General features: G+C 44.7%; 2 protein-coding genes across 3 annotated transcripts; both read left to right on the plus strand.

Annotated features, from left to right (window-relative positions):
* Positions 1–18503: 18503 nt before the first annotated feature.
* Positions 18504–114216, plus strand: LOC138663164 (gastrula zinc finger protein XlCGF66.1-like). 2 transcript variants are annotated; one of them, XM_069749313.1, is made up of 8 exons: positions 18504–18966; positions 42232–42309; positions 61283–61432; positions 61562–61741; positions 64413–64536; positions 64616–64713; positions 66455–66508; positions 113975–114216. In XM_069749313.1, exons 3-7 carry the CDS (start codon positions 61361–61363, stop codon positions 66461–66463), a joined length of 483 nt encoding a protein of 160 aa, XP_069605414.1. In that variant the 5' UTR covers positions 18504–18966; positions 42232–42309; positions 61283–61360; the 3' UTR covers positions 66464–66508; positions 113975–114216. The 2 variants fall into 2 exon arrangements, with proteins under 2 accessions (XP_069605414.1, XP_069605413.1); XM_069749312.1 differs by lacking the exon at positions 42232–42309.
* Positions 114216–118898, plus strand: LOC138663159 (zinc finger protein 268-like; the record flags this gene model as incomplete). The annotated part of the gene is made up of 1 exon (XM_069749306.1): positions 114216–118898. A coding segment is annotated over one exon (2055 nt), but the record flags the coding sequence as incomplete, so codon positions are not given.
* Between the last annotated feature and the right edge of the window lie 218 nt (positions 118899–119116).

Below are 119116 nucleotides of genomic sequence, written 5' to 3' on the forward strand. Positions count from 1 at the left end.
CATGTTCATTCTCCACCTATCAGGCTCAGGGAATATATTATACACCTGTTTATATGGGATATGTGTTCATTCTCCTATTCTCTACATATATTCCATGTTCATTCCCCACCTATCAGGCACAGGGAATATAATATACACCTGTTTATATGCGATATGTGTTCATTCCCCTATTATCTACATATATTCCATGTTCATTCCCCTCCGATCAGGCACAGGGAATATAATATACACCTGTTTATAAGGGATATGTGTTCATTCCCCTATTATCTACATATATTCCATGTTCATTCCCCACCTATCAGGCACAGGGAATATAATATACACCTGTTTATAAGGGATATGTGTTCATTCTCCTATTATCTACATATATTTCATGTTCATTCCCCACCTATCAGGCTCAGGGAATATATTATACACCTGTTTATATGGGATATGTGTTCATTCCCCTATTATCTACATATATTCCATGTTCATTCCCCACCTATCAGGCACAGGGAATATAATATACACCGGTTTATATGGGATATGTGTTCATTCCTCTATTATCTACATATATTTCATGTTCATTCTCCACCTATCAGGCTCAGGCAATATATTATACACCTGTTTATATGGGATATGTGTTCATTCTCCTATTCTCTACATATATTCTATGTTCATTCCCCACCTATCAGGCACAGGGAATATAATATACACCTGTTTATATGGGATATGTGTTCATTCTCCTCTTCTCTACATATATTTCATGTTCATTCCCCACCTATCAGGCTCAGGGAATATAATATACACCTGTTTATATGGGATATGTGTTCATTCTCCTATTCTCTACATATATTTCATGTTCATTCCCCACCTATCAGGCACAAGGAATATAATATACACCTGTTTATATGGGATATGTGATCATTCCCCTATTATCTACATATATTTCATGTTCATTCCCCACCTATCAGGCTCAGGGAATTTAATATACACCTGTTTATATGGGATATGTGTTCATTCTCCTATTCTCTACATATATTTCATGTTCATTCCCCACCTATTAGGCTCAGGGAATATAATATACACCTGTTTATATGGGATATGTGTTCATTCTCCTCTTCTCTACATATATTTCATGTTCATTCCCCACCTATCAGGCTCAGGGAATATAATATACACCTGTTTATATGGGATATGTGTTCATCTCCTATTCTCTACATATATTTCATGTTCATTCCCCACCTATCAGGCACAGGGAATATAATATACACCTGTTTATATGGGATATGTGATCATTCCCCTATTATCTACATATATTTCATGTTCATTCCCCACCTATCAGGCTCAGGGAATTTAATATACACCTGTTTATATGGGATATGTGTTCATTCTCCTATTCTCTACATATATTTCATGTTCATTCCCCACCTATCAGGCTCAGGGAATATAATATACACCTGTTTATATGGGATATGTGTTCATCTCCTATTCTCTACATATATTTCATGTTCATTCCCCACCTATCAGGCACAGGGAATATAATATACACCTGTTTATATGGGATATGTGATCATTCCCCTATTATCTACATATATTTCATGTTCATTCCCCACCTATTAGGCTCAGGGAATTTAATATACACCTGTTTATATGGGATATGTGTTCATTCTCCTATTCTCTACATATATTTCATGTTCATTCCCCACCTATCAGGCACAGGGAATATAATATACACCTGTTTATATGGGATATGTGATCATTCCCCTATTATCTACATATATTTCATGTTCATTCCCCACCTATTAGGCTCAGGGAATTTAATATACACCTGTTTATATGGGATATGTGTTCATTCTCCTATTCTCTACATATATTTCATGTTCATTCCCCACCTATCAGGCTCAAGGAATATAATATACACCTGTTTATATGCGATATGTGTTCATTCTCCTATTCTCTACATATATTCCATGTTCATTCCCCACCTATCAGGCACAGGGAATATAATATACACCGGTTTATATGGGATATGTGTTCATTCCTCTATTATCTACATATATATCATATTCATTCCTCACCTATCAGGCTCAGGGAATATATTATACACCTGTTTATATGGGATATGTGTTCATTCTCCTATTCTCTACATATATTCCATGTTCATTCCCCACCTATCAGGCACAGGGAATATAATATACACCTGTTTATATGCGATATGTGTTCATTCTCCTATTCTCTACATATATTCCATGTTCATTCCCCACCTATCAGGCACAGGGAATATAATATACACCTGTTTATATGCGATATGTGTTCATTCCCCTATTATCTACATATATTCCATGTTCATTCCCCTCCGATCAGGCACAGGGAATAAATTATACACCTGTTTATATGGGATATGTGATCATTCCCCTATTATCTACATATATTTCATGTTCATTCCCCACCTATCAGGCTCAGGGAATTTAATATACACCTGTTTATATGGGATATGTGTTCATTCTCCTATTCTCTACATATATTTCATGTTCATTCCCCACCTATCAGGCTCAGGGAATATAATATACACCTGTTTATATGAGATATGTGTTCATTCCTCTATTATCTACATATATTTCATGTTCATTCCCCACCTATCAGGCTCAGGGAATATAATATACACCTGTTTATATGGGATATGTGTTCATTCTCCTATTATCTACATATATTTCATGTTCATTCCCCACCTATCAGGCTCAGGGAATATAATATACACCTGTTTATAAGGGATATGTGTTCATTCTCCTATTATCTACATATATTCCATGTTCATTCCCCACCTATCAGGCACAGGGAATATAATATACACCGGTTTATATGGGATATGTGTTCATTCCTCTATTATCTACATATATTTCATGTTCATTCCCCACCTATCAGGCTCAGGGAATATAATATACACTTGTTTATATGGGATGTGTGTTCATTCTCCTATTCTCTACATATATTCCATGTTCATTCCTCACCTATCAGGCTCAGGGAATATAATATACACCTGTTTATATGGGATATGTGTTCATTCCTCTATTCTCTACATATATTTCATGTTCATTCCCCACCTATCAGACACAGGGAATATAATATACACCTGTTTATATGGGATATGTGTTCATTCTCCTATTCTCTACATATATTTCATGTTCATTCCCCACCTATCGGGCTCAGGGAATATAATATAGACCTGTTTATATGGGATATGTGATCATTCCCCTATTATCTACATATATTTCATGTTCATTCCCCACCAATCAGGCTCAGGGAATTTAATATACACCTGTTTATATGGGATATGTGTTCATTCTCCTATTCTCTACATATATTTCATGTTCATTCCCCACCTATCAGGCTCAGGGAATATAATATACACCTGTTTATATGAGATATGTGTTCATTCCTCTATTATCTACATATATTTCATGTTCATTCCCCACCTATCAGGCTCAGGGAATATAATATACACCTGTTTATATGGGATATGTGTTCATTCTCCTATTATCTACATATATTTCATGTTCATTCCCCACCTATCAGGCTCAGGGAATATAATATACACCTGTTTATAAGGGATATGTGTTCATTCTCCTATTATCTACATATATTCCATGTTCATTCCCCACCTATCAGGCACAGGGAATGTAATATACACTGGTTTATATGGGATATGTGTTCATTCCTCTATTATCTACATATATTTCATGTTCATTCCCCACCTATCAGGCTCAGGGAATATAATATACACTTGTTTATATGGGATATGTGTTCCTTCTCCTATTCTCTACATATATTCCATGTTCATTCCTCACCTATCAGTCACAGGGAAAGTAATATACACCTGTTTATATGGGATATGTGTTGTGAATTCTGTTGTCAAGCTCCCTCCTGTGGTCATGAATGGTACTTCGGCTGGTTCTGTCCATGGGCTTCCTCTGGTGGTTTGAGTGGGGCTGCGGCTTCTGAGTTTCCTTCCACAGGTGACGAGGTTAATTCGTTAGCTGGCTGCTCTATTTAACTCCACTTAGATCTTTGCTCCATGCCATCTGTCAATGTTCCAGTATTGGTCTAGTTCGCTCCTGGATCGTTCTTGTGACCTGTCTTCTCCAGCAGAAGCTAAGTTCCTGCTTATTTTTCTCTTGTTTGCTATTTTTCTGTCCAGCTTGCTATTTTGATTTTTGTCTTGCTTGCTGGAAGCTCTGGGATGCAGAGGGGCGCCTCTGCACCGTGAATCGGTGCGGAGGGTCTTTTTGCGCCCTTTGCGTGGTCTTTTGTAGGTTTTTGTGCTGATCGCAAAGTTACCTTTCCTATCCTCGGTCTGTTCAGTAAGTCTGGCCTCTCTTTGCTAAAATCTATTTCATCTCTGTGTTTGTGATTTTCATCTTAACTCACAGTCATTATATGTGGGGGGGCTGCCTTTTCCTTTGGGGAATTTCTCTGAGGCAAGGTAGGCTTTATTTTTCTATCTTTAGGGCTAGCTAGTTCTTAGGCTGTGTCGAGTTGCATAGGGAGCGTTAGGAGCAATCCTCGGCTATTTCTAGTGTGTGTGATAGGATTAGGGATTGCGGTCAGCAGAGTTCCCACGTCCCAGAGCTGGTCCTGTATTATTGTAACTATCAGGTCTTTCCGTGTGCTCTTAACCACCAGGTCCATTATTGTCCTAACCACCAGGTCATAACAGTACAGGTGGCCCAAAGTATTAATGCATCTCAATAGAGGGATAAGAGAAGTTCTGAGACCATTTTTTTTTCTTTGCACTGTGTTTTGCCTTTCTTTTCCCCTAGACCTCTGGGTGGTTCAGGATACAGGTGTAGATATGGACATTCAAGGTCTGTCTTCTTGGATGGATAATCTCACTGCAAGGGTACAAAACATTCAAGATTTTGTGGTTCAGAATCCGATGTCAGAGCCTAGGATTCCAATTCCTGATTTGTTTTTTGGGGATAGATCTAAGTTTCTGAATTTCAAAAATAATTGTAAATTGTTTCTTGCTTTGAAACCTCACTCCTCAGGTGACCCTGTTCAACAAGTGAAAATTATTATTTCTTTGTTACGTGGTGACCCTCAAGACTGGGCATTTTCCCTAGCGCCAGGAGATCCGGCATTGCGTGATGTTGATGCGTTTTTTCTGGCGCTTGGATTGCTTTCTGATGAACCAAATTCAGTGGATCAGGCAGAGAAAATCTTGCTGGCTCTGTGTCAGGGTCAGGATGAGTTAGAGATATATTGTCAGAAGTTTAGGAAGTGGTCTGTACTCACTCAGTGGAATGAATGTGCCCTGGCAGCAATTTTCAGAAAGGGTCTCTCTGAAGCCCTTAAGGATGTCATGGTGGGATTTCCCATGCCTGCTGGTCTGAGTGAGTCTATGTCCTTGGCCATTCAGATCGATCGACGCCTGCATGAGCGTAAAGCTGTGCACCATTTGGCGGTATTATCTGAGCATAGACCTGAGCCTATGCAATGTGATAGGACTTTGACCAGAGCTGAACGGCAAGAACACAGACGTCGGAATGGGCTGTGTTTTTACTGTGGTGATTCCACTCATGCTATCTCCGATTGTCCTAAGCACACTAAGCGGTTCGCTAGGTCTGCCACCATTGGTACGGTACAGTCGAAATATCTTTTGTCCATTACCCTGATTTGCTCCTTGTCATCCTATTCTGTTATTGCATTTGTGGATTCAGGCGCTGCCCTGAATTTGATGGACTTGGAGTTTGCTAGGCGCTGTGGTTTTTTCTTGGAGCCCTTGCAGTAACCTACTCCATTGAGAGGAATTGATGCTACGCCTTTGGCCAAGAATAAGCCTCAGTACTGGACCCAATTGACCATGTGCATGGCTCCTGCACATCAGGAGGATATTTGCTTTTTGGTGTTGCATAATCTGCATGATGTGGTCGTTTTGGGGTTGCCATGGCTACAGGTCCATAATCCAGTATTGGATTGGAAATCTATGTCGGTGTCCAGCTGGGGTTGTCAGGGGGTACATGGTGATGTTCCATTTTTGTCTATTTCGTCATCCACCCCTTCTGAAGTCCCGGAGTTTTTGTCGGATTACCGGGATGTATTTGATGAGCCCAAATCCAGTGCCCTACCTCCTCATAGGGATTGCGATTGTGCTATTAATTTGATTCCTGGTAGTAAGTTTCCTAAGGGCCGACTGTTCAATTTATCTGTGCCAGAACACGCCGCTATGCGGAGTTATATAAAGGAATCCTTGGAGAAAGGTCATATTCGCCCGTCGTCATCACCGTTAGGAGCAGGGTTCTTTTTTGTGGCCAAGAAGGATGGTTCTTTGAGACCTTGTATTGATTACCGCCTTCTTAATAAATTTACAGTCAGGTTTCAGTATCCTTTGCCGCTGCTGTCTGATTTGTTTGCTCGTATTAAAGGGGCTAGTTGGTTCACCAAGATAGATCTTCGAGGGCCGTATAATCTTGTGCGTATTAAACAGGGCGATGAATGGAAAACAGCATTTAATACGCCCGAGGGCCATTTTGAGTACCTGGTTATGCCATTCGGGCTTTCCAATGCTCCATCAGTATTTCAGTCCTTTATGCATGACATCTTCCGAGAGTACCTGGATAAATTCTTGATTGTATATTTGGATGATATTTTGGTCTTCTCGGATGATTGGGAGTCTCACGTGAAGCAGGTCAGAATGGTGTTCCAGGTCCTTCGTGCGAATTCTTTGTTTGTGAAGGGGTCAAAGTGTCTCTTTGGAGTTCAGAAGGTTTCATTTTTGGGTTTCATTTTTTCCCCTTCTACTATCGAGATGGACCGTGTTAAAGTCCAGGCCATTTATGATTGGACTCAGCCGACATCTGTGAAGAGTCTGCAAAAGTTCCTGGGCTTTGCTAATTTTTATCGTCGCTTCATCAGTAATTTTTCTAGTGTTGCTAAACCGTTGACTGATTTGACCAAGAAGGGTGCTGATGTGGTCAATTGGTCTTCTGCGGCTGTGGAAGCTTTTCAGGAGTTGAAGCGTCGTTTTTCTTCTGCCCCTGTGTTGTGCCAGCCAGATGTTTGCTCCCGTTTCAGGTCGAGGTTGATGCTTCTGAGATTGGAGCAGGGGCTGTTTTGTCGCAAAGAAGTTCTGATGGCTCGGTGATGAAACCATGTGCCTTCTTTTCTAGAAAGTTTTCGCCTGCTGAGCGCAATTATGATGTTGGTAATCGAGAGTTGTTGGCCATGAAGTGGGCATTCGAGGAGTGGCGTCATTGGCTTGAAGGAGCCAAGCATCGCGTGGTGGTCTTGACGGATCACAAGAATTTGACTTATCTCGAGTCTGCCAAACGGTTGAATCCTAGACAGGCTCGTTGGTCGCTATTTTTCTCCCGTTTTGATTTTGTGGTTTCGTACCTTCCGGGCTCTAAGAATGTGAAGGCTGATGCCCTGTCTAGGAGTTTTGTGCCCGACTCTCCAGGTGTTCCTGAGCCGGCGGGTATTCTCAGAGAGGGGGTAATTTTGTCTGCCATCTCCCCTGATTTGCGGCGGGTGCTGCAAAAATTTCAGGCTGATAGACCTGACCGTTGCCCAGCGGAGAAACTGTTTGTCCCTGATAAATGGACTAGTAGAGTTATCTCTGAGGTTCATTGTTCGGTGTTGGCTGGTCATCCTGGAATCTTTGGTACCAGAGATTTGGTGGCTAGATCCTTTTGGTGGCCGTCTTTGTCACGGGATGTGCGTTCTTTTGTGCTGTCCTGTGGGACTTGTGCTCGGGCTAAGCCCTGCTGTTCTCGTGCCAGTGGGTTGCTTTTGCCCTTGCCGGTCCCAAAGAGGCCCTGGACGCATATTTCTATGGATTTTATTTCGGATCTCCCTGTCTTTCAAAAGATGTCTGTCATTTGGGTGGTTTGTGATCGCTTCTCTAAGATGGTCCATTTGGTACCCTTGTCCAAATTGCCTTCCTCCTCTGATTTGGTGCCATTGTTTTTCCAGCATGTGGTTCGTTTACATGGCATTCCGGAGAACATTGTTTCGGACAGAGGTTCCCAGTTTGTTTCGAGGTTTTGGCGATCCTTTTGTGCTAGGATGGGCATTGATTTGTCTTTTTCCTCGGCTTTCCATCCTCAGACAAATGGCCAAACCGAACGAACTGATCAGACTTTGGAAACATATCTGAGATGCTTTGTTTCTGCTGATCAGGATGATTGGGTGTCCTTTTTGCCTTTGGCTGAGTTCGCCCTTAATAATCGGGCCAGCTCGGCTACTTTGGTTTCGCCGTTTTTCTGCAATTCTGGTTTCCATCCTCGTTTCTCTTCAGGGCAGGTTGAGTCTTCGGACTGTCCTGGTGTAGATACTGTGGTGGATAGGTTGCAGCAGATTTGGACTCATGTGGTGGACAATTTGACATTGTCCCAGGAGAAGGCTCAACGTTTCGCTAACCGCCGGCGCTGTGTGGGTCCCCGACTTTGTGTTGGGGATTTGGTTTGGTTGTCGTCTCGTTATGTTCCTATGAAGGTTTCCTCTCCTAAGTTTAAGCCTCATTTCATTGGTCCGTATAAGATTTCTGAGGTTCTCAATCCTGTGTCATTTCGTTTGGCCCTTCCGGCTTCTTTTGCCATCCATAATGTGTTCCATAGGTCGTTGTTGCAGAGATACGTGGTGCCTGTGGTTCCATCCGTTGATCCTCCTGCCCCGGTGTTGGTTGAGGGGGAGTTGGAGTATGTGGTGGAGAAGATTTTGGATTCTCGTATTTCAAGATGGAAACTCCAGTACCTGGTCAAGTGGAAGGGTTATGGTCAGGAAGATAATTCCTGGGTCTTTGCCTCTGATGTTCATGCTGCCGATCTGGTTCGTGCCTTTCATTTGGCTCGTCCTGGTCGGCCTGGGGGCTCTGGTGAGGGTTCGGTGACCCCTCCTCAAGGGGGGGGTACTGTTGTGAATTCTGTTGTCAAGCTCCCTCCTGTGGTCATGAATGGTACTTCGGCTGGTTCTGTCCATGGGCTTCCTCTGGTGGTTTGAGTGGGGCTGCGGCTTCTGAGTTTCCTTCCACAGGTGACGAGGTTAATTCGTTAGCTGGCTGCTCTATTTAACTCCACTTAGATCTTTGCTCCATGCCACCTGTCAATGTTCCAGTATTGGTCTAGTTCGCTCCTGGATCGTTCTTGTGACCTGTCTTCTCCAGCAGAAGCTAAGTTCCTGCTTGTTTTTCTCTTGTTTGCTATTTTTCTGTCCAGCTTGCTATGTTGATTTTTGTCTTGCTTGCTGGAAGCTCTGGGATGCAGAGGGGCGCCTCCGCACCGTGAGTCGGTGCGGAGGGTCTTTTTGCGCCCTCTGCGTGGTCTTTTGTAGGTTTTTGTGCTGATCACAAAGTTACCTTTCCTATCCTCGGTCTGTTCAGTAAGTCTGGCCTCTCTTTGCTAAAATCTATTTCATCTCTGTGTTTGTGATTTTCATATTAACTCACAGTCATTATATGTGGGGGGCTGCCTTTTCCTTTGGGGAATTTCTCTGAGGCAAGGTAGGCTTTATTTTTCTATCTTTAGGGCTAGCTAGTTCTTAGGCTGTGTCGAGTTGCATAGGGAGCGTTAGGAGCAATCCTCGGCTATTTCTAGTGTGTGTGATAGGATTAGGGATTGCGGTCAGCAGAGTTCCCACGTCCCAGAGCTGGTCCTGTATTATTGTAACTATCAGGTCTTTCCGTGTGCCCTTAACCACCAGGTCCATTATTGTCCTAACCACCAGGTCATAACAGATATGTGTTCATTCTCCTATTCTCTACATATATTCCATGTTCATTCCCCACCTATCAGGCACAGGTAATATAATATACACCTGTTTATATGGGATATGTGTTCACTCTCCTATTCTCTACATATATTCCATGTTCATTCCCCACCTATCAGGCTCAGGGAATATAATATACACCTGTTTATATGGGATATGTGTTCATTCTCCTATTATCTACATATATTTCATCTTCATTCCCCACCTATCAGGCTCAGGGAATATAATATCCACCTGTTTATATGGGATATGTGATCATTCCTCTATTATCTACATATATTTCATGTTCATTCCCCACCTATGAAGCACAGGGAATATAATATACACCTTTTTATATGGGATATGTGTTCATTCCTCTATTATCTACATATATTTCATGTTCATTCCCCACCTATCAGGCTCAGGGAATATATTATACACCTGTTTATATGGGATATGTGTTCATTCCTCTATTCTCTACATATATTTCATGTTCATTCCCCACCTATCAGGCACAGGGAATATAATATACACCTGTTTATATGGGATATGTGTTCATTCTCCTATTCTCTACATATATTCCATGTTCATTCCCCACCTATCAGGCTCAGGGAATATAATATACACCTGTTTATTCGGGATATGTGTTCATTCCTCTATTCTCTACATATATTTCATGTTCATTCCCCACCTATCAGCCTCAGGGAATATAACATACACCTGTTTATATGGGATATGTGTTCATTCTCCTCTTCTCTACATATATTTCATGTTCATTCCCCACCTATCAGGCTCAGGGAATATAATATACACCTGTTTATATGGGATATGTGTTCATTCTCCTATTCTCTACATATATTTCATGTTCATTCCCCACCTATCAGGCACAGGGAATATAATATACACCTGTTTACATGGGATATGTGATCATTCCCCTATTATCTACATATATTTAATGTTCATTCCCCACCTATCAGGCTCAGGGAATTTAATATACACCTGTTTATATGGGATATGTGTTCATTCTCCTATTCTCTACATATATTTCATGTTCATTCCCCACCTATCAGGCTCAGGGAATATAATATACACCTGTTTATATGGGATATGTGTTCATTCCTCTATTATCTACATATATTTCATTTTCATTCCACACCTATCAGGCTCAGGGAATATAATATACACCTGTTTATATGGGATATGTGTTCATTCTCCTATTATCTACATATATTTCATGTTCATTCCCCACCTATCAGGCTCAGGGAATATAATATACACCTGTTTATATGGGATATGTGTTCATTCCTCTATTATCTACATATATTTCATGTTCATTCCCCACCTATCAGGCTCAGGGAATATAATATACACCTGTTTATATGCGATATGTGTTCATTCTCCTATTCTCTACATATATTCCATGTTCATTCCCCACCTATCAGGCACAGGGAATATAATATACACCGGTTTATTTGGGATATGTGTTCATTCCTCTATTATCTACATATATTTCATGTTCATTCCCCACCTATCAGGCTCAGGGAATATATTATACACCTGTTTATATGGGATATGTGTTCATTCTCCTATTCTCTACATATATTCCATGTTCATTCCCCACCTATCAGGCACAGGGAATATAATATACACCTGTTTATATGGGATATGTGTTCATTCTCCTCTTCTCTACATATATTTCATGTTCATTCCCCACCTATCAGGCTCAGGGAATATAATATACACCTGTTTATATGGGATATGTGTTCATTCCTCTATTATCTACATATATTTCATGTTCATTCCCCACCTATCAGGCTCAGGGAATATAATATACACCTGTTTATATGGGATATGTGTTCATTCTCCTATTATCTACATATATTTCATGTTCATTCCCCACCTATCAGGCTCAGGGAATATAATATACACCTGTTTATATGCGATATGTGTTCATTCTCCTATTCTCTACATATATTTCATGTTCATTCCCCACCTATCAGGCACAAGGAATATAATATACACCTGTTTATATGGGATATGTGATAATTCCCCTATTATCTACATATATTTCATGTTCATTCCCCACCTATCAGGCTCAGCGAATTTAATATACACCTGTTTATATGGGATATGTGTTCATTCTCCTATTCTCTACATATATTTCATGTTCATTCCCCACCTATCAGGCTCAGGGAATATAATATACACCAGTTTATATGGGATATGTGTTCATTCCTCTATTATCTACATATATTTCATGTTCATTCCCCACCTATCAGGCTCAGGGAATATAATATACACCTGTTTATATGCGATATGTGTTCATTCTCCTATTCTCTACATATATTCCATGTTCATTCCCCACCTATCAGGCACAGGGAATATAATATACACCGGTTTATATGGGATATGTGTTCATTCCTCTATTATCTACATATATTTCATGTTCATTCTCCACCTATCAGGCTCAGGGAATATATTATACACCTGTTTATATGGGATATGTGTTCATTCTCCTATTCTCTACATATATTCCATGTTCATTCCCCACCTATCAGGCACAGGGAATATAATATACACCTGTTTATATGCGATATGTGTTCATTCCCCTATTATCTACATATATTCCATGTTCATTCCCCTCCGATCAGGCACAGGGAATATAATATACACCTGTTTATAAGGGATATGTGTTCATTCCCCTATTATCTACATATATTCCATGTTCATTCCCCACCTATCAGGCACAGGGAATATAATATACACCTGTTTATAAGGGATATGTGTTCATTCTCCTATTATCGACATATATTTCATGTTCATTCCCCACCTATCAGGCTCAGGGAATATATTATACACCTGTTTATATGGGATATGTGTTCATTCCCCTATTATCTACATATATTCCATGTTCATTCCCCACCTATCAGGCACAGGGAATATAATATACACCGGTTTATATGGGATATGTGTTCATTCCTCTATTATCTACATATATTTCATGTTCATTCCCCACCTATCAGGCTCAGGGAATATATTATACACCTGTTTATATGGGATATGTGTTCATTCTCCTATTCTCTACATATATTCTATGTTCATTCCCCACCTATCAGGCACAGGGAATATAATATACACCTGTTTATATGGGATATGTGTTCATTCTCCTCTTCTCTACATATATTTCATGTTCATTCCCCACCTATCAGGCTCAGGGAATATAATATACACCTGTTTATATGGGATATGTGTTCATTCTCCTATTCTCTACATATATTTCATGTTCATTCCCCACCTATCAGGCACAAGGAATATAATATACACCTGTTTATATGGGATATGTGATCATTCCCCTATTATCTACATATATGTCATGTTCATTCCCCACCTATCAGGCTCAGGGAATTTAATATACACCTGTTTATATGGGATATGTGTTCATTCTCCTATTCTCTACATATATTTCATGTTCATTCCCCACCTATCAGGCTCAGGGAATATAATATACACCGGTTTATATGGGATATGTGTTCATTCCTCTATTATCTACATATATTTCATGTTCATTCCCCACCTATCAGGCTCAGGGAATATAATATACACCTGTTTATATGGGATATGTGTTCATTCTCCTATTATCTACATATATTTCATGTTCATTCCCCACCTATCAGGCTCAGGGAATATAATATACACCTGTTTATATGCGATATGTGTTAATTCTCCTATTCTCTACATATATTCCATGTTCATTCCCCACCTATCAGGCACAGGGAATATAATATACACCGGTTTATATGGGATATGTGTTCATTCCTCTATTATCTACATATATTTCATGTTCATTCTCCACCTATCAGGCTCAGGGAATATATTATACACCTGTTTATATGGGATATGTGTTCATTCTCCTATTCTCTACATATATTCCATGTTCATTCCCCACCTATCAGGCACAGGGAATATAATATACACCTGTTTATATGCGATATGTGTTCATTCCCCTATTATCTACATATATTCCATGTTCATTCCCCTCCGATCAGGCACAGGGAATATAATATACACCTGTTTATAAGGGATATGTGTTCATTCCCCTATTATCTACATATATTCCATGTTCATTCCCCACCTATCAGGCACAGGGAATATAATATACACCTGTTTATAAGGGATATGTGTTCATTCTCCTATTATCTACATATATTTCATGTTCATTCCCCACCTATCAGGCACAGGGAATATAATATACACCTGTTTATTTGGGATATGTGTTCATTCTCCTATTCTCTACATATATTTCATGTTCATTCCCCACCTATCAGGCTCAGGGAATATAATATACACCTGTTTATATGGGATATGTGTTCATTCTCCTATTCTCTACATATATTTCATGTTCATTCCCCACCTATCAGGCACAGGGAATATAATATTCACCTGTTTATATGGGATATGTGTTCATTGTCCTATTATCTACATATATTTCATGTTCATTCCCCACCTATCAGGCTCAGGGAATATAATATACACCTGTTTATATGGGATATGTGTTCATTCTCCTATTCTCTACATATATTTCATGTTCATTCCCCACCTATCAGGCTCAGGGAATATAATATACACCTGTTTATATGGGATATGTGTTCATTCTCCTATTCTCTACATATATTTCATGTTCATTCCCCACCTATCAGGCTCAGGGAATATGATATACACCTGTTTATATGGGATATGTGTTCATTCTCCTATTCTCTACATATATTCCTTGCTCATTCCCCTCCTATAAAGCTCAGGGAATATAATATACACCTGTTTATATGGGATATGTGATCATTCCCCTATTATCTACATATATTTCATGTTCATTCCCCACCTATCAGGCTCAGGGAATTTAATATACACCTGTTTATATGGGATATGTGTTCATTCCTCTATTATCTACATATATTTCATGTTCATTCCCCACCTATCAGGCTCAGGGAATATAATATACACCTGTTTATATGGGATATGTGTTCATTCCTCTATTATCTACATATATTTCATGTTCATTCCCCACCTATCAGGCTCAGGGAATATAATATACACCTGTTTATATGGGATATGTGTTCATTCTCCTATTATCTACATATATTTCATGTTCATTCCCCACCTATCAGGCTCAGGGAATATAATATACACCTGTTTATATGGGATATGTGATCATTCCCCTATTATCTACATATATTTCATGTTCATTCCCCACCTATCCAGCTCAGGGAATTTAATATACACCTGTTTATATGGGATATGTGTTCATTCCTCTATTATCTACATATATTTCATGTTCATTCCCCACCTATCAGGCTCAGGGAATATAATATACACCTGTTTATATGGGATATGTGTTCATTCTCCTATTATCTACATATATTCCATGTTCATTCCCCACCTATCAGGCACAGGGAATATAATATACACCGGTTTATATGGGATATGTGTTCATTCCTCTATTATCTACATATATTTCACTAGATGGCAGCCCGATTCTAAAGAATCGGGAGTCTAGAATCCATATATACTTTATTTATTCAAATGTAAGAATAATACAATTAATAAATAATAGTAAGAAAGAACAAAAAATGGCTGCACTAACCAGCTCTTGACAATTCTTGTTATTTAAGGTACAGTTACACAGGATCCATGAACATGCTTATGAGGGGAGGGATGAAAGACATCAGACTTAGCACGCTGTTTGCGCTTACGTGCGGCATCGGCGGCTTTTCGCTCAACATCATTACCATACTTTATATCAGACCTGATCTTACGTGCGCCATCATAAGCTTTGGACTCTGTGTCATTAGTATACTTAACAGTGTCCATGCACTTGCATCTATCCTCTGTACTCTTGTTAGCACGCTGTTTGCGCTTACGTGCGGCATCGGCGTCTTTTTGCTCTGCATTATTAGTATACTTTCTATCAGACCTAATCTTACGTGCGCCATCAGCAGCTTTGGGCTCTGTGTCATTAGTATCCTTACTATTAGAGCTCATGTTGGCTAAGCTAAACAGCTTTAAGCGTGGTGGTGGCAAACAACAGGTTAATAAGAGGCAGTGTCAGGTAGTAGGAAAATAGCCAGTTAATAATAGGCAATAGTTCTTTGCAGGAATGCAGATATTAATAAATAGGCAGTTTATATTGCAGAGAAATTGCTGGGCAATAATGGACAATGTCCTTATGTGGCAAATAATAGAGCAATATACCCAATGTGGCAAAGAAGAGGTTAATAAACGGCAGTCTCTCAGTATAACAGTCAGTGAATAATAGGCAGTATATGGAGAAAACACCAAACAAAAGTTCAAAATTGGTGTGAAAATGTCACTGAACCACTTCACAACTAAATATATATAGTTTTGGTAAATGGTATTATCATTTTTTTGACGAAATTCGGCAGGAGCTTGAAGAGCAACGTCACTGGGCCCGCCTCCATGCAGTAGAAACTTGCTGTGAGGTAAAAATTCAAAAATCACACCAAAATGGCGGGCGGAGTGTGTCACAGTACGGCACGTTTCTGATTGGTCGCTCGCAGCAGTCGGCAACCAATCAGACACTGGACACTGTTGACGTCACTTATCTCCGGACATTAGCTCCGGACATTAGCTCCGGACATTAGCTCCGGACATTAGCTCCAGACATTAGCAGAAAGTAGTATTCTAGGCAATTATATATTAGATGTTCATTCCCCACCTATAAAGCTCAGGGAATATAATATACACCTGTTTATATGGGATATGTGTTCATTCTCCTATTCTCTACATATATTCCATGTTCATTCCCCACCTATCAGGCACAGGGAATATAATATACACCTGTTTATATGTGATATGTGTTCATTATCCTATTCTCTACATATATTCCATGTTCATTCCCCACCTATCAGGCACAGGTAATATAATATACACCTGTTTATATGGGATATGTGTTCATTCTCCTATTATCTACATATATTTCATCTTCATTCCCCACCTATCAGGCTCAGGGAATATAATATCCACCTGTTTATATGGGATATGTGATCATTCCTCTATTATCTACATATATTTCATGTTCATTCCCCACCTATGACGCACAGGGAATATAATATACACCTGTTTATATGGGATATGTGTTCATTCCTCTATTATCTACATATATTTCATGTTCATTCCCCACCTATCAGGCTCAGGGAATATAATATACACCTGTTTATATGGGATATGTGTTCATTCTCCTATTCTCTACATATATTTCATGTTCATTCCCCACCTATCAGGCTCAGGGAATATAATATACACCTGTTTATATGGAATATGTGTTCATTCCGCTATTATCTACATATATTTCATGTTCATTCCCCCCCTATAAAGCTCAGGGAATATAATATCCACCTGTTTATATGGGATATGTGTTCATTCCGCTATTATCTACATATATTCCATGTTCATTCCCCACCTATCAGGCTCAGGGAATATAATATACACCGGTTTATATGGGATATGTGTTCACTCTCCTATTCTCTACATATATTCCATGTTCATTCTCTACATATATTCCATGTTCATTCCCCACCTATCAGGCTCAGGGAATATAATATCCACCTGTTTATATGGGATATGTGTTCATTCTCCTATTATCTACATATATTCTATGTTCATTCCCCACCTATCAGGCTCAGGGAATATAATATACACCTGTTTATTTGGGATATGTGTTCATTCCTCTATTCTCTACATATATTTCATGTTCATTCCCCACCTATCAGGCTCAGGGAATATAATATACACCTGTTTATATGGAATATGTGTTCATTCCGCTATTATCTACATATATTTCATGTTCATTCCCCCCCTATAAAGCTCAGGGAATATAATATCCACCTGTTTATATGGGATATGTGTTCATTCCGCTATTATCTACATATATTCCATGTTCATTCCCCACCTATCAGGCTCAGGGAATATAATATACACCGGTTTATATGGGATATGTGTTCACTCTCCTATTCTCTACATATATTCCATGTTCATTCTCTACATATATTCCATGTTCATTCCCCACCTATCAGGCTCAGGGAATATAATATCCACCTGTTTATATGGGATATGTGTTCATTCTCCTATTATCTACATATATTCTATGTTCATTCCCCACCTATCAGGCTCAGGGAATATAATATACACCTGTTTATTTGGGATATGTGTTCATTCCTCTATTCTCTACATATATTTCATGTTCATTCCCCACCTATCAGGCTCAGGGAATATAATATACACCGGTTTATATGAGATATGTGTTCATTCCTCTATTATCTACATATATTCCTTGTTCATTCCCCACATATCAGGCTCAGGGAATATAATATACACCTGTTTATTTGGGATATGTGTTCATTCTCCTATTATCTACATATATTCCATGTTCATTCCCCACCTATCAGGCTCAGGGAATATAATATACACCTGTTTATATGGGATATGTGTTCATTCTCCTATTCTCTACATATATTCCACGTTCATTCCCCACCTATAAAGCTCAGGGAATATAATATACACCTTTTTTACGGGATCTATGTTGATTTCCAAATTTTTTACATATAATTCATGTTCATTTCATATTCAAGATGCATAAGAAATCTATAATACCTCTCCATCTCTTTGGACCTATAAGTTTTTATATTCATTCTTTTTATTTATACCTTTTCTTCATTCTTTTTAGTACGTCCCGAAGGAAACTAAGCAAACAGCAGGGGAAAAAAAAGTTGGTCTCAGCTCCCAATCATTTACATCTTTGTGTCGGATCCTTCATGAAGGACACATCACTACTGGTAGCTTCGGGGATATAAGCCCGGGAAAGCATGCTCCAGCATGTTTAGCACTGAAAGAGTTACTGAGCATTCAAAGGACAGGTTTTAAGTCAAAAGAGATGGGTGGGAATGACTGCTCACATATCCGCCCTGGGGATGTGGTTTGGCAGAAAGAAAGGAAACCAAGTGTCTCATTGACTCCTTCAGGGTCTGTGACTGGAGGTGTGGAGGCCTCCATTGTGTGAGTGGTGGTCCGGCACCACCATATGGACCGGTTCTGTTCTGTTTGTCCTCACTCTGCTCTGGAGAAGGATGTCTTCTGTTGTTTGCTTATGCTGAAGCAGGTTATGGAGTCTAAGAAACCGGACTGGACATTTCTATGAGAACAACTTCCTGTGCCGACCTCAGCCGCAGCTCGGTGAGTAAAACTCTACAGTGTATATATATATATATAATGGGACTGACTACTGGTCAGGGACACGACCCCTTGTAATGTCCGTGTCCTGCACTTCGTTCTCCCCTCACAGTTATGGAGCTGCTCTGTGTCTGTCTGTCTAACGAAATCAATTTTTAACCTTACATAAGTTAGTTCACATGTGGTGTGGCAAGATGGCGTCTACATCCTGGAACTAAGCCCTGGAATCCTTGAAATGTGACTTGGATACACTGGAGATCATATATGGAACAGACCTAGCAGGGACCCTCATAACACAGACTGATGCAATGGTGCAGAGAAGCCCCCTCTCCCTGCCCGCTACATGATTATTTGTGCATACTAATAAGGGCTCATACCCATGTGTATGAAAAAAGTTCAGATGTCAGGACCGAAAAAACGGACAAGTGTCATGCGAGTGCTGTACGATTATTATTTTTTTTTAAACTGAACATCCGTATGGCATACGTATGCAATACGATTTTAACATGAGCTTTCACATACAGCAGTATTGTCATTTACACATTGTATGAGAACGAAATATTCTTACACACACACACACACACACACACACACACACACACACACACACACACACACACACACACACACACACACACACACACACACACACACACACACACACACACACGTGACAGGTAAGGACAGAATAAATACATACACATAGAATAGATGTGTGTGTGTGTGTATAAATAAATATACATACATACATACATACATACATAAATACATACACACATACATACATACAGTACAGACCAAAAGTTTGGACACACATTCTCATTTAAAGATTTTTCTGTGTTTTCATGACTGAAAATTGTGCATTCACACTGAAGGCATCAAGAATATGAATTAACACATGTGGAATTATATACTTAACAAAAAAGTGTGAAACAACTGAAATTATGTCTTATATTCTAGGTTATTCAAAGTAGCCACCTTTTGCTTTGACTGCTATGTACACTCTTGGCATTCTCTTGATGAGATTCAAGAGGTAGTCACCGGGAATGGTCTTCCAACAATCTTGAAGGAGTTCCCAGAGATGCTTAGCACTTGTTGGCCCTTTTGCCTTCACTATGTGGTCCAGCTCACCCCAAACCATCTCGATTGGGTTCAGGTCTGGTGACTGTGGAGGCCAGGTCATCTGGCGTAGCACCCCATCACTCTCCTTCTTGGTCAAATAGCCCTTACACAGCCTGGAGGTGTGTTTGGGGTCCGTGTTCTGTTGAAAAATAAATGATGGTCCAACTAAGCGCAAACCAGATGGAATAGCATGCTGCTGCAAGATGCTGTTGTAGCCATGCTGGTTCAGTATGCCTTCAATCTACTACTGTATATAAAGCTGAATGTGTGTGTGTGTGTGTATGTCCGGGATTGGCATCTGCACCGTCGCAGCTACAGCCACAAAATTTTGCACAGTCACACGTCTGGACCCCGAGAGCCTCATAGGCTATATTGTGAGGTGAAATTTTAACCCCGCGCGTTCCAATTCACCAAACAATTTTGCCCCTATCTACATAATGGGGAAAAAAGTGAAAGGAAAAGTGTTGGAAGCGTCGCAGCTACAGCCACAAAATTTTGCACAGTCACACGTCTGGACCCCGAGAGCGTCATAGGCTATATTGTGAGGTGAAATTTTAACCCCGCGCGTTCCAATTCACCAAACAATTTTGCCCCTATCTACATAATGGGGAAAAAAGTGAAAGGAAAAGTGTTGGAAGTGTCGCAGCTACAGCAACAAAATTTTGCACTATGTTGTGAGGTGAAATATTAACCCCGCGCGTTCCAATTCACCAAACAATTTTGCCCCTATCTACATAATGGGGAAAAAAGTGAAAGGAAAAGTGTTGGAGGCGTCGCAGCTACAGAAACAAAATTTTGCACAGTCACACGTCGGGACCCTGACAGCGTCATAGGCTTCGTTGTGAGGTGAAATTTTAACCCCGTGCGTTCCAATTCACCAAACAATTTTGCCCCTATCTACATAACGGGGAAAAAGTGAAAGGAAAAGTGTTGGAAGCGTCGCAGCTACAGCAACAAAATTTTGCACAGTCACACGTCTGGACCCCGAGAGCGTCATAGGCTATGTTGTGAGGTGAAATTTTAACCCCGCGCTTTCCAATTCACCAAACAATTTTGCCCCTATCTACATAATGGGAAAAAATGAAAGGAAAAGTGTAGGAGGCAAATTGACAGCTACCAGATGTGAACAAGGGGGACTTAAAGAATGAGAGCGATGGCGCCAAAGAGTATATACCGTACAGTTGCTAAGGTGGGGCCTCGACATGGGATACTCACCACACACGGGGATATGAACACACACAAAATGCGCCACACACTACCACGTGCTTAAACACATATTACCCTCAGCACACATTTCACCACAAATACACCAACCTCGCCACATAAAAGTCAAAACACAAAAGTCGCCACTCAAAACTCGCCACGCGCAGAACTCGCCACATGCAAAAACTAGGCTCTTGCAAAACTCGCCACAAGTGCAAAATTCTCCTCATGAAAAACTCGCCACACGCAAAACTTGCACACGCGGAAAAATTGCCACATGCACAAAAGTTGCAACACATGCAAAAGTTGCCTCACACAAAACTTGCACATACTCAAAAGGCACCACACATAATACTCGCAACGCGCAAAACTCGCCATGCGCAAAACTTGCTGCACACAACTTGCTACACTAACCTGTCACATGTAACTCAACACACAAAAAGTTGCTACACGCATGTTGCTACACAAAACTCATCTCACAAAAGTCGCTACATGCATGTCGCCACACGCAACTCAACACACACAACTTGACAAACGAAACTCGCCCTAAAGCACACACAAGTCTGGTATTATCCTTCAAAAATAAAAATCTGATTAATAAGCAGACAAACTACAACAATTGCACCATATAGGAAATACGGCAGCTGTCAGTCACATGACCTGTCTATTATGTGTATGTGTGAGCTAATATATACTGCCAGGGGGAGGGCTTCCTGTTGGCTGGGGATTTATCAGGCTGCCAATTTAGCTTACAAATACTGAGGTAAAAATACTGAGCAAATAACGTGTGAACGAGGTCTAATACAGGAGGAGATGACACACAGGTATATACTATATACAGGGGAGATGACACACAGATATATACTATATACAGGAGAGATGACACACAGGTATATACTATATAGAGGAGGAGATGACATATAGGTACATATATATACAGGAGGAGATGACATACAGGTATATACTATATACAGGAGGAGATGACATACAGGTATATGCTATATATAGAAGATGACATGCAGGTATATACTATATGCAGGAGGAGATGACACTCAGATATATACTATATACAGGGGAGATGACACACAGGTATATACTATATACAGGAGGAGATGACATACAGGTATATACTATATATAGAAGGAGATGACATTCAGGTATATACTATATATAGGGGAGATGACACACAGCAGGTATATACTATATACAGGGGAGATGACATACAGGTATATACTATATACAGGAGATGACATACAGATGTATACTATATATAATGGAGATGACAAACATGTATATACTGAGGTGATGAGGTGAAAATGAGAGGTGTGAGGTGAAAATGAAAAGGTGTGAGTGCAAAATGAGAGAAGTGAGGAAAAATAGTGGAGTGATCAGAAAATGACAGATGTGAGGTTGAAATGACAAGTGTTAGGGGGGAATGAGAGGAGTGAGGGAGAAAATGAGAGGTGTGAGGGAGAAAATGAGAGATGTGAGGGGGAAAATGAAAGATGTGATTGGGAAAATGAGAGGCGTGATGGGAAAATAAGAGAAGTGAGGTGCTATAACTAACCACAGATATTTACTATGCCCAGGCAACGCCGGGCTCTTCAGCTAGTTTTGAATAAATCCCCAACAGTGTCACCAGCAAAGCACCCCCACACCATCACACCTCCTCCTCCATGCTTCACGGTGGGAACCAGGCATGTAGAGTCCATCTGTTCACCTTTTCCTCATCACACAAAGACAGGGTGGTTGGAACCAAAGATCTCAAATTTTGACTCATGAGACCAAAGCACAGATTTCCACTGGTCTAATGTCCATTCCTTGTGTTCTTTAGCCCAAACAAGTCTCTTCTGCTTGTTGCCTGTCCTTAGCAGTGGTTTCCTAGCAGCTATTTTACGATGAAGGCCTGATGCACAAAGTCTCCTCTTAACAGTTGTAGAGATGTGTCTGCTGCTAGAACTCTGTGTGGCATTGACCTGGTCACTAATCTGAGCAGCTGTTAACCGGCGATTTCTGAGGCTGTTGACTCTGATAAACTTATCCTCAGAAGCAGGGGTGACTCTTGGTCTTCCTTTTCCTGGGGCGGTCCTCTTGTGAGCCAGGTTCTTTGTAGCGGTTGATGGTTTTTTGCAACTGCACTTGGGAACACTTTCAAAGTTTTCCCAATTTTTCGGACTGACTGACCTTTATTTCATAAAGTAATGACAGCCACTCATTTTTCTTTACTTAGCTGCTTTTTTCTTGCCATAATACAAATTCTAACAGTCTATTCAGTAGGACTATCAGCAGTGTATCCACCAGACGTCTTCTCAACACAACTGATGGTCCCAACCCCATTATAAGGCAAGAAATCCCACTTATTAAATCTGACAGGGCACACCTGTGAAGGCAAAAGGGCCAACAAGTGCTAAGCATCTCTGGGAACTCCTTCAAGATTGTTGGAAGACCATTTCCAGTGACTACCTCTTGAAGCTCATGAAGAGAATGCCAAGAGTGTGCAAAGCAGTCATAGGAGCTAAAGGTGGCTACTTTGAAGATCCTAGAATATAAGACATATCTTCAGTTGTTTCACACTTTTTTGTTAAGCATATACAGGTCCTTCTCAAAAAATTAGCATATAGTGTTAAATTTCATTATTTACCATAATGTAATGATTACAATTAAACTTTCATATATTATAGATTCATTATCCACCAACTGAAATTTGTCAGGTCTTTTATTGTTTTAATACTAATGATTTTGGCATACAACTCCTGATAACCCAAAAAACCTGTCTCAATAAATTAGCATATTTCACCCATCCAATCAAATAAAAGTGTTTTTTAATAACAAACAAAAAAACCAACAAATAATAATGTTCAGTTATGCACTCAATACTTGGTCGGGAATCCTTTGGCAGAAATGACTGCTTCAATGCGGCGTGGCATGGAGGCAATCAGCCTGTGACACTGCTGAGATGTTATGGAGGCCCAGGATGCTTCAATAGCGGCCTTAAGCTCATCCAGAGTGTTGGGTCTTGCGTCTCTCAACTTTCTCTTCACAATATCCCACAGATTCTCTATGGGGTTCAGGTCAGGAGAGTTGGCAGGCCAATTGAGCACAGTAATACCATGGTCAGTAAACCATTTACCAGTGGTTTTGGCACTGTGAGCAGGTGCCAGGTCGTGCTGAAAAATGAAATCTTCATCTCCATAAAGCATTTCAGCCGATGGAAGCATGAAGTGCTCCAAAATCTCCTGATAGCTAGCTGCATTGACCCTGCCCTTGATGAAACACAGTGGACCAACACCAGCAGCTGACATGGCACCCCACACCATCACTGACTGTGGGTACTTGACACTGGACTTCAGGCATTTTGGCATTTCCTTCTCCCCAGTCTTCCTCCAGACTCTGGCACCTTGATTTCCGAATGACATGCAAAATTTGCTTTCATCAGAAAAAAGTACTTGGGACCACTTAGCAACAGTCCAGTGCTGCTTCTCTGTAGCTCAAAAGTGGCTTTACCTGGAGAATGCGGCACCTGTAGCCCATTTCCTGCACACGCCTGTGCACGGTGGCTCTGGATGTTTCCACACCAGACTCAGTCCACTGCTTCCTCAGGTTCCCCAAGGTCTGGAATCGGTCCTTCTCCACAATCTTCCTCAGGGTCCGGTCTCCTCTTCTCGTTGTACAGCGTTTTCTGCCACATTGTTTCCTTCCAACAGACTTACCATTGAGGTGCCTTGATACAGCACTCTGGGAACAGCCTATTTGTTGAGAAATTTCTTTCTGGGTCTTACCCTCTTGCTTGAGGGTGTCAATGATGGCCTTCTTGACATCTGTCAGGTCGCTAGTCTTACCCATGATGGGGGTTTTGAGTAATGAACCAGGCAGGGAGTTTATAAAAGACTCAGGTATCTTTTGCATGTGTTTAGAGTTAATTAGTTGATTCAGAAGATTAGGGTAATAGGTCGTTTAGAGAACCTTTTCTTGATATGCTAATTTATTGAGACAGGTTTTTTGGGTTATCAGGAGTTGTATGCCAAAATCATCAGTATTAAAACAATAAAAAACCTGACAAATTTCAGTTGGTGGATAATGAATCTATAATATATGAAAGTTTAATTGTAATCATTACATTATGGTAAATAATGAAATTTAACACTATATGCTAATTTTTTGAGAAGGACCTGTAATGAAGTATGAAGAAAGGAGCGCACTACCTGGACGTTCGCTGCGGGTGAACTTTATTCCAAAAGCATAAAAGACACCTTCACGACCGGGGGTGCTGTGAAAGGAGTGCGGCAAAGCTAGTAGTGCGCTCCTTTCTTCATACTCGTTATTCACTTGTGGCTGCTTTCTGTGGAGTCTCGCACCCAGGACTGAGCTTTTCCTCCAAGACACAGGTGAGCGGTTCCCACAGTACCCTTGGCGGTGGTGCCGCCCGGCTGTTTTCTCTTTGTTTGCATATATATATATATGTATGTATATATATATGTATGTATATATATATTGGTGTAGTGTCAAGTGTTCAACCCCACAGGTTTGAACAGTGGGGGGGAATATGTTGTGTAGTGACCTCTGTTACAGGTAGGGGGCACTGTATGGGCTTCCCGGAATGCGTATGGAGGCGTATGGAGGCCATAGGAATGCATGGCAATCGCAGATATAAGTGTGGTGATGAGTCAAAGTCCGGCATTATTGTAAATGGCCGGTATGTGTGTCGCAGAGGAAGACACTCTGCACTGTCAGCCTGAAGTAAGGATGTTCTGGGATCTGTAGTCCTACAAGTAAATTGTGTTGTTTAACTAGGGAGGCTGGCAGGGCTAGTTCTGAGAGATGGGCGGGTCAAACTAGCCACACACACTCCCATCTAGGGGAGTGGTTACAACCATATAATGTGACTGAGGTCTGGTCACAAGGGCTCTGAGTGTGGACCTGAATGGTCTGTGCTGGAAGGTCCTGGAGAGCCCATGTGTTGGGAGTGTCATCTCCCTGAAGAGCACATTGCGGGGCTCTGGACCTGGCACATGCCAGTGTGTGGAACGATCTGATTACTCTTGGGTAATACTTACCGGGGTCAGTGAGAACGTCTGAAGGATACCTTTGTGGAGGAGAGGAATCTGAGAACCTGTGCAGCACCAACAGGTAAAGTAAAGGGGTCCGTGTTATGCTGACTGGGCTCAGAGGGGAGAGACATTGTGTATGGGGCACCTCTGAGGCCAAGAGGTGTCCAGGAACCTGTGAAGGTCGCCAACAGGTAACGGACGAGGTCCGTGTGTCATGCTGACCGGGGTCAGTGAGGAAATGTGTTAAAGCTGAATATGTGCAGACTGTGTTCAAGCTGTTATCAAGTTTCTGAGGATGTGGTTTATAGTGTTGTGAAATAAACCTAAGAGACTGTTTTTTGTAAGAAAACCGTGCCTGTATGCGTTATTCCTGTGCCAAGCGAGTGTCCCCAAGACTCGAAGTAGGGGAAACACTACTATATATATATATATATATATATATATATATATATATATATATATATATACACACTAGCTATTGAACCCGTTCTACACCCGGGTGGCGAGCATTTATATTGGTATATACATCCTGGTATGTGCTGCTCCATCCTGCGTCCCCATCCTGTCATGTGCTGCACCCATCCTGCTCCCCCATCCTGTCATGTGCTGCACCCATCCTGCGTCCCCGTCCTGTCATGTGCTGCTCCCATCCTGCGCCCCCATCCTGTCATGTGCTGCTTCATCCTGCGTCCCCATCCTGTCATGTGCTGCTCCCATCCTGCACCCCCTTTCTGTCATGTGCTGCACCCATCTTGCGCCCCCATCCTGTCATGTGCTGCACCCATCCTGCGTCCCCATCCTGTCATGTGCTGCACCCATCCTGCGTCCCCATCCTGTCATGTGCTGCTCCCATCCTGCGCCTCCATTCTGACATGTGCTGCACCAATCCTGCGCCTCCATTCTGACATGTGCTGCTCCCATCCTGCGCCACCGTTCTTTAATTTGCTGCTCCCATCCATATGCCCCATACGCTGCTCCATAAAGGTTTATGGCCCCCATAAGGTGCTCCATAGCATATGCCCTGTACACTGCTCCATAAAGGTTGATGGCCCCCATAAGATGCTCCATGGTATATGCCCCCGTACACTGCTCCATTATGGTTTATGGCCCCCATAAGATGCTCCATGGTATATGCCCCTGTACACTGCTCCATTATAGTTTATGGCCCCATAAGATGCTCCAGTGTGTATACCCCCGTACACTGCTCCATTATGGTTTATGGCCCCCATAAGATGCTCCATAGTGTATGCCCCCGTACACTGCTCCATTATGGTTGATGGCCCCCATAAGACGCTCCAGTGTGTATGCCCCCGTACACTGCTTCATTATGGTTTATGGGCCCCATAAGATGCTCCATAGTGTATGCCCCCATACACTGCTCCATTATGGTTTATGGGCCCCATAAGATGCTCCATACTCTATGCCCCCGTCCACTGCTCCATTATGGTTTATGGCCCCATAAGATGCTCCATTGTATATGCCCCCGTACACTGCTCCATTATGGTTTATGGCCCCATAAGATGCTCCATGGTATATTCCTGTATGCTGCTGGAATATATGAAAAAAAAAAATACCATACTCACCTATCGTCGCTGGGCGCCGAGTGCTGGGGGGCCTGAGCAGGCGGGGACACCGGCGCGCTGTGGGGGTCAGGTGCCGGTATCGCCGCTAGTTCAGGCCCCCCAGCACTTGGTATATTCACCTGGCCCCGTTCCACCGCTGCGCGCCGCCATCTTCCGGCTCCTCTGGCTGTGACTGGTCAGTCAGAGGGCGGTGCGCATTAAGCGCGTCATCGCGCCCTCTGAACTGAACGTCACAGGCAGAGGACCCGGAAGATGGCGGCGCGCAGCGGTGGAACGGGGCCAGGTGAATATGGCCGATACTTACCCTCCTGGCGGTCCCTGCTTTTCTGTTGGAGATCGCAGTGTGCATTCAGTGTTTACGCATACCGCGATCTCCTGGGAGCGTCACTCTGTGGGGGCCAGACTGCGCCGGCGCTTGCGCAGTCTATAAAGGCTTCGGACAGAGTGACGCTCCCAGCGTTATATTATATATATATATATATATATATATATACATATATATACACCGTATGTACTCGAGTATAAGCTGAGATTTTCAGCCCATATTTTTGGGCTGAATGTGCCCCTCTCGGCTTATACTCGAGTCACGGTCGGCGGGTGAGGGGGAGAGAGGGCTGAGGCATAATCACCTAGTCCCAGCGATCCTGGCGCTGTCCCTGCAGTCCCACGGTCTTCGTGTGCCGCAGCTCTTCCCCTGTTCAGCGGTCACGTGGGACCGCTCATTAGAGAAATGAATATGAACTCCACTCCCATAGGGGTGGAGCCGCATATTCATTTCTTTAATCAGCGGTAACGGTGACCGCTGATAGAGGAAGAGGCTGCGGCACCCGGAGACCAGCTGTCCGGGACAAGGAGCGGGACGCCGGGAGCAGGTAAGTATCGCATATTCACCTATCCCCGTTCCACAAGCCGGGCGTCGCTCCATCTTCCCGGCGCCGCTCCATCTTCCCGGCGTCTCTCCGCACTGACTGTGCAGGTCAGAGGGCGCGATGACGTACTAGTGTGCGCGCCGCCCTCTGCCTGAACAGTCAGTGCGGAGAGACGGGACGCTGAGGAGCTGCAAGCAAGAGAGGTGAGTATGGCATTTTTTTTTTTACTGCAGCATTATATATACCGGTCGCACAGCTTTATAAGGAGCATCTATGGGGCACAAATGAACGGTGCAGAGCACTATATGGCAGAGCTTTATAAGGAGCATCTATGGGGTGTGGTGCACTAAAAGGTGTAGTGCTAGACGGAAGATATGTTTCTCCCAGCAAGATAAGTTTTGGCCTGTTATTTCCCTAAGGTTGAGGACCTGCAGTGATGTCACGACCATGTGATCAGCCCATGTGATGGATACCTCACCTATGGATGTGGCTATAGACTATGTAATGGAGTTTCTTTTGTTTGGCACATGTTATTCTGGGGATGGAACTAGGCTGGAAGGAGCCTGACCTGTTTTTTCTCCCACACATGTCACAAAGGTTGGTGACACGACTGTTAGCAGCCCTGGGAATGGCACCTGGCGGAGGCCGCTGACCTGGCAGCCGCTTAGTTAAGCCCGTCCCGTATAAGGGTGAGTCTGAGACCGGAGGTTCTCCAAGCTGGAGTATGTTTGGTTTTTCTCTTACTTTTTGTCATGGACTGTTTAAAGTGCCAATAAACCACTGAAGTTTGGACTGTAAGCCTTGTGTGTTGCCTCGTTACTGCGGCCCTGCCATTGCTCACCTGAGCTAATCCCTACAATTTGGTGTTTCGAATGCGGGCATACGCAGTGAGGCCAGGCTATTTTTGCTTATTTTTACTCCAGCTTATGTCCTGGGTGAAAGGAGTGGCGTAGACCCAGTCGGGGAACTCTGCAGAAATGGAGGCCACAATAAAGGTGCTTGTGGATGCTATGCGACAACAGCAGCAGGCTACGCAGCAGCAGCAGGAAACCAACCAGCTGTTGATACAGCATATCACGGCATCGCAGACAAGAGGAGCTTCACGGGGAATCCATGATGTCCGGAAAGCGGTTCGCACAGCGATGTTCAAAATGGAGAAATCTGATGACTTCGAGACATACTTGGAGATGTTTGAGGGAGTAGCTGAGCGGGAGACACTACCCCGGGACCAGTGGGAAGTCATTGCTCCATTTCTGGCTTAAGGACCTATGAAAGCCTATCAAGATCTATCCCCTGAGCAGAGAGAGGACTACGCAGTCGTCAAGGGTGAGATACTGGCACGTCTTGGGGTAAATGTGTTGGTCCGGGCCCAGCGGGTACGTCTGTGGGAGTTTAACCCCTCCAAGCCAGCTCGCTCCCAGTATTATGACCTGTTGCACTTGTTTCAGAAATGGTTACAGCCTGAGGTTCTGTCTCCCGTGGCCATGCTGGACCGCCTAGTGACTGATAAATTTTGGAGGGGTCTGCCCCGCGACCTCCAGTCATGGGTCGGGCAAGCATCCCCTACTAATGCTCTCCAGATGATGGACCTGATAGAACGATATGGGGCAACCAAAGAGCTCCAGGGAGGGACTCCCCGGAAGGTGTCCGGAAGGTTCCCTAAATCTCCACCCCTGGCTCGACAAGCAGAGCCCAGAAAGGCCACTCAGGACTTATCTGGAGGTGAAAGAGGCCCCATAGTTTGCTGGCGGTGCCAGGAGCCTGGCCATATGAGAGCTGATTGCCCCCACCTGGCTGAGCCCATGGAGACAAACTTTGGGTATCGCCAATCCCATTATGCCGAACTGATTTGCGCTACAGGTATTTAGGAGGGATCCAATATGGGACATTTGTGTAAAGTGGATGTGGATGGTACCCCAGCCGTGGCCTTACTGGACTCAGGGAGTCTCGTGACCCTGGTACGAGCCAGTCTGGTACAGTCCAGCGAGTACACTGGGCGGAAAATTGGGGTGTTATGTATACATGGGGACTTAAAAGACTATCCTCCGCACTAGTGGTGATAAACAGGCCAGCGGGGAGGCGGTGCCACGAGGTGGGGGTTGTGGTTAACTTACATTATGAATTGACACTTGGTAGAGATTTTCCTTTATTTTCTATACTTTGGCCCACAGTTGTCTCACCCAGTGGACAACTGCCGTCACCGTTGACAACCAGGCTACGTTCTCCAGAAGTGGGGCATGAACCTGGTAGCCCAGAGGATGAAGAGTTGGCGGTAGGCGTGGCCTCCCCTTCGGTGGAGGAGGGGGAAAATTCTCCCATAGCAGTGTTGGCCGGGGATGTGGAAGACTTGCCGCCAGGACCTGAATTGTTAGATTTAAATTTATCGAGCGAGACCCTACTTTGACTAGGGCCAGGGAAAATGTTCTGTTTATTAACGGGGAGCCCCAACAACCTGGGGCATCTACCCAGTTGCCACGTTTTGAGCTAAACCGAGACCTGTTGTATCGAGTTGAGAAAGTACGTGGGGAAATGGTAGAACAGTTATTGGTACCTCAGGCCTTTCGAAAGAGTGCCAATGGATCTGGTCGGTCCTGTCAATAAATGAGCAAGGGGGCACCAACACATCCTAGTAGTTCTAGATTATGCCACCCGGTATCCGGAGGCTGTTCCGCTGCGCCACACTTCAGCTAAGCTTATAGCAAAAGAACTCATGGGAATGTTTTCTAGGGTGGGGATTCCGCAAGAGATTTTAACAGACCAAGGAACCCCCTTTATGTCAAAAATTATGAAAGAGCTCTGTCGCTTGTTAAATGTCAAACAATTGCGCACCTCAGTTTATCACCCCCAAACAGATGGGCTGGTAGAAAGATTCAACAAAACGCTAAAGAGCATGCTAAAAAAACCAGTTTCTAAAGATGGGAAGGATTGGGATCTTTTACTCCCTTATTTGTTGTTTGCAGTACGAGAGGTGCCGCAGGCATCTACGGGGTTCTCGCCCTTTGAATTGTTGTATGGCCGACATCCCCGGGGCTTACTTGATATAGCCAAGGAGGCTTGGGAGAACCAACCAACCCCCCACAAGAGTGTAATAGAACATGTTGCAAAAATGTAGGAAAGGATGGAGACAGTCCTACCGTTGGCACGGGAACATATGGCAGCAGCACAACAGTCTCAGAGTCGGGTCTGTAACCGGGAGGCTCGGGTAAGAACCTTTAGTCCTGGGGATCGCGTGTTGGTACTTGTGCCCACAGTGGATAGCAAATTTCTGGCAAGGTGGCAGGGGCCCTATGAGATTATGGAGAAGGTGGGACCGGTAGACTATAAGGTACACCAACCAGGCCGGAGGAAACCAGAGCAGGTTTATCATGTTAATTTGCTTAAACTGTGGAAAGACAGAGACCACCTTGGCGGGGATAGTCCGCTGCCTACATTTTCTGTAGAGAAGGCTCCATTACCTCTGAGTGAGTCAGGAGAAGCCTTGTCTGTAGTCAAAATACCAGATACGTTGTCTCCTAAACAGGTTCAGGAGGTCCGGGAGTTTGTTAGCCGAAATGCGGATGTTTTTTCTGAGCTCCCTGGACGTACCTCCTTAGTCCAACATGACATTGTTACGGAGCCACAGGCCAAAGTCCGATTAAAGCCATATCGGGTGCCTGAGGCTCGGCGACAAGCCATATCCCGGGAGGTGGAAAATATGTTACAATTAGGGGTCATAGAAGAGTCGCAAAGTGGCTGGGCCAGTCCAATAGTCCTAATACCTAAGCCTGATGGGACCCTAAAATTCTGTAATGACTTCAGAAAACTTAATGAAGTTTCAAAATTTGATGCTTACCCCATGCCCCGGGTGGATGAATTGATAGAACGGTTTGGGCAGGCACGGTATTTTACAACCCTTGACCTTACAAAAGGGTATTAGCAGGTGCCCCTAACAAAGGCAGCTAAGGAAAAAACGGCTTTTGTAACGCCCGAAGGGTTGTTTCAGTGTAAGGTGTTACCTTTTGGTTTGCATGGTGCGCCGGCGACGTTCCAACGGCTAATGGATATTGTCCTCCGTCCCCATCGCCGTTATGCCTCAGCCTATCTGGATGATATTATTGTGTACAGTGCAGACTGGGAAAGTCACTTACCCAAGGTACAGGCGGTGGTTGACTCTCTCCGACAAGCAGGGCTAACAGCCAATCCAAAGAAGTGTTCCATAGGGATGGAGGAAGCTCGGTACTTGGGTTATGTCATTGGGAGAGGGGTCATTAAGCCCCAAATAAACAAAGTGGAGGCAATACAGAACTGGCCCCGTCCCCTCACAACAAAGCAGGTAAAAGCCTTTTTAGGCCTAGTGGGGTATTACAGGCGATTTGTTCCCAACTTTGCAATGTTGTCTGCGCCTTTAACAGACTGTTTGAAAGGGAGGAAGTCTGTGATGGTCCAATGGAATGATCAGTTAGAGGAGGCTTTTGTAAAGTTAAAATCAGTACTGTGTGGTACACCCGTTCTGATTACACCTGATTTCAAAAGAGAGTTCATTGTGCAATCCGATGCATCTGAGATAGGTCTGGGTGCCGTGTTGTCTCAAGAAATTAACGGAGAAGAGCATCCCGTTAGTTTCCTGAGCCGGAAACTTACCCCAGCCGAAAGCAGGTACAGTATTGTGGAGAGAGAGTGCCTGGCCATTAAATGGGCACTTGAGTCTCTTCGCTATTATTTGCTGGGGAGAAAATTTCGCTTGGTGACAGATCACTCCCCTCTTACATGGATGAGTCAAGCTAAGGAGAGAAATGCACGAGTCACCAGATGGTTTCTGTCCCTGCAAAATTTTAAATTTTCAGTAGAACATCGGGCCGGCAGACTACAGGAGAATGCAGATACCCTGTCCAGAGTCCACTGTATGTCATGTGTCCACCCCCATAGGGTTGAACAAAGGGGGGAGGTATGTGGTGCATTAAAAGGTGTAGTGCTGGACGGAAGATATGTTTCTCCCAGCAAGATAAGTTTTGGCCTGTTATTTCCCTAAGGTTGAGGACCTGCAGTGATGTCACGACCATGTGATCAGCCCATGTGATGGATACGTCACCTATGGGTGTGGCTATAGACTATGTAATGGAGTTTCTTTTGTTTGGCACATGTTATTTTGGGGATGGAACTAGGCTGGAAGGAGCCTGACCTGTTTTCTCTCCCACATGTCACAAAGGTTGGTGACACGACTGTTAGCAGCCCTGGGAATGGCACCTGGCGGAGGCCGCTGACCTGGCAGCCGCTTAGTTAAGCCCGTCCCGTATAAGGGTGAGTCTGAGACCGGTGGTTCTCGAAGCTGGAGTATGTTTGGTTTTTTTCTTACTTTTTGTCACGGACTGTTTAAAGTGCCAATAAACCACTGAAGTTTGGACTGTAAGCCTGTGTGTTGCCTCATTACTGCGGCCCTGCCATTGCTCACCTGAGCTGATCCCTACAGGGGCAATAATGAACAATGCAGAGCACTATATGGCAGAGCTTTATAAGGAGCATCTATGGGGCAATAATGAACGGTGCAGAGCACTATATGGCAGAGCTTTATAAGGAGCATCTATGGGGCACAAATGAACGGTGCAGAACACTATATGGCAGAGCTTTATAAGGAGGATCTATGGGGCACAAATGAACGGTGCAGAGCACTATATGGCAGAGCTTTATAAGGAGCATCTATGGGGCACAAATGAATGGTGCAGAGCACTATATGGCAGAGCTTTATAAGGAGCATCTATTGAGCACAAATGAACGGTGCAGAGCACTATATGGCAGAGCTTTATAAGGAGTGTTATGATCTGGTGGTTTAGGAACAACATGAGACAAGCTCTGAAGGAGGTGGTATCTGTACTGACCGCAGACCCTGAACCTAGCAGCGCAACTAGAAATAGCCGTGGGGGTACCTGACGCTCCCTAGACCCCTCGGCACAGCCTAAGATCTAACTTCCCCTAAAGATGGAAACAGGAAACCTATCTTGCCTCAGAGAAAATCCCCAAAGGAAAGATAGCCCCCCACAAATACTGACGGTGAGAGGAGGGGGAAATAACATACGCAGAGATGAAATCAGATTTTAGCATAGGAGGCCAGTCTAGCTTGATAGATAGGACAGGAAAGGATACTGTGCGGTCAGTATAAAAACTGCAAAACAATCCACACAGAGTTTACAAAATCTCCACACCTGACTAAAGGTGTGGAGGGTAAATCTGCTTCCCAGAGCTTCCAGCTAACAGAAAAAATCCATAATGACAAGCTGGACAAAAATAGAATGCACAGAACAATAAGTCCACAACATGTGGACTGAAATGAGCAAAGCCAGAACTTATCTTTGCAGAACTGGTCAGGAAACCAGGAGAATCCAAGCAGAGATGTGAATCCAGCAGAAAACATTGACAAGTGGCATAGGCTGAAGACTAGAGCCAGGTTAAATAGCAGAGCCAGGAGAGACGATTAGTGAAAGCAGCTGCTAAAGCTAAACCCAAGGAGCGGCAGTTCCACTCAAAACCACCGGAGGGAGCCCAAGAACGGAATTCACAACGAAGGAACATCTATGGGGCAATAATGAACGGTGCAGAGCACTATATGGCAGAGCTTTATAAGGAGCATCTATGGGGCAATAATGAACGGTGCAGAGCGCTATATGGCAGAGCTTTATAAGGACCATCTATGGGGCACAAATGAACGGTACAGAGCACTATATGGCAGAGCTTTATAAGGAGCATCTATGGGGCAATAATGAATGGTGCAGAGCACTATATGGCAGAGCTTTATAAGGAGCATCTATGGGGCAATAATGAATGGTGCAGAGCGCTATATGGCAGAGCTTTATAAGGAGCATCTATGGGGCAATGATGAACGGTGCAGAGCACTATATGGCAGCTTTATAAGGAGCATCTATGGGGCACAAATGAACGGTACAGAGCACTATATGGCAGAGCTTTATAAGGAGCATCTATGGGGCAATGATGAACGGTGCAGAGCACTATATGGCAGCTTTATAAGGAGCATCTATGGGGCAATAATGAACGGTGCAGAGCACTATATGGCAGAGCTTTATATGGCACATCTATGGGGCAATGATGAACGGTGCAGAGCACTATATGGCAAAACTTTATATGGCACATCTATGGGGCAATAATAAACGGTGCAGAGCATATATGTGGCACAGCTTTATATGGAGCTTCTATGGGGCAATAATGAACAGTATGGAGCATTATATGTGGCACAGCTTTATGCAGAGCATCTATGGGGCAATAATGAACGGTATGCAGCATTGTATGTGGCACAGCTTTATATGGAGCATTTTATGGGGCAATAATGAACAGTATGGAGCATCTATTTTTATTTTTGAAATTCACCGGTAGCTGCTGCATTTCCTACCCTAGGCTTATACTCGAGTCAATAAGTTTTCCCAGTTTCTTGTGGCAAAAGTAGGGGGGTCGGCTTATACTCGGGTCGGCTTGTACTCGAGTATATACGGTATATATATATATATATATATATATATATATATATATATATATATATACATATGCACAGTACAGACCAAAAGTTTGGACACACATTCTCATTTAAAGATTTTTCTGTGTTTTCATGACTATCAAAAATTGTACATTCACACTGAAGGCATCAAAACTATGAATTAACACATGTGGAATTATATACTTAACATAAAAGTGTGAAACAACTGAAATTATGTGTTATATTCTAGGTTATTTATAGTAGCCACCTTTTTGCTTTGATGACTGCTTTGCACACTCTTGGCATTCTTTTGATGAGTTTCAAGAGGTAGTCACCGGGAATGGTCTTCCAACAATCTTGAAGGAGTTTCCAGAGATGCTTAGCACTTGTTGGCCCTTTTGCCTTCACTCTGTGGTCCAGCTCATCCCAAACCATCTCAATTGGGTTCAGGTCTGGTGACTGTGGAGGCCAGGTCATCTGGCGTAGCACCCCATTACTCTCCTTCTTGGTCAAATAGCCCTTACACAGCCTGGAGGTGTGTTTGAGGTCATTGTCCTGTTGAAAAATAAATGATGGTCCAACTAAACGCAAACCGGATGAAATAGCATGCCGCTGCAAGATGTTGTGGTAGCCATGCTGGTTTAGTATGCCTTCAAGTTTGAATAAATCCCCAACAGTGTCACTAGAAAAGCACCCCCACACCATCACACCTTCTCCATGCTTCACGGTGGGAACCAGGCATGTAGAGTCCATCCGTTGACCTCTTCGGCGTTGCACAAAGACACGGTGGTTGGAACCAAAGATTCTCAGACCAAAGCACAGATTTCCAATGGTCTAATGTCCATTCCTTGTGTTCTTTAGCCCAAACAAGTCTCTTCTGCTTGTTGCCTGTCCTTAGCAGTGGTTTCCTAGCAGCTATTTTACCATGAAGGCCTGCTGCACAAAGTCTCCTCTTAACAGTTGTTGTAGAGATGTGTTTGCTGCTAGAACTCTGTGTGGCATTGACCTGGTCTCTAATCTGAGCAGCTGTTAACCTGCGATTTCTGAGGCTCGTGACTCTGATAAACTTATCCTCAGAAGCAGAGGTGACTCTTGGTCTTCCTTTCCTGGGGCGGTCCTCATGTTAGCCAGTTTCTTTGTAGCGCTTGATGGTTTTTGCCACAGCACTTGGGGACACTTTTAAAGTTTTCCCAATTTTTCGGACTGACTGACCTTCATTTCTTAAAGTAATGATGGCCACTCGTTTTTCTTAACTTAGCTGCTTTTTTTCTTGAATAATGCAAATTCTAACAGTCTACTCAGTAGGACTATCAGCTGTGTATCCACCAGTCTTCTGCACAACACAACTGATGGGCCCAACCTCATTTATAAGGCAAGAAATCCCACTTATTAAACCTGACAGGGCACACATGTGAAGTGAAAACCATTCCGGTGACTACCGCTTGAAGCTCGTCAAGAGAATGCCAAGAGTGTGCAAAGCAGTCATCAAAGCAAAAGGTGGCTACTTTGAAGAACCTAGAATATAAGACATATTTTCAGTTGTTTCACACTTTTTTGTTAAGTATATAATTCCACATGTGTTAATTCATGGTTTTGATGCCTTCAGTGTGAATGTACAATTTTCATAGTCATGAAAATACAGAAAAATCTTTAAATGAGAAGATGTTTCCAAACTTTTGGTCTGTACAGTGTGTGTGTGTGTGTGTGTGTGTGAGTTTTTGATAAATATTTCCTTTGGAAACGATGTGTAAATGACATAGAGAATTGCTGTATGTAAAAGCTCATGTTCATATCGCATTAAAATCTAATCGGATGCTAGGTGTGAAAATCAGATTACACTCGCATTACACTAGGATTACACTTCTGCGACTCTCGGCAGGGAAACTCGGAGAGATTTTTCATACATTTAGTGTGACTCCGGCCTAAGATGTTGATCCAGAGGAAGGCAAAACCCCTGGGGCATACACTACTAGCTCCATATTAGGGGAGAAATTTCTCCCGACCACACATACAGCAATCGGACCAGTTCCCTGGATCAACATCACATCATAGAATCTAGTGAACATAACCTGTAATATAATATTTTTCAGGAGAGACATTCAGGCCCCCATATGAATTTTAGTAGTGAATCAACCATTACAACATCATGTGGCCGAGAGTTTCTTAAGGTACCGTCACACTGAACGATATCGCTAGCGATCCGTGACGTTGCAGCGTTCTGGCTAGCGATATCGTTCAGTTTGACACGCAGCAGCGATCAGGATCCTGCTGTGATGTCGTTGGTCGCTGCAGAAAGTCCAGCACTTTATTTCGTCGCTGGACTCCCTGCAGACATCGCTGAATCGGCGTGTGTGACGCCGATTTAGCTTTGTCTTCACTGGTAACCAGGGTAAACATTGGGACATTGGGTTACTAAGCACAGGGCTGCGCTTAGTAACCCGATGTTTACCCTGGTTACCATCGTAAAAGTAAAAAAAACAAACACTACACACTTACCTTCAGCTGTCTGTTCCCGGCGCTCTGCTTCTCTGCAGTCCTCCTGCATCCTGTGTCAGTGCCGGCCAGCCGGAAAGCAGAGCGGTCAAGTCACCGCTCTGCTTTCCGGCCGCTGTGCTCAGTCAGTGCAGGAAAGCAGAGCGCCGGGGACAGACAGCTGAAGGTAAGTATGTAGTGTTTTGTTTTTTTTACTTTTACGATGGTAACCAGGGTAAACATCGGGTTACTAAGCGCGGCCCTGCGCTTAGTAACCCGATGTTTACCCTGGTTACCGGCATCGTTGGTCGCTGGAGAGCTGTCTGTGTGACAGCTCTCCAGCGACCAAACAGCGACGCTGCAGCGATCGACAGCGTTGTCGGTATCGCTGCAGCGTCGCTGAGTGTGAAGGTACCTTTAGTCTCACTGCTCTTACAGTAAAGAATCTGCATTTGTGATTATGATGAAACCTTCTTTCATCTAGAGCAGTGTTTCCCAAACTCCAGTCCTCATGCCCCCGACACCTCATGTTTTCAGGATTTCCTTAGTATTGCACCGGTGATGGAACTACTATTAAGGCACCAGAAATGGCCACGGGTTCTGTCCTCTGTGAAATCCTAAGGAGATTCTAAAAACATGATGTGTTGGGGACCACGATGACTGGAGTTTGGGAAACACTGCTCTAGATGTAGAGGATGCCCCCTTGTCCCCGTCGCAGGCCTACTCCATCACAGCGCTCCTACACTGAGGCAGAATCTATCCTCATGACTGTCCACATGCAGGTCCCGTCCTGGGGGTTTTAGGCCGGGTGCTCGCCGCCGTCTGTTGAACACACGTCACACAGCATCATGCACACACATCACACAAGCACCATGCACACACGTCACACAAGCACCATGCACACTCGTCACACAAGCACCATGCGCACTCGTCACACAAGCGCCATGCGCACATGTCACACAAGCACCATGCCCACATGTCACACAAGCACCAGGCAGACACGTCACACAGCACCATGCTCACGTCACACAGCACCATGCACACTCGTCACACAAGCACCATGCGCACTCGTCACACAAGCGCCATGCACACATGTCACACAAGCACCATGCACACATTTCACACAAGCACCAGGCAGACACGTCACACAGCACCATGCTCACACGTCACACAGCACCATGCACACTCGTCACTCAAGCACCATGCGCACTCGTCACACAAGCGCCATGCATACATGTCACACAATCCCCATGCACACACGTCACACGAGCACCATGTACACACGTCACACAGCACCATGCAGACACGTCATACGAGCACCATGCAGACACGTCACACAGCACCATGCAGACACGTCACACAGCACCATGCAGACACGTCACACAGCACCATGCACACATGTCACACAGCACCATGCAGACACGTCACACAGCACCATGCAGACACGTCACACAAGCACCATGCAGACACGTCAAACAGCACCATGCAGACACGTCATAAAAGCACCATGCACACACGTCACACGAGCACCATGCACACACGTCACACGAGCACCATGCACACACGTCACACGAGCAGTGGCGTAGGAAGGGGATGCGGGGGGGGCGGTCCGCCCCGGGCGGCACAATGCGGGGGGCGGCCGGCGCTGCAGGAGAAGAAAAAAAAAAAAAGACGCCCCTTTAAATCTTCGGGCGGCGCCGTCCGCCGCCACGACCAGGGCCAGCTCCCCGGACCCCGCCCCCCGCTCTAATACTCACCTCTCCTGGTTCCTGCGGCTTCAGCGTCCTCTGACTCTGCGACGTCTCAGAGCAGAGGGCGCGATGACGTCACTACTGTCGCTCTGCCTCTCTGTCCTGAGCGTCGCAGAGCCGGAGAGACGCTGACTGGCTGCACCGGACCTGCGCTAGGAACGTGAGAGGTGAGGATTTTACTTTTTTTTTTTTTTTCTTTATGTCTGACTGTCTGGGGGCAATGCTGGACACACTGGGGCAATACTGGAGACCATGGGGCAGATTGCTGGACACACTGGGGCAATACTGGAGACCATGGGGCAGAATGCTGGACACACTGGGGCAATACAGGAGACCATGGGGCAGAATGCTGGACACACTGGGGCAATACAGGAGACCATGGGGCAGATTGCTGGACACACTGGGGCAATACAGGAGACCATGGGGCAGATTGCTGGACACACTGGGGCAATACAGGAGACTATGGGGCAGATTGCTGGACACACTGGGGCAATACTGGAGACCCTGGGGCAGATTTCTGGACACACTGGGGCAATACAGGAGACTATGGGGCAGATTGCTGGACACACTGGGGCAATACTGGAGACCATGGGGCAGAATGCTGGACACACTGGGGCAATACTGGAGACCATGGGGCAGAATGCTGGACACACTGGGGCAATACAGGAGACTATGGGGCAGATTGCTGGACACACTGAATACTGGAGACCATGGGGCAGATTTCAGGGCACATTGAGGCAATGCTGGAGACCCTGGGGCAGACTTCTGGACATACTGGGGCAATACTGGAGACCATGGGGCAGATTGCTGGACACACCGGGGCAATACTGGAGACCATGGGGCAGAATGCTGGACACACTGGGGCAATACAGGAGACCATGGGGCAGATTGCTGGACACACTGGGGCAATACTGGAGACCCTGGGGCAGATTTCTGGACACATTGAGGCAATGCTGGAGACCCTGGGGCAGACTTCTGGACACACTGGGCAATGCTGGACACTGGGGCAGATTGCTGGACACACTGGGGCAATGCTGGACACTGGGGGTAATATGCTGGACACACTGGGGCAGACTGCTGGACACACTGGGGAAAGGCTGGACACTGGGGCAGATTGCTGGACACACTGGGGGCAGTGCTGGACATACTGGGGCAGATTGCTGGACACACTGGGGGTAATATGCTGGACACACTGGGGCAGATTGCTGGACAACATGGGGGTAATATGCTGGACACACTGGGGCAGATTGCTGGACAACATGGGGGTAATATGCTGGACACACTGGGGCAGATTGCTGGACAACATGGGGGTAATATGCTGGACACACTGGGGGCAGGACTTGAGGCATGGGCAGAATGTAGATACGGGGCATGATTGGAGACATGGGGCAGGATTGGATCATGGGGCATGATGGATACGATGGAGACATATGGGGCAGGATGTGGAGATCATATGGGGTAGAATGGATACTCATGAGGGCAGGATGCGAGAACATATGGCTGGAGCCAGGAATGAGATAAACGGGGCCAGGGTGGGGAATAGTGTTACCATAGGAAATAATTAAGGGATATTATTACTGCAGTGATGTATTTATTTTATTTTTTTGAGTATACTGTTTTAAATGGGGGGGGGGCGGTCCTGTTACTGTGCAGAGTGACACTATATCACCTTTTTTTCTTCATGTGATGTAATGTAGAAGTTGTGAAAAATTAAGTAATGTGTTCTGCAAGCGGAGCTCGAGATAACTGTGTTATTTCCTGCAGAAACGAGTCCTGGCTGTAAGGAATGATGGCGGTCTGTGCTGGATGAAAGATGAAGGACTTCACCTAGAGACGTCACTGGTGAGTCAGTGTTACCTATACACTGACACTATACACTGTATACTATATAGAGGTCCTGTGTATAATGTCACCAGTGATCTCTGTATTACCTCTACACAGACACTGCATACTAAGTACAGATCTCCTGTGAATACTGGCACTTATGGTGATAGTATTGTGGGTTTTTTTTTTTATTACTGATCAGTATTGTAGTATTCAGTCACTATGTGGTGGTAATATGTGGTCTAGAAATGGTGTTGTGGTATTTGTCCCTTGTATGTAGTATTATTCGATCACTATGTGGCCTGGTCATGGTGTGGTGGTATTAAGTCACAGGTGTGGCATGTGGGGGTGACACCATTAGGCCCATTTTAAGTTCTACAAAACAGGAAAACCATTTTTGGTAACCTTTGTGTGTATTGAGCCGGGGGGGGGGGGGGGCGCCAAACTCGGGAACAGCCCCGGGCGGCAAAAGCTCTAGCTACGCCTCTGCACACGAGCACCATGCACACACGTCACACGAGTACCATGCACGCACGTCACACGAGCACCATGCACGCACGTCACAGAAGCACCATGCACGCACGTCACACAGCACCATGCACACACCTCACACAGCACCATGCAGACACGTCATAAAAGCACCATGCAGACACGTCACACAGCACCATGCAGACACGTCACACAGCACCATGCAGACATGTCACACAAGCACCATGCAGACACGTCACACGAGCACCATGCACGCTCGTCACACGAGCACCATGCACGCACGTCACACAGCACCATGCAGACACGTCACACAGCACCATGCAGACACGTCACACAAGCACCATGCAGACACGTCACACAAGCACCATGCACACTCGTCACACAAGCACCATGCACACTCGTCACACAAGCACCATGCACACGCGTCACACAAGCACCATGCACACGCGTCACACAAGCACCATGCACACACGTCACACACGCACCATGCACACTCGTCACACAAGCACCATGCACACTCGTCACACAGCACCATGCACACTCGCCACACAAGCACCATGCACACTCGTCACACAAGCACCATGCACACTCGTCACACAAGCACCATGCACACTCGTCACACAAGCACCATGCACACTCGTCACACAAGCACCATGCACACTCGTCACACAAGCACCATGCACACTCGTCACACAAGCACCATGCACACACGTCACACAAGCACCATGCACACTCGTCACACAAGCACCATGCACACTCGTCACACAAGCACCATGCAGACGCGTCACACAAGCACCATGCACACAAGTAAAGCAGCACAAGTGCAGTTAACACAAAAAATACAGTACAGAATAAACACAGCACAAACACATTATGAACATGAAGTCCCATTATTGCTTAATTACCTCATCCGATCCTGTCTCCATTCCACCACGATGCATCCTGCACCTAAATGGTAAGCTCCGCCTCCAACATCACTAATCTCCGCCATATTAAATACGTCGTATACAGCATGAGAAGAGGAGCCGGAGTGTGAAGCAGCCATAGATCTACCCTCAGAGGACATCCTGCTGCCAGCGCCACACGCCTGAGAAGGACGGGGTGCTCACTGCAGGATCTGTCAGGGAATGGAGATGTCTCACTCTCTCAGCAAGAGCCTGTGATAGAAATATCTATATCACATAGATCCCACTTGCATGTATACTCCTTTATAATCATATATACTCACATAAAAGCAAATATATATCTATATACTCAGCAAGTTTATATCAGTTGCTCAACTTGACCACATGAGCTAGGCCAGATGGTTCCTTGGTACTTTCCAGACGCCTAAAAACAGGAACTTAGGCCAGATGTCCAGAACTAATGTCTAAAATCTTGCTGAATAGCAGGATAAGGGTGACCGCTACTTCTAAGAGTGCTAAATCAGCTTGTTGGGTAAGACCTAAGGGTACCGTCACACATAACGATATTGTTAACGATATCGTTGCTTTTTGTGACGTAGCAACGATATCGTTAACTAAATCGTTATGTGTGACAGCGACCAACGATCAGGCCCCTGCTGGGAGATCGTTGGTCGCTGGGGAAAGTCCAGCACTTTATTTTGTCGCTGGATCTCCTGCAGACATCGCTGAATCGGCGTGTGTGACGCCGATTCAGCGATGTCGTTACTGGTAACCAGGGTAAACATCGGGTTACTAAGCGCAGGGCCGCGCTTAGCAACCCGATGTTTACCCTGGTTACCGTTGTAAATGTAAAAAAACAAACACTACATACATACATTCCCGGTGTCTGGTCAGGTCCGTCGCCTTCAGCTTCCCGCAGTGCACTGACTGGTGAGCGCCGGCAAGCCGTAAAGTACAGCGGTGACGTCACCGCTGTACTTTCCGGCCGGCGCCCAGTCAGTGCTGGAAGCTGAAGGCAAGGGACCTGACCAGACACCGGGAATGTAATTATGTAGTGTTTGTTTTTTTACATTTACAACGGTAACCAGGGTAAACATCGGGTTACTAAGCGCGGCCCTGCGCTTAGTAACCCGACGTTTACCCTGGTTACCCGGGGACTTCGGGATCGTTGGTCGCTGGAGAGCTGTCTGTGTGACAGCTCTCCAGCGACCAAACAGCGACGCTGCAGCAATCGACATCGTTGTCGGTATCGCTGCAGCGTCGCTTAGTGTGATGGTACCTTTAGTCAGAATATGCCATGTACTCAGTTAAATATATTATGTACTCAGTCAGCCAATGAAATAATAGCTAAATTGAATGTTAATTTACAAACCTCCCCTTTTTATAAGCATCAATAAAACTACGTATCAAAGAATAAGCCAGCAGATCTGGATAGAATGTTATCCTGTCACTTTCATGTCCGATATAATTTGAGAGACACCGCACACTCTAGTGGTTAATTATGCCAGATAGTGTGAGTTTATTCAACATAACTCAATATAAGTAGCACATGGGAGCAATTCTACAAACATAAGGAAAAGCGATCAAATCTAGTAACAAAACATGACGTTTCGACTCTCCCGAGTCTTAATCATACCATCGCTAAAAGACAAAAAACAGAATATCAATAAATACAAACACATAGTATCTATAATATAACGCTGGGAGCGTCACTCTGTCCCAAGCCTTTATAGACTGCGCAAGCGCCGTCGCAGTCTGGACCCCACAGAGTGACGCTCCCAGGAGATCGCGGTATGCGTAAGCACTGAACGCACACCGCGATCTCCAATGGATAGCAGGGACGTGGCAGGAGGGTAAGTATCGGCTATATTCACCTGTCGGTCCCGTTCCAGCGCTGCATGCTGCTCTCTTCCGGGTCCTCTGCCTGTGACGTTCTCAGTTCAGAGGGCGCGATGACGCGCTTAATGCGCGCCGCCCTCTGACTGAACAGTCACAGCCAGAGGACCCGGAACACGGAGCGGCACGCAGCGCTGGATCAGGGTCAGGTGAATATAGCAAGTGCTGGGGGGCCTGAACTAGCGGCGATACCGGCACCTGACCCTCACAGCGCGCCGGTGTCCCTGCCTGCTCAGACCCCCAGCACTCGGCGCCCAGCGACGATAGGTGAGTATGGTATTTTTTTTTTTCATATATTCCAGCAGCATACAGGGCATATACCATGGAGCATCTTATGGGGCCATAAACCATAATGGAGCAGTGTACGGGGGCATATACTATGGAGCATCTTATGGGGGCCATAAACCTTTATGGAGCAGTGTACGGGGAATATACTATGGAGCATCTTATGGGGGCCATAAACCTTTATGGAGCAGTGTACGGGGCATATACTATGGAGCATCCTATGGGGGCCATAAACCTTTATGGAGCAGTGTACGGGGCATATACTATGGAGCATCTTATGGGGGCCATAAACCTTTATGGAGCAGCGTACGGGGCATATACTATGGAGCATCTTATGGGGGCCATAAACCATAATGGAGCAGTGTACGGGGGCATATACTATGGAGCATCTTATGGGGGCCATAAACCTTTATGGAGCAGTGTACGGGACATATAATATGGAGCATCTTATGGGGGCCATAAACCTTTATGGAGCAGTGTACGGGGCATATACTATGGCGCATCCTATGGGGGCCATAAAGCTTTATGGAGCAGTGTACGGGGCATATACTATGGAGCATCTTATGGGGGCCAAAAACCTTTATGGAGCAGCATATGGGGCATATGGATGGAAGCAGCAAATTACAGAATGGTGGCGCAGGGTGGGAGCAGCACATGACAGAACGGGGGAGCAGGATGGGAGCAGCACATGACAGAATAGTGCAGCACATGACAGAATGGGGGTGCAGGATGGCAGCAGCACATGACAGAACGGGGGCGCAGGATGGGAGCAGCACATGACAGAACGGGGGCGCAGGATGGGAGCAGTACATGACAGAACGGGAGCGCAGGATGGCAGCAGCACATGACAGAACGGGGGTGCAGAATGGAAGCAGCACATGACAGAACAGGGGCGCAGGATGGGAGCAGCACATGACAGAACGGGGGCGCAGGATGGGAGTAGCACATGACAGGATGGGGGCGCAGGATGGAGCAGCACATGACAGCATGGGGGCGCAGGATGGAGCAGTTCATGACAGGATGGGGACGCAGGATGGAGTAGCACATACCAGGATGGAGACCATATACCAATATAAATGCTCGCCACCCGGGCGTAGAACGGGTTCAATAGCTAGTGTACATATATACAGGTCTGCAAGGTACATGCGTAATATACCATATGTCTATTAGGAAAGTTGCAAAGAGGTAAGTCGAGCGGCCATAGACCCTAAGAGCACCAGCGAATCCACCGAGGTGAATAAAATGCATATGATATCATAGATGTGGAGAATATAGGTGTTCTAGAGGTCAAAAGTGGTATAGACCAGGAGGAGACTGGACAGGAGGCAGTAGACATTAATTACCTTGGTATGTAGATAAGAATGCCTAAATGAAGCAAATCCTTAGTTTTTTAGAAACATGGGTAGTGCTGAAAAGGATTTAATAAGGAATATAGACCAGCATCATGAAAAGGTGAAGCTAGATTAACCCCTTAATCCCATATGACGTACTATCCCGTCAAGGTGACCTGTGACTTAATTCCCAGTGACGGGATAGTACGTCATAGTGGATCGGCCACTGACATCCGGCACTATGTGCCAGGAGCGGTCACGGACCGCTCCTGGCACATTAATCCCCGGCACACCGCGATCAAACTTGATCGCGGTGTGCCGGCGGTATAGGGAAGCATCGCGCAGGGAGGGGGCTCCCTGCGGGCTTCCCCGAGACCCCCGGTACAAGGTGATGTACTCACCTTGTACTGAGCGTCTCCTCCCTGCAGGCCCCGGATCCAAAATGGCTGCGGGGCTACTTACGGGTCCTGCAGGGAGTACTTCCGGGACCAGAGCAGGCTCTGTTACCTAGCAGCAGGGCACGCCAGATCGCTGATCTGACATAGTGCTCTGCAAAGTGTCAGATCAGCCATCTGTCACTATACAGTGATGTCCCCCCTGGGAAAAAGTAAAAAAAAAAAAAATAATAAATTTTTTTTAGATGTGTAAAAAATAAATAAATAAATAAAATTCCTAAATAATGAAAAAAAAAAGTATTGTTCCCATAAATACATTTCTTTATCTAAATAAAAAAACAATAAAAGTACACGTATTTAGTATTGCCGCGTCCGTAACGACCCGACCTATAAAACTGTCCCACTAGTTACCCCTTCAGTGAACACCGTAAAAAAAAAGGCAAAAAACAACTCTTTAGTATCATACCACCGAACAAAAAGTGGAATAACACGTGATCACAGACGGATATAAATAACCATAGTACCGCTGAAAACGTCATCTTGTTCCGCAAAAAACGAGCCGCCATACAGCATCATCAGCGAAAAAATAAAAAAGTTATAGTCCTCAGAATAAAGCGATGCAAAAATAATTATTTTTTCTATAAAATAGTTTTTATCGGATAAAAAGCGGCAAAACATAAAAAAATGATATAAATGAGGTATCGCTGTAAACATACTGACCCGAAGAATAAAACTGCTTTATCCATTTTACCAAACGTGGAACGGTATAAACGCCTTCCCCAAAAGAAATTCATGAATAGCTGGTTTTTGGTCATTCTGCCTCACAAAAATCTGAATAAAAAGCGATCAAAAAATGTCACGTGCCCGAAAATGTTACCAATAAAAACGTCAACTCGTCCCTCAAAAAACAAGATGTCACATGACTCTGTGGACCAAAATGGAAAAATTATAGGTCTCAAAATGTGGTAACGCAAAAAATATTTTTTGCAATAAAAAGCGTCTTTTAGTGTGTGACGGCTGCCAATCATAAAAATCCGCTAAAAAACCCACTATAAAAGTAAATCAAACCCACCTTCATCACCCTCTTAGTTAGGGAAACATAAAAAAAAAATTAAAAACGTATTTATTTCCATTTTCCCATTGGGGTTAGGGCTAGGGTTGGGGCTAGTGTTGGGGTTAGGGCTAGGGCTGGAGTTAGGGTTGGGGTCAGGGTTGGGGCTAAATTTAGGGTTAGGGCTGGGGCTAAAGTTAGGGTTGAGGCTAAAGTTAGGGTTGGGGCTAAAGTTAGGGATAGGGTTACATTTACGGTTGGGATTAGGGTTAGGGGTGTGTCAGGGTTAGGGGTGTGGTTTGGGTTATGGTTGGGATTAGGGTTAGGGGTGTGTTGGGGTTAGGGTTTCAGTTAGAATTGGGGGTTTCCACTGTTTAGGCACATCAGGGCTCTCCAAACGTGACATGGCGTCCGATCATAATTCCAGCCAATTCTGCATTGAAAAAGTAAAACAGTGGTCCTTCCCTTCCGAGCTCTCCCGTGCGCCTAAACAGGGGTTTACCCCAACACCCAATTTATCTTGTTACCCTTGGGAAAATAAAAATTTAGGGGTCTAAACAAACATTTTTGTGGGAAAAAAATAATTTTTATTTTCACGACTCTGCGTTATAAACTGTAGTGAAAACTTGGGGGTTCAAAGCTGTCAAAACACATCTAGATAAGTTCCATATGGGGTCTAGTTTCCAAAATGGTGTCACTTGTGGGGGGTTTCTACTGTTTGGGTACATCAGGGGCTCTGCAAATGCATCGTGACGCCTGCAGACCAATCCATCTAAGTCTGCATTCCAAATGGCGCTCCTTCCCTTCCGAGCTCTGCCATGCGCCCAAACGGTGGTCCCCCCCCCCCCACATATGCGGTATCAGCGTACTCAGGACAAATTGGATAACAACTTTTGGGGTCGAATTTCTCCTGTTACCCTTGGGAAAATACAAAACCGGGGGGCTAAAAAATAATTTTTGTGAAAAAAAGAAATAATTTTTATTTTCACGGCTCTGCATTATAGACTGTAGTGAAACACTTGGGGGTTCAAAGCTGTCAAAACACAGCTAGATAAGTTCCTTAGGGGGTCTACTGTCCAAAATGGTGTCACTTGTGGGGGGTTTCAATGTTTAGGCCCATCAGGGGATCTCTAACCTGACATGGTGTCCCATCTCAATTCCTGTCAATTTTGCATTGAAAAGTCAAATGGCGCTCCTTCCCTTCCGAGCTCTGCCATGCGCCCAAACAGTGGTTTACCCCCACATGTGGGGTATCGGCGTACTCAGTACAAATGGCACAACATATGGACCCCTCAAAATGACTTCAAATGTGATGTGGTCCCTAAAAAATATTGGTGTTGTAAAAATGAGATATTGCTGGTCAACTTTTAACCCTTATAACTCCCTAACAAAAAAAATTTTGGTTCCAAAATTGTGCTGATGTAAAGTAGACATGTGGGAAATGTTACTTATTAATTATTTTACATGACATATCTCTGTGATTTAAGGGCATAAAAATTCAAACTTGGAAAATTGCAAAATTTTCAAAATTTTCGCCAATTTCTGTTTTTTTTTTCACAAATAAACGCAAGATATATCAAAGAAATTTTACCGCTATCATGAAGTACAATATGTCACGAGAAAACATTGTCAGAATCGCCAAGATCCGTTGAAGCGTTCCAGAGTTATAACCTCATAAAGGGACAGTGGTCAGAATTGTAAAAATTGGCCCGGTCATTAACGTGCAAACCACCCTTGGGGCTTAAGGGGTTAAGGTAATATAAATAGGGTCCCTAGTTACAATACCTAGTTGATGGTGAGGTAATACATGCCCAAAATACACGGTCATTAGGAAACATTGGTCTTTGTTACACAAAGCCTACCCCACTGTGGAAACCTTTCAGTCGCCACCTCTGAGTACAAGGAGACCCAAGAACATCAGACCACCTCGTACGGGCTGACATTGGTAGCACACAACCTCAGACCACACCGAGGCTTCTTGCCAGCTATCGACAGGGCACTTTTCCATGTCTAAATTGTGAAAAGGGGGAGGAAATAAATCCAAAAAAGATAACCTTGTGTCTTATAGTAAAATTGCTTTATTAAAGTGCAAGGCAAGAGGACAATGGTGACAACAGAGCCGTCCAACAATAAATAAAAACAACTAGCACATACAGGACACTAGGGAATCTGCCTGCAGCTCCTTCTTCCTGCAGCTCCAGGGAACAGCCATGGGGGCGGCCTTTGCGCCCTCCTATGCTAATCTATTCCTGGGGCTGTGGGAGAGGGACCTCTTCCTGTCTGATCGGGGGTCGTCAATGGACCGGGCCCTTCTATGGGTCTAGATTGTGGCCCGATTCTAACGCATCGGGTATTCTAGAATATGCATGTCCCCGTAGTATATGGACAATGATAATTCCAGAATTCGCGGCAGACTTTGACCGTCGCTGATTGGTCGAGGCAACCTTTATGACATCATCGTCGCCATGGCAACCATTATGACATCATCATCGCTGTGCCCGTTGCTGATTGGTCGAGGCCTGGCGGCCTCGACCAATCAGACGCGGGATTTCTACGTCCTTTATGACATCATCGTCGCTGTGCCCGTTGCTGATTGGTCGAGGCCTGGCGGCCTCGACCAATCAGAGACGCGGGATTTCTACGTCGATGCTGTGCCGGTCTCTGATTGGTCGAGGCCTGGCGGCCTCGACCAATCAGAGAGCCGGGATTTCCAGGACAGACAGACAGACAGACAGACAGACAGACGGAAAAACCCTTAGACATATATATAGATAGATAGATAGATAGAGATATACGGTATATATGTGTGTGTGTGTTTTTGATGAATATTTCCTTTGAAAACTATGTGCAAATGACGTAGAGAATTGCTGTATGTAAAAGCTCATGTTCATATCACATTACAATCTAATCGGATGCTAGGTGTGAAAATCAGATTACACTCGCATTACACTTCTGCGACTCTCGGCAGGGAAACTCGGAGTGATTTTTCATACATTTAGTGTGACGCCGGCCTAAGATGTTGATCCAGAGGAAGGCAAAACCCCTGGGGCATACACTACTAGCTCCATATTAGGGGAGAAATTTCTCCCGACCACACATCGGACCAGTTCCCTGGATCAACATGACATCATAGAATCTAGTGAACATAACCTGTAATATAATATTTTTCAGGAGAGACATTCAGGCCCCCATATGAATTTTAATAGTGAATCGACCATTACAACATCATGTGGCCGAGAGTTTCTTAGTCTCACTGCTCTTACAGTAAAGAATCTGCATTTGTGATTATGATGAAACCTTCTTTCCTCTAGAGCAGTGTTTCCCAAACTCCAGTCCTCACGCCCCCGACACCTCATGTTTTCAGGATTTCCTTAGTATTGCGCCAGTGATGGAACTATTATTATGGCACCAGAAATGGCCGCAGGTTCTGTCCCCTGTGAAATCCTAAGAAGATTCTAAAAACATGATGTGTTGGGGACCACAATGACTGGAGTTTGGGAAACACTGCTCTAGATGTAGAGGATGCCCCCTTGTCCCCGTCGCAGGCCTACTCCATCACAGCGCTCCTACACTGAGGCAGAATCTATCCTCATGACTGTCCACATGCAGGTCCCATCCTGGGGGTTTTAGGTCGGGTGCTCGCCGCCGTCTGTTGAACACACATCACACAAGCACCATGCACACACATCACACAGCACCATGCACACTCGTCACACAGCTCCATGCTCACACGTCACAAGCACCACGCAGACACTTCACACAAGCACCATGCAGACACGTCACACAAGCACCATGCAGACACTTCACAAAGGACCATGCAGACACGTCACACAAGCACCATGCTCACACGTCACACAGCACCATGCTCACACGTCACACAGGCACCATGCAGACACGTCACACAGCACCATGCACACACGTCACAAAGCACCATGCTCACACGTCACACAAGCACCATGCAGACACGTCACACAAGCACCATGCACACACGTCACAAAGCACCATGCTCACACGTCACACAGCACCATGCAGACATGTCACACAGCACCATGCAGACACGTCACACAGCACCATACACACACGTCACAAAGCACCATGCACACACGTCACACAAGTACCATGCAGACATGTCACACATGCACCATGCACACACATCACACAATCACCATGCAGACACGTGTGTGCATGGTGCTTGTGTGACGTGTGTGCATGGTGCTTGTGTGACGTGTGTGCATGGTGCTTGTGTGACGTGTGTGAATGGTGCTTGTGTGACATGTGTGCATGGTGCTTGTGTGACGTGTGTGCATGGTGCTTGTGTGACATGTGTGCATGGTGCTTGTGTGACGTGTGTGCATGGTGCTTGTGTGACATGTGTGCATGGTGCTTCTGTGACATGTGTGCATGGTGCTGTGTAACGAGTGTACATGGAGCTTGTGAAGGAAGCCCAGCTCTTCCTACATCACTAATCTGTGACGTCACTACACAGGCACAGCTCTCCGGCGCCCCCTTTGTCTCTCAGGTCAGTAAGGTTACTGCACCTAGAGCAAATGACCGCCGGTGAGACTGCCCCGTTACCCACGCTGGGTATTCTAAGATTCGCAATCAGAGTAAAAGGATCAGCCCAAAATTAATTTATGATTTAATTGCCTTAAGGGCGCACTAGGTAATTACAAAAATATACAGTAAAAATATATCAAGAGTTAGAGTAAAATATAACAATAATAATACAAGGCTTAAAGGTACAACGCTGGAGGTCAATTTACCAGGTTGAAAATCGCTTGTGGAAGCCGGGGGGCTCAGCGTTCCGCAGGTCCAAGACTTAGTTGCCATGCAGCCCCCAGAAAGCGTGTGCTTGCTTCCCTCTGGCTGGCATACCCTGTTCCTTAGTTTATTGTCATCTTCTGTTGAGTGTGTGACACTCTCCAAGCATCCTCAGATCTTAAAGGGAACCTGTCACCCCGAAACTCGCGGGTGAGGTAAGCCCACCGGCATCAGGGGCTTATCTACAGCATTCTGTAATGCTGTAGATAAGCCCCCGATGTTACCTGAAAAAGGAGAAAAAGACGTTAGATTATAGGCATGGCATGGCATTATAGGCACAGGCCGCCTGAAGCTTGTTATGTGGGACGGGGACCAGTACCCACACCTTTTGACCCACCTGGTAGGTCCTCTCACAAGCATTCTGGTCGTACCACCGCTTCTGGTCAGCTTGGCCCTGGGCCACTTTGTCACGCACCAGCCGGGTCAAGGCCGTCATTCTGTCCTGGAAGCGCACAACATACTCAATGGCCGCCAGGGGTGGCCAAATCTCCTTCCCACGCTTCCTTCACCAGGGCAAGGGGCCCCCGTACACGTCGCCCATACAGGAGCTCAAAGGGGGAGAACCCCGTTGAGGCCTGTGGAACCTCCTGGTAGGCAAATAGAAGGTGTGGGAGATACCGCTCACAGTCTCTCCCGTGGGAGCCGACCAACATCTTAAGCATCTGCTTTAAGGTGCCATTGAACCGCTCAAACAGGCCATTGGTCTGTGGGTGATACAGGCTGGCTACCAGATGTTGCACCTGTATCTGCTTACAGAGAGACTCCATCAGCTGTGACATGAACTGGGTCCCTCGATCGGTGAGCATTTCCTGGGGAAACCCCACTCTGGAGAAGATCTCCAGTAAGGCAGTGGCCACTTTGTCAGCCCGAATGGATGACAAAGCTACCGCCTCCGGGTACCGAGTGGCATAGTCCACTACCGTTAATATGAAGCATTTTCCGGAGCGGCTGGGAGTGGTCAGAGGTCCAATGAGATCCACAGCCATCCTCGAGAAAGGCTCTTCAATGATGGGCAGAGTTACCAGTGGGGCTTTGGAGCGCCGCCCCGCCTTCCCCACCCTCTGACAGGTGTCACAAGAACGGCAGTAGGCAATTACATCAGTCCTCATTCCAGGCCAGTAGAAATGCTGTGCTAGCCTGGCCCTGGTTTTAGCGATCCCTAGGTGTCCGGCCATGGGAATCTCGTGTGCTGTCTGCAACAGTTCCGCCCTGAACGGATAGGGTACCACTAACTGTTGGTCCCTGGGCCACGCCTGCGGTGAACCCTGCTGGACCGTTACCCGGTGCAGCCGTCCCTGGTCCCAGACCACCCGCTCACGGTCTGACTCCCCGGGAGGCTGTGCCGCCTGCTCCTTGAGAGCTTTCAGGCTAGTGTCAGCTTCCAGCGCTGCCTGAAATCCCTGACTCGATGTGGCGAGAATGGATGACACTGCCACATCCGCTCTCAGCTCCCCGGGATCTGTCTCCTGGCCGCTGTCTGACTCGACAGCCACTTGGTCAGAGAGGGGCAAGCCGTCGAACCTCTGCGAGGCTCCTTGGGCTCCGGTGCTCCGACTCCTGGTGACAGGGGCCACGACCGCTGTGACCACGGGTAGCGCCTGCTTTTCCCCGGCTCCTGACCAAGTCGCTATGTCAGGCAGACTTCCCTACACTCCTGACATCCCGGGTGTGGGTCTGCCCTGGGGTCTTACCTGGTGGCTCCTGTCCCGGAACGCCCCCTCCCCCATGGCCTGTTCCTCTTCCTGTAGGGGCCCTAGACTCAGCAGGCTGGATTCACTTAGGGGCCCTACACTGCCCATAGCAGCCCCTCCCTCCACCTCTGAGCTCACCCCTACAGTCTCCTCACCTGTCCTCCCTGTGAGCCCTGTGTGTGTGGTGTCAGTGTATGGAGTACCCTCAGGTTTCACTCCCTCCTCCACTGTTGGAGGCACATTCAACACATCAACACATCAACATTCACAGAGTCATGACATTCTTGGGGAGCCGAACTTGGGGGTTCAGTGGCCACATACTGAGACTCTAGCCGCCCCAAATCGGTCCCAAGCAATACATTGGCAGGAATATGGCAGCCTAAAACCTGCAGTAACCACCGATCAACCAAACCGCTGCATGACCAGCTCTATCATCACCTACTATATTTTCACCCATCCCTTGTAGATTGTGAGCCTTCGCGGGCAGGGTCCTCTCTCCTCCTGTACCAGTTATGACTTGTATTGTTTAAGATTATTATACTTGTTTTTATTATGTATACCCCTCCTCACATGTTAAGCGCCATGGAATAAATGGCGCTATAACAATGAATAATGATGATAATATTTGACGTTACTCCCACCTCCCGCATTCCCCTCCGGGTGCCCCAGTCTAAAAACACCTTGGCGACAGGCAGCGCCAGTTCCATGCCTCCAATTCTGGATACGGAAAGGGTTTTCCCCAGCACCAAGTCTTGAGGGGACACCACCTCAGGACGTACCAGGGTTCGTTTAGCGCATGTGTCCCGCAATCCCATGACCGCTGAGAAGCCGATAGTGACGGGTTGGTAATTGTCCAGGGACCTCCCACCACCCCCTCCCACACATCAAACAGTGGACGGTTTCGGGGACAGGGATGGGGCCTTAAGTCGATGGGGACATACTGGACAGCCTTGAAGTGTCCCAGCTGGTTGCAGTGATGACAACGTCTGGGTTCTGTGCCTGGCCTGGAGAGGGCAGCAGGGGGGTACACCCCTTGCACTCTGGGGGCTGGGGAAGAAACAGGTGCAGGATTGGGCTTACCCCCTCTCCAGGTGCTGCTGGCAGGCTTCTTCGGCTCAGACGCCCTGTTATTGGCATACTTGTCTGCCAGGGCGGCTGTAGCAGAAGTCCCCTTCGGTTTCCGGTCACGGAGGAACTGCTGGAGGTCCTCTGGGCAGTCCCACAAGAACTGCTCTGTGACTAACAGTTCCTGGACCTCATGGTGGGTGGTGAGCGCTAGACCCGAGGTCCAGTGCTCCGCAGCTATCAGCAACGCCCGCATGTGGTCAGTCCAGGTGTCCTTTGGGCCCCGCTGCAGGCTCCGGAACTTCTTGCGGTAGGACTCCGGGGTGAGGTTGTAGTGCTGGATCAGGGCCCGCTTGATGCTGCTGTAGTCCTGCTCCGCCCCGGCAGGTAAGTCCCCCAAAACTTCCAAGGACTTACCCCTCAAACGGGGGGTCAGGTATCTTGCCCACTGATCCGGGGCCAGATGGTGTTGAACGCAGGTCCTTTCAAAGGCCAGCAGGAAGGAATCCAGGTCTCCATCCTTCTCAAGCAGAGGGAAGTCCTCGGCCTGGACTTTGGAAGCCCTGGACTCTGGTGGTGCTGGGGCGTCTAGTGGGAGCCCGTGTTGAGCCATCTCCAGCCTGTGCTGGTGCTCCGCTGCTCTCTCTGCCGCTGCTCGCTCCGCCACTTCACGGCGTTCTGCACGCTCGGCCTCCGCTGCTTTCTCTGCAGCTGCCATGAGTCTCATATAGGCATCTTCATTACCCGCCTCGAGACGTGCCACTGCCGCTGCAACAAGGGCCTCTGATGTGGACAGGCTGGGGCGGGTAGGTGGTGGTTAGTCCCTTGCCGGACTAAGCACGGGTGGCTGGCTCCTTGGGGAGTCCGGGCTGAGCTCCCCCTCGCCTTGAATGGTACCGTCTACCACCACCTCCTCATAGACCATAGCACTGGCCTGCGCCCTCACCGCGCTCCTGGTGCCATCCGCCATCTCTGGAACCTCTGGTTACTGACACAGCTGTAACCCTGACCTTGCACACAACTTATTATATCTACACTCTGACCGTCTAGTGCTGGGCTGACTAAGACGCAAGCAGTGAAAGTTACCGCTGGTAGTCTTTAGTGTCTAGGAGTAGGGGTCCCACGCACACTATTACTCTGATCCCACATGCTGCCACCAATGTGAAGGAAGCCCAGTTCCTCCCATGTCACCAATCCGTGACGTCACTACACAGGCACAGCTCTCCGGCGCCTCCTTTGTCTCTCAGGTCAGTAAGGGAACTGCACCTAGAGCAAATGACCGCCGGTGAGACTGCCCCGTTACCCACGCTGGGTATTCTAAGATTCGCAATCAGCGTAAAAGGATCAGCCCAAAATTAATTTATGATTTAATTGCCTTAAGGGCACACTAGGTAATTACAAAAATATTAATACATGCCAGAACCGATACCATAACATGACCATATTAATGGGAAATACTCCTGAAAGAGCAATATAGTAATCATACGAAAAAAACAAGGAGCCAAGAAAATCCCAATTATAATTACCTAGACAAATATGTAACATATACCATGAGAAATCTTCATAAAAAATTGCAAAATTTTATTGAAATATTAACACAGAAACATATACAAAAAATAAACATATAATAAATAAGGACAGGTGAGTAATGCGACAATGCATACAGGCAGTGCCAAAACTGTCTATAATTGAAAGGGTTCCCAAATATATAGCCACAATAATACATGTGCCTAGACCACAGTATCATAATTATAAGTAACCCAATGAGACCCATATACATCAGTGGGTGAGCCGCAGATATATAACACCAGACTCCATATGTGGAATATATACAAGACCCATAATGAAGATAGGATATATGCAAAAAGTCACCGGAGGAGAGAGGCTGGAGAAAGTAAGGTCTCACCCATTATGACAGAAATGGCGCACTGCTCCGATACCCCAACGCGCGTTTCGCTGCTTCCTCAGGGGGCAGTCCTATCTTCATTATGGGTCTTGTATATATTCCACATATGGAGTTATGGAGTCTGGTGTTATATATCTGCGGCTCACCCACTGATGTATATGGGTCTCATTGGGTTACTTATAATTATGATACTGTGGTACATGTATTATTGTGGCTATATATTTGGGAACCCTTTCAATTATAGACAGTTTTGGCACTGCCTGTATGCATTCTCGCACTACTCACCTGTCCTTATTTATTATATGTTTATTTTTTGTATATGTTTCTGTGTTAATGTTTCAATAAAATTTTGTAATTTTTTATGAAGATTTCTCATGGTATAAATTACAAAAATATACAGTAAAAATATATCAAGAGTTAGTCAGAGTAAAATATAACAATAATAATTCAAGGCTTAAAGGTACAACGCTGGAGGTCAATTTACCAGGTTGAAGGTCACTTGTAGAAGCCGGGGGGCTCAGCGTTCCGCAGGTCCAAGACTTAGTTGCCGGGCAGCCCCCAGAAAGCGTGTGCTTGCTCCCCTCTGGCTGGCATACCCTGTTCCTTAGTTCATCGTCATCTTCTTCTGTTGTGTGTGACACTCTCCAAGCATCCTTAGATCTTAAACCTTCTGTGTCCCTCCCCCCTGTAACTGGGTGAGCTAGCAATCTCCACCCCTCAGCTTAACTGCAAAATCTGTACCCAATATCTAATATATGGAATAACTGCGCTCAGGATGATTGGATCAGTACACGGGCGGTACCAACGCATGTGGTTTGTTCTGCCTGGTCTTACAGGGATCAAACCTGGACCCATTCGGTTGCTGTGGGAGGCTGATCTCCATATCTCAGGTACCAGAACTCCCACGGACCCGGGAGTTGCGCTGTCAGATGTGCAATTTGTTTAGGGCGAGGGGGATATTTTTTATGAGCCTGTACCTTGGACAATGCGACCATAATTCATGATTCCATGTTGGAGACGGTTCGACTGGAAGAATAATAGACTTTGGCTCCTGCAGCCACCTACCATGCATGCTTTAATTAAGCCCCCAGGGACCTCCTTGTCCCCTGCTGGGGTGGCTTCCTCATTGAGCTTTGAAGTACCTTCTGCCTGCTACACTGAGCTTAATTGCATTACCATGCTAAAAGGAACTTTATTCATGAGAAGAGGTGGGGGCCAGGAGCACTCATCTCTGCAGACCTGTGACCAGGAGACAAAATGGAGTCACGCCAATCTCTGTTAGTATGCCCGTATCCAAGATGGCGGCTGCTCCCTCATCACAGTGCTTGTGTGACGAGTGTGCATGGTGCTTTGTGACATGAGTGCATGGTGCTTGTGTGACGTGTGTGCATGGTGCTTTGTGACGTGCGTGCATGGTGCTTGTGTGACGTGTTATGAATTGGTGGTTAGGACAATAATGGACCTGGTGGTTAAGTGCACACGGAAAGACCTGATAGTTACAATAATACAGGACAAGCTCTGGGACGTGGGAACTCTGCTGACCGCAATCCCTAATCCTATCACACACACTAGAAATAGCCGTGGATTGCTCCTAACGCTCCCTATGCAACTCGTCACAGCCTAAGGAACTAGCTAGCCCTAAAGATAGAAAAATCAGCCTACCTTGCCTCAGAGAATTTCCCCAAAGGAAAAGAAAAGGCAGCCCCCCACATATAATGATTGTGAGTTAAGATGAAAATCACAAACACCAGAGATGAAATAGATTTAGCAAAGAGAGGCCCGACTTACTGAACAGACAGAGGATAGGAAAGGTGACTTTGCGGTCAGCACAAAAACTACAAAAAACCACGCAGAGGGCGCAAAAGACCCTCCGCACCGACTCACGGTGCGGAGGTGCTCCCTCTGCGTCCCAGAGCTTCCAGCAAGCAAGACAAAAATCAAAATAGCAAGCTGGACAGAAAAATAGCAAACAAGAGAAAAACAAGCAGGAACTTAGCTTCTGCTGGAGAAGACAGGTCACAAGAACGATCCAGGAGCGAACAGACCAATACTGGAACATTGACAGGTGGCATGGAGCAATGATCTAAGTGGAGTTAAATAGAGCAGCCAGCTAACGAATTAACCTCGTCACCTGTGGAAGGAAACTCAGAAGCCGCAGCCCCACTCACAACCACCAGAGGAAGCCCATGGACAGAACCAGCCGAAGTACCATTTATGACCACAGGAGGGAGCTTGACAACAGAATTCACAACAGTGACGTGTGTGCATGGTGCTTGTGTGATGTGTGTGCATGGTGCTTGTGTGACGTGTGCATGGTGCTTGTGTGACGTGTGTGCATGGTGCTTGTGTGACGTCACGCAAGCACCATACACACACGTCACACAACCACCATGCAAACAAGTAAAGCAGCACAAGTGCAGTTAACACAAAACATACAGTACAGAATAAACACAGCACAAACACATTCTAAACATGAAGTCCCATTATTTCTTAATTACCTCATCCGATCCTGTCTCCATTCCACCACGATGCATCCTGCACTTAGAGTAGCGGGAACTTAATGGTAAGCTCCGCCTCCAACATCACTAATCTCCGCCCCCAGGGCAATGAATTTCAAGAAGTCTGCAAAGTCTCCCATATTAAATACGTCGTATACAGCATGAGAAGAGGAGCCGGAGAGTGAAGCAGCCATAGATCTACCCTCAGAGGATATCCTGCTGCCAGCGCCACACGCCTGAGAAGGACGGGGTGCTCACTGCAGGAGCTGTCAGGGAATGGAGATGTCTCACTCTCTCAGCAGCAGTCCACTAGGGATTTTACCGATATCCCGCCAGGCCAGTCCGACCCTGTTCTTACATGCTATGTTTGCTTTTGACAGCAGCAAGTGGTTAAACTGCTGGGTTTTTTTTTATACCTGCACCTGTGCCATCCCTGCGGTGTACATCTATGTTATGGAAGATGAGTCTATGAGAAACGTAGTGAGCTCCCGACTCTGAGGAAGAAACTGCTTGTTATCTGTGGCCTAAAATATATAGGTGTTATTAGTAGATATAAAGAAGAAAACTGAATACTGTAAAATAATAAATCTCCTCATATGTTTCCCTTATTATCTCCAGTAATTGTATTATTACACAGGCTCATCTTCTTCTCATTCAGGTCTCTACAATATCGGATCCTCTCAGTGAAGATCTTCTACAAAACTAAATTTTCCTTATTTACCCATCAATCATTGATATGGACAGAGACAAGATGGCGGAGAGGATATTGCACTTCATCCTAGAGATCCTCTTCCGTCTTACTGGAGAGGTGAGAGATTCTGATGACGTCACATTACATCATTCTTATCTATGGGAATAACGGATGGACAGAACTGGAGAGGTGAGGACTCTGGAAATGTCTGTACTGAGATTTATTAATATGTCTCTCCATAACCAGGACTATACAGTAGTGAAGAAGACCTCTAGTGAGCGCTGTCAGGACCCTGTGTCTGAGGGATGCGGAAGACCCCTGAGCCCAATCACGGGGCCTCCACCTCACCCCCTGATACATAAGGACATCAATGACCAGAAGATCCTAGAACTCACCTACAAGATGATTGAGCTGCTGACTAGAGAGGTGACACTGCTGGGAATGCTGGGACATTATAGAGTAACTAGCTATTGAACCCGTTCTACGCCCAGGTGGCGAGCATTTATATTGGTATATGGTCTCCATCCTGGTATGTGCTGCTTCCATCCTGCGCCCTAATCTTGTCATGTGCTGCTACCATCTTACACCCCCTTCCTGTCATGTGCAGCCCATCCTGCACCCCTTCCTGACATGTGCAGCCCCCATCCTGTGCCCTCATCCTGTTTTGTGCGTCTTCATCTTGTCATGTGCTACTCTCTTCCTGTGCCCTCATCCTGTCATGTGCTCCCATCCTGCGCCCCAATTCTGGTATGTGCTGACCCCATCCTGGTATGTGCAACTCCAATTCTGCAACCCCATTCTGTCATGTGCTGCACCCATTCTCCTCCCCCATTCTGTCTCTATAGCAGAAGGCAGCCCCCATAGGTAGACTCTGTAGTATAAGGCAGCCCCCCACAGGCAGACTCTGCAGTATAAGGCAGCACCCCCCACAGGCAGACTCTGTAGTATAAGGCAGCGCCCCCACACAGGCAGACCCTGTATTATAAGGCAGCACCCCTCCACTGGCAGACTCAGTAGTAAAAGGCAGCACCCCCCCACAGGCAGACTCTGTAGTATAAGGCAACACCCGCACATTGGCAGACCCTGTATTATAAGGCAGCACACCCCACAGGCAGACTCTTTAGTGTAAGGCAGCACCCCTTCACAGGCAGACTCAGTAATATAAGGCAGCCCCATAAAGAAAAATATTAAATAAATACTCACCTCTCCTCTTCCTGGTTTTTGCGCTGCTCCCTGCTCCCAATTCTGGTATGTGCCGACCCCCATCTTGGTATGTGCTTCTCCAATTCTGCGACCCCATCCTGTCATGTGCTGCTCCTATCCTGCGCCCCCATTCTGTCATGTGCTGCACCCATTCTGCGCCCCCATTCTGTCTCTATAGCATAAGGCAGCCCCCCACAGGCAGACTCTGTAGTATAAGCCAGCACCCCCTCACAGGCAGACTCTCCAGTATAAGGCAGCACCCCCACACAGGCAGACCCTGTATTATAAGGCAGCATCCCTCCACTGGCAGACTCTGTAGTATAAGGCAGCGCCCCCACACAGGCAGACCCTGTATTATAAGGCAGCACCCCTCCACTGGCAGACTCTGTAGTATAAGGCAGCACCCCCCCACAGGCAGACTCTGTAGTATAAGGCAGCAAACCTCCACAAGCAGACTCTGTAGTATAAGGCAGCACCTCCCCCTGTAATAAGTATAGGAGATAACTCAGGAGACTCTTTGCTTGGAACAAGACAACTACAGGACACAGTCTTATAAGTGGTAAAGTCTATATTATCACACGGTGATTCAAACAGGTGCAGAGAGAAATTCAAGTCTACAACACTTGGTGTAAGTATTAAACGCAGCTTAGCAGTCTATAGGAAACTTCAGAGGAAAATGCAATCAAGCAGAAAGTCTATGAAGCACAGTTATTGAGGATACTTGACACGAATAAGTCCTTGTCTTAGTCCAAACACAGATAGATATGCTTATAAGGCAGTTCAAATAGTATCTTAGCTCAACTAGGGAGGCCTGGGTAATAGTCTCAAGTTTTTGCAGAGCAGCAACAGCTTACATGTCCAGCAAATGCAGATGGAAGTAAACACGAGCAGCAGATGGAGGATTATGGAACTGGTGTATGTAGCAGGAAGTCAGAGCAGAGTAGCAGGATCACCACACAGGTTCACAGGAGCAGGTATATAGCCAGGGTGTCACCAGGGTCAGGAGCTGGATGCGAGGCAGAATACTCTAGCACAGACTGAAGACTGGGGTGGAGTTTTATAGCAGGAAGACACAGTGCACATGAGACCAAAGACGCCATCTTGGAAAAGGGCAGTAATGCACAAAAGGTAATAAAAATGTTCAGAGTCCTGACACCCCCACAGGTAGACTCTGTATTATAAGGCAGCAGCCCCCCACAGGTAGACTCTGTAGTATAAGGCAGCACCTCCCCACAGGCAAACTCTGTAGTATAAGGCAGCACCCTCCAACAGATAAACCTAATAATATAAGGCAGCCCCCATAAAGAAAAACAATAAATAAATACTCACCTCTCTTCTTCCTGGTTCCTGCGCTGCTCCCTCTCACCTCCGTACCGCGGGTGCCGGACAGTGACGTCATCACGCCCCTTTGTCATTGTCAGCGTCGGTGACGTCAGACGCTGACAGGGGGATGATGGGAGAAGGAGCGTAGCGCTCCTTCCCTCATCAATGCGGTCAGCTGCATCAACTAGATGCCAATACAGCTGACCCTGCGATGACAGGCCGTGGGCCCGCCTGCTCAGGGGCCCATAGCAACCGGGTGGCTGAGCAGGGAAATCGATTCTCCCTGCTTTGCCTCAGAATGTAACTGTATCGGCACACTGTGGACACCAATACAGTTACAGTAGCGTAGCTCCGGGTGGGCCCCCTCTGAGCACCGGGCCCGGGGCAATGGCCCCCTTTGCCCCCCCGGTAGCTACACTACTGCCGGATGCATCATTCTATGGGGTCCAGACTCTGCATGCGCGTCGTGCTTGCACAACCTATAAAGTCTTTGGACAGAGTGACACTCCTAGCATTATCTTATAGATGCTGTGAAGGGATTGGGGGATGACGGTATCATTGTATGTGTCAGGTTCCTATAAGGTGTCAGGATGTCGCTGTCTATTTCTCCATGGAGGAGTGGGAGTATTTAGAAGGACACAGAGACCTGTACAAGGACGTCATGATGGAGGTTCCCCAGCCCCTCACATCACCAGGTAATAGGACTAAATACACACGGCCTATAATTATCTGTATGTAAAGAATGAATTCAGTCCCTGTATGTGTTTCCTCCAGATCTATCCAGTAAGAGGACCACACCAGAGAGATGTCCCCGTCCTCTTCTTCCACAGGACTGTAAAGAAGAAGATCTCAATGTTCCTCAGGATCATCAGGTAGATGGAGAGAAGGTGTCATGAGATCTCCCCTATGGGAAAATGGCCGCCGGGTCGGCGCACGCTCAGATTCAAATCTCGTCAACGAGATCTCGGGGCGAGATCTCGGCAACAAGATCTGAATTTGAGCGTGCACCAGCCCGGCGCCCATGTTCTCGGAGGCCACCGCAACATGCCATTAACGGATGAGCTGGGGGCCTCCGGGCTTTGACGAAATGCCGTCGGAGCCCAGAGAGCCACCGCCACAGCCCCGCAGCACAGCCACTGCCCGCAGCACAGTCCCTGCCCCAGAGCACAGCCCCTTCCCCGGAGCACAGCCCCTTCCCCGGAGCACAGCTCCTGCCCCGGAGCACAGCCCCTGCCCCGGAGCACAGCCACTACCCCGGAGCACAGAGCCTCCACCTCTGCCCAAGCACAGAGCACCACACCAGCCTGGGATGGGATTTCCTGGAGGCCACCACACCAGCCTGGACCACCGAAAGACCCCTGTGACCACTCCTCCACCTGTGCCAATCCCTTCACTGGTAAGCTGAATTTGGACTGTAAGACGTACCCCCATTTGAAACTTTTTTTTTTTTTTTCCTTATTTATATTCTGAAAATTTGGGGTGCGTCTTATGGTCCGGTGCGTCTTATAGTCCGAAAAATATGGTACATTTCTTTATGTAAATAAAAAAAAAAACAATAAAAGTACACATATATAATATTGCTGCGTCCGTAACGACCCGACCTATAAAACTGTCCCGCTAGTTAAGGCCTTCAGTGAACACCGTAAAAAATAGATAAAAAATGAGGCAAAAAACAATGCTTTATCATACCGCCGAACAAAAAGTGGAATAGCACGCGATCAAAAAGACATATATAAATAACCATGGTACTGATGAAAACATCATCTTGTCCCGCAAAAAGTGAGCTGCCTTACAGCATCATCAGCGAAAAAATAAAGTTATAGCCCTCAGAATAAAGCGATGCAAAAATAATTATTTTATCTATAAAATAGTTTTTATTGTATAAAAGCGCCAAAACATAAAAAAAATTAAATGATATAAATGAGGTATCGCTGTAATCGTACTGACCCGAAGAATAAAACTGCTTTATCCATTTTACCAAACGCGGAACGGTATAAACGTCCCCCCCAAAAGAAATTCAGGAATTGCTGGTTTTTGTTCATTCTGCCTAACAAAAAAAATAAAAAGCGATCAAAAAATGTCATGTCAAAGCCAGTCTCAGATATGGCTTTTTCTTTGCCACTCTGCCCTGAAGGCCAGCATCCCGGAGTCGCCTGTAGACATTGACACTGGCGTTTTGCGTGTACTATTTAATGAAGCTGTAACAAGGAGAGAAAAAAAAAACGAACTGTGAGGTCCAATGTATAGACGAATAAAAAACAATAAATGTATATAGTACAAAAAGACATTGTTTATTAATAAAGACACAAAAAAGGAAGCAAAAGGTGGTAACATAATGACAACACGAAGTGTATGTCTGCCCGTTGTAAGATAGCACTCACTAACGGGTAGGGGAAAACTCGCTTGGCCCGGGATTCAAGCACGATTTTCTCACATAATTCAGACCATATGATTTATTTAAACGTCATAAACCGCTCCGTAAGCCAGGTTGCACATCATCATTCAAGCCTATAAATATTTCTATATAAGCTCCTTTTAAATGCAACGTATTGTGCATTATTTTCATTGCTCACTTATTTATCATGTTTTACTATTTCTCTTCCTTTTTTCCAGTCACTTTAGTGCACGGTTCACGCCGTTTCACTTTTCACTTGTTCACTCTTTCAGGTATGTGCACTTTACTTTAGTTTTGTCATCCTATATCCGATAGATCTACTTGCAGGCGAAAAAAAAGTTATTCCTTCTTACAATATTTCACCGTCTGGCGGAGTGCGCTTCTCAAGGCCAGCGTGGCTTGGTTGCCATGGATACGTGGGCGTGAACGTGTGACGTAGGACGCTGACTCCAGTGCTTCCGGTCATTGCGCCGCTTCATCCGCCGGAACTCTATACATTACTGGGTATTTAAGCTGGTCAGTCTCTACCCTGACTTAACGCCCCCCAAGGAAGGCATTGGTGCGAAACGCGCGTTGGGGTCTTATTTACCTATGTCCAGGAGCAGGTCGGTTCATATATCAGTTCATTATCTCTCCCCCACTACATCGGGTTTAATTTCCTCCATGTGTATTTGGCAGCAGGCTTCTTAAACTATGCTATTCACTATGTGTATATGCTGTGGCCACATATTATAATTATCTATTTTAATATTTCAGCCGCTGGATTTCTCTGCTAATGCACATATGTAACTATAAGAAGGTGAATTGAATTAGAGAGATGCTGTATATAATTCTAGTATATGAGAATTGCTATTTCTATTGTGTACCCCCTGTGAGGGATTGATTTATTATAGCTGCTACTGTGAAACCCGTTTGGGATAAAACATTTTGCACTATCAGCACTTGATATATTTATCCATTATCTAGTGTTAGACATTGATCCGGTACGATATTTTTGAACTTTTAGCCTACATGCAGTATTGTATTATCTACTGAGAGATACTAACCCGATATTGTCTACTTTGCTATATGTGTAGTTTTAATCCAATATGAAGTGGCAGGTATAATAGTCCTGCGAATATCTTCACATGTATGTGGTACTAGGTTGTTGTCTTCTTTCCTTTTCATTGCATCCTTAATATATAATTGTCATTGTTGTTTGAACATATTTTTAGAGACATTTTTCAATAAATTTTCTAGTATTTTAGTAGCGCTCGTGTCCATTTCTTTTTTTGGTTTTTGCAATTTTTCGTATTGCGGAGCTCATATATCATTTGCCCCATTTTTTTGGCTTATTTTAGTTCATTCTGCCTAACAAAAATCGGAATAAAAAGCGATCAAAAAAATGTCATGTCAAAGCCAGTCTCAGATATGGCTTTTTCTTTGTCACTCTGCCCTGAAGGTCAGCATCCCGGAGTCGCCTGTAGACGTTGACACTGGCGTTTTGTGTGTACTATTTAATGAAGCTGTAACAAGGAGAAAAAAAAAAAAAACGAACTGTGAGGTCCAATGTATAGACGAATAAAAAACAATAAATGTATATAGTACAAAAAGACGTTGTTTTTTAATAAAGACAAAAAAAGGAAGCAAAAGGTGGTAACATGATAATGACAACACGAAGTGTATATCTGCCCGTTGTAAGATAGCACTCACTAACGGGTAGGGGAATGCTCGCTTGGCCCGGGATTCAAGGACTATTTTCTCACATAATTCAGACCATACGGTTTATTTAAACGTCATAAACTGCTCCGTAAACCAGGTTGCACATCACCGGCTTACACATAGTCCATTACGTCATCACATTTGGCTTTACAAAGCATTCATTATTCAAGCCTGTATCTCTCCAGCCACGGGTGACTGCACAGTTCATATAGCAGATACACTTCTCTTACAGTATATTACCACCCTCTTGTCCGGGGTTACCTTCCAGGAGCTCCGCTCCTCACGCTGACTCCTTGTCAGTCCTGTCTTTCAGGGTTCACCAACTGGTGAACACCTCAGTACGTCCAGACCCACCAAAGGACAGTGGCTTCCCCAACACAGACCGTCCAGGTCCACGGTCTCTCAGGTGCTTCCAGGAAGACTCCCCTCACAGGAGCTTCCAAACACAGACCGTTCAGGTCCACGGTCTCTCAGGTGCTTCCAGGAAGATTCCCCTCACAGGAGCTTCCAAACACAGACCATCCAGGTCCACGGTCTCTCAGGTGCTTCCAGGAAGACTCCCCTCACAGGAGCTTCCAAACACAGACCGTCCAGGACCACGGTCTCTCCAGTACAGACCATTCAGGTCCAAACACTCTCACCATGTGACCAAACCCTGGTCACATTGTGTAGCTTGTAACCACACCCACAGGTGAGGTATGGGCTGGCCATATGATCCTGACATCACTGCAGGTCCTCAAACACCTGAAGTTCCTGCAGGAAAAAGGGGTACAGTGAGCACCCTCACCTAGAGGTGAGGTATGTGGGTAGCCAGACCCTGCCATCTCTCATAGCTACCCGCAACCCGGACCCAGATGCACTAAATGACATCTTCGTGCTCATGTGCACCAAAAATACTGCGGGTTACATTGCAGGGAGCAGCTCCCCATATCAAGTGAGGCTTACAGTGCAGAAGACCTCCTCCTCTGCGACACATACCGGTCATTCACCACAATGCCAGACACTGTCTCACTATCCCCATTACACCTCCATGCATGTCCTGCGGAGCACATACAGCGCCCCCTAGCTGTAACAGGGGTCACTGCATCACACCGTGGACCACAACAGACCAGAGGAACAACCCATGTATAACTGACAACAGTGATTGTATAACACAATGATACGGAAAATATACAAATAAAAAATGAAAAAAGTGTATAAATAGAAAATGAAAAAATGGTGTTAGATACGCGGTATAAATAGAATGGTAATTTCTGGGCACAGGTAACGTAGCAGGTATATTGTAGCAAGAAAATAGTAAATGGTGATTAACACTCAATCATGTAACCTGCAAAAGATGTTACATGATTCATGTTGGGGCGCGTTCCTGCTCGCACCAACATGACCACACAGGTAATTACTCGCCACGCCATTATTCAGTCTTACTAAGCAATTCGTGGCTTCTTTGCCTAGGTGCTGCATTGCTACTACAGTATCATTCACACAGCACCTAGGCTTTCTGGTGCAATCTTGGCTATCTGAGATTTCTTGCATTGTTGCATTTTTCTGCAGTTCTATGGACATCCTTTTGCCCATACGCACATGCACTTTATTGCCACTTTGCTTTTTATTCATGTAGTTTACGTTTTTTATACTTTGAGGTACATGCCATGACCATATTCTATCTTATATACGTATATACTCGAGTATAAGCCGAACCCCTAATTTTGCAACAAAAAACTGGGAAAACTTTTTTTGACTCGAGTATAAGCCTAGGGTGGAAAATGCAGCAGCTACTGGTAAATGTAAAAAATAAAAATAGATACCAATAAAAGTCAAATTAATTGAGACATCAGTAGGTTAAGTGTTTTTGAATATCCATATTGAATCAGGAGCCCCATATAATGCTCCATGCTCTTCATTATGGCCCCATAGATGCCCCATATAATGCTTTATGCAGTTTTTTATGGCCCCATAGATGCTCCATCTAATGCTCCATGCAGTTCATTATGGCCCCATAGATGCCCCATATAATGCTCCATGCAGTTCATTATGGCCCCATAAGATGCTCCATATAACAATGTGCCCCATATAATGCTCCATACAGTTCATTATGGCCCCATAGATGCTCCATATAACATTGTGCCACATATAATGCTCCATACAGTTCATTATGGCCGTATAAGATGCTCCATATAACATTGGGCCACATATAATGCTCCATACAGTTCATTATGGCCGTATAAGATGCTCCATAGAACATTGTGCCACATGTAATGCTGCTGCTGCACTAAAAAAAAAAAAAAAGACATACTTGCCTCTCGTCACTGCTCCTCAGCGTCCCGGACGTCTCTCCACACTGACTGTTCAGGCATGGGGCGGCGCGCACACTAATACGTCATCGCACCCTCTGACCTGAACAGTCACTGCAAGAGGACGCGGAAGACGGAGAGTCGGTGGAACGAGAGAAGGTAAATATGAAATACTCACCTGCTCCCGGCGCTCCTGACGTAGTCCCTACATGTCCCACGGTCTCCGGGCGCTGCAGCTTCTTCCTGTAGTGAGCGGTCACATGGTATCGCTCATTACAGTAATGAATATGCAGCTCCACCCCTATGGGAGTGGAGTCCATATTCATTACTTTAATGAGCGGTACAAGTGACCGCTGAACAGGGGAAGAAGCTGCCACACCCGAAGACCATAGGACATGCAGGGACCGCGTCAGGAGCACCGGGAGCAGGTGAAAATTTGACAGTCGTCGCTCCCCCTCACCCGCCGACCATGAATTGAGTATAAGCCGAGATGGGCACTTTCAGCCCATTTTTTTGGGCTGAAAATCTCGGCTTATACTCGAGTATATACGGTACATTTTCAACTGACACATAGTTTTCTATATTATCTAGCGCTAGTTGTTTACATCTTTTGCAGGTTACATGATTCAGTGTTAATCACCATTTACTATTTTCTTGCTACAATATACCTGCTGCGTTACCTGTGCACAGAAGTTATCATTCTATTTATACAGCGCATCTAACACCATTTTTTTAATTTTCTATTAATTATACTTTTTTTTTCATTTTTTATTTTTTCCGTATCATTGTGTCATACAATCATTGTCAGTTATACATGGGTTGTTCCTCTGGTCTGTTGTGGTCCACTGGCAGACATACACTGTGTTGTCATTATCATGTTACCACATTTTGCTTCCTTTTTTGTCTTTATTAATAAACAATGTCTTTCTGTACTATATACATTTATTGTTTTTTTTTATTCGTCTATACATTGGACCTCTCAGTTCGGTTTCTTCTCTCCTTGTTGCAATTTGATTTTCACCGAATGGTCTGCCATTCACTTTACAAGCAGGCATTGGATCATCCATGTTGTGTACTAATATTGGACATTCACCATTTTCACACATGCGTGAAAATTTAATTTTCTATTTAATGAAGCTGCCAGTTGAGGACCTGTGAGGTGTCAATTTCTCAAACTACAGACTCTAATGTACTTGTCTTATAGTTCAGTTGTGCAGCGGGGCCTTCCACTTCTCTTTCTACTCTGGTTAGAGCCTGTTTGTGCTCTCCTCTGAAGGAAGTAGAACACACCGTTGTAGGAAATCTTCAGTTTCTTGGCAATTTCTCGCATGGAATAGCCTTTATTTCTAAGAACAAGAAAAGCCTATCGAGTTTCACATAAAAGTTCTTTTTTTGTGGCCATTTTGAGAGTTTAATGGAACCAACAAATGTAATGATTCTCAACTAGCTCAAAGGAAGGTCAGGTTTATAGGTTCTCTAATCAGCCAAACTGTTTTCAGCTGTGCTAACATACTTGCACAAGAGTTTTCAATGGTATTCTAACCATCCATTAGCCTTCTTACACAGTTAGCAAACACAAAATACCATAAGAACACTGGAGTGATGGTTGTTGGAAACAGGCCTCTATACACCTATGAAGATATTGCATTACAAACCAGATGTTTCCAGCTAGAATAGTCATTTACTAGATGAACAATATATATTGCTATTTCTGATTCATTTAATGTTAGCTTCATTGGAAAAAACTGTGCTTTTCTTTAAAAAAAAGGACATTTCCAAGTGACCCTAAACTATTGAATGGTAGTGTATTATTCAGAAATGTAAGATCCATGGGACGGTAGCCAACCTCCCTGGACATGGCCGTAGGAGGAAAATTGATGACAAATCAAAGAGACAGACAATATGAATGGTAACAAAAGAGCCCCCAAAAATTTCTAAACAGATTAAAGGTGAACTTCAAGCTCAAGAAACATCAGTGTCAGATCGCACCAACCATCGTTGTATGAGCCAAAGTGAACTTCATGGTAGATGACCATGGAGGACACCATTGTCGAAACAAAATCATAAAAATGTCAGACTAAAATTTGCCAAACTAAATGTTGACATACCACAAAGCTTCTGGGAGAATGTCCTATGGACAGATGAGACAAAAATTGAACTTTTTGGCAATGCACATCAGCTCTATGTTCACAGATGGAAAAATGAAGCATATCAAGAAAAGAATAATGTCCTTACTGTGAAACATGGAGGAGGCCCTGTTATGTTCTGGGGCTGCTTTGCTGCCTCAGGCACAGGATGTCTAGAATCTGTGCAGGGTACAATGAAATCTCAAGACTATCAAGGGATTCTAGAGAGAAATGTGCTGCCCTATGTCAAAAAGCTTGGTCACAGTCGCAGGTCATGGGTCTTGCAACAGGATAATGACCCAAAACACACAGCTAAAAACACCCAAGAATGGCTAAGAGGAAAACATTGGACTATTCTGAAGTGGCCTTCAATGAGCCCTGACCTAGATCCTATTGAGCATCTTTGGAAAGAGCTGAAACATGCCGTCTAGAAAAGGCAACCTTCAAAAACGAGACAACTGGATCAGTTTGCTCTTGAGGAGTGGGCCAAAATACCTGTCGAGAGGTGCAGAAGTCTCACTGACAGTTACAGGAATCGTTCGATTGCAGTGATTGCTAGTGATGAGCAAACGTGCTCGCCACTACTCGGTACTCGCCCGAGTATCACTATGCTCGGTGTACTCGTCGAGCACTGAGTATTTCCGGGATTATTTGGCGGGAGCTTGGGTATCCGCTCTGCAATTCTGGCACTCTTTAGAGCACCAATGACAATGCAGGGATTGTCTGCCATGCACTGTAATGCTGCAGCCATCTTTGTTGTGGTATCACAGTGATTGGCTGGCCGCACAGTGTCATCAGGTCTATAAGAGACGTGGTTCCGCCCTGCTTGCCGCATTCTGCTCCGGACTTCGCAAGTGTAGGGAGAGCTGCTGCTGAGATAGGGTCAGAATCGTCCTTTTAATAGTTAGTGTGGGTCTTCTAGTGTTCAGTGCACAAATCCTGAGAAACCAACAGTCCTTTTTAGGGCTAATTTGGGGGTCCAGAGATTGCAGTGCTAGGTAGGTAGGGGAGTCTATGTGCACATATCCACATCCGTGCAAGGCCTGCAGGCACTGTATGCGAGTACATAGCTCTCACTGCATACCTCCAAAAGCTCCATTACTGTCTGCTGCTGCTGATTATTTAATATATACCTAGCTTCAGTTATCTGGCAATTTTTTTTTTTTTTTTGCATCTTATACCTGCTCCTTTTATTCTAAAGCAATCTATAGCCCCCTTTTTTCTTCATTTAATTGCTTGGGCACGCTGCAGACTACAGCCAGGTCATTGTAGTAGAAGAGCTTGCAAATAATAAGAATTTTAAAAAAAAATGTGGTCCCAGGCATCAGATGTGACTGCGCCAAAAAAGCTTTTTTTTCTGTACTATGTAATATTTTGTAGTGTCTTACAATGTTTTTGGACACCATTTTCCTGCCCCAAAAATCTGTAGCTGGCCTAAAAATATTTAGCTACAGTTCTTCGATTTGTCACTGTGAGCTGTACGCCACACGCATCGCATATCATTGTGCAAAATATCTTGCAATTTTAGTACTCTTTCTTTTGTGTGTCATAGCCAACTTGAAACAATTTTGTTGTGCTCAAAAAAATCAAGGCCACATTTAGATCAGTCTGTTATCTCAGACTGACGGCTGGTGTATCTGTGGTGGAAAAATCTTTTCTTCGCAGGCATAAGTTGCATAGTTCTGTCTGCTAGCCTTGTTCTGCTTATTTATTTATTTATTTATTTATTTATTTTTTTCAAAAATTCACAAAAAATAAAATTATACAGTCTTATTTCAGGCTGAGGCCTGGTGTATCTGTGGTTGAAAAATCTTAGCTTCGCAGGCATACGTTGCATAGTTCTATCTGCTAGCCTTGTTCTAATTTTTTATTATTTTCAAAAATTACCAACAAACATAAAAAATGTATATAGTCTGTTATCTTAGGCTGAGGCCTGAGATATGTGGTTGAAAAATCTTAGCTTCGCAGGCATACGTTGCAAAGTTCTGTCTGCTAGCCTTGTTCTACTCGTTTGTTGGTAATTTTTGAAAAAAAAAAAAAAAAACATAAAAATTTATACAGTCTGTTATCTCAGGCTGAGGCCTGGTGTATCTGTGGTGGAAAAATCTTTGTTTTGCAGGCATACACATCACATATAATGTTTCTCTAAATAAATACATTTGTATTGAGCTTTTGAAATAGTACAGTAGTCTATTTAAAATGGGCAAGGCAAGGGACGGGGAAGTGGACGTGATGCTGATGGTGCATGCAGAGGACGAGGCTGTGGCCAAGCTAAAAGTGGGCCACAACAATACCCACATCTTCTCTCTCAAGCTTCCTGTCCCAGTTTCTAAGGGACTGCCTCACAACACTAGAGCAGTGTGAAACAGTTATTGGTTGGATAGTGGATAATGCTTCCAGTCACTTAGCCAGCACCATCACCAACATGTCTTCCACACGGTCAAGTCTGAGTAGCCGTGAGTGTGGACCGTATATTCCTTACCCTGATCCTCCTTCCTCTCACCATGCCGAGTGTCCTGAGACAACTGATCCCACACTTGGACACTCTGGAATATTTAAAGGGAAAACTGAACAGCTTTTCAGACTCTCAGCCAGTCAACTTTAAGTAGGGCCAGATGAGATCACATGTGGCGATGCCCAAAGCTTTGATCAGTCACGATCACACGAAGGTGATGGTGGGAAAGTGTCAAAAGAGATAGATGATGATGAGACATAATTGCCAGAAAGTCAGGAGGAGGAGCACGGTGCAGATGTGGAAGACGAGGTAGTGGATGACATAGTGACTGACCCAACCTGGCAGGAGGACATGCAGAGCGAGGACAGCAGCACACATGGGGAAGGAGGCATATCACCCCAACAGGCAGGAAGAAGCAGTGTGGTGGCACAGACAGAAGGCGTGCATCCGTTCCCCGTAACACCAACATGAGGGAAGTTGCCATTTCAACTGTTAGATCTTCCCAAGTCTGGTTATTTTTAAAGACTCTGCCGATTACCCCAAACGGCCATTTGCAGCACCTGCCATACCTGCATCAGCAGGGGTAGCAAAATTACCAGCTTGACCACCACCAGCATGATCAGGCACATGGCAGCAAAGCACCCGACTTTGTGGGCCGAACCCAGGCTCCAGGAACACTGTCTGCAGGTGACACCAATAATTCTTCCACTGTTTTGCATAGAAGACAATCCCCAGTCCACTGTGCATGTGAAGATGCCTCTGGCCCTGCACCTGTTGTTGCTCACAGTCAAGCAGCACCATCATCAAGCCAGTCCACGTCCTTGTTCCAGCACATCCTTCAGTTGTGTATACCCCAGTCATTGGAGCTCAAGCGGAAATACCCAGCCAATGCCCCACAGGCCACTGTACTAAATTCTAAAATTTCTCTTCTGCTTGCGCTTGAAATCTTTCCTTTTAGGCTCATTGAGACAGAAGCTTTCCGCAACCTGATGGCGGAGCCGTCCCACGGTACTCGATCCCCAGTCGCCACTATTTCACCCAGTGTTCCGTACCGGCATTACACCAGCATGTGTCCCACAACATTACCCGTGCCCTCAACAATGGTGTTACTGGGAAAGTCCACCTAACCACAGACACGTGGACAAGTGCTTGTAGGCAGGGACGGTACATCTCACTGATGGCACACTGGGTTAACATACTGGAAGCCGAGACCCAGTTGGACCTTGGGATGGAACACATCCTCCCCCCGCTGAGGATTGCGAGCCCTACGTCAATCAGGGTTGCCCCCATAGTCTACAGCTCCTGCACTTCCTCCTCTTCCTCCTTCTCCTCTTCAGCCTCCGTCTTTGAAATGAACACATCAGTCAGGAGCTGGAAGCACTACAGCACTGCCTCAGCCAAGCAGCAACAGTCTGTGCTGAAGCTAATCTGATTAGGTAACAAACTGCACAGTTCTGAAGAGTTGTGGACAGTGCTGAAAGATCAGTCAGATATTTGGATGACACTGCTGAACCTACAGCCAGGCATGGTCGTGTGTGACATACTGTAACCTGGTGGCGGCTCTGAGGCAAGGTTGACCTCACACACGAACCTTGCCGGGCCCATGTGCTTAATCTCGTGGGGCAACATTTTCTGAAAAACTACCCGGAGCTGCCGGATCTGTTAGTTAAAGTACGCCATCTATCTGTCCATTTTAGAAAGTCAGCTACAGTTTCAGCCGCCCTTGCCGTGCTTCAGCAGCGTTCGCAGCTTACGGCTCACTGACTGTATGTGATGTCCCCACGCGCTGGAACTCTACACTGCATATGTTGGAAAGGATTTGTGAGCAGAAGAGGGCAGTTGTTGACTACCAGCATCAACAAGGCCATCGATATTCAGTCCAGACTCCACACATAAGACCTCAGGAGTGGACTTGGATGTCAGACATATGTACCATCATCCAAAACTTTGAGGACTGCACCAAGATGGTGAGCGGCAATGACACTATAATTAGCATTGCCATTCCGCTTCTCTGCATTCTGAAAACCTCTCTGCTCACAATTAAAGCGGATGCATTGCAGGCAGAGCACGAAGACATGGAGTAAGGAACCATACAAGGTGATTACACTCAGCCCAGCCTCATTTCTTCCCAATGTAGATTGGTAGACAATGAGGAGGAGGAGGAAGCGCAGGAGCTACTTTCATGCGCTATAGTACTACAAGCACAGCTCTCATACTGTCTGTTCAGCAGATATGGCCTGAGGACAGGGAGAAGGAGGATGAGGAGGAGGACAGCATGGTCAGTCGTCCTGTTGGTGAGGACACGGAAGTCTTGCCTGTTAGCAGTCTGGCACGCATGGCTGACTTTATGTTGCGCTGCGTTTCACATGACCCTCACATTATTAAAATTTTTGGTGACACTCATTACTGGTTGGTGACACTTGTAGACCCATGCTACAAGGAGAACTTTCAATCTCTTCTTGCAGAGGCAGACAGGTGTTCTAAAACTTTGCAGTACCAGAGGGCCCTTGTAGCGGAATTATTTAAAAAATTCCCATATGAGAACGCTGGCAGCAGATGTCAGAGTTTGTTGTACAACCAAGGAGTCCAAGTGAGAGAGACAAAAGTACAATCCAGTTCAGGAAGGGAAACAATGGTAAAGTTCTGGGACAGTTTTCACAGACCCACCCATCGTGCCAGCACACAGGAAACGGGCGCTGTCTCAAGAAGTGCAATGTTTGGGAAGATGCTGAGGGAGTACCTTGCAGATCGTACAAACGTCCCCCGGGATTCCTCTGTGCCTTTTTAATTAAGGCTCTCTACTGTTGTGAATTCTGTGGCTGAATTCACTCCTGTGGTCACAAGTGGTACTGCAGCTTCTGAGCTTCCTCCCTCAGGTGTTCTGGTGAGCTCGTTGGCTGCTTTGTTATTTAACCCCACCTGATTCTGTCTTCCTTGCTCCTTGTCAATGTTCCAGTGTTGGATCTGAGCTTCTGGATCTTTCCTGTGGCCTGCTGCTCTGCTTAGATAAGTGCTTCTTTGCTTTTGTTGCTATTTTTTCTGTCCAGCTTGTCTATTCGTTTTGCTGGAAGCTCTGAGACGCAAAGGGTGTACCGCCGTGCCGTTAGTTCGGCACGGTGGGTCTTTTTGCCCCCTTTGCGTGGTTTTTTGCTTTAGGGTTTTTTGTAGACTGCAAAGTTCTCTTTGCTATCCTCGCTCTATCTAGAATATCGGGCCTCACTTTGCTGAATATAATTCATCCCTACGTTTTGTCTTTTCATCTTGCTAACAGTCATTATATGTGGGGGGCTGCCTTTTCCTTTGGGGTATTTCTCTGAGGCAAGTCAGGCTTCTATTTCTATCTTTAGGCTAGTCAGTTCCTCAGGCTGTGCCGAGTTGCATAGGTAGTGTCAGGCGCAATCCACAGCTGCCTTTAGTTGTGTTTAGAATAGGTTCAGGTATTGCGGTCTACAGAGATTCCACGTCTCAGAGCTCGTTCTATTGTTTCTGGGTTATTGTCAGATCACTGCATGTGCTCTGACTGCTTGCACACTGTGTTACTAGATTGCCATCATAACAGTACAAGGAGCCCAAACTAATGATTCTCAATAGAGGGAAAAAAAGAAGTTCTGACATCATTTTTTTTTTTCTCAGCTCTGTGTTCAGTCTTTTTTTTCCCCTAGACATTTGGGTGTTTCAGGACACAGGTGTGGACATGGATATTCAGGGTCTGTGCTCTTCAATGGATAATCTCATTACAAATGTACAAAGGATTCAAGATACTATTGATCAGAAATCTATGTTAGAACCAAGAATTCCTATTCCTGATTTGTTTTTTTGGTGATAGAACTAAGTTTCTTAATTTCAAAAATAATTGTAAGCTATTTCTGGCCTTGAAACCTCATTCGTCTGGTAATCCTGTGCAACAGGTTTTGATTATTATTTCTTTTTTGCGCGGCGACCCTCAGGACTGGGCATTTTCTCTTGCGCCAGGAGACCCTGCATTGAGTGATGTCAATGCGTTTTTCCTGGCGCTCGGATTACTGTACGATGAGCCTAATTCAGTGGATCAGGCTGAGAAAAATTTGCTGGCTTTGTGCCAGGGTCAGGATGATATAGAAGTATATTGTCAGAAATTTAGGAAGTGGTCAGTACTCACTCTGTGGAATGAATCTGCGCTGGCAGCTTTGTTCAGAAAGGGTCTCTCTGAGGCTCTTAAGGATGTCATGGTGGGTTTTCCTATGCCTGCTGGTTTGAATGAGTCTATGTCTTTGGCCATTCAGATCGGTCGACGCTTGCGCGAGCGTAAATCTGTGCACCATTTGGCGGTATTGTCTAAGATTAAACCTGAGCCTATGCAGTGCAATAGGACTATGACCAGAGTTGAACGGCAAGAACACAGACTTCTGAATGGGCTGTGTTTCTACTGTGGTGATTCCACTCATGCTATTTCTGGTTGTCCTAAGCGCACTAAGCGGTTCGATAGGTCTGCCGTCATTGGTACTGTACAATCCAAATTCCTTCTGTCCATTACCTTGATATGCTCATTGTCATCGTATTCTGTCATGGCGTTTGTGGATTCAGGCGCTGCCCTGAATCTGATGGATTTGGATTATGCTAAACGTTGTAGAGGGTGGTTATAAATGGTATAGTCTCTAACTGGGTCGCTGTGACCAGTGGGGTACCGCAGGGGTCAGTATTGGGACCTGTTCTCTTCAACATATTCATTAATGATCTGGTAGAAGGTTTACACAGTAAAATATCGATATTTGCAGATGATACAAAACTATGTAAAGCAGTTAATACAAGAGAAGATAGTATTCTGCTACAGATGGATCTGGATAAGTTGGAAACTTGGGCTGAAAGGTGGCAGATGAGGTTTAACAATGATAAATGTAAGGTTATACACATGGAAAGAAGGAATCAATATCACCATTACACACTGAATGGGAAACCACTGGGTAAATCTGACAGGGAGAAGGACTTGGGGATCCTAGTTAATGATAAACTTACCTGGAGCAGCCAGTGCCAGGCAGCAGCTGCCAAGGCAAACAGGATCATGGGGTGCATTAAAAGAGGTCTGGATACACATGATGAGAGCATTATACTGCCTCTGTACAAATCCCTAGTTAGACCGCACATGGAGTACTGTGTCCAGTTTTGGGCACCGGTGCTCAGGAAGGATATAATGGAACTAGAGAGAGTACAAAGGAGGGCAACAAAATTAATAAAGGGGATGGGAGAACTACAATACCCAGATAGATTAGCGAAATTAGGATTATTTAGTCTAGAAAAAAGACGACTGAGGGGCGATCTAATAACCATGTATAAGTATATAAGGGGACAATACAAATATCTCGCTGAGGATCTGTTTATACCAAGGAAGGTGATGGGCACAAGGGGGCATTCTTTGCGTCTGGAGGAGAGAAGGTTTTTCCACCAACATAGAAGAGGATTCTTTACTGTTAGGGCAGTGAGAATCTGGAATTGCTTGCCTGAGGAGGTGGTGATGGCGAACTCAGTCGAGGGGTTCAAGAGAGGCCTGGATGTCTTCCTGGAGCAGAACAATATTGTATCATACAATTATTAGGTTCTGTAGAAGGACGTAGATCTGGGGATTTATTATGATGGAATATAGGCTGAACTGGATGGACAAATGTCTTTTTTCGGCCTTACTAACTATGTTACTATGTTACTATGTTGTGGGTTTTTCTTGGAGCCTTTGCGGTGTCCTATTCCGTTGAGAGGAATTGATGCTACACCTTTGGCCAAGAATAAACCTCAGTACTGGACCCAGCTGACCATGTGCATGGCTCCTGCACATCAGGAAGTTATTCGCTTTCTGGTGCTACATAATCTGCATGATGTGGTCGTGTTGGGGTTGCCATGGCTGTTAACCCATAATCCAGTATTGGATTGGAACTCTATGTCGGTATCCAGCTGGGGTTGTCAGGGGGTACATGGTGATGTTCCATTTTTGTCTATTTCGTCATCCACTCCTTCTGAGGTCCCAGAGTTCTTGTCTGATTATCAGGATGTATTTGAAGAGCCCAAGTCCGATGCCCTACCTCCGCATAGGGATTGTGATTGTGCTATAAATTTGATTCCTGGTAGTAAATTCCCTAAAGGTCGATTATTTAATTTATCCGTGCCTGAACACGCCGCTATGCCCAGTTATGTGAAGGAATCCCTGGAGAAGGGACATATTCGCCCATCGTCATCACCACTGGGAGCAGGGTTCTTTTTTGTAGCCAAGAAGGATGGTTCGCTGAGACCGTGTATTGATTACCGCCTTCTTAATAAGATCACTGTTAAATTTCAGTATCCCTTGCCATTGTTATCTGACTTGTTTGCTCGGATTAAGGGGGCTAGTTGGTTCACTAAAATAGATCTTCGTGGTGCGTATAATCTGGTGAGAATCAGGCAAGGAGATGAATGGAAAACTGCATTTAATACGCCCGAGGGTCATTTTGAGTATCTAGTGATGCCGTTCGGACTTGCCAATGCTCCATCTGTGTTTCAGTCCTTTATGCATGACATCTTCCGTGAGTATCTGGATAAATTCCTGATTGTTTACTTGGATGACATTTTGATCTTCTCAGATGATTGGGAGTCTCATGTGAAGCAGGTCAGAATGGTTTTCCAGGTCCTGCGTGCTAATTCTTTGTTTGTAGAGGGATCAAAGTGTCTCTTCGGTGTGCAGAAAGTTTCATTTTTGGGGTTCATCTTTTCCCCTTCTACTATCGAGATGGATCCGGTTAAGGTCCAAGCCATCCAGGATTGGACTCAGCCGACATCTCTGAAAAGTCTGCAAAAATTCCTGGGCTTTGCTAATTTTTATCGTCGCTTCATCTGTAATTTTTCTAGCATTGCCAAACCATTGACCGATTTGACCAAGAAGGGTGCTGATTTGGTTAATTGGTCTTCTGCTGCTGTGGAAGCTTTTCAGGAGTTGAAGCGTCGTTTTTGTTCTGCCCCTGTGGTGTGTCAACCAGATGTTTCTCTTCCGTTCCAGGTCGAGGTTGATGCTTCTGAGATTGGAGCAGGGGCGGTTTTGTCACAGAGAGGTTCTGGTTGCTCAGTGTTGAAACCATGTGCTTTCTTTTCCAGGAAGTTTTCGGCTGCTGAGTGTAATTATGATGTGGGCAACCGAGAGTTGCTGGCCATGAAGTGGGCATTCGAGGAGTGGCGTCATTGGCTTGAAGGAGCTAAGCATCGCGTGGTGGTATTGACTGATAATAAGAACCTTACTTATCTCGAGTCTGCCAAGCGCTTGAATCCTAGACAGGCCCGTTGGTCGTTATTTTTTGCCCGCTTCGATTTTGTGATTTCGTACCTTCCGGGCTCTAAAAATGTGAAGGCGGATGCTCTGTCTAGGAGTTTTGTGCCCGACTCTCCGGGTTCATCTGAGCCGGCGAGTATCCTCAAGGAAGGAGTCATTGTGTCTGCCATCTCCCCTGATTTGCGGCGAGTGTTGCAAAAATTTCAGGTGAATAAACCTGATCGTTGTCCGGCGGAGAAATTGTTCGTCCCTGATAGGTGGACTAGTAAAGTTATCTCTGAACTTCATTGTTCGGTGTTGGCTGGTCATCCTGGAATCTTTGGTACCAGAGAGTTAGTGGCTAGATCCTTCTGGTGGCCATCTTTGTCACGGGATGTACGTACTTTTGTGCAGTCCTGTGGGATTTGTGCTAGGGCTAAGCCCTGCTGTTCACGTGCCAGTGGGTTGCTTTTGCCCTTGCCGGTCCCAAAGAGGCCTTGGACACATATTTCGATGGATGTCATTTCTGACCTTCCCGTTTCTCAAAAGATGTCAGTCATTTGGGTGGTCTGTGATCGCTTTTCTAAAATGGTCCATCTGGTGCCCTTGGTTAAATTGCCTTCCTCCTCTGATTTGGTGCCTTTGTTCTTCCAGCATGTGGTTCATTTGCATGGCATTCCTGAGAATATTGTTTCTGACAGAGGTTCCCAGTTTGTTTCAAGGTTTTGGCGAGCCTTTTGTGGTAGGATGGGCATTGACCTATCTTTTTCCTCGGCTTTCCATCCTCAGACTAATGGCCAGACCGAACGAACCAATCAGACCTTGGAAACATATCTGAGATGTTTTGTTTCTGCAGACCAGGATGATTGGGTGTCCTTTTTGCCGTTGGCTGAGTTCGCCCTTAATAATCGGGCCAGCTCGGCTACCTTGGTCGAGATGGATCCGGTTAAGGTCCAATCCATCCAGGATTGGACTCAGCCGACATCTCTGAAAAGTCTGCAAAAATTCCTGGGCTTTGCTAATTTTTATCGTCGCTTCATCTGTAATTTTTCTAGCATTGCCAAACCATTGACCGATTTGACCAAGAAGGGTGCTGATTTGGTTAATTGGTCTTCTGCTGCTGTGGAAGCTTTTCAGGAGTTGAAGCGTCGTTTTTGTTCTGCCCCTGTGGTGTGTCAACCAGATGTTTCTCTTCCGTTCCAGGTCGAGGTTGATGCTTCTGAGATTGGAGCAGGGGCGGTTTTGTCACAGAGAGGTTCTGGTTGCTCAGTGTTGAAACCATGTGCTTTCTTTTCCAGGAAGTTTTCGGCTGCTGAGCGTAATTATGATGTGGGCAACCGAGAGTTGCTGGCCATGAAGTGGGCATTCGAGGAGTGGCGTCATTGGCTTGAAGGAGCTAAGCATCGCGTGGTGGTATTGACTGATAATAAGAACCTTACTTATCTCGAGTCTGCCAAGCGCTTGAATCCTAGACAGGCCCGTTGGTCGTTATTTTTTGCCCGCTTCGATTTTGTGATTTCGTACCTTCCGGGCTCTAAAAATGTGAAGGCGGATGCTCTGTCTAGGAGTTTTGTGCCCGACTCTCCGGGTTCATCTGAGCCGGCGAGTATCCTCAAGGAAGGAGTCATTGTGTCTGCCATCTCCCCTGATTTGCGGCGAGTGTTGCAAAAATTTCAGGTGAATAAACCTGATCGTTGTCCGGCGGAGAAATTGTTCGTCCCTGATAGGTGGACTAGTAAAGTTATCTCTGAACTTCATTGTTCGGTGTTGGCTGGTCATCCTGGAATCTTTGGTACCAGAGAGTTAGTGGCTAGATCCTTCTGGTGGCCATCTTTGTCACGGGATGTACGTACTTTTGTGCAGTCCTGTGGGATTTGTGCTAGGGCTAAGCCCTGCTGTTCACGTGCCAGTGGGTTGCTTTTGCCCTTGCCGGTCCCAAAGAGGCCTTGGACACATATTTCGATGGATGTCATTTCTGACCTTCCCGTTTCTCAAAAGATGTCAGTCATTTGGGTGGTCTGTGATCGCTTTTCTAAAATGGTCCATCTGGTGCCCTTGGTTAAATTGCCTTCCTCCTCTGATTTGGTGCCTTTGTTCTTCCAGCATGTGGTTCATTTGCATGGCATTCCTGAGAATATTGTTTCTGACAGAGGTTCCCAGTTTGTTTCAAGGTTTTGGCGAGCCTTTTGTGGTAGGATGGGCATTGACCTATCTTTTTCCTCGGCTTTCCATCCTCAGACTAATGGCCAGACCGAACGAACCAATCAGACCTTGGAAACATATCTGAGATGTTTTGTTTCTGCAGACCAGGATGATTGGGTGTCCTTTTTGCCGTTGGCTGAGTTCGCCCTTAATAATCGGGCCAGCTCGGCTACCTTGGTCTCTCCATTTTTCTGCAATTCTGGGTTCCATCCTCGTTTCTCTTCAGGACAGGTTGAGTCTTCGGACTGTCCTGGTGTGGATTCTGTGGTGGACAGGTTGCAGCAGATCTGGACTCAGGTAGTGGACAATTTGACCTTGTCCCAGGAGAAGGCTCAACTTTTCGCTAATCGCAGACGCCGTGTGGGTCCCCGACACTGTGTTACTAGATTGCCATCATAACAGTACAAGGAGCCCAAACTAATGATTCTCAATAGAGGGAAAAAAAGAAGTTCTGACATCATTTTTTTTTTTCTCAGCTCTGTGTTCAGTCTTTTTTTTCCCCTAGACATTTGGGTGTTTCAGGACACAGGTGTGGACATGGATATTCAGGGTCTGTGCTCTTCAATGGATAATCTCATTACAAATGTACAAAGGATTCAAGATACTATTGATCAGAAATCTATGTTAGAACCAAGAATTCCTATTCCTGATTTGTTTTTTTGGTGATAGAACTAAGTTTCTTAATTTCAAAAATAATTGTAAGCTATTTCTGGCCTTGAAACCTCATTCGTCTGGTAATCCTGTGCAACAGGTTTTGATTATTATTTCTTTTTTGCGCGGCGACCCTCAGGACTGGGCATTTTCTCTTGCGCCAGGAGACCCTGCATTGAGTGATGTCAATGCGTTTTTCCTGGCGCTCGGATTACTGTACGATGAGCCTAATTCAGTGGATCAGGCTGAGAAAAATTTGCTGGCTTTGTGCCAGGGTCAGGATGATATAGAAGTATATTGTCAGAAATTTAGGAAGTGGTCAGTACTCACTCTGTGGAATGAATCTGCGCTGGCAGCTTTGTTCAGAAAGGGTCTCTCTGAGGCTCTTAAGGATGTCATGGTGGGTTTTCCTATGCCTGCTGGTTTGAATGAGTCTATGTCTTTGGCCATTCAGATCGGTCGACGCTTGCGCGAGCGTAAATCTGTGCACCATTTGGCGGTATTGTCTAAGATTAAACCTGAGCCTATGCAGTGCAATAGGACTATGACCAGAGTTGAACGGCAAGAACACAGACTTCTGAATGGGCTGTGTTTCTACTGTGGTGATTCCACTCATGCTATTTCTGGTTGTCCTAAGCGCACTAAGCGGTTCGATAGGTCTGCCGTCATTGGTACTGTACAATCCAAATTCCTTCTGTCCATTACCTTGATATGCTCATTGTCATCGTATTCTGTCATGGCGTTTGTGGATTCAGGCGCTGCCCTGAATCTGATGGATTTGGATTATGCTAAACGTTGTAGAGGGTGGTTATAAATGGTATAGTCTCTAACTGGGTCGCTGTGACCAGTGGGGTACCGCAGGGGTCAGTATTGGGACCTGTTCTCTTCAACATATTCATTAATGATCTGGTAGAAGGTTTACACAGTAAAATATCGATATTTGCAGATGATACAAAACTATGTAAAGCAGTTAATACAAGAGAAGATAGTATTCTGCTACAGATGGATCTGGATAAGTTGGAAACTTGGGCTGAAAGGTGGCAGATGAGGTTTAACAATGATAAATGTAAGGTTATACACATGGAAAGAAGGAATCAATATCACCATTACACACTGAATGGGAAACCACTGGGTAAATCTGACAGGGAGAAGGACTTGGGGATCCTAGTTAATGATAAACTTACCTGGAGCAGCCAGTGCCAGGCAGCAGCTGCCAAGGCAAACAGGATCATGGGGTGCATTAAAAGAGGTCTGGATACACATGATGAGAGCATTATACTGCCTCTGTACAAATCCCTAGTTAGACCGCACATGGAGTACTGTGTCCAGTTTTGGGCACCGGTGCTCAGGAAGGATATAATGGAACTAGAGAGAGTACAAAGGAGGGCAACAAAATTAATAAAGGGGATGGGAGAACTACAATACCCAGATAGATTAGCGAAATTAGGATTATTTAGTCTAGAAAAAAGACGACTGAGGGGCGATCTAATAACCATGTATAAGTATATAAGGGGACAATACAAATATCTCGCTGAGGATCTGTTTATACCAAGGAAGGTGATGGGCACAAGGGGGCATTCTTTGCGTCTGGAGGAGAGAAGGTTTTTCCACCAACATAGAAGAGGATTCTTTACTGTTAGGGCAGTGAGAATCTGGAATTGCTTGCCTGAGGAGGTGGTGATGGCGAACTCAGTCGAGGGGTTCAAGAGAGGCCTGGATGTCTTCCTGGAGCAGAACAATATTGTATCATACAATTATTAGGTTCTGTAGAAGGACGTAGATCTGGGGATTTATTATGATGGAATATAGGCTGAACTGGATGGACAAATGTCTTTTTTCGGCCTTACTAACTATGTTACTATGTTACTATGTTGTGGGTTTTTCTTGGAGCCTTTGCGGTGTCCTATTCCGTTGAGAGGAATTGATGCTACACCTTTGGCCAAGAATAAACCTCAGTACTGGACCCAGCTGACCATGTGCATGGCTCCTGCACATCAGGAAGTTATTCGCTTTCTGGTGCTACATAATCTGCATGATGTGGTCGTGTTGGGGTTGCCATGGCTGTTAACCCATAATCCAGTATTGGATTGGAACTCTATGTCGGTATCCAGCTGGGGTTGTCAGGGGGTACATGGTGATGTTCCATTTTTGTCTATTTCGTCATCCACTCCTTCTGAGGTCCCAGAGTTCTTGTCTGATTATCAGGATGTATTTGAAGAGCCGAAGTCCGATGCCCTACCTCCGCATAGGGATTGTGATTGTGCTATAAATTTGATTCCTGGTAGTAAATTCCCTAAAGGTCGATTATTTAATTTATCCGTGCCTGAACACGCCGCTATGCCCAGTTATGTGAAGGAATCCCTGGAGAAGGGACATATTCGCCCATCGTCATCACCACTGGGAGCAGGGTTCTTTTTTGTAGCCAAGAAGGATGGTTCGCTGAGACCGTGTATTGATTACCGCCTTCTTAATAAGATCACTGTTAAATTTCAGTATCCCTTGCCATTGTTATCTGACTTGTTTGCTCGGATTAAGGGGGCTAGTTGGTTCACTAAAATAGATCTTCGTGGTGCGTATAATCTGGTGAGAATCAGGCAAGGAGATGAATGGAAAACTGCATTTAATACGCCCGAGGGTCATTTTGAGTATCTAGTGATGCCGTTCGGACTTGCCAATGCTCCATCTGTGTTTCAGTCCTTTATGCATGACATCTTCCGTGAGTATCTGGATAAATTCCTGATTGTTTACTTGGATGACATTTTGATCTTCTCAGATGATTGGGAGTCTCATGTGAAGCAGGTCAGAATGGTTTTCCAGGTCCTGCGTGCTAATTCTTTGTTTGTAGAGGGATCAAAGTGTCTCTTCGGTGTGCAGAAAGTTTCATTTTTGGGGTTCATCTTTTCCCCTTCTACTATCGAGATGGATCCGGTTAAGGTCCAAGCCATCCAGGATTGGACTCAGCCGACATCTCTGAAAAGTCTGCAAAAATTCCTGGGCTTTGCTAATTTTTATCGTCGCTTCATCTGTAATTTTTCTAGCATTGCCAAACCATTGACCGATTTGACCAAGAAGGGTGCTGATTTGGTTAATTGGTCTTCTGCTGCTGTGGAAGCTTTTCAGGAGTTGAAGCGTCGTTTTTGTTCTGCCCCTGTGGTGTGTCAACCAGATGTTTCTCTTCCGTTCCAGGTCGAGGTTGATGCTTCTGAGATTGGAGCAGGGGCGGTTTTGTCACAGAGAGGTTCTGGTTGCTCAGTGTTGAAACCATGTGCTTTCTTTTCCAGGAAGTTTTCGGCTGCTGAGCGTAATTATGATGTGGGCAACCGAGAGTTGCTGGCCATGAAGTGGGCATTCGAGGAGTGGCGTCATTGGCTTGAAGGAGCTAAGCATCGCGTGGTGGTATTGACTGATAATAAGAACCTTACTTATCTCGAGTCTGCCAAGCGCTTGAATCCTAGACAGGCCCGTTGGTCGTTATTTTTTGCCCGCTTCGATTTTGTGATTTCGTACCTTCCGGGCTCTAAAAATGTGAAGGCGGATGCTCTGTCTAGGAGTTTTGTGCCCGACTCTCCGGGTTCATCTGAGCCGGCGAGTATCCTCAAGGAAGGAGTCATTGTGTCTGCCATCTCCCCTGATTTGCGGCGAGTGTTGCAAAAATTTCAGGTGAATAAACCTGATCGTTGTCCGGCGGAGAAATTGTTCGTCCCTGATAGGTGGACTAGTAAAGTTATCTCTGAACTTCATTGTTCGGTGTTGGCTGGTCATCCTGGAATCTTTGGTACCAGAGAGTTAGTGGCTAGATCCTTCTGGTGGCCATCTTTGTCACGGGATGTACGTACTTTTGTGCAGTCCTGTGGGATTTGTGCTAGGGCTAAGCCCTGCTGTTCACGTGCCAGTGGGTTGCTTTTGCCCTTGCCGGTCCCAAAGAGGCCTTGGACACATATTTCGATGGATGTCATTTCTGACCTTCCCGTTTCTCAAAAGATGTCAGTCATTTGGGTGGTCTGTGATCGCTTTTCTAAAATGGTCCATCTGGTGCCCTTGGTTAAATTGCCTTCCTCCTCTGATTTGGTGCCTTTGTTCTTCCAGCATGTGGTTCATTTGCATGGCATTCCTGAGAATATTGTTTCTGACAGAGGTTCCCAGTTTGTTTCAAGGTTTTGGCGAGCCTTTTGTGGTAGGATGGGCATTGACCTATCTTTTTCCTCGGCTTTCCATCCTCAGACTAATGGCCAGACCGAACGAACCAATCAGACCTTGGAAACATATCTGAGATGTTTTGTTTCTGCAGACCAGGATGATTGGGTGTCCTTTTTGCCGTTGGCTGAGTTCGCCCTTAATAATCGGGCCAGCTCGGCTACCTTGGTCTCTCCATTTTTCTGCAATTCTGGGTTCCATCCTCGTTTCTCTTCAGGACAGGTTGAGTCTTCGGACTGTCCTGGTGTGGATTCTGTGGTGGACAGGTTGCAGCAGATCTGGACTCAGGTAGTGGACAATTTGACCTTGTCCCAGGAGAAGGCTCAACTTTTCGCTAATCGCAGACGCCGTGTGGGTCCCCGACTTCGTGTTGGGGATCTGGTTTGGTTATCTTCTCGTCATATTCCTATGAAGGTTTCCTCTCCTAAATTTAAACCTCGTTTTATTGGTCCGTATAGGATTTCTGAGATTCTCAATCCTGTATCTTTTCGTCTCACCCTCCCAGACTCCTTTTCCATACATAATGTATTCCATAGGTCGTTGTTGCGGAGATACGTGGCACCTATGGTTCCATCTGTTGAGCCTCCTGCCCCGGTTTTGGTGGAGGGGGAATTGGAGTATATTGTGGAGAAAATTTTGGATTCTCGTGTTTCTAGACGGAAACTCCAGTATCTGGTTAAATGGAAGGGTTATGCTCAGGAAGATAATTCCTGGGTTTTTGCCTCTGATGTCCATGCTCCAGATCTTGTTCGTGCCTTTCATGTGGCTCATCCTGGTCGGCCTGGGGGCTCTGGTGAGGGTTCGGTGACCCCTCCTCAAGGGGGGGGTACTGTTGTGAATTCTGTGGCTGAATTCACTCCTGTGGTCACAAGTGGTACTGCAGCTTCTGAGCTTCCTCCCTCAGGTGTTCTGGTGAGCTCGTTGGCTGCTTTGTTATTTAACCCCACCTGATTCTGTCTTCCTTGCTCCTTGTCAATGTTCCAGTGTTGGATCTGAGCTTCTGGATCTTTCCTGTGGCCTGCTGCTCTGCTTAGATAAGTGCTTCTTTGCTTTTGTTGCTATTTTTTCTGTCCAGCTTGTCTATTCGTTTTGCTGGAAGCTCTGAGACGCAAAGGGTGTACCGCCGTGCCGTTATTTCGGCATGGTGGGTCTTTTTGCCCCCTTTGCGTGGTTTTTTGCTTTAGGGTTTTTTGTAGACTGCAAAGTTCTCTTTGCTATCCTCGCTCTATCTAGAATATCGGGCCTCACTTTGCTGAATCTATTTCATCCCTACGTTTTGTCTTTTCATCTTGCTAACAGTCATTATATGTGGGGGGCTGCCTTTTCCTTTGGGGTATTTCTCTGAGGCAAGTCAGGCTTGTATTTCTATCTTTAGGCTAGTCAGTTCCTCAGGCTGTGCCGAGTTGCATAGGTAGTGTCAGGCGCAATCCACAGCTGCCTTTAGTTGTGTTTAGGATAGGTTCAGGTATTGCGGTCTACAGAGATTCCACGTCTCAGAGCTCGTTCTATTGTTTCTGGGTTATTGTCAGATCACTGCATGTGCTCTGACTGCTTGCACACTGTGTTACTAGATTGCCATCATAACACTCTACGCCTTGGAGGTCCTGGCCTGGCCTGCCCTGCTGCTAGCGTTCTGTCAGAGCGGGTTTTTAGTGCGGCTGGTGGAATTATAACAGATAAGCACATCCACCTGTCAACTGAAAATGCTGACAGGCTGACTCTTATAAAAAATGAACAAGGGCTGGATTGGGCAAGACTTCTGTACAACACCAAGGAAAACAGCGAGACATAACTTCTAATACATTGTCTTTTTTTGTGGATGTCTATTCTCATGCACCTCTTCACAACCACACATGGGTGTACGCTTCCAGATTTGGTCTGTTTCGTGTTATCCTCCTCCTTATCCTCATCCTCATCATCATCATCCACAACCACTAGAACACCAGGGTGAACGAATTCCGTGATGCAAAAGTCACCAATTTTTTTTTGTGCAAGGGTGTTTTTATGATGCCCATTACTAATTGGAAACCAAAACAAATGTTACTCCCCCAGGGGGAAATGTCATAAAAATGAGATGTACGTCTATTCTTCCCATTTATTGTTATATTTTCCAGTTTTCCTATTTCTGGACAGTTCTCTACTGAGGTAGTGTATACCTCTACAATAGAAAATTATTCAAATACTTTTATATTATATTTATATCCCTGTCTCTGAGCTGTTGCTACGGACAAACATATCTCATTGGACACATTCTGGTTTCATATTTATGAACCTGTGTTCATTCCTCCCTTTTGTTATTTTCTTTCATATGTGGATTCACATTTATTTATTTCTTTGACTTCAGTATGATTTATCTTATGTCTCCTCATTATTCAACACTAGACCACCAGGGTTAACGAGTTCTGTGCTGCTACAGCCAGTGCAATTTTTGGCAAGGGTGTCTATGATGCCCATAAAATATTTAAATAAAAAATTAACCCCATGGGGAAATGTTTGTCAGCCCATGCACTTCGTGTATGGGCATTAAAAGTCTAGGAGACCGGCTTCTTAACATTGGGCCTAGTTTTTAATAATGCCTTCCTCCTCATCATTCTCCGCGACTAGAAATCCATGGTGATCGTGTTGTATGCTGCTATAACCATTAAATTTTTATGCAAGGGTGTTTTTAAGATGCCCGTTAATAATTTGAAACCCAAAAATATGTTACTCTCCCAGGGGGAAATGTCATAAAAATGAGATATACGTCTATTCTTCCCATTTATTCTTATATTTTCAATTTTTCCTATCTCTGGACCATCCTCTTATGACCTAGTGTATACCTCTCCAATATACAGTGGGGCAAAAAAGTATTTAGTCAGTCAGCAATAGTGCAAGTTCCACCACTTAAAAAGATGAGAGGCGTCTGTAATTTACATCATAGGTAGACCTCAACTATGGGAGACAAACTGAGAAAAAAAAATCCAGAAAATCACATTGTCTGTTTTTTTAACATTTTATTTGCATATTATGGTGGAAAATAAGTATTTGGTCAGAAACAAAATTTAATCTCAATACTTTGTAATATATCCTTTGTTGGCAATGACAGAGGTCAAACGTTTTCTGTAAGTCTTCACAAGGTTGCCACACACTGTTGTTGGTGTGTTGGCCCATTCCTCCATGCAGATCTCCTCTAGAGCAGTGATGTTTTTGGCTTTTCGCTTGGCAACACGGACTTTCAACTCCCTCCAAAGGTTTTCTATAGGGTTGAGATCTGGAGACTGGCTAGGCCACTCCAGGACCTTGAAATGCTTCTTACGAAGCCACTCCTTCGTTGCCCTGGCGGTGTGCTTTGGATCATTGTCATGTTGAAAGACCCAGCCACGTTTCATCTTCAATGCCCTTGCTGATGGAAGGAGGTTTGCACTCAAAATCTCACGATACATGGCCCCATTCATTCTTTCATGTACCCGGATCAGTCGTCCTGGCCCCTTTGCAGAGAAACAGCCCCAAAGCATGATGTTTCCACCACCATGCTTTACAGTAGGTATGGTGTGGTGTATGCAACTCAGTATTCTTTTTCCTCCAAACACGACAAGTTGTGTTTCTACCAAACAGTTCCAGTTTGGTTTCATCAGACCATAGGACATTCTCCCAAAACTCCTCTGGATCATCCAAATGCTCTCTAGCAAACTTCAGACGGGCCCGGACATGTACTGGCTTAAGCAGTGGGACACGTCTGGCACTGCAGGATCTGAGTCCATGGTGGCGTAGTGTGTTACTTATGGTAGGCCTTGTTACATTGGTCCCAGCTCTCTGCAGTTCATTCACTAGGTCCCCCCGCGTGGTTCTGGGATTTTTGCTCACCGTTCTTGTGATCATTCTGACCCCACGGGGTGGGATTTTGCGAGGAGCCCCAGATCGAGGGAGATTATCAGTGGTCTTGTATGTCTTCCGTTTTCTAATTATTGCTCCCACTGTTGATTTCTTCACTCCAAGCTGGTTGGCTATTGCAGATTCAGTCTTCCCAGCCTGGTGCAGGGCTACAATTTTGTTTCTGGTGTCCTTTGACAGCTCTTTGGTCTTCACCATAGTGGAGTTTGGAGTCAGACTGTTTGAGGGTGTGAACAGGTGTCTTTTTATACTGATAAGAAGTTTAAACAGGTGCCATTACTACAGGTAATGAGTGGAGGAAAGAGGAGACTCTTAAAGAAGAAGTTACAGGTCTGTGAGAGCCAGAAATCTTGATTGTTTGTTTCTGACCAAATACTTATTTTCCACCATAATATGCAAATAAAATGTTAAAAAAACAGACAATGTGATTTTCTGGATTTTTTTTTCTCAGTTTGTCTCCCATAGTTGAGGTCTACCTATGATGTAAATTACAGACGCCTCTCATCTTTTTAAGTGGTGGAACTTGCACTATTGCTGACTGACTAAATACTTTTTTGCCCCACTGTAATTTAAAAAAAAATACTATTCTGTTATATTTTTATTTATATACCTGTCTCTGAGCTGTTGCTAGGGACCAACATATCTCGTTGGACACATTCTGGCTTCATATTTATGAACCTGTGTTCGTCCCTCCCTTTTGTTGTTTATTTTCATAGGCCGGCGCCACACACAAAGTATAAAAAAATCGGTCTGTTTTTTTACGGCCGACATACGCAGAAATGTTCATGAACAGTGATCCGTATGTCATTCGTATACAATGCGAGGACATATAATGGATTCATGGGCTGAAATATTCGTGGAAACATATATACAGTCTATATGTCAGTGAGACATATATATATATATATATATATATATATATATATATAGTACAGACCAAAAGTTTGGGCACGCCTTCTCATTTAAAGATTTTTCCGTATTTTCATGACTATGAAAATTGTAAATTCACACTGAAGGCATCAAAAGTATGAATTAACACATGTGGAATTATATACTTAACAAAAAAGTGTGACACAACTGAAAATATGTCTTATTTTCTAGGTTCTTCAAAGTAGCCCAGAAAAAAAGAAATCACGGGTGGCACAGCTTGTCAACGGTACAAAGTGTCCACTAATATCGACTGTTAGTTAATCCAACTCCATGGGACACAGCTATCGACATCCTGACTCGGGTGCTCCTCTTAATCAGAAAACAAAATAGTCTATATGGCAGAAGAAGGAAATGAGGGCACTCACCAGTCTTCACAGGATTCGAAACTTTTATTTAAACGTCTTCACATAAAAAACATGGTCAAAGCCTGCAGCGCCGCAGGTCGTGTGAGCAGGGGAGAACTCGGACGACGGCCGTTTCGCGCTGTGCTAGCGCTTCTACGGGTCCATCAGTAGTCAGGTGCGGCAGCGGAAATATAGTGCAGCCCGATGCTGCACCTCCCCTCTTCAGTTGTCAAAACCCTCCCACTTCTAAAAAAACAGTACTATTAAAAAGCACAATTAAAAACATGCATCTAATGTAGATCTAACATAACACAATAAGCGCAAGAGCCTTAAGATATTTGGTTTACATCCGATGATTACTATTACTGAGAGAAAATGTTACCGCTATATGTCCAGATAGCTCTTATCTCATACTAACATATCACTACCGAGAGATCGCTGCAGAAAGATCGCTACAAAAAGATGGACATGTCTACCCTATCGTTGAACCCTAGAGGGCCCATGGCATTACTACGCATGATCCATTTAGCTTCGCGTTTCAAGAGCAAACCACCCAGATCTCCCCCTTTCACGGGTAGGCTGACCTTTTCAATGCCGGCGAATGTCATTAACTCCGCCCTCCCTCCATGATGTTCCTTCATGTGTGAAATTAACCGTGGTACTCCCTTCCCCGTTACTATTGATCTGTGATGTTCCCGGAACCGAACATGAAGAGGTCTTATCGTCTTCCCTATATAAAAGTATCTACAGGGACAAAAGATCACGTACACCACATGATCTGTTCGGCATGTAATAAAATCTGTAACCTCATGCTGTAGTGCCCCTATATGTAATACCCGTTCTAATAGATGTTGTTTACAGAATGAGCAGTGACCGCATTTAAAGTTGCCCTTCGGCACCATTCTATGCAACCAATTTTGCCCCGGTTTTTCAATGCGATTCTGGACCAATTTATCTTTTAGTCTCACACTGCGTTTGCTTGCTATTAGAGGACCTCTAGCTGCTATATCCATCAGATCCCTATCCTGACTTAAAATATGCCAATTCTTTTTAATTGCCAGTCTGATTTGTTGATCCATATTGCTGAAAGCAAAACAAAAAGTGAATCTTTTCTCTGTCTGCTTTTTCTGACCAGATAACAAATGTCTCCCATCTATCTGTCGCTCCTCAGTCACCTCTTTTTTAACTGTTTCCAATAATTTCCGCGGATAACCCCTTTGTACAAATCTCTGAAACATGTCTTCAGATTGGGCAACGTAACCCTCATCACTATTATTCACTTTGCTCACCCTCAAAAACTGACTGCGGGGCAATGCTCTTTTGACATGATCTGGGTGGAAACTATTAAAATGCAACATAGTGTTTGCTGAAACCGGCTTACGGTACAAGGATGTACAGATATTATCATTTTTCACCTCCACTAAAACATCCAAAAATTCTAACCGGCGTCCACCAAAAACCGATGTAAACGCCATGTTCATCTCATTATTTCTATTTAGATGGTTTACGAAATCGTTGAACGTTTCTTCTGTGTCATCCCAAACTACCACTATATCGTCTATGTACCTCTGATATAATTTAATGTGCCGTAAGAAACTGTTGTCATTCGAATAAATGTACTTTTCTTCAAATAAAGCCAAAAACAAATTGGCAAAAGTACATGCTACCGGAGTACCCATTGCTGTACCAACCTGTTGAAGATACCAATCATCCAAAAACATGAACGCATTATGCGTAAGTATAAATTCCAAACTCTCACAAATAAACTTAATGAATTCTTGACTTTTATCTGTCGTGCACAAGATCTGCCTAATCACCTCCACTCCCATTTTCTGGGGAATTTTAGTGTAGAGACTTTCTACGTCGATCGAAGCGAGGGAATAATGTTCCTGCCATTCAAACCCTTGAATGATTTCCAAGAAAGAATTTGTATCTCTAAGATACGCCGGAACATCCTTTAACAGAGGTCGAAGTAACCAATCAATGTACTGGGATAGGGGCTCAGTGAGTGACCCTATCCCAGCCACGATGGGTCGACCCGGGGGATTAAGAACAGATTTGTGCACTTTTGGAATGTGGTACCAATGAGGTTTGGATGGGTACTCCGGTAGCAACCTCTCTGCTTTTCTGCGGGTAATAACTCCAGCCTCTACATGCCTTCTTAATAAAGTTCTTAAATCCGCCTTAAATTTAACCAACGGACTATTGGCCAACGGTTAATAAACCTCATCATTCAACAACTGTCTCTCAGCTTCCGCGATATAGTGTGATCTTGGAAGCAACACTATCTTGCCCCCTTTGTCAGCTGCCCTCACAACCGTATCATCCCAGGAACGTATTTCTCGCATTGCTTTATTCTCCTCAGCTGTCAAATTATAATCAGGTTTTTGATAGATAAGAGCCTCGACATCTTTAATGACCTGTGCCTCAAAAAGGTCCACCAAATTTCCCGGAGAGACTTGAGGCATATACTTAGACGGGACCCCTCCTATAAACGGGGCACTTGTCTCCCTATTATCACTGGTTTCTTCGTTAATACCCATTAATAGTCTGGCATCTTCTCCAACATCTGCCAAAGAACCTGTCCCTGCCATAAATCCTAGGGGGCCGATGGTACAAGGGATTTCTCCTTCTAATCTGCTATCAGTGTCCACTTTATTATTAAAAGATTTGAACAAATGGATTTTCCGAATAGATCTAAACAAATCAATCTTGAACTCAGTCATATCAAACGCTTGTGGAATGCAATACCCCAAACCTTTCGATAACAATGACAGATGTGACACAGTTAATACATGATCGGTTAAATTAATTACTGAATCTTCGGTTATCAGTCTGTCTCTTATTTCCGATTCCAAGCCACATGCTTCCTTTTGAACTGTTTGCTCCCACCTTCTCTTCTTTCTACCCCTCCTGGTCTTCCGCCTAAAGGGGTCAAAATATCCACATTGTCACTTGTGGTGGGCAGCAACTCCAGTGAACTGGCAGACATCCCTGCCCCTTCACTCATGCTTGACTCAGATTCCGTGGTCAAGTAGTCACTTTTTCGTTGCTGGTTTCTGTAAACATTCTTTTTTCTCCGACGTGGATTAGATCTACTGCCTCCAACACTTTCTCTAGCATTAGACCAATTAAAAATGCGACCTGTGTCAAAGTCCATTTTGTCACGCACAAATTTATCGCGTTTCCTCTGTTTTACATTAATTTGTATAGGTGTCAATTTAACTTCCAATTTTTTACTGAAGTCAGCCCATTGGCTCGTTGACAATCTTGACTTTAACTCAGTCTGCGTTTTATTCATCTCACTATTAAGCGTTTCATAATTTTTCGTATTGTTTTTTAAGACCAGAGCTAACAGATCTTGCGAACACTTTAACATAATACTCTCCCATTCTTTTCGAAAAACGGCATCATCGTTGTATTGGGAAATCTGTTTCCAGACTCTCAGTCCCCGTGGGACTCTTCCATTGTCAACATAAGATTTTAAGGATTTGTTAGTCCAAAATAATTTAATCTCCTTTTCCGCCAGATTAGTCATCTTGTATTCCAGCGCCTTTGTGCTTAATGACTGCATCTCCTCCACCTGCTCACATTCCAAAAAGTGCCCTCATTTCCTTCTTCTGCCATATAGACTATCTTCAAAGTAGCCACCTTTTGCTTTGATGACTGCTTTGCACACTCTTGGCATTCTCTTGATGAGCTTCAAGAGGTAGTCACCGGGAATGGTTTTCACTTCACAGGTGTGCCCTGTCAGGTTTAATAAGTGGGATTTCTTGCCTTATAAATGGGATTGGGACCATCAGTTATGTTGCGTAGAAGACTGGTGGATACACAGCTGATAGTCCTTCTGAATAGACTGTTAGAATTTGTATTATGGCAAGACAAAAGCAGCTAAGTAAAGAAAAATGAAAGGCCTTCATTACTTTAAGAAATGAAGGTCAGTCAGTCCAAAAAAATGGGAAAACTTTGAAAGTGTCCCCAAGTGCAGTTGCAAAAACCATCAAGCGCTACAAAGAACCTGGCTCACATGAGGACCGCCCCAGGAAAGGAAGAAGAAGAGTCACCTCTGCTTCTGAGGATAAGTTTATCCGAGTAACCAGCCTCCGAAATCGCAGGTTAACAGCAGCTCAGATTAGAGACCAGGTCAAGTGCCACACAGAGTTGTAGCAGCAGACACATCTCTACAACAACTGTTAAGAGAAGACTTTGTGCAGCAGGCCTTCATGGTAAAATAGCTGCTAGGAAACCACTGCTAAGGACAGGCAACAAGCGGAAGAGACTTGTTTGGGCTAAAGAACACAAGGAATGGACATTAGACCAGTGGAAATCTGTGCTTTGGTCTGATGAGTCCAAATTTGAGATCTTTGGTTCCAACCACCGTGTCTTTGTGCGATGCAGAAAAGGTGAATGGATGGACTCTACATGCCTCGTTCCCACCGTGAAGCATGGAGGAGGAGGTGTGATGGTGTGGGGGTGCTTTGCTGGTGACACTGTTGTGGATTTTTTCAAAATTGAAGGCATACTGAACCAGCATGGCTACCTGTTGTGAATTCCGCTCTTGGGCTCCCTTCGGTGGTTGTAAGTGGCACTTTTGTGAGTTCTGCTCTTGGGCTCCCTCCGGTGGTTTTAAGTGGAATGGCTGCTCCTTGGATTTAGCAGTCTGCAGCTGCTTCCACTGATTGTCTTTCTGCTCGGCTATTTATGCCTGGCTCTCTCTTCAGCCAGTGCCACTTGTCAATGGTTCCTGGTTGGATTCACATCTTTGCTTGGATTTCCTTGATATCATGACCAGTTCAGCAAAGATAAGTCCTTGCTTTGCTCTTTTCTGTCCACATGTTGTGGACTTATTCGTTCTGTGCATTCTATGTTTTGTCCAGCTTGTCAGTATGGATTACTTCAGTTAAGCTGGAAGCTCTGGGAAGCAGAGTTACCCTCAACACATTTAGTCAGGTGTGGAGATTTTTGTAAACTCTGTGTGGATTTTTGTAGTTTTTAATACTGACCGCACAGTATTCTATCCTGTCCTATCTATCTAGCTAGACTGGCCTCCAGTGCTACATCCTGGTTTCATTCTGTGTATGTCTTTTCCCTCTCCACTCAGTCATTATTTGTGGGGGGCTATCTATTCTTTGGGGATTTTCTCTGAGGCAAGATAGCTTTCCTGTTTCTATCTTTAGGGGTAGTTAGTTCTCAGGCTGTGACGAGGTGCCTAGGGAGTGACAGGAGCATCCCACGGCTACTTCTAGTGTTGTGTTGAGCTTAGGGACTGCGGTCAGTATAGGTACCACCTCCTTCAGAGCTCGTCCCATGTTGCTCCTAAACCACCAGTTCATAACAGCTACCACAGCGTCTTGCAGTGGCATGCTATTCCATCCGATTTGCGTTTAGTTGGACCATCATTTATTTTTCAACAGGACAATGACCCCAAACACACCTCCAGGCTGTGTAAGAGCTATTTGACCAAGAAGGAGAGTGATGGGGTGCTACGCCAGATGACCTGATGGTTTGCGGTGAGCTGGACCGCAGAGTGAAGGCAATAGGGCCAACAAGTGCTAAGCATCTCTGGGAACTCCTTCAAGATTGCTGGAAGACCATTTCAGGTGACTACCTCTTGAAGCTCATCAAGAGAATGCCAAGAGTGTGCAAAGCAGTCATCAAAGCAAAAGGTGGCTACTTTGAAGAACCTAGAATATAAGACATATTTTCAGTTGTTTCACACATGTGTTCATTCATAGTTTTGATGCCTTCAGTGTGAATTTACAATTTTCATAGTCATGAAAATACAGAAAAATCTTTAAATGAGAAGGTGTGTCCAAACTTTTGGTCTGTACTGTATATATATATTTATATTTCATACAGAGCTAGGTAGCCGAATAGCCGGTAATTCAATTGTTGGTTATTGTTAAAACATTACCGAACCCGACAGGATATGAGACATGGTTTACATACAATAAACCATTGCATGTCCGTTCGATTTTTATATGTCCCTCACTAATAATGTTAGTAGTGCATGTGTAAAATTTTGGAGCTGTAGGTGTTAAATTAAAGGGTTAATTCACGGAAAAAAATGGTGTGGGCTCCCACGCAATTTTCTCCGCCAGAGAGGGAAAGCCAGTGACTGAGCGCAGATATTAATAGCCTAGAGAGGGACCATTTTTATTGGCCCCCTCCCCGGCTAAAAACATCTGCCCCCAGCCATCCCAGAAAAGGCACATCTGTAACAACTGGGAAATTAATGAAATGCAGGAAGTGGAGCTTCTGTGACTAGCGGAGCTTCGGTGACTAGCGGTGCCGTCACCGACGCTGCGCCCCCTGGCGGCATGAACTCGTATGAACTCTGTAGCGTAGGAAAATATTCAGAAAGCCTACTTATAGACACAATTTTGGTGGGCCAAAAAAATCAAGAACACATTTTGATCACTCTGTTATCTCTGTCAGACGTAATGTGTATCTGTCGTGTCCAAATCCTTGCTTTGCAAGCATGCATTGCATTTTTTGGTATTCTAGACTGCTACCCTTGGTGTATGCAGTATTTTGTGGTTTTTAAAATGTTAAAAAATATATCCCACATATTGAAACAGTCTGTTATCTGTCACACGTCTGATCTATCTGTGGTCTTCAAATCTTGGCTTTTCAGCCATACATCTGATACCCTTGGTGTATACAGTATTTTGTGGTTGGAAAATTTTTAAAAATACAGGCCACATATTCAAACAGTCTGTTATCTCCGTCCGACGGTCGTTTAATGTGTGGTCTAAAAAGTTTTTTTTTTCATGCATACATTCCAATTTTTGGTCTGTAATACCCTAGGTCTATACACTATCTTGGTTTAAATAAAAAAAAACTTTACAGTGTGGTAGTTCCGTGACACGCCTCATCTATCTGTGGGCTACAAAGTGTGCTTTTGAGGCTTCCATTCTCCTTTTTTTGTTGTGTGTTACCCTAGCTCTAAACAGTAAACTCTATTTTGTGATGAATTTTAAAAAAATGATCTATGATCCCCATAAAAAAATTGTTAAAAAATGTACCCCCCATGGGGAAATGTTTGTCAGCCCATACACTTAGTGTATGGCCATTACGAGTCTAGGATACCTGCTCCTTGGAAATGGGACAGTCTTTTTAGGAGGCCCTCCTCCATGTTTCTTCCAAGGGGGATTGGGGTGCGTGCATATTTGGGTCAAGGCAGCCCTTGCATTCAATGCATAAGGAAAATGTATGGCAGGACCAAATGAATAATGTGAACTGGGTTTACCTGTGGCCTTCCAGTATCTGGGTTCAAAGGCTTATTGGGGTGCATATGTCTTGATTGCAGGGCAGGCCTTGCATTCAATGCAACATTTTTTCAGGAGGCCCTCCTGTGCCTGTCGTGAAAGGGGTATTGGGGTGTGTTGTAATTCTTGGCAGCCCAGCCACTCACTTCATAGGCAATAACATCATAGGAGACCCACTGTTTAATAATGGCCCTTTAAGAATATTAATGCCCCCTGATGCCCCTCTAAAAATAGGCTTTGTGACTTTGAGTCCCTCCTTCATAAATGAAAAAAGATGTGTCTCCTTATGTGTCGCACACATGGCCAGCTAGGGTTGTTAAATGTTACAATGATATTTCCCAGTGAATGCGTTTGTAGTGGTTGAAAGCAATGCTAAAGTTGAAAAACGCTACATGTGAACATAACCCAAGTGGTGGAGGAAAATTTTGGTCTGGGGTTAATTATTTTGCCTTATATACAAGACATTACCCTGGAAAGGATGTACCTTAACATATTTCCCAGCAAAATCCATTTTGGTTTCGTTTTTGTATTTTTTTGGGTGCACCTGTAAAAATGTCGTGAAAGTCTGACAACATTGCTTACAGCTGTGAACTAGGAGTCAGAAATGCTTCCATGGGCGATCCCCATGATGGTCCTTGGTCATTTGTGCAGTGTTTCCATCATTTTCAGATGTTTTTAGACCTTAAAAGGACACCCGGGGGGGGATTCACGGTAAAAATACTCGGGTTTTTCATAGGCTTACATTAGGCTCGTTGCTCGGGTCGAGTAACCGAGTATTCCAATTTGCTCGACCCGGGCAACGAGCACCTAAGGATTTTAGTGCTGGCTCATCACTAGTGATTGCCTTAAAAGGTTATGCAACAAAATATTAAGTTAAGGGTGCCATCATTTCTGTTCAGGCCTAATTCATGAGTTTTATTTTTTTAAATTCTGTGGAAAAAATGGTTGAAAAGCAATGTCTGACTTTCATTTTGTTCATTTTCATAGATTTTTTTTATTTATTATTACTTTTCTCAGATTATTTCTGTTACCATTGTGGGGTTTTCTGTCATTAAACGAGAGGTACCAACAATTTTGACCACGTGTGTATATCTATTTGCTATGTATATGCACATGACGGCATTATGACACTGTTTGTCATATTCCATTTGAACTCTTGGGTAATAGCCTTATCATGTGAGGTCTCTGACCTTGTCACCTGTTGTATTTATTTTGCTCAACTTTATCTAATTTTGTTCATTTTTTTTTATTTTGCTTTCAGTTTACATGACTGTTATTTTTACTATAATGTATTGTACATTTGTGCTCTGTTCCCACTTAAGGCGAATGAAGGTGTGTAGTATGGCGATGGTGTGCGAAGTCTCACCTTCGTGTCCTTGAAGTGGGGCAGACAGGACCAGGTGTCGCTCCTGGGTGGATGGATTCAAAAGTGGACGCAGAGAGATTAATCAGCGGTAGTTTATTTGAACCATAACCCAAAGACATGAGGTGGTACGATGCAGATGGTACAAGTAGCCGTTACTGTGGTTGTCTTGTGGGTGTTCACCCCTGGAGCCACTACTGAGTGTGGTCAAAAAACTTTCTTTCTGCAGCCCAGAAGAGATCTGTACTTCTCACACGGTGACTGGAAGTAAAATGAAATGCCAGGAAGTGAGATCATACATAAGGCTGCAGGACACTCCCACATGCTAGAAAAAAGGTAAAAGGAGGAGCGAAGGAGTGACACAAAGCTTCTGGTCAGTACATGGCAGCAGCAGACAAGCATAAAAACAAGCTAATAATACAACAGTAAATTGAAAGATATGAAAAGGATATGAAGGGAACAGCATTTCCCCATCTGAAAGTCACTCTTTGGACTTCACTACTAAAGTCTATAACAAAACAATCTGCAAAAGAAAAGCGTGTTAAAATGCAACATTAAATATAACTCAAGTCCATATCAAGAGGAAGACTTAAAGGTTCAAAACCGACACTGTTCATCCCGCAGGGATGCTCTCGACAGGCAACAGAACAAGTTCGTGGAAGGGTCTTGTAAAAGTCTTGTAAAAGTTTTTGCCTCGCCTTTCCTGACTACCTTCAATTCCACCTTCCGAACATTACCATTCTGGCTAGGGAGTATCTTAGTAATTAGTCCAATAGGCCAGGGAGACCTTTCCGTGGATTGGTCTTTCATGAGTACTAGGTCCCCTTCTTTGAGGTTTGGCTTGGAGTGTTGCCACTTCCTTCTCCCTTGAAGAATGACGATATACTGCTTTCTCCACCTGTTCCAGATATAGTCGACAAGTATTGACCACGGTTTAAATGCTTCTGATAGGTGTTTGCATGAGTAAACTCTCTGCTAGGCATTACTGCATTGTCGGACTTTTGAGTAATGAGAATTGCATGAGTCAATATGGTTGGGGCTTCTGGATCCATTGTTAACGGCACGAGGGGTCATGAATTAATGATGGCTGACTCTTCCGCTAGAAGGGTGACTAGTGTCTCATGTGTGAGGAGTTGACATCCATTAGCATGGAGTTCAAGATGTTGTGTAAAATCCTGATCATTCTTTCACAATAGTCTTCCATGTGAGAACTATGGGGAAGGGAGTGAAGATCCAGGTGCAACCCTTTTCTGCCAGCTGATCTTGGATGTGCTTGGTGTCAATGTTCAGTTCCATCCATGGCTCGAAGACGTCTAGACCAAAGTAGGTGAAAGGTGTTTATGTAGATAATCTGTCTGCAGGCAAGTCAGGAATTTGTTGGTATAGTTGTCTTCATCTCGTTTTTCGACAGTGAACGCAGTCATGCAGTAGTTTTGCCACACGTTTCTGCATTCCAATAATCCAGAAGCCTGCAGACTGTAACCTACCCTCGGTGATTTGCCTGCCTTGATTTTGAGTCCTTTCATGATGGTATCGAATCAGCAAGGCTGTAACATGGTGTTTGCTAGGAATGATGAGAGGATCTTGTTCTGCAACTCAAAGGCGGGCAAACAACCACCAGCTCTCAGTAAGTCAGAACTGTCCATAACTGGGTTTAAATTGGCGAGAGGGATTCTTATTGGAATCTGCTGTTTATTGTGTAAGCACTTCCATTCTGTGGTGAATTCTCCCTGCTGGAGGTGACGTATTATGAGGGATTTGCTGCGAAAGATGTCCTCAGCGAGAGGGGCCTGGGGAAGATATGCCAACCGTGACAATACTTATCTTCAGGGTTATTACGATAACATTTGGTGATATGCACTAACCTTGCGATGTTCCATGATGTTCATTTCTGCATGGACTTCTGGGTCATTATCTGGATCTTGGATACTGAAGGCTTCCTGTACATGTTCATCTGTTTGTTTCAGCAGAAACTTAGGATCTGTGAGCCAAGAAGAGCCAGCAAAGGAGCCTGCAGACATAGGCCTTGTGGCGTGGTCTGCTGGATTCAGTTCAGATGGTACATAATACCATTTTTCGGTTTTAGAGCATCTCCTGATCCTTTCAATGCAGTTACCGACATATACGTAAAATCGCCTTGTTTGGTTGTAGATGTAACCAAAAACGACCTTACTGTCTGTGCAGTATTGAACTTCATCTATGTCGACACTCAGTTCTTGTTGTATGAAGTCGGCAATCTCCACTGCCAACACGGTCCCTCACATTTCAAGTCTGGGAAAGGTGTTCCCGGGCTTCAGGGCTTGTTTAGCCTTGCCAAAGACAAATCCAACATAGTTTTGCCTATTGGTTTCCGTCACTTTCAGGTAAGCAATCGCTGCTTTTGCTTCTGTGGAAGCGTCTGAGATGTGGTGGAGTTCCTTCTTTTATATTAAAGGCGAGTCATATTTAGACGTAGCATCTTGGGATGTGGATGTTGTTCAAGCTGCCCAAAGACTTTTTCCAGCCTTACCAATTTTGCTCCTAGTCTGGAGGGAGTGGGTCATCCCAGTCCTTGATGGTTTCAGAGAATTATCTCAGCAGGGATTTGCCTTGTATGGTGATTGGTGCTATGAACCCCTGCGAGTCAAATAAGCTGTTCATTACAGAAAGGACCCCACGCTTTGTAAATGGCTTGTCCAAGCAACTTATATGAAATCCGAAGGAGTCAGCTGCAATATCCCACCTGATGCCCAGGTTCTCTGCACGGGAGGACTATCTAACTTGTTCAATGTACACTGAAAAGAATTAAATCTAGACAGAGCTTGTTCCTGATTAATTGGGAGTCTTACCCTGGTAGCTCGGAAGGGTAATGGAGAAACCCAGTGGTTGGTTTCGTCTTGAGAGAACTCACAGTCCATTATTTTGATAAATTATTTGTCCTCCACTGACACTGACAGGGCTATTTTATTGTTGTTCTTAGTTGTTTGAAAGACTGATCTTCCCAAGTTGTCGATATGTAGAAAAGCGATGCAAGGTGTCTGTGTGGGGTCTGGGTTGCACTCTATCATGCTAAAGCATGTCAATGTGGAATATGTGAAATTTGAATAGCAATACGGGCTTTGGAGTATTAGGAAAAAATGAGATGCTTAGCATAAAATTTGGCCAAATATCTGCCCATCAACCATCCTCAAGGTGGTCTCAGTCTGATGGGTCCCTTACCTGTGTGAATACCTCTATAAGGCTGATGTCTAAATTCACCCAGGAATTGCGATAGTTTTCCATAGCCTTTAGGGTATGTGCACACGTCAGGATTTCTTGCAGAAATTTCCTGAAGAAAATCGGAAATTTTCTGCAAGAAATCCGCATTTTTTTTTTGTTTTTTTCCCCGTTTTTTTCACGGGTTTTTTTAGCATTTTGCAAGCGAAATTAGCTTGCAGAATGCTAAAGTTTTCCAAGCGATCTGTAGCATCGCTTGGAAAACTGACTGACAGGTTGGTCACACTTGTCAAACTAGTAAAAGATAGAATGTTTAAAAATAATAAAAAAAATAAAAAAAAAGGTTATGCTTACCTGCAGACAGCCAATCTCCTCAGTGGCGTCCGTTCCTTTAGATGGTGTGTGTGTGCAGGACCTTCGATGACGTTGCGGTCACATGAGCGGTCACGCGACCAATCACAAGACGGCGACGTCATCGCAGGTCCTTCACACAGAGGATCTATAGGAATGGAAGAGAGCATGCCCCGATGAGAGGCAGGAGGACTCCGGGGCCATCAGAGGGTGAGTATATCACTATTTATTATTTTAATTCTTTAATTATATGGTGCCCAGTCCGTGGAGGAGAGTCTCCTCTCCTCCACCCTGGGTACCAACCGCACATAATCTGCTTACTTCCCGCATGGTGTGCACAGCCCCATGCGGAAAGTAAGCAGATCAATGCATTCCTAGGTGTGCGGAATCCCCACAATTCCGCAAATTTTATGAACATGTTTGCTTTTTTTTCCGCAATGCGATTTTTTTCGCGGAAAAAAAAGCAATATTTGCAGAAGAAATGCGGAATACACTTTAAATAATAGGAGGCATATGTAAGCGTTTTTTTCGCGTTTTTATCACGTTTTTATAGCGAAAAAAACGCAAGAAATACTGAACGTGTGCACATGGCCTTATTGTTGGTTTGACAGCGCATCTTTGTCAAACGACTTGGTCTGCAGGAAGCGTGGGTTCTGCTTCCTGGTCTTCATAATGGACAGTGTCGGGTTGTATTTGCTCTGTTTCAGCAGTGGGGAACTGTGCAAGGTCCTTTATTATTTAAGGTGCGCCGTCTCTTTAAGAAACTGAACTTTTGAATTGGGGTCTGGAAATCGCAGTGCAACTTCTTTAAGACACCCTGATCAGCTTCCCAAGGTGTTTTAGAGAATTGTGGGGTTTTGCAGTCCGACAATCTGCAGTGATATGGTATTATATACTGCAAGTCTATAGAAGGGGTATGGATGGAAGGAAATCTCGGGCACATAGACTGTTCCTTTACAATGCAGACAGAGGTGATTTAGGCCTGGCAGATGAGAGGGCCTCCCCATAGACTTAGCCGGGTGAGCGCTGTTGCCGGGCAGATTCCAGAGTGAGGTACTGGGTTCTTAAGGATTCTGAAGCCGGGTATTGGGCTTAAGGAAGTCTTTTGACTGTTCTGTCCCCACTTAAGGTGATTGAAGGTGTGTAGTATGGCGATGGTGTGAGAAATCATACCTTCGTGTCCTTGAAGTGGGGCAGACAGGACCAGGTCTCGCTCCTTCGTGGATGGATGCAAACGTGAGCACAGAGATAAATCAGCAGTGGTTTACATGGACTATAACCCAAAGACATAAGGTGGTACCAGGGCCGGTTCCAGGATTTTGTGGGCCCCGGGCAAAAGAGTCTCAGTGGGCCCACATACCACGATTCATGATGCACAGATACATCGGAGAAATACAGATATACTACACAGGGCCTAGCCTTCCCCCTCATCCTTCTCATACAGATATGCACACACACACGCGCACCCACACACACACACACACACACACGCAATACGCAGACATGCGCACACACACAATACGCAGACATGCACACACACACACACTACGCAGACATGCACACACACACACACACACACAATACGCAGACATGCACACACACACAATACGCAGACATGCACACACACACAATACGCAGACATGCACACACACAATACGCAGACATGCACACACAATACGCAGACATGCACACACACACAATACGCAGACATGCACACACACAATACGGAGACATACACATACAGTACGCAGACACGCACACACACACACAATACGCAGACATGCACACAGATACACACACAATACGCAGAAATGCACACATACAATACGCAGACATACACATACAGTACGCAGACATGCGCACACACACACACAATACGCAGACATGCACACACATACACACACAATACGCAGACATGCACACACACAATACGCAGACATACACATACAGTACGCAGACATGCGCACACACACACAATATGCAGACATGCACACACATGCAATACGCAGACAATACGCAGATATTTACATACATATATTTGAAGACAAATTCACAAAAATATTTAAATATGTACAGTCAAACACACTGATATACACAGATCTGCACATCATACAGGCATACACAGACATACAGACAGACACAAGCCTCACTCACCTTCCCCAGGCTTGCCACCCATCAGGCTCCTCTGGCATGTGGCTGTGGAGGGAGCGCTGCTTGATCGATGGCCCTCACTTAAACAGACATGGCCACCCACAGTGCACGCTGCAGCTGTGTCTGCTGTTAATGATGCGGTCAGGCAGACACTGTGCCTTTAACTTTGCTTGTGTGTCTGCCCGGCCGCGTCATTACTAGCAGAGAAATCGCTGCACAGTGCACTGTGCGTGGCCGTGTTTATTTAAGTGACGGCTGAGCTCAAAGTGCAGAAGCTGCTGGGGGAGTGGCCCGGGCCCCTGGTATCCCGGCCACGGGTGGGCCCCCCAATTTGTTCAGGGCCCCAGCACTTGCCCCGGTACGCCGGGTGCTGACGCCGGCCCTGGATGGTACGATGCAGATGGGACAAGTAGCCGTTACTGTGGTTGTCTTGTGGGTGTTCACCCCTGGAGGCACTAATGAGTGGTCAAAAGACTTTGCTTTCTGCAGCCCAAAAGAGATGTGTACTTCTCACACGATGACTGGAAGTAAATGGATGCCAGGAAGTGAGATCATACACAAGGCTGCAGGACACTCCCACGTTCAAGGGAAAATGTAAGAGGAGGTGACACAAAACTTCTAGTCAGTACGTGGCAGCAGCAGACAAGCATGAAAACAAACTAATAATACAACAGTAAATTGAAAGATATGAAAAGGATATGAAGGGAACAGCACAGTTTGTACAGCACATTGTTATAGAACTGAATCCTATGGGATATCTATTGTTTTTGATACTCTATGATCATTCTTTTAATCACTTATACCATCTTCATTTTTTACAGCGACATTGTGATAAAAACCCCAGTGGGGTCAAAACGTCCTTACTTTGTCAGATCTTTCATAGTCACAAATAATTTTGCTTGTTGTCACAAAATAAAGAAGCTTGTATCACCAAACACCTTTCAATGAATTCATCTAGGGGTGCAGTGATCATATTGCACCACAGGTGTGTCAAAGAATTATATACCACTGAGCAGTGACGAAAAAATAACTACAATTTTACCATCAAAATTTAGTTTTAGCCCCAGATTTTATATTTTCACACAAGAAGAGGATAAAAATGGCACCACAATGTCTACTGAACGTGGCAATACCCCATATGTGGCTGTACAATACTGCTTGCCTATACTGAGGGACATGGGAGGAACGGAGCGCTATTTGCCTCCTGGAGCACAGATTTTCCTAGAACAGTTTGTGGACTCCATATACAGAGCTCCTAATAACTAAAAGAGCAGAATCCTCCCTCAAATAACCCCATTTTGGAAGTTATACCCCTTTGGAAATTTATCTACAGCGGTAGTGATGATTTTGACTCCATGGGTATTTTCCAGAAACAAGCAGCAATGAATTTTGCCGAGAAAAAATTGCAAACTGCCGTTGTAGTGACCAGTACATTGCGGATACGGTGATACCAAATATGTGTACTTTTATTGTTTGCATTTTTTTCCATACAAATATTTATTTATGAATATAATCTTTAGATTTTTTTTATTATTTGTGATTTTAAAAAAAATTATTTTTACAATTATTTTAATAAACATTTTTTTACTCTTTTTTACTTTGTCCCACTATGGGACTATCATTTTTTGCAGTTTGATCACTTCTACAGCATGGGGATGCAGCAGCATTCTCATACTATGTAAACTGTCAGATCTGCACTGACAGAGAAAATTGCACTTATAATGCACTTCGCATGATCAGCAAGTTTCCTATCGCTGGTGACCCGGATATTGTCATCCCAAAATCCGGTCACCATGGCAACGATCGACACCCTGCGTCACGCTGCAGGGTCTCCAATCCAAAGGCAGAGGGGCTATCAGCCCTCTGCCAGCTCCTGGACTGCTGTAATTGTGTTTGATCGCAGAACTTCAGGGGTTAAAGTGCTGGGAGCAGTGCATGATGGCCCTTGGCAGTTAGTGCCGGATGTCAGCTGTCAGAATCATCGTGCGCGAGGGTGATCCTGCTGACGTTATAATCTGTCCCTGGTCAAATAGGCCTAGGACACATTGATGGATTATTACGTCCAGTGTCAGAAAGGGTTAAAAAAAGTACTCCATTGCCTCTTCCAAATGCCCGAGATCTAAATTTAAGACACCTCAGCTCTACACTATTATAAATAGTTACCATCTTTTACGGTGTATAGGATGACTTTTTAACCCCTAAAAATTGTCTCAAAAGTCGGGAGTTGTCTTATACGCCAGGTACGGGTGCACTGAGCGATCCTGGATGGTTCCCAGGGTCTGAAGGAGAGGAGACTTTGATGACGTTGCGGTCACATGAGCGGTCACGTGAGCGGTGGCGTGACCGCGACGTCATCGCAGGTCCTTCACTCACTGCATTCTTAGGAACGGAGGCAGACGCTTGCACCGCTGAGAGCCAGGGTCCGTCGAAGGGGTCAGTATATCCATATTTTTTATTTTTATTCTTTATTTTTTACATGAATATGGATCCCAGGGCCTGAAGGAGAGTCTCCTCTCCTCCAAACCCTGGGAACCACACGCCGTATAAGATGATTGGGCGTATAAGATGACCCCCGTCTTATACAGCGGGTATATCCCAAATTGCATATTTTATATGGAAAAGTTGGGGGTCGTCTTATATGCCCAGTCGTCTTATACACCAGAAAATACGGTATCTTTGAATTTCTAATATTTCATCTTGAAACTCATCTGACAGAAAATATTGGCCATTATAATAGTTCAGATTGCCATGAGCTACCGAGCCACATACTCTAATTACCGCAGAATAGTTTCACCACTTGTTACTCATTCTTTGATGATGAAGACTGTTGAGTTTGATCATTTCAGTAGTTGTGTTGTCTATGATCGCAGTTTTGCACTACAGTAAATAGTGTCCAAAATAGAGATTGTCTTGCTAATCGCCCTTTAACCTTTTTACGTGGATCTGGACTTACACAGAGACCACTATTCTTGGGCCATGGTGTTACCTGCTGTTCTGTGGTGCAAGATGGCAAGAGGAATAATCCAGTAGTTGGGTCAGAACCAGGAGGGCAGAGAAAATACAAAATCGGAAGACACAAGAGTAGTCATTAAATGGCCAGGGAAACAACAGGACAGAAGCAGGGAGCTGAGCACAGAGGACTGAACCAGAGGAGAGCAAGACTGTATCTGGCACTTTTTGGCAATATGCTTCAAGCTTTACTTGGGTGTCGTAATTTCCAGTTGGCTGAAGGAGGGCGCAGAGTACTTCAGCTGGACAGTACACACCCTTACTGCCAGACTGGATGGAACTACTGATCCCAGTAAACTAATCTTAGTGGCTGGACAAAGCCTGCGCCACCCAAAGCTTCTGATTCTGATGTCTTCTTTATCATCAGTGCTGCCTGCAGAATGAATAAGGCGATATTTGGTGACAGAAGCAGACGTCGCAGCAGCAAATCCCAGATGAGATAGGACATTCCATTTGCCAAAGCCCTAATATGACAAAAAAGCAAAAAAACAGTCCAGTAGAAATCCTCATAAAGTGACTCGATTTTGGAAATTATAACCCTCAGTGAATTAATCTATAGACGTATTGGCTATCTTGACTCCACAGGCACTTTCCGGAAATTAGCACTTAGGGGATGTTGGTGAGTGAAAATTACACATTTGCCATTTTATTCCCAAACACATAGTGCCCAGATTGTGCTCCAGGAGACACACACACCATAAATTAACCCCCTTCATGACCCTGGGTATTTTCGTTTTCGTTTTTCGCTTCCCTCCTTCCTAGAGCCATAACTTTTTTTATTTTTTTCCATCAATATGGCCATGTGAGGGCTTATTTTTTGCGGGATGAGTTGTACTTTTGAATGACATCATTGGTTTTAGCATGTCGTGTACTAGAAAACGGGGAAAAAAATCCAAGTGCAATGAAATTGCAAAAAAAGTGCAATCCCACACTTGTTTTTTGTTTGGCTTTTTTGCTAGGTTCAATAAATGCTAAAACTGACCTGCCATTTTAATTCTTCAGATCATTACGAGTTTATGGACACCAAACATGTCTTGATTATTTTTTTTATCTAAGTGGTGAGAAAAAATTCCAAACTTTGCTAAAAAAAAAAAAAAGTGCCATTTTCCAATAACCGTAGCGTCTCCATTTTTCGTGATCTGGGGTCGGGTGTGGGCTTATTTTTTGTGTGCCGAGCTGACATTCTTATTGATACCATTTTGGTGCAGATACATTCTTTTGGTCGCCCATTATTGAATTTTAGTGCAATGTTGCGGCGAACAAAAAAAAAGTAATTCTGGCTTTTCAAATTATTATTTTTTTTTGTTGATAGATCGGGCGATTCTGAATGCGGTGATACCAAATATGCGTAGGTTTTTTTTTATTTATTGTTTCATTTTAAATGGGGCTAAAGGGGGGTGATTTAAACTTTTATTTTTTATTTTATTTTTTTCATATTTTCTTAAACATTTTTTTTACTTTTGCCATGCTTCAATAGCCTCCATTGGAGGCTAGAAGCTGGCACAACTCGATCACCTCTGCTACATAGAGGTGATGCGCAGATCACCGCTACGCAGCAGAATTCCAGGATTGCTATGAGCACCGATCACAGGGTGGCGCTTATAGCAATCCGGCATCAACAACCATAGAGGTCTCAAGGAGACCTCTGGTTGTCAGACCGACGCATTGCTGACCCTCGATCACATGACGGGGGGCAACGATTAGCGCATTTCTGGCCGGATGGCCGGAAGCGGTAGTTACAGCGGCATTTAACTAGTTAATAGCGGCAGGGTGAATCCACCCTTCGCTATTGCAGGCACATATCAGCTGTAGAAAACATCTGACATGTCCCGGCTTTGATGTGAGCTCACCGCCGGAGCCCGCATCAAAGCAAGGGATCTGACCTCGGACGTACTATCACATCTGAGGTCAGAAAGTGGTTAAGTGGGTTCCCACTATAATAATGTCAAATACATAGATGCTAAATGTAGTTTGGGTACACTGCAAGACTCGGAAGCGAGAGGGAGATTTGACTTTGGGAGAGCGGATATTGCTGCATTGGTCTATGGAATCCATCTTCCATTTCAAGAGCCTTTGAGCCAATAATAATGTGGAAACCTCTGTTTCTCCACTGACAGATGATGGTCTTGAATGGAGACTTGTTTTCTGTAAGATGAGTAGACATTTTATCAGTATTATTTTCACCTACATAACATTGGTGTTTTTTTATTGCATATTTGGGAGGCAGAATGAACAAACAGTTGAACACCATGCTCTACTAGTTCATGCCATGAGGTTTTCTATTACACTGTGAACTGTCATTGTCTTTTTACAGACAGTTTAAGTAAAAATGTTAAAAAAAAATTAAAATTAAAGGATATTTTATATAAAAATGATTGTTTTTTGTCTTGGCAGATGACTGTACCAGGAGATCAGAGGGACAGCTGACATCTTCAGTTTTTAAATCAGACGAGCTTGAGATCCCACAGGATACAATTGAAGTGAATGCCATTACTCCAGATATACCATCATCCCTTCACAGCAAAGATCTACCATCTGATCCTTTGAAACAGGTCCTGTCTTCTGATTCATTATCGACTACTAAGGAAAATAAAAGTCACACAATAAGCATTAAAAAACTAACCACTCCTAAATCAAAGAAGCCATTTTCACCTTCAGAATATGGAAAGCATTTTACCCTCGAAAAAAGTCTTTTCCTAAGCCTCAAAAAAGTCACACAGCGGAGAACAGATTTTATTGTTCCAAGTGTGGAAACTGTTTTAACCGGAAATCAGATCTTGATAGTCACAAGAGCAGTCACACAGGGGAGAAGCCATTTTCCTGTTCAGAATGTGGGAAATGTTTTGCAGACAAATCAACTCTTGGTAAACATCAGAGAAGTCACAAAGAGGAGAAGCCTTTTTCCTGTTCAGAATGTGGGAAAGGTTATAACAAGACATCAACTCTTCTTATTCATCAGAGAACCCACACAGGAGAGAAGCCTTTTTCATGTTCAGAATGTGGGAAATGTTTTGCGATTAAATCAAATCTTCTTATTCATCAGAGAAACCACACAGGGGGAAAGCCTTTTTCATGTTCAGAATGTGGTAAAAGTTTCAATTGGAAATCAGATTTTGTGACGCACCAGAGAACCCACACAGGGGAGAAGCCTTTTTCAGGTTCGGAATGTGGGAAAGGTTATAACCAGAAATCAACTCTTCTTATTAATCAGAGAACCCACACAGGAGAGAAGCCTTTTTCATGTTCAGAATGTGGGAAATGTTTTGCAGACAAATCAACTCTTCGTAAACATCAGAGAAGTCACCAAGAGAAGCCTTTTTCCTGTTCAGAATGTGGGAAAGGTTATAACAAGAAATCAACTCTTCTTATTCATCAGAGAAACCACACAGAGAAAAAGCCTTTTTCATGTTCAGAATGTGGTAAAAGTTTCAATTGGAAATCAGATTTTGTGACGCACCAAAGAACCCACACAGGAGAGAAGCCTTTTTCATGTTCAGAATGTGGGAAATGTTTTGCGATTAAATCAAATCTTCTTATTCATCAGAGAAACCACACAGGGGGAAAGCCTTTTTCATGTTCAGAATGTGGTAAAAGTTTCAATTGGAAATCAGATTTTGTGACGCACCAGAGAACCCACACAGGGGAGAAGCCTTTTTCATGTTCGGAATGTGGGAAAGGTTATAACCAAAAATCAACTCTTCTTATTCATCAGAGAACACACACAGGGGAGAAGCTTTTTTCATGTTCAGAATGTGGGAAAGGTTATAACCAGAAAGCAAATCTTCTTATTCATCAGAGAAAACACACAGGGGAGAAGCCTTTTTCATGTTCAGAATGTGGGAAATGTTATAACCAGAAATCATCTCTTCTTATTCATCAGAGAACTCACGCAAGGGATAAGCCTTGTTCATGTTCAGAATGTGGGAAAGGTTATAACCGGAAATTACATCTTCTTAATCACCAGAGAACTCACACAGGGGAGAAACCATTTTCATGTTCAGAATGTGGGAAATGTTATAACCAGAAATCAACTCTTCTTATTCATCAGAGAACCCACACAGGGGAGAAGCCTTTTTCATGTTCAGAATGTGGAAAATGTTTTAACCGGAAATTACATCTTCTTAATCACCAGAGAACTCACACAGGGGAGAAACCATTTTCATGTTCAGAATGTGGGAAATATTTTAACCGGAAAGAGTGTCTTGATAGCCACCAGAAATCTCACACAGGGATAAACCTTTATTCCTGTTCAGAATGTGGGAAATGTTTTGCGATTAAATCAACTCTTCTTATTCATCACAGAACCCACACAGGGGAGAAGCCTTTTTCATGTTCAGAATGTGGGAAAGATTATAACGAGAAATCATCTCTTCTTATTCATCAGAGAACTCACGCAAGGGATAAGCAATTTTCATGTTCAGAATGTGGGAAATGTTTTTTGGTTAAATCAACTCTTCTTAGGCACCATAGCACTCACACAGGGGAGAAGCCTTTTTCATGTTCAGAATATGGGAAATGTTTTAACCGGAAATTTACTCTTATTAATCATCAGAGAATCCATACAGGGGAGAAGCTTTTTTCATGTTCAGAATGTGGGAAATGTTTTAACCAGAAATCAAATCTTCTTATTCATCAGAGAACACACACGGGAAAAGCCTTTTTCATGTTCAGAATGTGGGAAATGTTTTAAGCAGAAATCAAATCTTAATACACATCAGAGAAGCCACATAGGGGAGAAGCCCTTTTAACTACAGGGTTGTCTATTATTAGGTAAACCCCTTGTCATTCCTCGTGTTTGGCCTAAAATAAAAACACTGATACTTACCTTCCACGCCAGGCCGTTCCAGTGGTGTCAACACTCTCGCTACAGGGGCTCATGGGAGGTTGTTACATAACACGAGCCCTGCACTCAATCAGCACCACCTTAGTATGTATTTAATATCAACAGGAAGCCAGGTTGGCGGCTGTTATCTGACTTCCTCTTTATTGTTCGATTAGTCCAAAGGTGGGGACAGTGACACTATCGCTGATTGGGCGCAGGGCTCACATGATGTAACAACCTCACATGAGCCCCGGGACCGCAAGTACTGACACCGCTGGAAGACTCCTGCATGGACGTTTGTGTAAGTGTTTTTATTTTAACAGGACCAAACATGAGGCATTAGAAGGGATTGTCTTAGTAGTGACATTCAAAAATTACTCAGGAGAGAAACTATATATTATTGACAAATTGTACAAATACATATACCAGACTGTCGTATAATTAAATGAGAAAGGGAAATTGCATTAAAACTTACTGTATTTTTTGGTCTATAAGACACACTTTTAACAAGAAAAAAAGCTTGAAAAATTAGTGAGCGTGTCTTAAAGGGAAGGTGCCGCAATTTTGTTTTTGTATTAAAAATGATTGTTTATATAAACAATTATTTTTAATACAATTTTTTTTTTACTTTAATATCTTTTTTATTCTTAATTATTTTTGCAGCCACTGGGCGCCGCCATTTTGCTTTGCAGGAGTGTACGACTCCCAGCACGACACTTACACTCTGCAAATACGGCAGCCCTGGGCATAGGAGGCTGCGGTCGGGATCTGACCCCATAGCTATCATTGTGCTGCTCCCTGCTCTGATGTGGCCACGCTCCCTGGGCTGTTTCCACATCACAGCAGAGGCAGGAGGTCGGCGCCATCTTTCTTCAGCCCACAGTGTGTGAGCTCCACTCACTGTGACTTGAGAGCTGCGCTGTTATGGGAGAGACAGCTCCAGCTGCCTCCCCTTTCACACTGTCAGCAGCGGCCATTTCCTGTCCTCTTCTGTGCTGCCTGGTGCCCTGGTTCTAATCTCTAGAATCGCTAGAGAGGGTGAAGTGCTGTGGTCTGATGTCCTCTATCAGGAGCTGCAGAGAGGTAACAGAGGGGGGATGGGGGAGAATCTCTGTGCTGCTCCGACCCTGCCTCTCACTGCAGCTCCTCACAGGACATCAGACCGTGTATCTATCACTATACTGTGCTGAGCCATGTATCTAATCCTCTCCTGTGTGATAGTGTGTGCTGGCCCGTGTATCTAATCCTCTCCTGTGTGATACTGTCTGCTGAGCCGTGTATCTAATCCTCCCCTGTGTGATACTATGCTGAGCTGTCTATCTAATCCTATACTGTGTGATACTATGCTGAGCCGTGTATCTAATCCTATTCTGTGTGATACTGTCTGCTGAGCCATGTATCTAATCCTATCCTGTGTGATACTGTGCTGAGCCGTGTATCTAATCCTATCCTGTGTGATACTGTCTGCTGAGCCGTGTATCTAATCCTCTCCTGTGTGATACTGTCTGGTGAACCGTGTATCTAATCCACTCCTATGCACTCCTCTCCCCCCTGCATATCTTTCCCCATTTTGCACACACAACTCAATGCGTGCAATAACAGGAGCTGCAGGGGTCATGCTGTATTATGGCATTATGTGAGATCTATATGACGGTATTATGTGATCTGTATGGTGGTATTATGCTTGATCAGTATTGTGAGAATTATATGGTAGTATTGTGTGTGATCTATATGGCGGTATTATGTGAGAACACTGGCGGTATTGTGTGTGATCTATATGGTGGTATTATGTGAGAACTGTATGACAGTATTGTGTGATCTATTTGATAGTATTGTTTGTGATCTACATGGCGGTATTATGTGTGATCTGTATGGTGGTATTATGTGAGAACACTATGGCAGTATTATCTTCAGAAAGTGGACCCATTCTATGGTGGTTCTAGCTGAGCACCTGCACGCGGGTCTGGGGTAATAGAGGGGGCAGCAGTACCTCCAGTTAGGTGAAGTCAGGGGAAGGCTGGTGAGGCAGCTGAAGAGAGGGGTCTCATTTTTATCGTTACTATATGGCTACATTTCCTTCCCAGCGTCACCGCGGACTGCCCCTGTCGCCTCGCTTTCACACATCGCCAGGACAGGATGGAGAAGACAGGATCTGAGGAGGGGAATGGAGTCTTTGCATGCAATGTCTGGATCAGAACAGGCCGTCAATCCTCAGAAATGTTTCCTGGATTTCTGTGGAGCAGACAAGCAGATGGTCCATCCATGTGTATAAAAGACAGCGCTCTACATACAATCACTGGCTGCTCTGCGCACCAAACAGGGGGCCCCCATAGACCAGCACACTGCTCTCCTGAAATACTCTGTTCTGCTGTTACCCTGCTCCTCCACCATATATCTTCCTCTGTGACCCCCATAGACCAGCACACTGCTCTCCTGAAATACTCTGTGCTGCTGTCACCCTGCTCCCTCCACCATATATCTCCCAGAATCCTTGCTACCTGCAGGGGCGGATTATCAGAGGGTCAATATGGGCGGTAGCCCAGGGCCCAGTGGTCTGGGGGGGCCCTGGGCTACCGCACAGATTGACCCTCTGATAATCATCTGTGAATGCCGGCGGCCGCCGCCGGCATTTATGTGCCCCCGCCGTACCCGGTGGGCAGAGAGAGGGGGCCCGCATCGGTCCCCTTCTCATCTGCTCACCGGGCCCCTTCCGG

This window comes from Ranitomeya imitator, chromosome 2, assembly GCF_032444005.1.
Source record: "Ranitomeya imitator isolate aRanImi1 chromosome 2, aRanImi1.pri, whole genome shotgun sequence".
NCBI lineage: Eukaryota > Metazoa > Chordata > Amphibia > Anura > Dendrobatidae > Ranitomeya > Ranitomeya imitator.

Bases quoted from the DNA above. Each gene is read 5' to 3' on its own strand.
- LOC138663164 (XM_069749313.1), top strand. From the start codon at position 61,361: ATGGACAGAGACAAGATGGCGGAGAGGATATTGCACTTCATCCTAGAG. The intron at 61,433-61,561 runs GTGAGAGATTCT...CTCCATAACCAG, and splicing joins TCTTCCGTCTTACTGGAGAG to GACTATACAGTAGTGAAGAA. The intron at 61,742-64,412 runs GTGACACTGCTG...TGTATGTGTCAG, and splicing joins TTGAGCTGCTGACTAGAGAG to GTTCCTATAAGGTGTCAGGA.